General features: G+C 39.6%; 1 protein-coding gene across 1 annotated transcript; it reads left to right on the top strand.

Moving 5' to 3' along the window:
* The first annotated feature begins 22,087 nt into the window (after positions 1–22,087).
* On the top strand, positions 22,088–121,412 carry celsr3 (cadherin, EGF LAG seven-pass G-type receptor 3). The gene is made up of 37 exons (XM_075476336.1): positions 22,088–28,124; positions 48,875–49,218; positions 51,382–51,670; positions 68,273–68,495; positions 71,416–71,531; positions 71,834–71,922; positions 72,241–72,255; positions 72,632–72,789; positions 75,141–75,304; positions 76,131–76,256; positions 78,283–78,452; positions 79,118–79,303; positions 80,671–80,781; positions 80,938–81,106; positions 89,934–90,075; positions 91,175–91,295; positions 93,298–93,481; positions 94,321–94,422; positions 94,509–94,603; positions 94,889–95,098; positions 101,974–102,172; positions 104,622–104,810; positions 104,897–105,083; positions 105,719–105,886; positions 106,334–106,460; positions 107,723–107,929; positions 110,322–110,496; positions 111,471–111,583; positions 112,296–112,375; positions 113,752–113,878; positions 114,024–114,143; positions 115,756–115,853; positions 116,451–116,542; positions 116,784–116,957; positions 118,427–118,621; positions 119,778–120,831; positions 121,187–121,412. Exons 1-37 carry the CDS (start codon positions 22,469–22,471, stop codon positions 121,212–121,214), a joined length of 12,003 nt encoding a protein of 4,000 aa, XP_075332451.1. The 5' UTR covers positions 22,088–22,468; the 3' UTR covers positions 121,215–121,412.
* The last annotated feature ends 484 nt before the right edge of the window (positions 121,413–121,896 follow it).

Genomic DNA, 121,896 nt, shown 5'->3' on the forward strand with positions numbered 1-121,896 from the left:
GGACGTTTCCATTGCACTACTTGTGTACCGCGATAACTTCCTGTTCTGAATTTTAAACCCTTTAGCCATGCCATTAAACTATGAAACTGCATTTAGCCAAGCTCATTAAAGTGTTCCAACTCACCGTAATTTTACTTTGCTGTTTCTGTAAAACTGCACATCTGGGCCACCTGCCAGCACAGACAAGCGGACACACGTGTTTTGATCATGCAAGCTGACATGCATGTATGCTAATACGCTTTTTATTTCCAGGTTTTTGCTCACATACACATCCACTCGCTAATGTCGCAAACTGCGTATCCAGCATTAGTGATTGGGAATGAGCAGCAGGGAGTCGAGGGGCATCTGAATGTGTAATGAAACCCCCACTGAGCTGACGGCTTATGTGTATGCGAGAGGGTGATAGGATGATGCTTCTGAAGCTGGCCCATAACTGTGGGATACATTTCTCATCAGGTTTATTCTCACAGACTTCACGCACTCCAAGATTCATTTCAATATTGCTCTCAATAGGAAAGTCAATGGCTTAAGTCCCCCTATGCAGTTTCATTAGCTTTTAAAGGAACATCCAGTAGCAGGAGAAACCCTCTGCTGTGGTAGCACACAGCTGTGTGTACTGGCTTGGAAAGTGATACAACTTTTTTTTGCATTTATTTGTTTTTTCTGAGAGGTCTGAGTGAAAAAAAAAAAGCCACTTGGCTTACCTTGGTTGGTGCAGTAGTGACACTTTACTCATTTATTTTCTTGCTGTTGTGAAAGCGATTAGTTTTAGTTGTATTTCTGTGAAGGAATTCACGCAAACACAGAGAGTGCAGGGAATCTTGCTGGGGAAACTTCACAAATTACTGATGATCTCACTATATATGCAGGTATATTCTTCACCCTTGAATAACGCAACAGTTACATTAGGTAAAAAAGTATTTTTTTTGCCACTCCTGGAGATGAATTTAACTGATTTAATTGCAAATAACTAAACCAAATCCTATCAGGAACTCGGAACACATTTCAATTTAAAAGACGAGGGAGATTTCTGGAGATATTTACAGATCAGAAGCAGTTTGGTGAGTATTTTTAAAGACTTGTCAGTGAAATAAAATCAGATACAGCATTCTTTTAAGATGCCAAAAAAAAGCTTACTCAGCTTCTGTTGTTTATAAGCTGGTTGCTAACGCGTAGTGAAGACACTGTGAAAATAATCCGTCAGAGGGATTTAAATGTTAACATCGATCAGGGCTCCCGGGAAAAACTCATTTCCAGCACAGGTTGTTTCACAAGAGAAGCTCATGGAAAAACTGACGCATTATGAGATACTGCATCGACACGACTTTACACCCGTCTGTCTACATAAAATGTGTTTACACAAGAATAATTTTTTGCTGGGAATGTAAAAGACACAAGTGTACGTTAATCTATGCAATGTGGGCATGGTCAAAGGTCCTGCCTTTGGAGAAAGATAACTGAAACAAACCATGGGTGGTTCAATACAGCGGCGTCCGAATTAAAGGGGAACTCCGGGGCATTTGAAGCGCAATCCCATTGCTAGAGGTTGTCAAATACTGACAGTAGGACACAGACTGGTGCAAATCTGCGCTCCCTGTGCGGCTATTGCGCTGTTTGCGCAGCCTGTCATGCTAGCCAAATACGTGGTGGCCAAGGGGCAAATAATAAACCTTCCACGTAAAACAACAACTTGCACACTGCAGAAACGTCACACCACTTTATAAACCATCCGACAATAAAGTCACAAGCCTTACCATCAAAACCATATGCATGGTTCTCACATTACTGGCATGGGGACGTTACAAAACAACTTTATAAACAGCATGTCACTTACCTCTTGTCGGTATGCTCGCGCATGTGAAAGCCCAAAAGAGTCAATGGACGATACTCCCATGTACAAAACAATTATCTTCTCTAGAAAAACTGCGTTGTAATGTTTGTAATGTTTTAAATACTTGAACGCAGTTTTTCTAGAGAAGATAATTGTTTTGTACATGGGAGTATCGTCCATTGACTCTTTTGGGCTTTCACATGCGCGAGCATACCGACAAGAGGTAAGTGACATGCTGTTTATAAAGTTGTTTTGTAACGTCCCCATGCCAGTAATGTGAGAACCATGCATATGGTTTTGATGGTAAGGCTTGTGACTTTATTGTCGGATGGTTTGTAAAGTGGTGTGACGTTTCTGCAGTGTGCAAGTTGTTGTTTTACGTGGAAGGTTTATTATTTGCCCCTTGGCCACCACGTATTTGGCTAGCATGACAGGCTGCACAAACAGCGCAATCTCCGCACAGGGAGCGCCGATTTGCACCTGTCTGTGTCCTACTATCAGTATTTGACAACCTCTAGCAATGGGATTGCGCTTCAAATGCCCCGGAGTTCCCCTTTAATTCAGCTCTGTCTTTTGGGGGATAGGTTTGTGCTTATTTAAGTCCCCAAAGAGCAAATGCAAAGCAGTATTTGCTCCAGGTTTTATTTCAGCAGTAAGGATTATCCTTTGCAACCGGAAAAGTAAAGTTAGCACAGAGTACAGCGAATGGGTCCAGATTATGACAAAGAATGCTTCTTTTGAGTAATTTTGAGTTACGAGATCAAACCTCCATAACTGTAAAGGCTCTTATGTGTTTATAAAGAATAGGTTTTTGACTTTTAGAAATATTTTAAGTGTATAGAAGAACTTTACTTACTTTATGGAGTTATATTTTGTGTGATCTCATTTTGGTAACTGAATGAAGGCTCTTTCTGTTATGAGCATGCTGGAAACCGCACCTTACCTTCTGTTGGTCAAATCTTTTGATTGTAACTTTTCCTTCAATGAGTTATGACCTGCTGTGTGGCTACTCTTATTTTCTACCATTCTGTAAGTAATGTGTAGTAACTACAACATTTGTCATTTTGGTTAATGTTTTTGTTTAATTACATTCAGTTCTAGATATTTTTCTTTGTGAGAGTAAAATTAAACAAAGATGTTCAATCTTAGGTCAATCTGACAGGCAAATCATCTTTTTGCTTTCTCTTATTAGATAAAACACAAATGAAAATTTTTATCAATAAAAAAAGGGAAACAGGAAAATAAGGGGTGAAGAAATAGAAGTTGATGTCCAATTTCATTTGGTCATTTCATTCTAGTTGAAGGCAAAGCAGGAGCAGATGTATTCGTTAATTCGTCAGGAAGATGACAAAAACTGCTGAAATAACAATGACATGCTGAGAATACTTATTCTGTGTGGAAAGCATTGCCTAAGTGAGCTCAAAGCAGGTGCAATAGGAACAGCTTAGAGTCCATGGTTCCCTCAGCTCCATCTGTGTGCACCTACACATTTGAGTTTAATCAGGCACTGAAAGAATCTGTAAGACCTCTTGGAAATGCGACTCATGTCTGACTGTGACAGGATTTCTTCAGATCTTGGCTTCATCACTCAAAAACAGCGAGACACCAAACCTCCTCACAGCAGGGTGGATATAAGTCTCTATTAGATTTGATGACATAACAGTTTGACTGTCATGTTTCACTTCAGCTTGACTTGAGTCAGGTCTCTCTTTTCTCTATGACATACACAAATACTGTCCTCAGTTTCCACAAATGTCCTGAATCCCACAAAATCCTCAAAAAGACTATTGCTCAACTGCACACAAACACAAGCATTCACACACACACACACATACATACAATCACTGACATTATCTTCTGATTGTTTTTCAAGTTAATTTATGTTTAAAATGTCAGACAGTGGGGGGAATGTTCCTCACAACTACATAGCTTTAAGTTATTTGTAGAATAAAAAATATTTACATAAACGAAACAAAAGCAGCAAATCTGCAAATTAGAAGCTCAAAATGCCATTTCTTTGAGCCTGATTGTGAAGCTGCTGTACTAATGGACAGACGCTTTCAGCAGTAATGGACACTTTCCAAAATTCACAATAGCATCTCTCTGACTTCAGCTCAAACACACAACCAAACTCTGGATTTTTCTGTTGGCCTTTCCAACATTCAATCGCGATTTTCATATCTAATGATATTTAGATATATCTATATCTGCATCCCATCTAAATTTAGTAAAAATTTAGATAACGTGCAGTGATCTGCGTACACCTGCCACAGTTCAGCCATTAATAAAATTTCACTTTCCAGCTACGGGCACTTCTGTTCAGCTGCTCATAACAAACAATGACCCACATATGACTTGACCGTATGAAGACACAAACAGATTTTGTACATATACCTTCTCTCTAGAGTCATTTATGGAACGGCTCACTACGAGCCACATGTCATGGGGCCATATGGAACAATCAGTATCAAGGTCATTACAATAATCATTTTGGGTTGTATGATTAAATATAACTTTTAAGAGGAACAATATTACTTAGTTATTCTCTGTATCAATAGTAGAGGTCGCCTAACACACACACAAGCGGTTATGGTCTGCTTAAATTGATTGTTGAAAACTGTCCTTTACTGATTTCTGAACTAACATTGTGTTGTCAACTCAGGAAAAAAAAAAGAGATCATCAAGAGAATGTATTAGAATTGAGTCCCCCGACAACCTCTATGGAGATGACCACAGAGGTTGTTAACACATTTTATTCTCATATTTGACTGTGGTAAAAGGTGGCAAACGCTGGATAGATGAGTCCACTTTCTGTCCATACTTTCAGTAAAGCTAATTTTTTACAAAGCCTCAATCATCTGCCTGAGAGGGTTTTGTGATAACACGATAATCTCTGGCTTCCCACCAAGCTCCCATTCATTGCAATTCCGATAAGTGGCTGCGTGTTGTAATGGGGCTAAAATGTAAATGTGAAAATGTAAATGCACTGCATTGCCGTCCAGCCATACCTCTAAAATAATATGCAGAAAGAAATGTTAATTTTGTCCTGTTGAATACAGCCCTCAGTTCTGCTCTAATGCACCTCTCAAGGCTTTGCCACATCCAACGATTCAGTTGGTATGTAAAAGACTCAACTTTGTTACTTTTTGATATTCTGCCATAGCAAGAATACTGATATTGGTCTCAATTATGTTGTCAACTACATGAAATATATATGTAAATTGACTACTTTTAAAAGGTATAAAAAGCTGAGATCATAATGCCTTCTATTTCAGTTGTCAATCATATGCATCATAGGTGCAGTTAATGTAGGATAGGATTATTAGTACTGTGAATGGTAAGCTATCTTTGAATGCTGAGTGACAGATTATTGTCCTTGTCAGGCTTAAATGTCTGTGGCACAAAGACTAACAGCTTATCCTTTCAATCTTACATTTCAAGAGCTTCTTCTCCGTTTCAAGACAGACACAGGCAGTGAAATAAAACAGATGAAATGTCAGTTTGTCTTTTACATTTACATTATAGAAACGTACAGCTACAGCACATCCTGATTTAGAGTACTATTTACAGCATTTTCTTTTTCAGATAAGGCTAATAAAACTTGGTCGACGCTGAATCAGGTCACACTACATTTTATAATAAAATCATAAAAAAAAAAAATGAATTCCAGTGATCAAGATTGCCTGAATTCTCTCAAAAAATACCAAGTGGATTCATGCTGAGCGACGATTAAGAGGTCAACTGTGGTGAATTCGCAGAGCAGCACAACTGAAAACTGTTGTGGCAGTGCAGATCTTTTAGGGAATGTTGAAATGGAAGGTCTGAAATGAAGCTGTAATATGAGCTGTGTCCTGCAAATTATTTCAGCTGTGTCAGTGTGCAATGACCAGTGAGAAGTCGAGTCGAGTCTTATAGTCGAGCATGAGCTGTCCAGAAATGTCCGCGCAAACAAATGCTTATGATTAGATATGAGCTTTCCTGACAATAAACAATATGATTATGTATCAATTGCATCACCACAAAAACAAAAGAACAAAGATATATTCAATTTGTCATTCAATCAAGCAGCACACTTCAAGTTTTGAATGGAAAATATTTCAAATATTACAATCGTTCTCTGTTATTATCGCCAGATTTCCATTAATCCTGCAATCCTATTACACAGAATGAGTAACTTCCCCATGCTGTCATCCAGTCGTGTGTTTGTGTGTTCTAAACACTGCTCCACTACAGTCTGATTACCACCTACTTCTTTCTATCTAACCATGTGAATATAAGTAAATTGTTAAAGTGCAGTAACCTCTTTTCACTATGTATTACTGTTATCCTCAAAGGTGACCCGGAGCCTCGCTTCCCAATACTACAACGTAATAAGACATAGCTCTCGATCATGGATTCAGTATTGATCCAATTTGGTGCGATTTCCATTTCGGCTTTGGCAGCAGAGAGACTTGTATGGTGCCAAACAGACAGACTGGGTGATGGAGGAACAAGAGCCAGCGCTGCACAAAGCTGTGCTAATCTGACTGTACATACAGTTGGACTCAAATCCTTACTGAATGGGATCCAGTGATGAAGGGTACTTAGACTGAGATTACAGATGTGGTTAAGAGGTTGATGACCAGTTTGGCTGTCTGATCTGAGTGCCTTTTTGTTATTACTGAGGAAGAAGTTGGAAGGATGTGAAGCAATGTGAAAATAACACTGCAAACAGAAATCTATTTGAGGGACATGCATCTGAAAGGTTGACTGATCATAAAAGTGCCCCAGCTTTTGCCTCTGTAAGTGTCCACATCCACATTTATTTAAAGTCAAAAGTCTGATACAGAAAAGAAAAGAAAAAAGAAAAGAGAGAACTCTTACATTATGCACTGTTATGTAAATATACAGTTATATAAGGGCCTTATGCCTTTGAGGATGTTTTTCAGTGGGCTATGCAGTATGTCAAACTGCATCAGGGTCGTGAGCATAATTTCTACAAATATTTCCTTGTGAAGAGCTCCTGCCCTGTCTGATCTGTATGGAGGTCTGTCTCTGTAATCATGTGTAACTAATTTACAACCAATCTGGGTTCCTGGATGACATGCTGGCTCAGCGGGACATAATGCTCACCATGGACTGGCATGGCTGTTTTTATGGAAAGTGCCTTCCAAAATCTCTATCACATGCTTTCTAGCATTTTAAGTTTTCATATTGAGTCTGACAACCAACTTAACAGTCAGACACCGAAAGAGCAAAGATCATAAGGCTTCCATTAACTGTTGGTCTGTAATGAGATGTGAACCTCCTGTCTCCACATGAAAGTGAGAAGTGCTGAATGGACCACTCCATCCCAAACACCCTTCCTTTATGTTTCACAATGTGAAGTGCAAATGCTGTAGTTTCTGACTTGGCATCAAAAGTTAGCGCTGGAAATTTATTTTATACCACAAAATGATCCAAAATGAGGGCTAATCTGGGACCTACCAGGTTGGAATTACAATTTTAATGTATTAAACCTGGCGGAGGAGGAATTAGCACTTTTAATAGCTTTATTAGCCTTTAATCCCTGCTCCCATAGAGATGTATTCTAAAACCACCAAATATGTATGTTTATTGTACAGTCTTTCTCTTTATGAGGTAATAAAATAAACTACTTTCTTACTCATGTTTTTAGACAAAACCTTCATGGATCAATTAATCAAAGTAATTGAATTCTATGAAAATTGTGCAACTGCTGCATTTAATCCAGTTAAAAGCATTTACTTACTGGATGTTTCATTTGTTTTAGGGATGCTCTTTTAAAACAATTCAATTTTTACAACATTTTTATCATCATATAAATGAGGGATTTTGCTTTAACTATTCAAAATCCATCTGTGTTCAAAGGCTGATGTGGAATACTTCCAGTTAATGCATTACACTAACTCACCATGACTTTAAATAGCTTCTTTGACCAAACAATTATTGAAAATGGTCTGATTAAGCATGTCAGCATCATTTGATTTATCCAACTCTCAAAAAGGTGATGTGAGCAGTTTGATTGAATTGAGTTGAATTAAGAGGAGCAGTTTTTGTCAGTCACTGGGAATTTTGTGAGTCGTAACGATGTCTTTAAACGAACACATTTACACTTAATTACAGTACATTCTTTAAAAAAGACAACACTAAACACACATTGTATATTTGAACATAAATAAATGTAATGAGTGACTGAATAAAGTATCTTTTATTACTGCATCTTCAGCTTTATGCCCCCAAACGTTTAAACTGTTCCTGAGTACTCAACTGGAAATATACCAAGTGACAGAAGTGAGCTCGGGGGAAATTTGTTGCTGTTAATGTGAATATTTAAAGTCATATTTTTGACAAAAATTATATTAAACTTTGCGAATGAGGCCAATGAAACTGCAATAGGTGAGTGATTATTTTCACAAAAAAGAACATTTGGAAGAAAAGTAAAAGAAACCCAACATGTGTATTGATTTCTACGCTGTCACACTTGCAAACTTTCCAGATTGTGGAAAAACGGAACAGAGAATGCTGCTTTAGCAGAAACCATTTAGAAACAATCAGTAGAATTAGAATAGAAATAGTATAGAAAAATACTTTATTCATCCCCCAGTGAGGGAAATTCAAAATGGAGCTAACAACAAGTAATGGAGAACCATTAGAACCATTATGTTCTCTCACTCTTCTCAAGTCTATCCTCACTGGATCCATAATCATCCGGTTTAAGTCCTCCACCTCACAAGAGCGAGCCAAACTGCTGCATATCGTCTGAACAGCAGAGTGGGTGAGCGGCTTTACTCTGCCATCGCTTCAGGACACAATTACAGCTGATCCCTCTCACCCTGGACTTCACCTCTTCCAGCCTCTTCCATCAGGTAGATGGTCCAAGAACATCAAAGTCTGCACAACAAGTTATACCAACAGCTTTTTCCCCCAGAGCTGTAGCACTAATAAACAGTAAATAATCTCCATTTGTCCAACTCGTGTTAATTACCAACTACAGGTTCATGCACCAAGACAAATTCTCGCGTATGTACAACAAACTGATTCTGATTTCTGATCCTGGCACCAGAGCTAACAACAATCCCCTTTCTCACTTCACGAGTTAAGCTTTTTTTTTTTTTTTTTCTTAAGATGTAGGTATCAATCTATGCTTGTGGAGTGTTGCGTTGGTGATTGAAATTTTCAAAATTTAAGCTAATCACAGAAGGTCACAATATACCCTGTGATGATATAAACGATACCAAAAGAAAATCAGTAAATTCATCTTTGAGACTTTGGATGACTGTTCTGTAACCAACATGATTTTGAGGAGCACCACTTGTTCTCCCCACAGAGAGCTAGCCGGCTTTCACATGTAAAATGAGAAAAATCTTAAGCTCTTCTCAAACTATTCTCACAGCATAGTTGGGCCAAAAGCCTCGTTAGTGCAGTTGTATTGAGCTGTTCTGGCACTAAGGGGATGTGAAGCCTCACAGAGATGCTAATGGATTCTGCCCTTGCTTCTGATCACTCTTGGATTAACTCCCCACTAAGAATCACATATGTAATTAGCTGACCAGAAAAATATTTACAACATGGAGAAAACAAACAAAACGCCCCAAAAACAGATTCTGTCTCTTTCGGATCTTGATATGTTGGATCAAATCTCTGTGTAAATAGCCCCGACACTTTTCCAGCAATTCAATTATTTACAGGGATGAATTTCGTCTTTAGTTTGCAACACAGCGATAAATTCTTAATGTGGGATTTGGTGTCAAGGGCACTTTACAATCCGAATGAAATTATTTTTCCCTCTGTATGTGTCAGATTTACAGCCTGGCATGTTTTGGATATCCCCTCTTCCTTTATGCATGCTCTGGTGCGATGCTTACGCTACAGCGAGCAGTTGCGTGTTTGTCTGGTAAGCCATCATGGTGGCTGAGAAGTTTTTGCCCTGGAAATGTAAAACAGACGAACGAACGAATAACAAGCCCAGATATTTATATCTTGCACTGCATAATTTCAGCTCCATAAATGTCATCTTTCTAACTCTCCTCTTTGCTTATCCTTTGTTTTCACCCAAACTCTTCCCTCCCTCCATTCATGCATCAACATCCTTTTAAACTTCCCCACGCTTGATTCTACTCAACTTTTGTCTCTTACCCTCTTTTCCTCCACCTCTCTCTGTTTTTTCTCACTTCCTTTTCACGTTATCTCTCCTCCACACTGAGGCATCCACAAACACTGCTCTTCCCCCTCTCATACACCCTCCTTTTATTCTCTCTCTTTTTATTCTGTGATTTAGGTCACTGACTGACTAAAAGACTACACACAGCTGGCCTATAAACCCTCCTTTCCAGTCCCCTCCCTTCAGAATATTTTCCTTTACACACACGCATACACAAACACACACTCACTTATATGCAGCATGATGTATTCCAATCTTTTTTCCGGTGCTTACCGACAGAGTCCTGACGCGGATCTGTTTATCTAGTCCACCATGTACGTCTGCGCTGGACTCCTCACCTTAAAACTGGATTCTTCCCCTTTATCTGTTGTTCATAATTTTTTGTCTTTTTCCTCATCTTTCAAAAGAGTTGACCATGTTGTTGTTTATCTTCTGTCCTCACTTATTCACTGCAGGTGCTCTTTTTTTCTTACTCCATCAGTCTTTTTATAATCAAAACATTGGGACTTGAACAAAAGTGTGCGATGGAAATAGTAGGTACTTCACAAAGTGAGGAATGCTTTCCTGGTAAAATGGAACCTACCAAGTCATGTCCTTCGTAGGATAGGAAAAACACCTTCCACAACTCAAAATGGAACAGTCCCAACGAGTGCAGTCGATACACATGACGTGATAAATAACTGGTATATTTACAATCTTTCACAATTATGGGCTAAAACAAACAAATGACAAAAATCTAAAACATTTTTTTATATCACCCAAATCCACCATTTTTCAAGTGTGCAAAGGATTGTGGGTACTTTGAAACTCAGAGTAAACATGGAAGTATCTTTGAGATTTCACTGAGGGAAGATTTTATGACACGGCATCCTAGAAATACTGGAAATCTAGCTGTTAAGCCTCCTTCTTTTGCTTTGAAAAGCACAGAGTGTTTCTTTGTGGTATGTTCTCAATTGGAGGTGTTTGATTTCAGATGTCAGTACATTTGGACTTTTTATGAATTCTCGAGAGATTCTGATTGGTTATTATTCACCTGTATGTTTGATTTCTTTTCATAGACAAAATAGCAAGAGGCTAAACATTTAATGACCAAATTGCCCATGCCTGCAGGCTCTCCTCTCTCATTTTAATCTAATAATGTGGCCACCAGATACAACACACAATTACACGAAGATGTATACATACTCAGGGACGCATTGAGATTCAGACAAGGGAGCTCACACACCCACCCACACACACGAAGAGGCTTAATCACATAATCTCTGCCCAAATAATTAATGACATCATTTTTTGACTGGAGCAACTATAATGCTGGCCAATTGGACGCCAGAGGTAATAAAGAGAGAGAAAGAGAGGCAAAACAGGAGAACAGGAACAAAGAAAGCACGTCTGAAAAGGAGGGATGAGGGTGAAAGAAAGAAAAGTAGGGGGCTGAAATAAATGAATTACACAAAATCAGGAAGATTGGAGGTGCAGTAAGAGATATTTAGCATATCAAAAAGTGTTTGAAAAAAGCTTTTTTCCTGCACATTCACCATTCTGAGATGTGATAAAGCTGCTATACACTGCATGATACACTAGTTTTAATTAAATGTACACGGAGATCCACAGATAACACATGGCCAAACAAAAACAGAAAAACTCAAATCTGCAGCTTTACAGCCTCCTTGAAACTCTGAGGTACAAAACCAATGTGTAGATACAAAACCAATATTACCACAACAAGGCTGGGATTTAGTTAAGCAAGTCCTAATAAACTGCATTACTTACACATCCAGCAGAAACAGAAGAAGAGTGGTACTGGCATCCTGCTGGAATCCTCAGCCTCAACACCTGTTGAGATCCAGGACAAATAGTCACTGTCTGCTTGGTTTGGTCCACCAGTGTAAATATATTCATCAACTCAACCACCTTTACTCATGAATTTTGGGAGATGGGGGTTCTTGCATTTTGCAAATGGAACAACTTGTGTTAGCCTCTGGGCTGACAGCACATGACAGCATGTCCAAAAATATGTTCTGTGCTTGTTGTGTATTGGCATTTAGTGCAAAAAAAAAAAAAAAAAAAAGTTTAATATACATAATACAGTTAGATCAGTTAGAAACTGAGCAAATTAGCTCCAGTCAACATAGGATTGTGTTTGTTTGTTTTCTTTTGTTTTACACAAATAAACACGGAAATACGGCTTAGAGACAAGCTGGGGCACTTGACTGTTTAAACCCCTTTGAAAATACTCTATAAAAGTCTATAACGATAGTCATAAACCTGACAATCAGCCATGGTCAAGTATGAAGAATAAAGCAGCATCATACTGACGGTTTGCTTTGATTCACCATCAGTTAGCAGTTAGCTAGCAACTGAAGCTACGTTAGCTACTGACGCGACAGCACAAATTCAGCAAGGTTGGTAGAAGCCTGACAATACTTGGTGTTTACCCCAAGTTGCCCATTTTAATGGCATTTCAACACACTAATGACCTAATGTTACTGGAGTAGACTTCAAAGCAGAAGAGGAAGAAAGCACACCAGTTACCATCTCCAGCGCTGCACTTTTCTTCCTTACAGGTGAGAGCGGGATGAAAAAACAGCAGTTTCAACACCTGTGTCAATGGCACATCCTCAACTATCCGTCAATAAATGCTTTCACTGATATGTTACAAACATGACAAACTGTTTGATGTATGCGAGTACAATTGATTAAATATTGCAATGATAAAGTTGAATAATTTAATAATAAGTTTTTAAAAAAGCTTGTTTGTTTGTACTTATATTCCAAATTGAATGTAGGAGTGAGGATGAGTCTTTACTGAGTGTCTCTTGCCTCTTGGCTTGGCCCTGCTGTGATAATCTGGCGACCTGTCCTGGGTTCATGTCTCTGGCCCAGTGGAAACCAGAATAGACTCCAGCCCCCTGCTTACAGCGGGCATCAAATATGAATGAAGGAATAGGTGAGTGATTCGGTTTTACAAGTCACAATTTCAGGTGTTAAGGAAGCAGAGCAAGTTTACTAAGACTGGTGCATGATTAGCTTCAGCAGAGGCTCTACTGTGGATGTTATGTTGTTTGGCAGGAGGGCCTGCTCAACTGCTACCAGTTGTTACATTGTTAGCCTGGCCTGTCTGATAGAATAATCATGGCTGGAGCCAGTGGGTCTGAAAAATTAAGACAATTTAAAGCGCAGTAGGCCTGCGTTTCTAACTGCCAGCTGGAGGCGGCTCCTCTGATTGTGAAAGTCTGTAGAAAAATGATTATTTCTCACTTGATTTATTCCCTAGCTCGGTACTTTTACTAATGAGTTGATGTCTTCTTGAATTTTTATTTTTCTTCTTTAAGTCTTCTTTAAAAAATCAAGATGTTAATTTTGAAGATCATACTCTCATGGAACTACACATCTGATAAAGCAGGGTATGCTTTAGGTTTAGGTATAAGAATATCTCTCTATATATACATATATATATTCCTGGAATAATCATGTGCATTAACCTAAGTGTTTCTTCACAGAGCGGGAGCTTTGGAGACAATGAACTCAAGTCCCACAGTTGATAGTAACTGCCCTTGTTTCTGTAAAGTGCTGTAAAACCTTCACAGTCGATATTTTATCACATCATCCGCTCAATAGGCTTAAAAGTGAAGAAAATGGATTTTTATTTCAAGCTGATCCCGTTCATATACCAACTGTGCGCATGTTAGGCTACACTCTTTTGGTAATAAGACTCGATAGAAAATGATGACTCTATAAGAACTCACACATACCTCACCTGATGTTCTGTCCAGACTTGTGTAATTGGCAAATACTGCACATATGCTGTGGCTCTCTGTTTTTGTTGAAGATGTGTTTGCAGGGATAACTGGTGAGTGGAGGACTTGCTGTCACTTTGACAGACTTGTGAAGCCATTAATGTTACTTATCTCTTGTCTGCAAAGGGCTCAATTGTCATTTCAGAGTAAAAAAATTGAAGTTCTTAACTTACAACATTGATCCTCAGTTGTGTTGTGGTGGTGTCTCTTGGTCTCACTTTAAGCTCTAAATATTCCTGCTGTACTTCGTTTTGTGATTATACAGCTTATCAAGGCTCAAACATTTGGACATTTTTAAACCTAGATGATATTAGAAAATAAAAAAATATATATTAAACAACCTTCTCAGCTCTCAGCTGATCTACTCAAGTACTTACCATTACTCTTAATATAAATCTCTGGCCTGACAGCATGTGCTGCTGAAGAGCCTTCATTAGCATCCATGCAGTCAAAATTATTGAATGGGACTACTGTAACATAAAATTTTCATGGCCAAGCAAAAGGGATTATTTTGTAACACAGATAAGCAATCTGAAAATAATCACACAACTAATATCTACATGTAGCTACTCTGTCATGGCTGAGCAACTTCGAAAGTTGCTCGCCATTCCTTCTTGTAATGGCACCGAGTTTATCAGCCTGCAGGGTGAACCACCAAAGCCATGCTCAGAAAGAGCTGGAATAGAATGAGCTAAAGTGGGCTAATTTAAAATAAATATGAACAAGGTGATAGAAGATGAGCTGAGAACAGAGAGAGTAATGATGAACTAAGTAGCCGGCTGTTAAATCAACAGTTATGGATCACAAGACAAGAGGCAACTCTACAGGAGGTTTTTTTCTGCCCTTTCCTTCGTCAGTTCTTTCATCTTTTCATCAAGTGAGGCGCGTCCCCGCAGAGAGGCGAGGCTCATTATTCATGCGCGCACAATCACGGCACGTGCCGGGCAGCTGCCGCCATATGCCTTCTTCTGTGTGTGTATATGTGTGTGTGTGTGTGTGTGAATGTGGAGAGAGGAGGGCTTTTCCAGCAAGTTGCCCCTCTGTCATTGAACTGACTGCCTGTTTGATTGGTGCATACACAGACAAACACACACCCAGTAACACCTCTGTCACCCTTGCCCTTTGTTAAATATGCATCACTGCTGCATCGTTTCCAGCCTGAACAGTTGCGCAGCAGGCTTCTAGCCACCTGCTGGGCTGCTCAGGATCTCCCTGGCTTATTTGGGGTTGTCGGGAGGGGGATGTCGGGTTATAGACAGCCTGTGGCCTACCCCATCACATGCACAACCCCCTTCATATTCCCCCTGGAAAGATGGATCAACAGAAAGGGCCGAGGGCAGGAGGCAATTAGAGGGGACTGTTGTGTGAGAGAGGAAAGGCAATGAGGACACAAAACAATCTTATCTGTATAGATATTCTTCCATTTTTTCTTTTTCTCTATGATATGTCTCTGTCTCTATCCTTGTGGACATGTAACATGTATGTTACTGCTGCTCAAGCTCCCTCTCTTTAGCTTTGCTTTGTGGTCATGTCCCCCAACTCTCTCTGTGATCACCTCTTCTTCTTCCTTGTCTTTCAATCTCACTCTGTTTCACTCACACACAGAGCAGCAGTAATCCACCACTCTCAACGTACCCCTGTAAACATCTCACGCACACACATATATACCCAGTGCACACACAACCTCTCGGACTGTTCCCATGGAAACCCACACAGACAGAAAGCACGCTGGCCTCTACTTGAAGGCTCTAAACAGTATGGAGACTTCCTGCAAGGAGGCAGCCGGTTATTGATCCATCAGCGCATGGAGGCCAGCTGACTGACAACACAAACACGCACACGCGCGCGCTCTGCGCACGTAAACAGATCCACTAAAGCTAGTCTCGGTTTTAGCTTTACCAAACTCACTGTCTTTAAATGTTATGATGTCAGATGTCATCCCTGAAAAATGGGAACATCCTTTCTGCAGCAAACATTTCACTTTAACTCCAAGCTGTAATTGTATTTTAAATATGGGATGCCACCTATTAGTAGAAGTATGTTTTAGAAGGAAGCAGTTTTCTATTGTGAGGTCATTCCCTTAAGAAAATCTTCAGAATATCACAGTAGAGTAATAAATGAAAGGTTGTCTGAGGGCTTGTCAAAATCCAATTAATTAAATATCATGTATTGTAGCCTCCAGGTTTTGGCATAAACATTATAACACACCTCAAGCAGAGCAATTCCAATAATGTGGATGAAATCCTGTTCTTTATCTGCAATGTTATTGGAGGGTTACAATATATCTTGTGCTGCACACCAGTTGAAAATCATTTAAATTTCCTCATGCACAATATATTAGTTTTTGTTTGCAGCTTTATTTTTTCGGAAATTGCCAAAGCATCTGTTTTTCTCACGCTTCTCCAAACAGTCAGATGAAGCTGTGTGGAGGCTGCATTGTTTTTCTGTTTAGAGAACAATATCAACATGTTGTGTACATGTGGATGAAAATGGTTGTTAATGGGCTGCGGAGCAGACGGCAGCCGAGTGGATCAACAACAGGATCCAGCTGTTCAAGACCCACAATACCTGACTAAATTAGGAATAAGGTTTTCTCATTTCAATTCCGCCTACTTATTTCTGTCTTCATGGTGAGTTAGGCACTATTACAGGCTGCTCTGTAAGCCAAAGTATTAAGTGGCCAGAGTTCTTCCAATAAATTTTTAGGTGGCGCCAACATCATGCAGCAGGCAGCTGTCCATGGTCCTGAATGGACCAAACCACTATGTAATTTTGCATCCATTAAAAAGCAGGTAGGTGTGTTTGGTGCTGTGTTTTTCTTAAAAGTAGCCGATTAGTCAAATTATACCAAACTAGTATGTTTTCATTGAAAGCTAGAATGGACAATGATGGCAGAAAATTGCCGAGCTTACCTGAAAGATTCATTTCAACATTGAGTTTTAGAGGCAGCATTCACATTTTGCACTGACATGCAATGATGATGATTTCAAAAGAAGCAGATGGACCACTTTTCTCCGCTGACATATGGAGAATAAATTGAATGACGGCTAAAGTCGAAGAAAAAAATCCATCATTGGCACTCTCTCCAACTGTGTCCAAATCCTGTGGAAGGAAGCAAGAACAGAGTTATAACCATGGAAGCATTTTATGAAATACAGGAAATGACTAACTGAAATAGATTTTTTTTTTTCTTGGAAGTGCTCATGGTGATTTCCCCAGACTCCAACCTTCTTCATTTATAGGAGAATATCACAGTAATACAGAATTCAACCGTCTTAGTCTGCCTCTGTTATTTGATCTGGTCACAACTGCATTCTTGCATTCTATATGCTAGTTGATATTTCATTTGATAGGTTTCATAGCTGGAATCAGATGATAAAGTGTCTTAATATAATTGCATAGACCTGAATGAGGTGGCTTTTGCTGGTTGTTTCATTGGACTGAATGTTAGTTTAAAATCAGGATATGAACGTAATCTTCCTTCTTCTCCTGAGCTTCCTTCTCATGCTTTCTTTCCTCTTCTTCTGTGTTTTTGAAGCTGTAAACGCTGTTTCTTATCTCTCGGTCTCACAGCAAACATTTGTCACAGCTGTAACTGTTTTTGTAGATGAATATGTTTTTGTTAACCTTCTCAAATTTCAACATGCAACGTCAAGTTAGAGTGAGAATGAAAACCATTTCAAAGAAAGTAGCCAGTGTAGGCTGAAAAAAACCCAACGACAACCAGAAAAAAACTTGCTGTATTTTTCCATGTCTCATGTATTACAGCGGCTTAACTCTCTGCTCCTTCGTCTCACAGCTTCTTCCCATCATCCTCTGTCTTTCCCCTCTGTCTGATGTCAGAGCCCCACAGGATGCTGTAGTAACTGCCTGTCAGTCATTTTCGTTTAGTGTTTGTAGTCCATCCAGCTTGTCTGATCCATTATAAATAGCTGTAAGTGGCACAGCACTCCCTCTTTGCTGCCTCTCAACACCCTATCTATTAGACTCCCTGCTCAACCTAATTAATCTGACTAGTTACTCAGAATAAAAAGAAAGGTGGAAATGAAACATATACATCCTAGATTTAATATCGTATTAGTCTGTAATTATTATCTCACAAATATATATAAAGTAAACTAAAAAAAAACTCTTATTTACGTGTTTATCTAATAAGGCATGATTAATAATTTTGTTCACTTAATTAGAGAAACACGGAAGCAGGGATCAGCCCCCAACTGATTTATGTCTGATTTTTATTTAATTTGACATGCACATCTATTCATAATTCATGACCTTTCAAGGGTACATTGAGAATTATTGAAGGTCTCAAGATTTGTGATGCCATTCGCAGCTATTCTTTCAAACTGCCAATCAGACTGAATATACTGAGTCCTGAAGACATCTGAAGTTGTCACTGGATATTTGTTTCTTAGTGTGGAACATGAATGCTCCTTGAATGAACTGCACATTTGCAGAGGCTTTAAGTGGATTTGCCAGAAGCACTCAATTACAAGTTTATGAGTTCAAAATGATTAATGTATTCATTAATGCAAAGCAAATTGGAAGCGCAGTACTCTTTTTTTTTTTTTTTTTTGGAGGACAGTTTACATTTCAGAAAGTTTCTAAAAAGATTCAAAGCCTGTGCAAGTTTTCACATCCTGGTGTTATTAGATTTCCTGTTCGGTATAATGAACTGCCTCTCTTCCAGAATAGGAACCAGAATTATTTCATGCCAGAAATTTTCTCCCCCATGGATTTGCTGCGGTCTGGATTTTATGTGCCCTGATAGACTAGAGGCTATTAATACCTCAAAGGCCTTCAAGGGCAAACAATAATTAAACTAGTTTTCATATTTTTTAATGTGGAAAGAATATTTTTGATATGCAGTATAATTCTCGTTTCCCCTATATCTAATACAGCGTTTTTCCTTGTTAATGTATATTTGTATGTCATAATTTGTTCTGTAACATAACAACTTTTGGCTTGAGGAAAATATGAAAGTTTCAAACCAACTCATCCTGAAATCAATCACCACTGCTCTTGTGAAGTTTTTAGCACCACAAAAACTTAATTTAAGAATAATATATGAATATACAGTACTGTGCACAAGTCTTCATCTTTGACCACCTTGGTTCTTAAACATTGCTGAAAGTAAGTATTTGGTACTGACCATTTCTTCTCTTTAAAGTTTGCCTGAACCCTCTCAGACAAGCTTTCTTGTCATTTGTTTAGTCTTCAGAAATAGTTCTCCAGACTTCTTGAAAGGCTTTCCAAAAGGTCTTCTCTAGATGCTGGCTACTTTTTGTTCTGTTCTCTGTCAAGATGATCCCACACTGCTTCAATAACGTTGACGTTGGGTCCTCACATTTTGATTCATAAGACCTGGGGCCACTGAGTTTCAGTTAATTTATTTTCTCCCTGTTTCCCTTCCATAAGACTTTTTGACCGCCACCTATGGAGAAAATTTCTGATGAGGCTTCATTGAATATTAGATGGATCAGCAGACCCAGATGCATCTCATGGGCCCTGTGTCAGCTCTTTGGTTGAACAAATCATGTGACTTTGTGACAGGTTGCTTGTAACCTCAACATACAATTTAAAGTTGGTTCTTTGCTCAGTTGTCTGTTATGTGTAGACACAAAACTGCATCGTACTTTTAGATAGGTGCCTTTATGTTCGAATGATTCATAGGTCAGTGTTAAGATGGAAAAAAAGAAAAAACACATTCTTCTGAAAATGGTCAGGTACAAGGACTGGACCAAAAATGCATGAAAAAGCAGCCAATGGTCAAAGAAAAAGTTTGAAAAACCTTAAGAAAACCTGGAGTACTATTGCTCAAGTCCATTTAAAAACAGATTGTCTGACTTGTTGGAAGCAACATATAAAGAAACGGGGGGTTAATGCAAGACCTTTGCATGGCACTGTAATATATTGGGCCTGACAAATTAAATCTCACAACTCTCCCTGCTTTCAGCTGGACATACCACATATATGCTGCAGCTTTTTTATGACTTAACTTCCAACTCATTCTTACGGAGGATGATAACAATGAGACTTAATTACTGGCAGCTTGTACAACGACTTAATTTGAAATTGTAATAGCCTTAGTGTGTTAATTTCCCAGTGAGGGCCACTGTAACAATAACAGCGATATACTATTTCATTTCAGTTGCAGGGATTTTTGGGACAAAGCAGTTCGCACAAAGACCTTGATTGAATTGGAGGCTCAAGCTCCCACGTCAGCAACCACCTGCTTGATGAAGAGCCCAGCTCCATGGGCGACTCTGACCTCTGACCTCTGTGATGGCTGACAAACAAATAGACAGCTTCCACTACTTGTTTGGTAAAGCCATCATTACACCCAAACTGTCATTACTGAATGAGTAAAATGAGCAATACCCATCACACTGTTTCTCACGCTGCCTAATCACAACTCGTCTAGACGTCCTCGTGTTCCCCTGACACGCACCCATTCCAAATCCTGTTAGCAAACCGAGCCTGCGCCACAATAACCTACATTCCGCAGTAATCGCACTCGCTGACTGAAGCGTGTGTGGATATGTCAATGGCACGAGAGGGGGGAAAAATTAGAGCAAATCCTGGTGACAGGGCATGAGGAGTGCTGCGGACACCGAGAGAAGGGAGGAAGAGCACTTTTCTTTTGTGCTTTCCAAATCGCATTTTTGACTGCCATATTGCTCTGGCAGTGCTCCAAGCTTCCACCAGCCAGGAAGAAAAATGATAATAATAAATCAGGCGGGGATCCAACCTTGTACTATCACACCAGCACTCTGAAGGAAATTTAATTTCAGATATATCTTTCAGTTTAGACCGAATTGGTTAGAACTCAACTTAGCTTCAACCAACTCAGTTCAAGCTCTTACCTCTTTCCATTGTGGTCTTTGATGTGTAGGCATGAGTGAGATAATATGAGTGTGCAGCAACTGCTATAACTCATCTGTAATCCAGGCATGTCATCAGCACTTTGATGTAAACCTTCTCTCTTTAATTATTTGTGTTATTATGCTTTGATTTATTGTAGGTGCCCTTGGGTGTTTTTAAAGGTTCCAACAAGTACATTTTACTGTCATTATAAACAGCTTCAATAATTCTGCACCAGAAGCACAATAAAACAGAATTAAACGATGGTGTCTCTTTGGTTAAAACGCAACTTTTACACTTTTGTGCAGGTTTTCAGTTTTTTTCCCCCACATCATTTAGACACTGTTGCTCTAAAGTACAACAGAAACATAAATCCCTCACACGCAAACACCAAACACACTCAACAGAGAGAAAAAGAAGCAAGAACAAGGGATGGATGTGTGCATCCACACGGGGTGTCAGCCGTGGGCGCAGATTTGGCTGCTTCTCTGGGCGCTGATGCGCGGCTTCCCCGACTGACACGCCTTGTGTATCTCCTCCCATCAGCCGCGGGAAGAAATTATATTCAATTTAAGCCGTGTCATTGGGAAACTACACCACCCAGCAAGCATTATAAATTGTTATTGAAAGGGAAGATGCTGTGCAAATGTTGGAGAAATTTTCAATTCTATAAATTTCCATAAGGCGACGAATCCCCCCCCCCCCCCCCCCCCCAATTAAAGTATCAGGAAATAAATCTTCCTATTTAGCCCGTGCAAATTAGTGTTAAATTGAGATGATTGTGCCTTTCCTGGAATTAATTACAGTAATCCTGTAATAAAATTGGAGGGGGGTTGTAGTCTGCCCCAGCAAATATATGAATCTCTGATGGACTCTTGGGTGTGTGCGGGTAAATCCCCCATCGGTAATAAGGAAAATTACGTCACTTTTATTTGAGCTTTAACCTAAGCTTACGTCACCGAAGTGGAACATCTGCATCTTGAAATAGTGTTATCACATAACATGAAAATATTAGAAAATTGTTTTTTTTTTGTTAACTTTCAATTAATGACTTTTCTCCTATTCATCCTAAAACAGTGGGTCGTTTTTAATTTTTATTTTGAATATTTTGAATAGAATAAGATGTCTAACTTCTAGGCATGTGCATCATGTCCAAGTTTGTCTAACTTTGGCAAAGGGTGACAAACCTGCAGGGCTCTTTGTTAAGAGGATAATTCTTCATGTGACAGGGTGATGACGGTGTGATTGTATAAGATACGGACTATTTCCCCCTCCTGTTCCAGTGGTGATATGGCGGCCGCCGCGGGTGCTGTGTAACAGCCCTGCGCACCGGAGCCAACCATTATGAGAGCAAAGGAGAGAGAGGCGGTGGAGAGATGCGAGCCATAGGGGGAGGGGTGGAAAGAGGAGAGATGAGGAGAGCGTGATGGTGTGTGTGCGCGCGCGGGCTACATACAAAATCACACACACACACACACGCTCCGAGGGATAGAGTGTGAGCCAGTCAGTCAGTGTGAGTGTGTGAGCCATGTTGGATGTGAGTGAACGGGAGGAGAGATGCTGCCGCCGCGCCGCTCCTAACGCTCAGACCTCCAGCTCCACGGACCACAGCGGGTAGATGCCAACTCTCCAGGCAGACAGAGAGACGGCGGAGCCTGGGGGAAGGTGTCGGGCGGTTCTGGCGGTCCTGGAACTGGCCACCTAGCCGGAACGAGGGAGAGTGAAGGGGAGGCGCACTCAAGAGAGAAAGATAGAGAATAGTCTGAGGTGGAAGAGGGAGAAAGGAGGGGAGATACAGAGAAAGGAAGAGACTAAATGGCTGCACCGCTAACGGGCTTCACCCCGCTCCTGCTCTCGTCTCTGGCACTCCACCTGCTTCTCCTCGGTCCTTTGTTAGCCCTCACCTCGGGGACGGTGAGTACAGGAGGGGCTTCCAACAGATGGACCCCGGGCCTCTGCTATCGAGACGCCGGTAAAGTGAAGCAGCAGCAGGAGCAACAGCAGCGGCAGCAGCGCGAGGAAGCAGGGGAGTTGCCGAGGGGCAGCTGGAATCTACGCCCAAGCAGGTGGACCGTAGTGCAAACACAGACTGAGGGATGCTCTGGAGTACAGCGCGCAGGAGGGGCACTGGGAGGATATCATGGGGCGAGGGGGGCACGGAAAGAAGGATTGAAAGGAGTCGGGACGTTTGGGGAGAGTACAGACAGCCCCCCGGCTCCATCTCCACATCTTCCTCCTCCTCTCCATCCCGGTTTTAGGAGCAGGTTAAACTCCGATGGCGTCGGCGCAGGGGAGGGTGTGGAGAGTGGAAGGATGGGGAAGAAGGGCGTTGTTTCACCTACCGCTTCACCTGCTTTCACCTCATCGCCGGATCAAAACGGCAAAAAAAGAGCAGTACAAAGAACTAAAACATGCGCGCAATTGTGTCCGGCGTTGAGGCCACACCTCGCCAAACGTGGTGCTGCCAGAGCCTTTGTGCACGCCTGTGGCCTGTGCGGGGCACCCGGAAGTAGAGAGAGGAGAGGAAAAGTGTGCAAAAGGGCTCCTGAGGTGAGGAGGCTTTTATCTACATGGTGCTCCCCGATACCCTGGCATGTCCACCATCTAAGCCCCGACATCCAGGCCACCAAGCCCTCACCTGGCTCCTCTCTAGCCGCCCCCTCTTGCTGCAATCATCCTCTTTCTGGATATTTTTTACCACATGCTATTGCCTCAAACTACATCCTCAAATTTAACCTCGTTTGTACCAACATTTCGGACTACATCTGCCACTTTCCAACTTTTTATTCCTCCCAAACGGGCAACACTGATGAAATTAAGCAACAACGAGTTCCCAGGGACATTATTTACAAAAAGCCTTGGGATGGTGATGGAGGCTCAGTCAGCGTGGACAGGAGGCCTGGTAATTGTTGTCATTTGGGAAGGCACAATGTTATCGATCCTAACAGCAAAGAAGAGGGGGGTGATGATAGCTGGATGACTTGGTGCATTAGGGACAGAGGGGACAAGAGATGTGGGGTAGATGATGAGAAGACTGATGCACAGAAATATAGCTCACTGGCAGTAATTAAACACGATGAGAGGGTGCTTTTAGGTTGCTGGTTATCCCCTTTACATGATGCGAATGTAAGGTCTCACCATGCTAGAATTATGGATGAGGGGAGGGATGTTAGAGAGGTAAAGGCTAGCAGAGGAGGAGGGGCGCACCACGGCAACAAACACATTAATGTATCTAATTACCCGGATAATGGTTTGGCTTTTCCGATTGTGACGCTCGTACACAGTTCTGATAATGAGATTCAGCAGGGGAAATCAGTACCAGCAACCAGGGGGCAGGGAAGTCAAACCCAGCGAGAGAGCAGGGAGGTTCCCGGTGGTTACTGTAGTTCGGGCAGAAACGAAATGAGGGACGGATATATAGCCGCGTTTATGACCCCCCAGGGAGGCGAAGTTCAGATGAATCTCGTCATCCAATTTATACCGAGAAGCATCACTACGACGCCCGGCCAACAGTTTCTGTCCAAGAAAGAAGCCATTCCTGAAACCGCATCAAAATATTTTGGACCGGTGCTCTACACGCTCACTCAAACACACACAGGTTATTATGCAGAGAGGGGGAAACTTTCCACCACGCTCCATCTGTCTGCTGAAAAAGTAAAATCAACTTCAGAGGCAGAGTCTGTCGGTGACTCAGGCTTTTCTTCGCGTGCTCAGTTTGAGGATACATCTCTCGGTGCTGCATCAGCCACGATGCACTCTGCAACAGCAATCACACCACGTCTTGCTCAGCCTGATCACATTAAAGCAGAGTATCCCTTGTTTTACTCGGAAATTAATGTGACCACGTGGCAGGGCGACTTTCCCCCGAGCGTAACCTCTGCGGGGGAGGTGATTTCAGCACGACGGACAGCTCCAGGAGGTGCTCAACTCTTGATTCCGTGGAGCAAGTTCAACATTAACAGCAATAACAACAACCAAGAAGAAGGGAGTAAACAGATCAATGGAATTAATCGTGAATCTGAAATAGAGAAGTTGCCCTGGCATGGGGACACACAAAAGCATATAGCATGCATTTCCACCGACTGCTCAGCCACTGAACGAGGTGAACGCGCACATATGCAATTAAAATCTGGTAATCAAGTGCCATTAGAGCCCGAAGGTGTCAGACAGACAGATAAGCTGCAGATGGGGGTCGGAGAAGAAAGGGAGAGGAGTGCAGAGAGGGAGGGAGAGGGCTTGGAGGGGTCTGCTGCTGTTGCTGCTGCTGTTTGGGGAGGAAAATTACAGGTGGGGGAGGGCCAGGGAGAGGCGCGTCTGTTAGGAGGGAGGGAACCACGGGTAAAAGAGGAAGAGGAGGAGGAGTGGGAGAGGGAAAGAGAAAAAGGGGTAACAAAGGCAAGACAGGCAGAGGAGAGTGAAGCAGAGGGAGGAAAGGGTCAGGATGGAGGCAAAAGCCCCTCCACCATCCCACTGTTAGAGAGCAAAAGAGGGATAATAGAGGGCCAAATAGATGAAAGCCACCCGGAAGGTGATGGGGGTGAGAGTGAGGTGGGTGGGGAGGAAAGGCACACTTCAAGGGAAGAAAGGAGCCTGGAACGACTGATAATAGTAGCAGATGCTGATAACTCACTAGGAGACAAGGAGAGGAGGATTTTGATGCCATGGTCTCGCTCTAGACGTGCAGCCAACAGACAGCCTAACTTCTCACTGTACAACTACCAAGTACAAGTGGCCGAGAACCAGCCACCCGGCACCTCAGTCATAATCATGTCAACCTCAGACCTAGATGCAGGAGATGCTGGCAGGGTGAGCTACACAATGGCTCCGCTAATGAACAGTCGCTCATCTGACTACTTCCACATCCACCCAGATACAGGTCTCATCACCACCACTCAGATTCTCGACAGAGAACACATGGATGTGCATTATTTCCGGGTCACAGCGACCGATCATGGCTCCCCTCGCCTTTCGAGCACCACAATGGTGGGAATTACCGTTTCAGACCGGAACGATCATTCTCCTATCTTTGAACAGACTGAGTACAGGGAGACCATTAGGGAGAACGTAGAAGAAGGCTATCCCATCCTACAACTGAGAGCAACAGATTCAGACTCCCCATCAAATGCCAATATCCGTTACCGGTTTATTGGAGACACAGCTATCATAGCACGAGCTGCCTTTGAGATTGATCCACGCTCTGGTCTCATTACAACTCGTGGATCTGTGGACCGAGAGACTAACGAGCACTACACACTCCAAGTGGAGGCCAGTGACCAGGGGAAGGATCCAGGGCCACGTTCTGCCACCGTCAAAGTTTTCATAACAGTGCTGGATGAAAATGACAATGTGCCACAGTTCAGTGAAAAGCGTTATGTGGTGGCAGTGAAGGAGGATGTGCGGCCTCACTCTGAGATCCACCGTGTGAGTGCCACAGACCGGGACAAGGACAGTAACGCTGCTGTTCACTATAACATCATCAGCGGTAACAGCCGTGGACAGTTTTCCATTGACAGTTTCACTGGTGAGATTCAGGTTGTGGCTCCACTGGACTATGAGGTTGAAAGGGAGTATACGCTCCGTGTTCGTGCGCAGGACAATGGGCGACCACCTCTCTCCAACAATACTGGAATTGTAAGTGTACAGGTGACAGATGTCAACGACAACCCACCTATCTTTGTCTCCACGCCATTCCAGGCATCTGTGCTTGAGAGTGCTCCACTTGGAAGCTCCATTCTCCACATTCAGGCAATTGATACAGATTCTGGGGATAATGCCCGCTTGGAGTACAGGTTAACTGGAACTGGCTCTGACACACCATTTATTATCAATTCTGCAACAGGCTGGGTCACTGTCAGCTCCATTCTGGACAGGGAGTCTGTAGAACACTATTTCTTTGGTGTGGAGGCCAGGGATTATGGCATGCCGTCTCTTTCTGCTACAGCAAGTGTCACTATAACAGTAATGGATGTTAATGACAACCGCCCTGAGTTCCTCCAAAAGGAGTACTATTCTCGTCTGAATGAGGATGCAGCGGTTGGTACCAGTGTAGTGACTGTAACGGCTGTGGATCGAGATGTCAACAGTGCAGTGACCTATCAGATAACAGGAGGGAACACCAGAAACCGCTTTGCCATCAGCACAGCAGGAGGAGCTGGACTTCTCTCCTTGGCTCTCCCACTGGACTATAAGCAGGAGCGGCGTTACGTTCTTACAGTCACTGCCTCAGACCGCACACTCCATGACACCTGTCAGGTGCACATCAACATCACAGATGCCAACACACATCGGCCTGTATTTCAGAGTGCCCACTACTCCGTTAGTGTGAATGAGGATAGGCCACCTGGAAGCACCGTAGTTGTAATCAGTGCCACAGATGATGATGTCGGTGAAAATGCTCGAATCACATATTTTCTTGAGGACAACATCCCCCAGTTCCGCATTGATCCAGCTACAGGAGCAATCACACTTCAGGCTGAGCTCGACTATGAGGACCAGATGACCTATACTCTGGCTATAACAGCTAAAGACAATGGCATACCACAGAAATCAGACACAACATATGTTGAAGTGAATGTGAACGATGTGAACGATAATGCACCTCAGTTCCTTAGTCCCAGATATCAGGGGACGGTGAGTGAAGATGCCCCTCCTTTCACCAGTGTCCTCCAGATATCAGCCACTGACCGTGATGCACATGCCAATGGCCGTGTTCAGTACACCTTCCAAAACGGTGAGGATGGGGATGGAGATTTTACCATCGAACCTACATCTGGCATCGTCCGAACTGTTCGTCGTTTGGATCGAGAGAGTGTGCCATTTTACGAGCTCACTGCCTATGCTGTGGACCGAGGTGTGCCCCCTCAGCGAACACCTGTCCACATCCAGGTGACAGTCCTTGATGTGAATGACAATGCCCCTGTCTTCCCTGCTGATGACTTTGAGGTTCTGGTGAAGGAAAACAGTGCTGTGGGCTCTGTGGTAGCCCAGATCACTGCCACGGACCCAGATGAAGGTGCCAATGCTCAGATCATGTACCAAATCGTAGAGGGCAACATCCCTGAGATCTTTCAGATGGACATCTTCTCAGGAGAGCTGACTTCACTTATTGATCTTGACTATGAAGCCCGCAATGAGTATGTCATTGTAGTCCAGGCCACATCAGCTCCTCTTGTCAGCAGGGCCACTGTTAGAATCCGTTTGGTGGATCAGAATGACAATCGGCCAACTCTGAAGGACTTTCAAATCATTTTCAACAACTTTGTGTCCAATCGGTCCAATAGTTTCCCCAGCGGGGTGATTGGGAGGGTACCCGCCCATGACCCTGATGTGTCAGACAGGCTGTACTACACCATCGACAGGGGAAACGAGCTTCACCTGCTGCTCCTGAATCACACCAGTGGAGAAATCCGACTGAGCCGAAAACTGGATAACAACAGGCCACTGGTTGCTCCCATGCTGATCACTGTCACGGGTAAGAGACCATGGAGGAAAAAATGTGTGGAAAATATGGGAGGGAGATTGTGTGTGTGAAGTCAGTTTAGAATCCCCTGTAGCTTTATTCAGTGTAAAAATACTGTGAAGATAAGGACTCCTACACGAAGCGGTTGTGTGTGACTGAGAAAGAGTGATATGGCTGGATGACGCTTGGCTGAGCTCTGTGATTTACTTCTTCCTTTTCACTTTGGCTCTTCTCAAAAAGAAATTGGGTTGATTTTTTTTTTAAAAGTTTGACCAGGCCTTTTAAAACTGTATAAAGTGCATGGAGGCTGTGATGACTGAGTGAGTAAGAAATAGACAAAGCAAGAAAATTAGGTTTTGTATTTGGGTCTACAACCGCTGCTATCTGTATCTATAAGTCTTTCAAAGAGAGCCCCTAAAGGATAAATACAGACAGTGATGGAGCTGTTGTTCAAGTTAGATTTACCTGATATCATGTGAGGTGGGGAGACTTAATAGTAGATGAGGAAAGGATGATGCATGTGGAATGCAAAGTATGGATTTATTTTGAGAAAACATGACAGAAAAACCCCAGAGAGATAAAGACATGTTGGTGTCAGTTTTCTAGGAAATGTTCTTCAGTGTGAGATAGAAGATGATGATTATTAATGGATTCTAATTGTCGTTTTCGTCAGCATTATTGGCAGTCTATGCTGTTGCAAGTAGCTGAGGTAAAATATATACTTAGTTTTGGCATCACAATCACATTTTCCTTGATGGGATTGGAGCTGTGAGGCTGTGAGCAGTGATCAATAGCACAATACTTCAAACACAGTTTGATTGACATAAGCTGGGATGGATGTAGCCTAAGTTGCCATAGCAATTTTTACACAATTAAAGAAAATTTATTAAGCAGGGAAACAACAAAACCACACAGCTCTACCTGACAAAGCAAACTGCCACCAATGACTGAATATCCCATGAAATGATATCTGTGCTTCTTTCATGTGATCTTTTTCCTGACGAATCATAAGAGTAAGGGTCAGTTTTAAGGGCTGTGACCTTCTCAGTTTAACATTCATCATGTAAGGCTCTAAAATAACGTGGCATTCAGGTTTCAGGCTACCTTGAAGCTATACCTACCACACAAGACAAGTGTTTGTTTATTTTAAAATCAAAAGCCAGTTTTACCTTGATTTGATTTTAAAAATGTTTTTCTGTGTCTATGTATTTGCTGATTTTGGATTTGAAACACAGCTTCCTTGAAGCTTTACAGGCTTCTTTGCTGTCAATGATCAAAGCCTTAGAAACCCAATAAGCTCCAGAAAAGAAACGAGTGCAACATTGTTGCTTTGGAGACCTTTGTAGTGCCGTGTGTTTGCATTCTGTCAGAGAGCTTTAGTGCAGAGGAGCTGGCTTAGGAATGTGTGTGACCAGCTACCCCATTTACTCTCTTAGATGATGTTAGCTTATACATATTCATTTTGGTGTAATGTTGGATGATTAAGTGAACAAAGCATTAAAGCAAGGAGTCAGTCAATGATCAATTGAGTGAATGGCTGATTAAGAGAGAATAGAAGAAATTGACCACTGAACAGTTGAGTGACAAGTAAATGAGTGGGTAAAGTAATGAGTGAGTGAAGGGAAGGGAATGTGACAGGAAGCATGTAAGTAAACAGTGATTTCAGTCAATTAAAGCACGAGTGAGTAGAAGTAAAAGAAGTGTAAAGAGTAATATGGCTTATATAACAAGTGAACAATTAAGCAAGTGTTTAGTGGGTGTGGTGTGTGCGCACTATGGGCAGCATGTACTCATGCCTGCACATGGCGACCTATGTGTCTGTCTCCCTCTCTGAAGTATATTCAGCTTGGCTGAACCAGCTGTGTAGATTCATTTCCTATTTCATCTTTATTGCTCTCCCACAATGAAACTAACCCCCCCCTCCCAAAACGAAACAACAGTCTGCCAGAGTCAGACTCGGAGCAAAGCTGTCACTTTCATTGTGTGCTGTGTGTTATCTGTGACTGCCCGTCCCTCTTATATCCACCACCGTTTTCTTCTCCTTTATTTCTCCTCTCACTGGATGGATTGATGACTGAATTTTTGTCTGTCCCCACTTTTTATCCTTTTTTTTTTGGTCAGTCTTTCCATTTTTTTCTTTTTTTGCCGTTCTCTTCATTTATCTATAATCTTTCTCTTCTTCTCCTCTTTTCATCTCATCTATTATAAGTCTTACATCAAAGTGCAAAAGACTGGACCCCTAGTTAAAATTTCTGTGACTATGAACAGCAAAGCAAGTGAACGATGACCTGTTTTCCAAAACAGCACATTGTTAAACATGAAACATTTCTTTAATATTTCATGCCAGATTACTTTTTATTTCCAGCTTTGACGATTTCAAAAAATGGAAAAAGGAGAAGTATCCTAAGCCTGGTCAGTACTTAGTAATACCCCATTTGGCAAGTAGCACAGCTTGCTGGTATTCAATTGAATCGGTTTTATACATCTATTGGTAAAGCTGATAGAAAGCTGTCTGTGCCACTAGCAGCAATACAAGCCCAAACCATGCTCAGTCCTCATTTTATTTTCCAAATATCCCATTACTCATCGTGGCCTAAAAGTATAATTTGACCTTTATCAGTCTTCACTAAGACTTGTTTCCAAAATGCCTTAGGTTAGTTTATATGGGAATATGCAAATTTGTGGCCCTATTGTAGGAAGGAGGCAGGATGAGTTTTCTCCTGTTCACTTTTCCATGTAGGTCATATGTGTGTTCAGTTGTTGTAGGTGAATGATAGAACAGGACATCACAACTCCAGAGTCTGCTGTATCCTCCTGATAGTCTTTTTCAGTCAAGCAAGAGCTTTAATTAGCCCTTCTTGCAAATTTATAAGCACTTATATCTAAAGTGTTCTTTTTTTTAAGATCTCAGTTTGACCGCAATTTCTATTTATTGCATTGTCCCTATAGTATATTCTGAACAGAGTGAACAGTTACTTGCTATCTTCTTACTGCCTTCACCTGCGTTGTGGGGGCCAATTACCTTCATTTTTTCAGAGCCCTTCATTGAGCCCTAACCCATTGTTGGGACAAGGTTTGAGGGGTCAGAGTATTTATCAAACTAAAATTTGCATCACCTTTCTTCAGTTTCACTGTGAATAAGCCATCACCCATCGAAGCTAATTAAGGTGTGAAACCTGTGGAAATAGTCTCTAAGAGCCGAAAACCTCTTAGAGAGCCCAATCTTTTGGACAGGGATCATTTTCTTTATTACCACTCTAAAATTGTAATAACCCTGTTTAGCTTTTAAAAGTGAGGTTTCATTTGTGCCTTTTGGAAATCAGTTCATCTCTGACTCACCAAACTGTTGACCAGGGTATCCAAACTTTTGCATGCAACTGTGTCTGTACATTTTTAACCCATTTGCTGTACCTCTTTTCTCTTTGTCCCATTTCCCCTCTTCTCTCTTCAGTAACCAGTCCTCCTCTCTTCAGACTCCCCTCATCCTCCCCCTGTAATCCTCTCATACAGCAACTCTCCTGGGCTGTTTCTCTATAACTGCATATTCTTTTCAATTCTGCTCCTCCTTCTCCTTCTTCTCTTCTCAGCTTTCCTCTCTGCTTACAGTATTTCCTCTCCCTGTGTGTACTGAAGTGTTGTCGATTGTATGTATCTGAGGTGCATGCGCATGCTTCATTTGTATGTATGTGTTTGAACAATGTTTTCCTGTGGCAGAAGGATTTTTATGTGGGCCTATTCATGCATTATTTGTGTTTGTACATAGCAGCTGAGTGTATATAAGTGTGTGTATTCTCAGGTGGCTCAAAGTATTGCACTTGAGGGTGTATTCATATCTTTGCACTGAATAATATCTGTGTATGGCAGGGAGTCACGGGACTGCTCTCCTCTCTCTGCCCCTTTTACTTTCTTTCTTCTTCCCTCTCGGACTTTTTCTCTCTCTTTCTGTCTTTGTCTCCCATTTGCGACCACTCTTTATCTCCTTTCTTTTGTTCTCTCTGTGACAGTTTGTGTCAGACCATTGATTCTGAGGGGAATTCTTGTATTTATGGTGCATGGAGATTGAACACAGTGTCCATGCTTGTGTTGCCAGCAGTTTAAGCACACACAAACACACAGCTGGCTTTTGGGAAAGCTTGTTGAGGCAGTGATGAGACTGTTTGGCACCCCAAACAGCATCAATTCAAGGTGCCCTTGAGCAAAGTAACCCCAGACTGCTCCAGTAGCCAGCAGCAGAGTCTATGGCTGTACTGGCAAAGTCCCAGTTGTGAATGTGCATTGCAGTTTGAATGTAGAGCAAAGCTTTACTGGAAGAGGAAACATGTCTTGCTAGACTTTCCCGGGTAAATGAAGGTTGAAACAAAGACACTGTGGCGTTGACACAATGAAGAGTCTTTGTTCAGTCAGTCTCGTTGTCAGCAGACATTTTGACATGACAAGGCTCTGAATAATAAAACGAATAATGACGGAATTTCATGTAGTTGCTTCAGTTTCTTACTCTTTGTCACATTGTTTAGCCCACTTGGATTGTTAATGTCAAGCTTATGTACTCCCAGTTGGAGTTCTTGTGTAGCAGTTTCTGTAGTTGCCTTTTGGTTGGATTTTTGGTAAAAGCTGCATCCACTAAGTTTTTGGCAATGTGAAGGAAGAAAAGTTGGACAACTGAAATAGATATCTGCATTTAGTGCTAATGGAGCAACATCAGCACGGCATGACAGATTGTGAACTATGTATGTTCATCCATGGGGAAATATGTAGCAATTTCATGATAAATACTCAAAAAATGTACAGTCCATGTGTTTGGCTTTTGACATTCTCTACTGAGATCCAGATCCTGTTGCATTTCTGATGACATTTCCATATGTTTGCTGTCATAATGTGATAACACCAACAGTTGCCACTGAACAAAAATTGCCAGTCCCTGACCTTCAAGTGAAATAGCGCTGGTTTAATTCCCATCCTTTACAATCTTTTTCTTCAATCTTTTTTAGAGTAGTAGCTTATGTCTTGGTACATCATGGCACTGACGTTACACATCTCACAAATGGATGACTTTGATGTTCAATGTGTCACTACATTCGTTACTCTGAAACAGCTTGCTGCCTGACATTGAACATTTTTGACACTGTTGATTTACACAAAACACCAGAAAACAGAAGATGGAGACCTATCCCACAAAATCTAATTGTTTTTTCACTTTCCTATTATACTCTCACTCACGAATGGTAAGAGTTATGAACACAGGGTTTGGGTCCTACATAGAATAATGGCCTTGGGATGCTTTACCATCTTACAATTTGTAACCATGGATTGTGACTCTACTGTTTTTTGGAGATGTGGACAAACATTCCTATTACACTGCTGCTGCTGGATATTAAGATAAGAAGAGAGCTGAGATCTGAGACTGAACTATCACTAAATGTTCTGTAAAACCAAATCAGTTGTCTTAATGAGACTAAAAAAACTCAACATAAAGGAGAGGGTGATGTTTTTTTATGTCTTTGCCACAGTGTGCAATGCCTTTCACAGTACTCATTTTTTATTTGTTAGTTCAAAGAAGAGTGTGTCTCCAGAATTATTTGCCTCCAAGCTCTCAGAACTCAATAGCAAAACCATTATGGGTAATGCACGTGCCAGCGCACAGGAACACGCACCATCTCAACCCATTCTTCACAGTGCTTCCATCGTAATTCAGATTCAGACGCACAATCAAACAATGCATATCTTCTAGAGCTTGAATGTATAGAAGAGTGAGCATTCTGCAAATCATTCAATAAACCTAACATGATCAAATTTGATTCACTGTTCATGCAACATTTTGCACTCTGTGCCAGGTATTCAGAAAGCTCAGATGGTGTTGCAAAGGTGAAATAAAGACACATTATATGATGTTTCCAACAGTAAGCCTATAGGTCAGTGGACCGTGAATTCACTTACCATACATATAGGTCAATGCACTGATGTTAACTACCGTCTTCTGGGTGAGTACACTGATGCTTCTAATATGGGTCAGCTGAGAGGTCAGCTCCAAAGTGGATATACTGTACATTCTGGATTGTGCTCATTTGGTATAATTATATGTTTTCGACTGATGTTGCAAGCATAAAGATAAAATTAGGCAAGATTTAAGTCTTAAGTGGCAGCTGTGACTCTGCCGTTAGAGTGGGATAGCCACTACTCAATATATTAGTTGTTTGATCCAACCACAGTACATCCAATGTATTACTATGTGCATAAAAGGCAAGTAGCTTTGTGTATGGAATAAATGATCTACATGGGCAACTGTGGCTTCTACTGTTAGGAGCTTTGAGTTGTTGATAAGACTAGAAAAGCAGTAAATAAATGCACTCTATTTGCATTATTCTCTGGTTTTATACCTGTTATTGATCATTGATAATTAATTTCCCTACTTCCTATCTCTTGCCTTTTCAAATATATTAGATTTTAGTGAATTGAAGTCGGAAAAACAAAAGGATTTCATTTCAAAACATAACACGATGGAAAAGACAAGAGAACTGAACAAATCAGGAAATGTCACTGTCCAGTTTGGATGTCATGTTGTGAAGAAAACACAGTTGGCCCCCTGAACCCACACAATACCCTGGAGGTTCACTTTTTACCACCAAAGTGGCTTTATGTAATAGGAAAGTCACAGGCTTTGGATTTGCTATTCTACAAACATTTTACAGGCCAGTTTTCAATGGCTCACAGCTATATGTCTTAAACATTGTTTTTATGGAATTTGATCTTCTTCTGCAGCTACTAATATAGATAAGACAGATGCAGACAGTTTTATTTAAAGGAAGCTCGATTAACAGCGCCTCTAGTATCTAATAATAAAAATACTTTTACACTTTCTGTTAGTTTGACGCCCACCACAGTTCTACCACCACCACAACAACATGGTTTTGTTGTTGCGTTGTTGTTGTTGCTTCTGACAGTTTAGCAAAAAAACTTTCCGACTGTGTAGAAATTAGAGAGCAAGCAGGGTTAAACGGGTTTCTTTAATGCCTCTTTTTGTTCTTCATGTAACTATTTCTGTCTCCTTCCATGCACACAACTAAGTGCAGCACTATGAATGTCTTCAAGGGATGAATATATGCCAGTTTCATACTTTCCTCTCTAAAGACTGCCTTGGAGTTATCTTTATGGAAAAACTAAGAACTTCCTGCCTTCAAACATAATTCGCTGACATATAATGCAAAGTAGCTCCTCTCCAGCACTATATCACCTTTACTACTTCCTTTATTACTATGAAATAGCCCTGTGTGCTACGGGAATACAAGAATACAGATCATAAATATTGATTTTAAACTCACAAAACCTTAGCTTGGATAAAGTAGAATACGCCTGAAAGTATAAAAAAAATGCACTCAAACCCATCAAATCAGGAAACACCTGACTTTGCAACCCCCATGACCCGCATAATGTTAACCACTCATAGTAGAAGTATAATGCACCTTATACAGGGAGGGCTGTAGCTCAGGAGATAGAGGGACCGCAGTTGTAATCTTCTTGATTTGATCTCTAACTTCCCTGGTTGACATGTTGAGGTGTCTTTGGGCAAGAAAATGAACCCCACATTCAATGGGATAAAAGGGATAAAAGTTTGCTAAAAATTACTGTAATTTAACTTATTATAAAGATTTTTATCTTCCATAAAATTTCCTGTCTACATCTTCATCCGCCAGTGTTGTGATTGATAGTGACCATCAAGAGGTTCAGGCCAAATTTCTTTTTTTTGGAGTTTGACACAGTTTCCTCTCCTCTATGATTCACAGAGAACCAGATGGCAGGTTTAATTCTCTGCTGGCCAATTAGTATTGTGTAGCCATGACACCTACAAAAAGATCCAACCTGTGACCCGAACAGGTTTTTGCATTGACCGGTATTTGTCCTATTTTTCTGTAGCTGTATATTTTAGATTTATGTTGGCATCAAACATGTAACTGCTTCATAGTAATGCTTTTAAAAGTGTGGTGAATGGTTCTGACATTGGCACATTGTATAGGAACGCTAATCTAATTTCACGCTGTAGCTTTCAGCTCACTGAAGGCCAGAGATTATGTATCAAGGGCCAGATTAGTTGGGGTTCATGTCTGTTTAACACCATACCACCATCACTTGGATAATTGCTTGACATCTGAGGTTTCTGAAGAAATTGTTGTCCTGTTGTCCCTCAAGCTTAAATATGTGCCCTCGGTTTTTCTCTGCAGAATGGATAAAAGAATGAACAATGAATTTTTTTTCTCTGGCACAAAAAGCGGAACCAGAGTTGAGGACATGACAGGCAAACATACTGATAAGGTGTCTGTTTTCCAGCTTTCAGGATTTGTTCTCTACTTTATAGTCATGCAGCTGTACTTGTTCTCATCTGGGAGCTGCCCTGTACAAATAAAGTCCAAATGATGAGTGTCTTTCTCTCCAGTGACAATGCGATCTGAGTGGCAGAATAACTGCAGGAAAGTTGAGATAAATAGGGCAAAATTATGCACAAGGGTGCTTGATGTGGTAGTGCATTCTGACAGGAATAGTTTTCCTGGAGTTGAGAGCGTAACAAATTCATGTTCCCTGCTGAGAGCTTTGCAGCTGAGCTGGGAAGCCTCTGGTACTCAGATCTGCTCCTTACACTTTTTCTGTCAACTGCATGCTTTCTGAGCAGACTAACGGGAAAAACATTTCCACTTAAAACTGTAGTATGATGCTACCTTATTATCCTGGAGACCAATAATTTAATCTCATATGTATCTATCCGGAGAACAATGCTGTCTGAGGCAGGGAGCTGCTTCGAATTAACATTTTATACAGCGAAAGTAGTTTTCAAGTTGCACACATAAAACTTGCAGTATCATATTACTTAGTTGTGCAGTAGTGTCTGCTCTGATTGTGTTGAACATACATAATACATTAGACTCAGGAAAAGTTTAAATGAACTGCTGTAACTTTCGGCTGAAGAAAGTTCTAGCACATTGCTGATGAACTGTCCTTCTCTGTGTTTTTAATGACTTGAACTGTCATTTTTTTCAACAAAGTGTGCTTCCCATCAGCAGTTTGACATGGCTGGATGAACCTCTTAAGTACCAAAAAAGAAAAAAAGGCAAAGTTTAGAGAAGAAGATAGTCCTAAATAGAGGAGATTGAAAACAAATGAGAAACTACAAGTACTGTTTGTCACAAAGTTATATTGAGCTAATGACTTCGATCTTGTCCAGCGTTAATCAGACAGAAGTAAGATGTACCATGCAAGAAAAATGAGGACACACCGTCAGCAGACTGAAAAATTGTTTGTATGTTTAGCATTGTAACATCTGTAAATAATTACCAAATTAGCCCGGTGATATTGATACGATTATTGCACATAAACAAGATCCCTGCAGAAACACGAGCCGGACAGTGACTCAGCCGTGTGCTGCATTTAGCTCCAGGAGTAAGAGTTAGATTTTACAAGTCTGTTGGATTTTCTTTAAGACTGAAGAATGATTCTAAGAGACTGACATATCTAAAGTCTTATTTTCTGAATCCTCTAAATGAAGCTGAGGCTGCGGCTACACGGAAACGTTTTTCACTGTAAACGATACTTTTTCTTATCGTTTCGCTGTCGCGGCCACACGGAGCCGGCGTTCCCACTACCCCAAAACGATAGTTTTTGAAAACGGGTTCCAGAGTGGGAAAGTTTGAAAACGGCCTCGTTTCGTTTCCATTGTTACAGCTAAAACGTTTTTGCGTCAGTCACACGTTGACGCTGGGAGCCAATTTTAACACTTCTCTATTGTCTCACAGCGTGGCGTGACACAGTGGCGTGTGTACTGTATCGTTTCATCGTTTTCGTCTGGACAGCAGCGCGTTTCCGTGTGGTCGCAAGAATTTTCGAACCCGTTTTCAAAAAAAACCTCGTTTCGTTTTCGTGTAGCCGTAGCCTAAGAAATGCAGCCATTTGAAGACACAGTGGTCTATCCTTTAATCTCTCACTACCCCTTAATTTTGGTGGTTTGGTCGCTCGTTACTTGTATCACACATGCAATTCTCACCAGCTCATAAACTGGAAAACACGACATGGCTAATCAGTGTTGAAAAGAGATTTTTTTATTTTTTTTATTATACACACTTGCACAGACAACTTTGATCACTTGGTGCATCATTATTACCGCAACCGATGTTATACTTTTAAGTGAGAGAGAATCCTAAAATGCAGGAAAATGGCACATGTCTCCACTGCTGTCAACTGCTGCTGTTAATTGGTTGTTATATGCTGCTTTCTTTGGGCCTGTTCAGGTTGACTGCATTTTAGGTTGGGTCTAATTGGGTTTTTTTGGGGAGGGGATTTAACCTCATTGTCCTTGCTTACATTTCTAACATGCTTTTTATTATTTGGATTTATGGTTCAGTATGGGACAAGAGAAGATGGAAAGCAGGACTCAGGCAGTTCTTGGGTAATAGTGATATGAATTAAAGTAATGCATAAAAAATTATGATCAGGGCCAGTTGGACAAAAAACTGTTTTTGAGATTAGAGTTGTAAATTGAGCATATTCGACAGTTGCTCAGGAGGAAGAGCAGTTGCCTGCCCACTTGAAGGTTTGCAGTTAGATTTGTGGCTTCTCTAGACCGCATGACATGTTTTTGGATTTTTTTCTCATAAAAAATACACTTTAATCTCAGAGAAATAATCAAGGTTGTTCAACTTTAATCGCTGAAAAGTAAGATTTTTAAAAAAAGTATTACCTTAACCCCCACACACTGTTCTCTTATTTTATTTAGCCTTCAACATAGAGTGGTGACAGTACACCATCACAGAACAGCTGTGTATAGCCAAAGGACTGATTATCTAATGTTGCATGGAAGATGCACCTTTAAACTTTTCTCATTTGCGTGTAAGAAGGATTTCTCTGGGCAGATGATCTGATGTCTTTAGTATCAAGAGACTCTCATCTTGAGTTTAGAGTATATTACTCAGCACAGGGTCATACAGTCTTCAGATTCTTTATTTCAACATATGGTCTCTGTAAGGGTATAGTCTTTCTGGTGCCTGGCTCATGTATCTACACATATAAATATCTAAAGTAGATATCATATCTCTCGGCGTTAGACTATTGCAGTGTGGTACAAAGCATCATTGAAGTATGTCTTCTCAACACATTAGAAGAAGAAGTGGATATTTGTGGTTCTTGTGCTGCTTCTCTGTCTCGTTCTTTAAAAAATAAAATATAGAATAACCTTGAAGATGATACACAACAGCTTGTTCGGTTACACTGGAGAGCTTACAACTCAACTTGCCCTTGTTGCTACATCCGGTGGCCATTTTGCTACAAAGTGTAGAATTCTTATAAACACACACATTTCTTTATCTGTATAAAAAAAAACCATACTAGTTATAATTTAGACATTTTCAGTGTTTTTAGGATGTTTTGATGAACTGACATCTGCATGTAAGAATCACAGCAGTTCCTTTTTGCAGCTCATGCTGTGCTAAGTAGACCATCACTCCTGCACTATTACACCATTACACAGGAGCATTGGTTTGGAAAATTCAAACTTGAGATCTTTTCAGCTGAGAAAAGGCCCTTGCAGTGAGAGAAATGCTAAAAAACAGCTGACACACCCAACCCCAGGTGCTGGATTTACAAGGCTGTCCTCTGTCCGTCACGTTACGCTTTAAAATATCAAATAATTCAACACAAAAACAACAGACTGCAGAAGAGGTGAGACCCCATTCCCACTGCGTGCAGACAAGGGGGGATTATTTTATCGGCTTATATTTTTCCTGCGTGAAAAATGAACAAAAGAAGATTTCTTTACCTAAAAGATCAACGTTCAACTTCCACTTGCACATTCGAGAGAAGAGAGCGCAAACACAGGGTGGATGCAAGGTGGAGGACGATGGCTGCAGCCACAAACAGCTGCTAACCCAAGTCCCGTCTGCACATCGGAGAGGTCACTGCGGATTTGTTTACGGATACAATAAACATGAGGGTGTGTATAAATGTGATATGAGCTGAAAGTGAGAGAGGGCTTTTGGTGTTCAGCAAAGTTAAAGTTTAGCTGTTTTAATGTAAAGGATTAGCCTCCCAGCTACAAAAGGGTTGTTCAAACTATTGTGTGGTTGAAGCAGCCCTGTGTGTGCACGCGTGTGTGTTGCTTTTTTTTCATACTGTTCTTCTTAACATCGAATGTAATGAGTGCTCAGACCCCAGGGAGAGGAAGACTTGAACAAACAAACAGAGCGCAGAAATCAGCTGTCAAACCAACGCCTGGGTGTATGTGATTTGTAATGATGCATGCATGCTATTGTTAACACTTAGTTATCTTACTGGCTGCAATGTACGGCCTTCCTCTGTCTTCAGCGATCCGTTTACTCACTCATCTATTCAAGAGCCCTTTTGACTGAGAACATTTCCACACTCTCTCTGGGAGGGAAGTCATTATTTTTGGGCAAATGTGCTTCAAACAGTTGTTCCTGTGCTCAATTCACAACTTCAGACTGCATGCTCAGGAGTGGCTGCATTTGTTCAGTGGCAGCTGCACGTATTTATTTTTGCAATCCTGACGGCAACGGACAACTCCACACAGTCTTTGCAACATGGAGCTCTGAAAACTCAGCCTGCGCTCGTGTTTTATTAGAACTTCTTAAGGATGGTGAATACAGAGGAGAGATTCGAAAAGGCCAGACAAAGGGATATGACAGCAGAGTGTGAAATGGGATTTAAAAGTATGTGATTGTGAGTGCATACACTGTGAAGTAATGGACTGGGGGCACAGACACAGTGTTTGGTATATTTCAGAGCAACACCAGGGAGTGTAAATCCAATTTTACTCTTTTTGGTTTTGCATGTTAGTTGTAATATATCTCCCCTTTTGGTTTTATTTCTGTTTAATCCCGACTCATTATAGTTTCAGGAGGAGTGCAAACCATTTTAGTCAAACACTTAACACTGGCAATGTCATGAGTAAATGCCACGAGTATATCACTGAAGCATGAAGGGATTTGAACTTCTAACCCTGGAAGTATTTGTCTTCACAGACTGAGCCACCATGAATGATAAAAATGAAATTTGGACTGATAGTTCTACGAACCTCACGATCCATGTTCATGTTTAAAGCTACCTTCTATGGAAGACATGAGCTTCTGTCAGTTCATGTAAAACAGTAAAACCTTTTTTCACTGTGTAAATAGGAAATGCACCTCAGTCTGCATCAACAGGAAATCGAAACGTTAGGTTTTCTTATTACATTCTCAATACTTTTGGCTGCTGAATGTATGGACTATAGATCATAAAAATGTGGTTTTACTTTAACAGCAAGCTGTACCCTCTATTAGACACTGAGTCTACTGTCTAGGAATAAAAAAAATGAAGGCTGGTCTGAAATCATCACCACAGCACAATTCATTCCATCGAGTATCTGTATGCAGTACCCACAGTCAAACTTTCTTTTTTAGTTTGTAAATAATAAACACAGCTCAGACTGCATCAACAGTGAATCAAACAATAAGTAAAATAAAGAAAGTGTTTCTTCTTTTTTGCATAATGCTCCTCAGTGTGTCTCGACTTCTGAAGGACACTGAGCAGCTTTCTGAATATTCATTGTGTTTTGTGAAGTTTTCAGACAAAGTAATGAAGTTGTTTGAAGTAATAAGTTATCTGAGCAGTTTATCCAAATCTGTCTTGCTGTCCTACTCTAAAGAAAATGCCATGGCTTCTCTTCATGACCCATCCCTCTGGCCATTATTGCAAATTTTGAAAATGTTTCCTGGGCTGATTTCACCTCCAGCTGTGGGTTTCAATTGTAAACTACTTTGCAGACTATTTCTGTTCGGATTTCCAGGGAGGGAGTTCGGGATGCTCTGACATTCAAGAAGCTTTGAGTGTGCTATTAGTCAGGCTACCTGGCACAGAGAGATAGCACTGAACTCCCTCAGCCCTTTGAAACGCTGGGACCACATACCCACAAAGCGCCTTAAAGCGGGCGCACTGATCGGAGGCCAGCCTCTCTTTCATGGCGCGTCGATGTTCACGCATCCGTGGAACCTCACTGATGATTCTAGATCAGTGTGGTTATTCTTAGTCCCTATGCTCGCCAACTCCAAACTCTTCTCCTTCTTTGAAGTGCAGTCACGTGAAGGGGATAATGTTGGCAAGAAGCCCACAGGAGTTGAAAGCTTGCAAAAGTGTCTCGAAGTTGTTATTTGTGAAATGCTTTGTTTTCCTGCGGTGTGAAAGAGACGAAAAATAACCTTCCATTTATGTTTGGGGGTCATTAATGTTTTATTGTTTCCATGCACACTAAAGAGAAATGGCATGGAGATTGGGCGATGCATTACTCACGACTTCCTGGCTCACCGGGAAGGTTACCTTTACTTACCCCTCATCTACAGTCATTTTCATCTCCCTTGTGGCCTTTATGTGGACCTGGAACAGAGTGGATGAGTATTTAAAGACATGTCGGTGGCTAATCCCAATTTTGCACACTGGATCTGCTCTGTTTGGTGAGTTTCAGTGGTATATGCTCATTCAGTATGAATTGTTGGAATTGTCTTGCAGAAAAACAAACAGCTTTCATTTCTCCAGATTTGTAATGGTTTTATCCTATCTTGCTTTATCAGAGCTATATTTAACATGTTAGAATAAACTTGTGTCAGACCTCAGAAAAGGAGGTGGTTTAGTCAGTGTAACAGTATGTGGACAGAGTATGCTATATATAAACTAGCTGTATATAAACAACCATGCAGATCAAAATGTTGTTTTTTCTTTTCTTTTTCAAATATCTGTGGAGTTATGTGCTTTTTTATCTACCAAATTGACTGAACGAGAGCTACAAGTGGGACCCAAATAGTTGTACATTGATTTGCCTGTGAGGTTTTGCTGTCATAATTCTATGATAGCTTGGGACATGAATACCTTTGAAGGCTGATAAAAATCACAGTGAAGTTAAAAACCATCCTGGCACGTTGGCATTTATAAGTTTGGATAGCAATTTTCATTTTAGTCCTTGATATGATTTGTTGAGTTGTCAAATGTTGCAGTTTTAATGCCACTGCTGTCTCCTGTGGGTTTCTCAGAGGGATCATTGAAGCTGTGATATTTTTATTGTTCCTGGCTGTAAGATTGGGATATTTTCATCTTGTGAGAAAACAAGCGCACAGCCTGTAGGAAGCTAACATTACTGCTTAACATAACGCAGTGTGGCAGCCAATAACATAAAACAGTCAAGTATTCTAACACATTTTTGGGTTGAACTTCATTGTACTTAATTGCGAAAATGATCAATTTGAGTTAAATAACGTAAGTAAAAAGAATAATACCTTATTTAATCTGTTTATCAAAAGTTAGATAACCTCTAATAACGAGTAGGTTTGCCTGGGTGTATATATATTTCCAAGTAACAAAAACATGTTATCCCAAAGATGACTCCCCTGCTAACAAGTCAGATACTCTTTTATTTAATGTGAGCTATATGAAATGATTTCACTGTAAAATTACAATGAGACTGGCAGCAGGGTTCACGCTGTTATTCAACACTGCATTTATTGGAACTGTTTGTTATGTTTATTGAATTTCAGCAGTTCATTACTGTACTCATGAACAGTTAATCACAGTAGAATTGTAGTAGGCTAATGTCATGTTGATATTATCTGTAACATATTACTGTTGATGTACATGGGATGATAAGATCAGCTTCTTTTAAAATTAGTCTAAAATAACCATTTGAAAACATAAGGAGTGGAAAATGAATCATGCTACACTATTAACATCACAATGTATATTGTTGAGTAATTTGGCATATTTTTCCACTGAAGAGTCCTCATTAATATAACTGAACTTTATTCACTAACGTTACTTGTTATTCCTGCACTATCTTGGAGCCAGTGTGGTGGTAAACACATTTCCTTGGAATAAAGTGTACTAAGCAGATCATTTTTGCTTTTCAATCTTCAATTTCACTGAGGAAAATACCACTAATTCAAAAACAGTCATATATAGGCCGCTGTGTTGCTCACCTGACCGAGTGGCCGCCCCTTGTACACAGGCTGTAGTCCTCATCCGGCCCAGCCCACCTCCCTGTCCAACTACTGTCAAATAATGGCCACTGGTGTCAGAGAATATCTTATAAAAAATTATAATTTATGTTACAATAAAGATTCTCATAGAGTAATACTGTAAATTTCCTGCAGCTCCTTACAGTGTACATGTAAAAGAAATGACTTTCCTGCCCTTGGCCAGGAAGATTTTTTGGGTTCTTAGGATTAATGTCACTCTTATGTCTTGTCTGTTACACAGAGTCACAAAGTGGTTGGCAGAATTATTGTTATCATCCGCTGAAAATTCAATGCATGTACCTCCACATGTTGCAGAAATATTACAGTTTCTTATACGGAGGGAAAAAAAAGGGTAGGAATTTGTTCATTTCTTCTACTGGAGCTCTGGACGTTCAAGTGAGATCATGAAACTTTTAACAGACCGATATGTACCTCCAGTCTTTATACTAGATTGATATAGGCACAGAGTAGTGATATCACTACTCATTTAACTCTCAGCATAAAAGCAAATAGGCTTAGGCGTGTTTAAGATGATCAAAGGGTAACTTTAATTTTGCGGTCCAGTTTAGGTTGACATGGGAAGGCCTTAAAATGTTTTATTACCATGGAGGATGAAGATACCTGCTAAAGATGCTATTTGGTTTAAATATGGATTATAGGGATTATTACAAACCATCCAGTCCTTCTCCCCTAAAGAAAAATCCACAATCCACAAAATTAACTTTTTTTTTTTTAAAGTATAACCCCTGGATACAAAATGTGTTCTGAATCATTTCGGCTCATTCCCAGTTTTTCAGCAAAACAAGCATCAGACTTGTTTTGGACACCCTCTGAAATTGACTTTCTTTGAGCTGTGGGTTCACAAGTCCTGATGGCAGATACACATCTTAAAGTCGAAATTGTAGCTAAATTTGATGAATTTCTCCAGTACTGTCATGCTCTGTGTATATATGCGTGTTTGTGTGATCTTGTTGTGTGTTTGTGAGAGACTGGGTCCTACTCCAGCAGATTACCTCAGCTCTTGTCATAGGTCCCTGTCTCATTTCAATGACAGTAGGAGATTAGTATCAATTAGAGTTGCTTTTTTGCATTGTGATCCAGAAGGCTGATATTGAATCTGTGTTTTATGTATATATATATATATATATATATATATATATATATATGTATGTATATATATATATCTATATATATATATATATATATATATATATATATATATATATGTATGTATGTATATATATATATATATATGTATATATGTATATATATATATATATATATATATATATATATATATATATATATATATATATATATATATATATATATATATATATATATATATATATACATATATATATATATATGTATGTATGTATGTATGTATGTATATAGATGTATGTATGTATATATGTATATATATATATATATATATATATATATATATATATATATATATATATATATATATATATATATACATCTGTGTGCTTGTGTGATTTTTGATCTTTTCCCTTATAAAGCCACTCTTCCCTCTGGCTGTTCATTTAATATGATGGTCTCTCAGATTTGAGTGTGTGTGTGTGTGTGTGTGTGTGAGTATAAGTGTTTGTACATTTGTGTGTGTTAGAGGTCAGTAGGGAGAGGGGCTCCTCATAATCCGGTAATCAAACCAGCTGCCACCACCCAACCCCCAGCCTCTTCTCTTTTACGCTCACTCTATTTCCTCCTCCATTTAATGTTTGTTTGTGCCCATATATATTTCTTCATTTTTGCAGTATTACTTTTCCTCTCTCCTTGTCCTTTTCCTTTCCACTTGTCTTTTGTCGACAGCAAATTTAAATGGAAAGATGTGAAAGAATGATTTAAAAAAAAAAATCTTTTACATTTTACAAGAATTTGAGTTAAATCAGAAAAAAAAAATCTTGATTTGTTTCATTATATCAGTAATCTGCAGCAGATTTACATGTAAACAGTAACATGTGATTTGTTTCTTTTATTCATCATTCTCCTTGTTCTCTTTTTTCATATTTTTCACCCTTGTCTCCTTTGCTTTAACCTTTTCTAGTTTATATTAAACTCCTTTGCTCTCCTTCACCCTCCGCTGCCTCCCTGTCCCCCTGATCTTCTCTGAGTCACTGTCTTCTGTCACCCTTCTTCCATTGCTGTCGTGTTCCTCTCTTTCCTTCTCTCATTCTTTCCTGCCATGCCTTTTTGCTCTTGGACCACTCATGCACTGCTTCCTTATTTTCTTATTATCTGCGTAATATCATTCAACCAGTTTCACTTTAACAGTGACTCGATAATACTGCAAAAAATACGTCTCGATGCTGCTATGTTGCTTTTGTATTCATTTATAGCTTGCTTGCTAGCCAGCTTGCCACACCAGATTACTCACTATACGGCCGAGCTCTGTATGTTCTGTTTGGCTGTTCAACGATCTTGTGACCTCTGATGAAGTGAATGCTGAGATTAAACAACTGTCTTATTCTTGCTGCCAGCAAAATTGTTCAACCCCGATTGCATTGGATTTTCCGAGTCCAGATTTAAATCATTTTACTGGCAAAACCACATTTTAAGCTGAAGAAGAAGATTAGCATATCATAACTAAACAGAGATATCCTGCAAATATCTGATATCATGTAACCGCTAATGTAAACATGTAAAAATGCCATTACTGTAATGGCAGTGTGTCACCATGATGATATTTAGCAGGAATAAAATTGGATCTTTTTCATCTGGTTAGCTTTTTAGCCTTTACAAGACTCAGTAATGAACTCTAACCATAAACTAAAGCTGACATGGTACAAGATAAAAGATTAAAAGATAGAAGATAAACGAGGGACCCTTCCATCCATCCATTTTCTATACCCGCTTGATCCAATTCAGGGGGGGTGCTGGAGCCTATCCCTGCTTCCATTGGATGAGAGGCGAGTACACCCTGGATAAGTCGCCAGTCCATCACATCAACAAACAACCATACTTTAATACAGTTTTCCATCTGTTTCATGTCTCCAAGAAAATGAAAAAAATATTTACACCGAGCTTGAGGGTTCACTGACAAGTGTATTTACTTCTGGCAGCCAGTGAATGAATGTTCATATTTTTTTCGGTTTACTTGATTGTGCTCTAAGATTGATGTGAGCACAAGTAGTTTGGAGTCAATGTTCACATATAGGGCATGCAAAACATGCCAAACTAAGTATTTTAGTCATCTAAAAATACAAGTGGTCAAACACACACGTCAGCCACCATTGAGGCACTTCAACGATACTCAGTTCAATTCATTGTAATCATAATCCTAATCCAATCAAATCCAATTAGTTGAATTCAAAATATTGAAGAAGTGTCTTCTGTGTTGTATTGGAATACCATATATCATGGACTGGAAAGCAAATCAACTGAAAGTGAACAGTTAAATTGAAAGTTGTGTTGTTTCCTCCAATACTTCCACAGCAAAGCACATAACATATAGATTCACTGAGTACACAAGTCTGTGGGACTCTCATGAAGGGAGCAAACTTCAGTGTATTGAAGGGTAATCCCTCATTATGATGGTGGTGGGGAGCACTGCCTTACCTCTCCAAATAACCTATATACCTCCAATAACGTTTAAATGACATTTCAATCTGGTTACTATGGAGGTCATTCTGTGTTTTTCATACAGTTCTCAATGAATGAATGTCATGAAACCGTTCACTGACCATGACCTCTATGGAGGCATTGTTAACCAGGAGGGGATTCGTCCCATCAGGACAGAAATGCTTCGACACAATGTGACTGTTTTGACGAAGATTGCATTCATTTGCCATTCCCCGCCCTCTAATGCTTGCAGTGTACCCCCCGTAATATTATAGAGAGAACAAATTCCTGACACTTTAGTGGTGAAAGGTTCAGGTTTTTCTTTTAACTTATGCTTGACAGACAAGAATTTTGTTACGATTAGTTGAAACTAAAACTAAACTTACTCAGGCACTTAATTGAAAGCATATTATTTTAAGATCATATACCTTTTACCCACCAGATATGTATTTTTAAAGACTGGCAGTTTCAGTAACCTTTCATCTCATACTAATCTTAGATAACACACTGAGATTTTGAAAGTTTAATCAAAGTGAAAGTTTAATTGGATGATAGGCTTGAGTGAGTGTTTTTGTGTTTGTTGCTGTTCTCAGGAGGCAGCCCTTGGCAGCATTTTGACATTTAATAGCATTTGCAGCATCAGCTTGTTCACTTCAGTGACAAAATGAGTCATTATTAGTCTTGAAAGCAGCTTTAACTGTAAAATTGTATGTCCGTCCCCCCCCCCCCCCCCCTTTTTTTTTTTTTTTACCAGAAACAATGCAGTTTTGAAAAAGATGCTGGGATTCTCTGTAGTATTTATGTCTTGCTTGTCTTTCATGTTTGTATGAGTTATATATGATAACATAAGTGTGAGATACAGTTCTAGATGTTCACTGATCTAAACTATATTACATTTTTTCTACTATCTGGCTCTATTTCATCTATCTCCTTAGCTTTCACCTTTATCCCTGTCATCCACTGCTTTTATTTTGTCCACCTCTTTCCTCTTACTCTTTCACATTTTCACGCTTTCTCTCTGTCTTCTTCTTCTGTCTGCTTCTCCTTCACTTCTCTTACACATTTTGTCCTTCTTCTATATAACTCTTAAATGAGCACATCTACTTGTTCATCGAACTGTTTCCTCTTCTGTCTTCTTCAACTTTTCAGATGGTGTCCACAGCATCTCAGCCCAGTGCGTTCTCCGGGTCCTCATCATCACCGAAGACATGCTGGGTAGTAGTGTCACAGTCCGCCTCCAGAACATGTCTCAAGAGCATTTCCTCTCACCACTGCTGGGTAACTTCCTGGAGGGTGTGTCCGCAATTCTCTCCGTGCCTGTTGAGGATGTTTTCATCTTCAACATCCAGCCGGACTTGGATGCGGCACCGGGAGGGATTCTCAATGTCAGCTTCTCTGCCGCATTGCCAGGCGGGCATTTCTTCCCCTCTGAGACCCTGGAGGAGCAGCTGTACCTGAACAGACCCAGGCTGACATCACTGACACAGATGGAGGTTTGTTCATGCGCAGCAGCACACACACTGGCGTTATAGGTACACACTTTTAACTACCTTGTATTGGTGTAATGTCACTTTCATACAACAACACAAAAAAGACAAAAAGAAAAACACTGACAAGCATGTTGATCACATCAGTGTGGATCACATCAGTACTGTGCACTTCTGGTTTTATTATTATTTTAGAATAATAATTTGATTATTAATAATAATTAATAATTTGATTTTGGTACTGGAAAAATCTTTCTTTTGTTTCTTTTTGTTAAAGCATTCAATTCCAGTAATTTGAGAATCCTTGCATCACAAGACATCAAGTCATCTCAGGATATTGCGTGTGAACTGAGACTAATATAGTACAGATGTTAATGGTACAGTAGCCATATGGCTGCATATGACCACAATATGTTATCATGCATGAAGTCGTGCATCTCAGCACACAGCACAACATGCACATCAGTTATATCCACAGCCCAGAGCATCTTTATATATATACACACACACGCACACACATATATTACACAGATATTTTGAGAACACATATACACAAATGAAATGAAGATAAACCCTTGTGATTTTATCTCATGATATCACATTCGAACCGCTGTGTAAAACGTTCTCCAGCCCATTCCAATGATTTTCAAGTGGATTTTAGGTCTGAACTCTGTAGTGGCCAATCCATGTGAAAATTTGGTCTTGTGCTTCTTGAACCACTCTTTCACAATTTGTGTCCAATGAATCCTGGCTTTGTCAGAAATATGCCTATGCCATTAGGGAAGAAAACAAAAGTTTACATTTATGGAATCAGCTGACCTCATCTTTTGCAGAACCTAGACCTAACCAACTGAAGCAACCCCTGATAATAATGTTGCCACCACAGGCTTGTATGGTAGGTCTGTCACTCTGGAGCAGGGTGAATCTGGACTCTGGACAAATCACGTGACTTTTTCCAGGAGTCTGTTCATAATGTTCCTCTGCAAAATTAAGCCTTTTCAACATAAAGTCGTTTTGCCCTAATACATTGAGCTTCCTTCACATTATAGATGTGGAGATTCTCTCACTTCACTCTTGAACAATTCTGTGAGTTTTACTTTTGGTTTTCTTTGATTTGAGCAAACATTTAAATGATCTCCAATCACGGTCAGTCATGATTTTCTTTGGACCTAGTTTACCCTTTTGAAACATAGTCACATCTACTCCATGACCAGAACATGTGTCTTCTGACATGGTTGCTTAAGGAACTCACTGCATCAGTTAGGATTAAATAGCTTGCTGTCAGCTGAAACACATTGATAATGCAGCATGTTTCCACTGGGAGGCTCTATCTATTTGCTTAGTTAAATCCACTTAGAGACTTTTTTTGTATGGCCGGGCAGTATATCATAGGCACAAGCAAATGCATTCCATCATAAACCCAAAATTTGAACTGGGGATGCTGAGAGGTATATCAGAGGTGAAGCCCTGGGATGATTTAAAGAAGGTGACACTTGCTTTTAACTCAAAAATTGAAATCCAGAACAGAGAATGGCAACCAAAACAGAACCCTTCACATCACAGGAAAACATAAAAGTGATTTTCAAAGAGAATCAGACAGTTGAGCTTATTCCTATTTCGTGCAGGAAATTTATGCTTGGAAGATAAGGCATCGTGCAATTAAGGAAAACAGGGTGGAAAGAGGACAGAATTGAAAGTATTTTAGAATGTGTAGAATTCATGAGATGAAATGATTAATTAGCTTCTAAAGGACTAATAACTGAGGGACAGTGACAGCAAATGTTTCAGAAATTCAGCCCTTCGATGCCAACAAACCTAACACTCTCCATTCATTGATCTACTATGAGTGAAAAAAAGTGAAAAGTGTTATGAATTTCAATTCAATAACAGTTTTTCTATAGTAATATTAGTAATTAGTAATATTGTCTTTTCCACTGAGAGGTTTGCTGTAATAAAAAAAAAAAAACAGAAGCAAGGAAGAATATGGTTTAATATCATGGGCATTTTCACATGTTAAATTAATTAAAATATCTTTCCAAGGATTAAAAAAAAAATGATATGTATCATGTATCTATGATGAACAGAAATCCATGTCACCAAATCCAGTCCTAACTTGGAATGTCGGCCGTTCGACCTGGATCTTTCATCAGTCGTTTCCCATTGCTCCAGGTTCTCCCGTTCGATGACAACGTGTGTTTGCGGGAGCCTTGCCAGAACTACATGAAGTGCATCTCAGTGCTGCGCTTCAACAGCTCGGCCCCTTTCATCTCCTCTCCCTCCATCTTGTTCCGGCCGATCCACCCCATTGCGGGCCTGCGCTGCCGGTGCCCTGTGGGCTTCACGGGCGATTACTGTGAGACAGAGATCAACCTGTGCTACTCCAACCCCTGCCTGAACGGAGGCGTGTGTGCCCGCAGAGAGGGCGGCTACACCTGCATCTGCCGTGAAGACTACACCGGTGAGTAGGCTGGTGTGTGTGCTGTTGTGATGGTATACACGCGTTGATTATAGATTGTAGAACCAAGAAAATGTAAAACTGGAGGCAACTATAGTCTATTTATAAACTCCTTAAAGTGAACTTAAATCAGTCTCCTGTAACTGATCATATCTAGTTTTGATCAGTCAAGCTGGACGCCTTTAGCACACTGTCTATGCACCTTGATGTTGAAGTGTATCTGTTTAACTGGCTGACCTTTCCAGTGCACCTGCTGCAATAAAGTAGTCCTTAGGCATCCATTTTGGATGTGACAGCTTACCTTTCAGCCTTTTCAAGTGCAGAAATATTTCTATTTTTGGTGAAATATTCATAGATACTTACAGCAGTAATTACTACAGTGGATAAAATGTTGTTTCAAGGCACAGAAACCACACAGCTCATTACAAAGATTAAAGAGAGACATTTAAACCAATTTAAAAGCTGTAGCAAATTAGAAAACAAGAAAATAATATCAATATTCCTAATAGTAAAGTAAGTTAACAACAAATTTCTTGTAATTAGTCTCTTATTTAGAATTACATCTTGTGAATTGCACTGAATCAAACCAAAAATACTAGAATTATAGAACTTAGTTTAGATATTGACCTATATTTACATTGCTTATAAATCCATCAAACTATTAGTGGTGGGGATACGAGCCTTAGAATGATTTTCTCCTTCGATTACACATATCTCAAAGGACTGTCATTTCATTGTTATATTTTACATGTTAATTTTCTTACAGCATCTTCAAAGATAGTTTTATTCACTGTAAATACTGTGGCTAATGTAAAATATCTGCAGTTTATAATACCTAATGAAACATTCAGGTCAAATTCAGGGTAAATTCATCACATTCGTACACATCAGTGTGCACGTTGACCTATTTGACAAGAGTCAAATGGTACATACACATTTCTTAAGATGAACCTAGCGTCTTTATCATCAGGGGAAGAGGAAACATGGGGAGGTGGATAGTGATTGTGTAGATGGATTTAAGATGCTCCTTGTTGTCTGTAACTGTAACTTGTAAACTACAGTAAAACTGACTGTCAGTGCTTCTTTGTTCATATCCCACACTGACTTCCTCTTTGATATGCTCTGTTTTCACTCTTTTGTCATGTTGAGCTGAACAAGATGAAAGTGCACACTATGCCTCCTGGGAGAGCATCCTCCACCTCAACTACCTGTTACTTAGTCTTTTACACACATTCATCAGCACACACACACACACATGCACACACACACCACCACTACATTGACCAAAACACTTTGCTGTTTTGTATTAGCTACAATTTATTTGCTACATGTTTCCCTTTTTGCACACATCAACACACACACAAACACTTTCAACCTCTCCCAATACACCAGTCATTTCAGTCGGTCTCCCATTTTTTTCTATCCCTTCATAATGCTGCATTTCTTCAGCTATTGACGTATTGTTGAAGAGGATACATGCTATGAATGTCAGTGTGTGTGTGTGTGTGTGAGTCTGGGGGATATCTGACATTGCCTTTTATTTCAAATCAAAAGAGAGCAGGGGGAGTGAAGCAACACTTCTCTTTCATGAGAGAGACAGAGTGTTTCCCAAGCTCCCACTGAGGCACAAAAAGACAGATGAGGGGGAAGATAGGAAATGAGCAGAGGAGCAAAAGGACTGCCGTAGTAAAGTGCTATAGAGATGGAAGGAGTCAGGAAAGCTTAAGAAATTGAGAGAAATGTAAGTAGAGATAACGCGGAAGAGGTAATAACATTGTAAAAAGGAAGAAAGAGATACATAATAGATAATTTCATAAAAATCATTGGATTTGCTAGTGAAATATTGAACTGGAGAAGAATGTTGGTGAGATTTTGTCCACGAATCCAAACCTTTATTTCTGTCTCACACTGTCCACAAATAGCAGATTTTTCATCAAAATCCAGACTGTGTGTGACAGGTGCTTTGACCAAAGGCATAAAATCCATTTAAAAAGAAAAAGAAGGGAGTAATGTGATGTGCCAGATGATTTGTTTCACAAAACCAGGGGAACGTGAAGGGAAAGAGGTAATAAAGGAAAAAGGAATGATAATGAAGAAAATAAAGAACTCCGTTTTCACAGCATAGTCCCAGATGGTTTGTTGCACAAAACAAACCATCTGGCTGGTTTGTCTCACAAAACCATCTGGGAAATTCATCCTCGAAACCAAAAATGGGAAGCACTTTAAAGAAATACCAAACAGGTGTTTGGATGAAGGATCTGTCTATCAAAGTCATAAACAAACTTCCACAGATCAGATGAATCAGGTCAAACCACATGGATCAGGTCAGTGGAGAAGCTGCCGTTGTTGATTGTTGCTCCAAAAAAAATCTGCACATAGCAACAAGTATTGGCCTCAACAAATGGACAGTCTGGAGCCTGGCAAGATGGAATCTCTCAAGATTGTGATCTTACAAGTATCATGAAGTATCATGCTGTTTATTTGGCATTACACATAAATAATAACAATCTTAAAATGGAAGATTGAGGGCACTAATAACTGAGGTAAAACTAAAAACCACCTCACAGTGACAAAATAATGTGACAATGCGAAAAGCTTAAAGTAACTTAAATGACAATCTTATAATGTAATGGTACAGAAATAAAACCTCTGGTTCATAATTGACATATTAACAATATACCACCATAGAAAAACATTATGTGTCACAGTAAAGCTGTTTATTTTTGTTTTTTTTAATTCAAAACAACTTAAAGTGAAACTTCAGTTTGGAGCCCTTCAAGCAGCTTGTGGATCTCTATATCTTAGTAAAACCAGAGCAACACTGACTCTGGTCTTTTTCCTCATCTTATGGCAGCTATTTTAGGAGAAAAAATTTATTTATTTGGCAAAGGAAATCCTGGAAGTTTGTCCTCTCCCGCCTGCACAGCAGGGACTCAAACAACACAAACATGCACCTGGCTGCCAAAACACAGAACAGAGGTGCTTTTTGAATCATCACCTGTTTCCAGTCTGAGCTGTCAAACAATGAAGACATATGACTGACTGGCGTCTTCCCAAATATGATGTCATATCCCAAATATTCCCAGAGATGAAAGTAGAGGGAGTTTTCTCCATTTCTTTCTTGTGAATGTCCACCGCAGTATTTTTCGTTTTTTCCACTGCTCGAAGTTAGAGCTCTTGTTACCATTTTGAACAACTTTCTGTTCTATTGACTTACAACCATTAGCAACGTAGCTTATACCAGCACCCTCGAGCAACACTATGCAGCTTTGCTATTCACTCTAAACCAGTCTATGGGAATGTGTATAATTCGTATTTTTCTTTTGTGGGGCTTTTCGAAAGATTGTTTCACATTTGCTTCAGTGCTGCATCGCGAACGCGCGTAATTCAGATGGATGTCAGGAAGTGGTCTGCCCATAGAACTGCTGTGTAAAAAATCAAGATGCCCGTGTTTTGTGCTGTTTACGGCTGCTCCAACCGTTCTACCCGTGAAAAAGAAAAAAGTTATTTTGAAATACCAAAGGTTGTCGTACACAAAGGTGAGAAATGTAAAAAGCTAACTGAACAACGCCGTAAAAAATGGATTTCAAACCTACGTCTGCAGTCGGGAGAAGCAGAGTCTGTTTTCTACTCTCGTGTGCAGCACCGTGGTGAAGTTGGTTTGATATTGGATATTCGACAGATATTCACAATAAGGAAATAAGGTGTCTTTTTTTTTCCCAATACCTCCCAAGCCATGTGACCTAGTGACTCCAAACCAATGCAGAATAGTTCCACTACTTGGAATGGGACGGGGGCTGTTAGAGCAAAGCTGTTTAAGAGCTGTAACACTTTTTTATTTACATTATTAACTATTTACATTAACAACCAGTAGCTGTCGCAATCCAATGTTATCAATGCTGTCTTTTAATGTCTGAGCCTGGCAAAACATTATTACTTCGGTTTAAAAAAAAAAAAAAAAGAATTTTTTTTTTTTTTTTTTTGGGAACGTTGGCAAGGCGGCAGTGCGAGTTTGCTAAGGCGGTCGCCTTAACTATAATGCGCTGCGGGAAACACTGACAAAAAACTAATAACAGATATGTCAGACAACACGTTACACATCAAAGGACAATGGGAGCTGGAACTAGATACAATAATTGAAAATGATATATGGGAGGATATATGTACTGATTGTCATAGAGGGGTGGGAAGTCAATTATGGAAAGAGTTTGATTGGAAGGTAAAGGTGAGATTCTTTAGAACCCCACTTCAGATTAGTATCTTTAACAATGGGGGTAATAATCAATGCTGGAGAAATTGTGGGATGGTAGGAGACCATACCCACATATTTTGGGATTGTCCTGAGATACAGCCATACTGGAGAGACATTAAGAAAGAACTGGAGAAGATACTTCACATGGACATACCATTTGACCCTGTATTTATTTTGCTTGAGAAAACAACAGAACAAAACTTTACCAAAGATCAGTGTTATATTTTGCATGTCTTACTAATGATCGCAAGAAAAATGATTACAATGCGTTGGATGCTGCCTGAGCCTCCTACGGTGGCTCAATGGAGACAGAGGTGTAATCAAGCCCAAGTGATGGAAAATATGACTTCTATCCTACAGTTAAAATTACCCCTAGTCCTTAGGAGATGGACACCTGTCATTCTTTATATGGGTTAAGCATATAATTGTATAAGACGAATGTAACATAAGCTCGCAATCAAGGTGAACCCTTTTTTTTCCTTTTTTTTCTGTATTTTTCTGTATTTTTCTTTTTAATTTTATTTGTATACGTGTGTTTTATGTATAATATTGTTATTATTATTATTTGTTTGTTTCTGTGTGGTGTGTTTGTTTGTATTGCCTATACGTTATTGGGAATACAGTTAAAAAAAAAATTTGATTTAAATTTTTCAATTTTTTAATTCATTACACATTGCACTCTTGGACATTATGCCAAATTAGATGTAATATAATTGGACACAGATATTGACCAAGATTTCATGATATCTTATAGTATGGCATGGGGAAAGGAAGGAGCAGAGTTGGTATTACAGCGATGTGAGATATATAGATGGAGGGATGTGAATGAATTAATTGAGATTAACATGGAAGCAAAGCTGCAAGGGGGAATGGAGCGAGGGGATGAACAATGAGGGGTGAGAAGGAGTGAGGGAAAGCAGATGGGTTCTGGATAGTTGTTGTAGTGCTTGTTCTGCGTAGGCGTTGGGTGTTGTGGTGTCTCGTCAATGCCTGGGGCTAGAGGGAAGCAAAAGAGAGGGATGACAACTAGTACACAGGGTTGAATTGATTCTGCAACACAGAGAAATCTCCAGACATCTCCTCATAAAGTTTACCCTATCTTGCTATCATTCTTTTTCAGTGCAGTCCTTCTTTATCCATCCCTTCATATGTTCTCTGTTGCTTTGAACCGGTTTTCCCTGAAACTCAATGGATTGTTCTCACAGGCAGAAGCTAAACCTGGGGTTTTGACTAAGACTGAAAACTTTGTTTTTCCACTGAGGGCTTATATTTTAGATACAAAAACAGCAGTTTCCAACAGATCTGACTCTGGTTTAATCTGTGAACGTCTGCTGGTGTTTCTTTGGAGCACACATGGCAAAGTAGGCCATGAACAAGGAATATCAAGAGCAGAAGATGAGTGAATCACAATGGTATAAAACTGGACTGGATGATTGAGCATCCTCACAGCCTCCACCGCTGCAGGCAGTGAGATAAACACATAAAGGTGAACAAGTGACCTCTAATTAACCATTCTCCAAACTACATGTTTAACCCTGGGATAAGTAAAGTTTGACCCTTTGAAAGTGGATTACTGCTACTCTTAACCAATGTGATGGTAAACTGCTAGCGCCAGTCATAAAAACACTGCATTTCCAGGGGTCAAGTGCGGAATCCTCAGAGTTAATCAAGGTTTGAAGGAAACCTTGATGTAGTGTATTTAGCCCTTGTGTGCTACGGCCCATGGTTAATTCAGTGTGAAACGCCTTTAAGTTTATTGACGTTGTGTTACAGGATTTCAGATTGATCTGGCCTGCTTTAACTGGTTGCAGACCTTTTCACAATGGACACTGAGAGATTACCTTAGTGGAAAAAAAAAGGATTTAGGTGTTTCTGTTAACATTAGCAGCTCTGTTTGAGGTATGCGTTTCACTTAAGGACCTTAAAACATTAATAATACTATTTACTATTATTTTTTCGGAAAAAAAGAAAAAATAGTTGTTTAAAATTAAGACCTTTACAAATTTAGTAATTTACAAATTACAAAAGGGGTTAATTGTCTTAAGGTCTATCTGAAGCTTTTTGTGGCAAAAAAGATGACCAAAAAGAAAAGAAGTTGGATAAATAAAAGTGATAAATTCCAGCCATATGAATAGAAAAATGTTGAACAAAGAAAATTACTAGTCAATCCTTTCAAACATTGAGCAGATTGCAGTTTCTTTGCTACATAAATCATCTGTACATATTAAAATCTGCCTCCAGTTAAATCAGATATCCTGTAGAACCTCACTAAAATGTATAGTTTTATGACTATTATTAAAGTCATTGATTGACTTAATTGATAGAAAGGGATTTTTCCTTTTAGCTTTGATATGATAAAGCATCCTTTAGAAGACAAAACAACATTAATAAGAGACTACAACTAAAGTAAATAGTAAAATTTGTTTAGTCATGTTGCGAGGAACCTGTTGGTTTCAGCGTTGCCATGGATACCCTCCGCTTTGTCAAAGAGCAAAATGAATAGCTGCTGATAATAAACCTTTCTGTAAGAGCACTCTTCTGTTCATTGGTATCAAATATAGGAACAGTAGTCTGTAGCCTGTCTTTTATTAGAATAAAAAAAAGAAATTGATTTACATTCCACAGCATTAAAATGTATACAGATGTTATCGATGTTAAAGCTAGAAATTAGCAAACTGTCTTGCATTACGAGCTACTTTGGGTTTTTTGTTGCTCTGATTTCCAACCGAACCTCACGGCTTAATAGTCACGAAAACTTGTTGATTCATGGCCACAGACAGAATTTTCACTGTTTGGTCGAGCTATGAGATGTGATGATATTTTGTTATAGAGTAACAAAGCATCTCTGCATTTCATGAAATAGTAACAAAATTATGACTTCATCACATTCAACGGCTAAAAAAAAGTTTACGGGCTTAAGATGAATATCAGATCCTACTGTGTGGATGTATGTTGTTCCATGATACAAAAAGAACTAAATTAATTCTAAAAAGTTCATACTAAGTAATAGCTTTTGCCACTCCAGAATACCTCTCTTTCCTGGGTGACTTACTTCAGAGTCAATCACCTGTAGCAAAGAAACTGTAGTCCTGCTTCCCGCTAGTATGAAGCCAAAATGTTGACATTTCTAACCTGAAGCACTGAATCTTTGACAAACACTATGATTGCAGTGCTGACAGTAACAACAGCGCAATGGTTAAAAGCAGTCAGTGGTAGAAGTCCTTATGGACAGAGAGCTTTAAAGGGGGAGATTACAGCTGACAGAAAGAGAGACTATCTGATCAGCCTCCACAAATAAAGAAAAACAGACTCAGAAAGGATAAGATATACAATATGTAGATTACAGTCGCAATAGTATGGGGGATACGCCTCGCAGCGCCGAAAGATGCAAAGAGGAGATGAAACGCAGAGAGAGGGAAGCATGGATATAGACTGATTTAGTTTGGGAGAAGATAAAATGGTAAGCGGTGAGTAGAGAGGACAGAGTTATAAATTAATCTGTTAGTTGTGTTCAAGCGACTAGGGAGGGAAGATGAGAAATACGGGAAGTAAGTAACAGTGAATAAGATCGAGAACACATGTAGTAGGCAGAGGAGAGATTCATTTTGGATATGATAAAGCGGTTATGTTAGAGTGAGAAATTTAATCCAGCAGATATGGAAGGAAAACAGATAGCACACATGAGGAGCAGGTTAACTGTGGGAAGCTTGTGAAGAATAATGCTTTGTATAAGTGAATTTGAGCTTTTTGAAGGAGTTGTAGACAGAAAGTGACAGAAAGTAATGAGAAAAGTAGAGAGGGGGAGAGAAAGAATTTTAGTAGGCTGGTGTGAGACTGAAGAATATACCTGCGACGCTAAATGAGTTTTGTTAGAGAAAGACAGAAAATAAAGGAACGGTATGGAATAGAGAATGAAGTGAGAAGTGAATTGGTTTAGGGAATGAGACAAGCGACAGGCCATGAATACAGAGGAAGAAAGGACAGAATTTGATCTGTTTAGAGAAGTTGAAAGATATATATAGAAATGACAGAAAATAAGGCAATAAAATATATGATGAATACTGAAGACTTGATACAAGGTAAATAAAATTAAATGACAGATGTGAAGGTTTAATTGTGTTCACATCTGTGTCTGATGAATTATCTTTTTCTTGAGTTTTACAGTTGATTTATATAAAATCCAACAGTCCACCTCACATCATTGGGAGGAGTAACAGTTCCTCATATTTCGTACATTTGAGCCTCAATAACATTATAACAACATAAAGACTTTACACTTACAGAGCTCAATGTAATAAATTGGATTCTGATTTTAATGATATATTGAAGATTTAGATTCCACGTTCTCATATTTCAAATTGTGTCATGTCCTTTTAGTTGTAAATAGTATGAGCAAATATAGAAATCAGAAACTACTGATCAGGTTAGCATTAAGATGTTTAAAGGTAACTTTAAAACTGAAGCGATTTAGTCTTCATATAGTTTTCTAAAGAATTACCTCAACAGAGTAAAGTGTTGAGACCTAAAAACATACATATAATGTTGAAAGTGCAGTAATTTGATGTTGGAACACATGAAAAGAGAAAGTAAGACAAATGAAAACTGATTTAGTTTCAAAATGGCTGCTACCGCAGGGAACAAAAGTGAACAACTGGGGGTCAGTGATAAGCTCTTTCCTGATAAGGCACGGAGAATTTTGAGGAATAATTGATGAGAGGTCATAAAAGGTGTAATTAGGATGAACTCCCATAGCAGTAAAAAGGGATGGTGAGTGAAGTGCAAAAGATGCCGTTAGAGAAGTGGAGGCATTTGAAAAGATATGATGAGTTAGAAATGAGAGCTATTAGTTTGAGGGGAGGGTTAAACTGGGAGGATAAGTTAGTTGAGAACTGGAGATTGTGGGAAAGATAAAAAAAAAAAAAAGAAGAAACGGCCGGATGGGTGAGTGTGTGTGTGGTATTAGATGGATTCAGAGACCATTGGCATTGATTTTAGCGGTCATTAACTGAGTGGATGACTGTGTATATCTTTAATGTGTAGGATCGGATCGGATGAAAAATTAAGTTGTATGCCAGAGCAACGAGACCGCATAGCTTTTAGAATTGGTTTTGGAAACAAGCACAGATTGTGTAGGAGGAAATAGAGACATCTGAATAATAATGATGTGGTTTGGAAATGTGGACGTTAAATTAAAAAAAAAAATGCACTGCAGGGGACATGATTTGCTGAGCTGAGTGGGATAAATGCATTAAACAGTTTGAGAGGAAGCAAAAAGGAGGTTAATTAGGTTTGCAGAGTTAGGCTGGGGTGCAAGATGTAGGGAAAGAAGGGGAGGTGAGGAACAAGTTATACGCATTTAGGTACCTCAGAGACTTTTCTCTTGTACCTCATTTGTAAATTCCTTTTTTAACGCCAAAACAGAGTTTGCATCAGGTGTAAAGTTATCGTAAATCTGCCTGTAAGGCTTTAAAAATGTACAGAATTTGAGTTGACTGTACAAAGTAGTGACCTTCAAGGCCACTGGAGACTGCTCCTAAACTTCATTAGTTTGTACAAGCATAACTAATCTCCACCTGACAGATTAAAGGAGTGGACTGTTAACTCACTCACACCTAATTCAACATATGAGGGCTTTTGTCTTTCAACCCTGATGCGACACTCACATTGGAGGATAATTTTCAAAGTGCATGATGAATTTTTAAAAAAGGAATATTGATAATCATAAGGAGAAAGCCAATGATTTACTTTAAAATCTTGTTTTATCCTCACAAATTATTTTTATTTAAGAATTCCTCAGAGGCTGAGAAATAAAAGATTTTAGTGATTTCAAGCCATCAGGATTTGGAAGTCTTTTTAAAATGAAAGCCTTAGGTCCTCAGGCGTTAAATTGGTGGTACACTCTAAACAGTAGACACCCACTGTAGTGATGATATCATATACAGATGAATAATGGAACAATTTTTTTTCAAGTTTGACAGCAGCTTTCTTTTAGATGACATATATCAGAAAATGTGACCCCAGGGACTGTCGGTATCTCAGTGTCACCTGATGACATCAACTTTGTCTCACAGCTCTGATTTCCAGCTTCAGGTCACAGTAGCATGTATGTGATGGATATTGACTTTAATGGCCAATGTCACAGTTTTGATAGAGCATGTTAATCTTCATAGCATAGACTAGAGTCTGTGTTGGTACCTTGCCAGCATTCAGAATAAAATTGAATGTAAATCAGTGCACTGGTTTAGTGTCTACATTTTTGCCTTTTTTCTAAATTTCAAAACCAAAATAACACCCTTTTTTTCCTGACATGTTTTGCTAAGTAATAGCGTCCAATGTTTTGTCACATAATTTAATATAAAGGACATAAAGGATAAGTTTTGTACACTATAGAGTGCGTATAGTGTTGGAATACTAAATGTAAGATTTGTCTTGAACTGTGTAAAAATGACTGAAAACTTAGGCGCATTTACAGATATGAAAACATTAGATTCGTATTTCATCAAATGAGGAGTTGTCTGACTCATTACGTATCACTCAAAATCCGAAGAGCCCTTCAAGGCACTTTTTCTTCTGTGGATGGTTAAAAAAAAAAAAGGAGCAACAGTGAGTCTCACAAAGGCAACACAAGAGGAAAGAGAAGGGGGAAGCAACTGGGGGTGTGTTGGCCTCTAGGGATGCACCATGTGTTGGGGTGGAGGAGGAGGGTGATGGGGTAGGCGGCTGGGCGGAGCGAACCAAGATGCCGGGGGTGGTTGAAGAATACTGGCTTTGATGAATAAAACATCCGCATGAATGAAGGGGTGGTGTGAATTTATTAAGACAGGCGTAGAGGAAGAAAAGAAAAAATAAAGTGCAAGATATGGAGTGAGATGAAGAGAGAGGAAGAGCAAAGTGTGGAGGATTTTATATAATGAGAGACGTAAAAGTAGAGGTACAATGGAAAAGGAAGGAGGTCGATGCAAGAAGGGGAGGAAGAGAGAATAAAGGAGGCGAATGAAAATAGAGCTCTGCTTTTAAACAAGAAAGGCTACTTGCAAGCAGAGTTAGAAGTTTTGAGACTTGAAATTAGTCTTTAAAGTCTGTGTGGGGTGGGAATGATGCAGTGTATTTCGGGCTTTGAGTAAAAACCCAATGAGTTTGTGTGTCTTTGAGATGTGTGTGTGTGGTAAAGATTCATATTCCTGATGGATCTAAACTGAACAAAAAGTAAAAGTGAAAGTATTCATCATGAAAAATGACCCTGTCAAGTTAAACGGTGGTATGTATTATGTACATATCATGTAACCTAAGTCATTTATCACACAAGCTTTTTACATAATCTCTGAGTGTGATCTCTCTAATAGGATAATTTTTTTTCTTGTCTTTCTTCTTGTTTCGTTGTAAATTGGATTTTCAGGCCTTGAACAAAGTCTACAAAATAAACATTTAATTGACTTAACAACTTATATTCTATGTTGAAAAATAATTCTTAGGTGTATCCCTAATTTTGCAACTGTTTGAATCATGAAAATCAATTGTAAGAGCTGGAAAATCTTGGCTGCAGTGGAGTAAAACCTTCAATAATCCTCCTTGAAAATGTACCTGTTACTGTCCGGTGTGCTTCTTTGTTTGACTGCATGTATGTATTAAATGCCATCTTGTCTGTGTGTGTGTGTGGGGGTGTGTGTTTCCATACTGGTATGCTCATTAAAAACCATCTGTGCATGTAGCTGATGTGTTCTTTTGTGAACAGGCTTCTTGCCATGAGACACCCACTGTTTAGTAATCACTTGACCTTTTTGTCCATTTGAGTTGGAACTACAAAAAAGCCAAATGAGGAATTGCACACTCTCTGTCCAAATTCAGCAGTGTGTGTTCTGTTGCTGTGGATCAGTGTCAGCGAAGTGCACACATTCACAGGAGGAAGACAAGAATTAAAAAGGCTTTCGTTGAGTCGGTTTAAGATTACGGCTGCTCAGCTGCTCTTTCTGTAATTACTCTGTGTGCGCGAACGTGCTTTCATTTTTTTCTCTTCTCCTTTTTGTGATACTGTATGTATAGATTGTTTCATTTTCTGTCTTCCTTGTCAGTTTATTTCCTTCCAGTTTGTCAACTTGAGCACAGCTTGGTCTGCATAATGAACCAATGTGTGTGTGCGCAGGTGTGTTTGTGCATTTGTGTTTGTAGGTGTCTGGGTTTAGGCCTCAACACACGCATAATTCATGAGTATTAATGTCTATTAATTTATTTTAATATTAATGACAGGGTCTATACGGATGAGTGGCTGCAGCAGACAAAGGCAGGGATATGGTGCTGGGTTAGTATGTGTATGTGTGTGCATGTTTGTGTGGTTTCTCAGTTTAATTGGTTCCCTGTTGTGTGCACTTACATAGCAGTATATGTTTAACGTTAGAGGTGTGAGGATGAGAGAAGGCTAAACAAGGACAGACGGATGTGATAATTTAAATGTCCTTGGGCTATTGTAAACTGAGCTGGGTGTTTGACTGGGTGTCTCGCTGTGTATGTGTGTGAGTGTGTCTCCACATGGTGTTGCAGTGGTGTGAGAGTGTGTTAGTCAGGCAAATCTGGAAGATAAAGGCAGCTCTGTGGCATGTGGAAGAGGAGGTTTGGGGAAAAGGGGTAATGACAAGTAAGATAGACAAATGAATAAATGATGCATGGAGACATTATGTTTAGGTTCAATAGAAAGTGAATAAAAAAAGGTTAGATGAAAATGAAGAATACTTTAAAAGTGTGTGTGTCACATTGTGCCTTTGAGTTTATGTTGTGTGTGTAACATAAAATCAGTATCAACACGTCCATCAGCTCTGACTATGTGTGCTTTTTACAGCTTTTCTGTCAGTGTGTCTCTGTGTACGACTTGTGCGTTTGCCTGTGAGGTCATGACTCACCCTCAAGTGTTTGTGTGTGTGTGTGTGTGTGTGTGTGTGTGTGTGTGTGTGTGTGTGTGTGTGTGTGTGTGTGTGTGTGCGTGTGTGTGCGTGCGTGTATGTGGGTTTTAGTAGTGTGTGTTCATATCAGGGTGTGTCAGATGATATTTGTATCCAAATGATCATGAGGAAAGGTGAAGACCTTTATTGACTCACAGCTTTAATGCACCATGTGTGTGTGAATGTGTGTGTCGCTCCTAAGATGTGAGGACTCTGCCAGTGGGTTCTCTGGCATCTAAAAGCAGTGCAAACAAAGGGCCAGCAGAGGCAGTTACACGATCAAACCCGACAGCCTCGAGGGCAGGGGCACCGATCCATGTATGTGTGTTTGTGTCTGTGTGTGTTTGTGAAAGAGAGAAATATGAAACTGAAAGTGTCTTTACCGCTAAACTTCAGATAAAGAAATATATGCATTGCATTTATTATTGATGTATTTAAATTTTTGGTTTGTTTATTTGGTGTCTTACCGTGTTCACTTGTGTCTGGATGTGTGTTTTTTTGAGGCCGTCAGCAGGTTCTAAAGTGGGTCCTTAAGGAGCCATCTGTCTCAAGGCTAGTTTCAAACCCTGCTTACATGAGGGCACTGGGTGTGGGTGTTCTTTGTGTGCAGCTGCTAAATGTCAGACAATGTGTGTGTCCAAATATGCTCAAGGAAAGGTGAAAAGAGAAAACCATTGTGTGTACCTACACACCTTTTTATGTAGTGCTTCTATGAGTGTGTGTGTTGCGTGGGTGGTTCAGGCTCTTGAGATGCTCCAGACTGTCTCCAGTTTGACTGGCAGCCAAATCTATGTTATTCCTGTCTGCAGATTTTAGTTATTGTTGTTTTTGTTTTTCCACCCTGTTCTGAAGCAACAGCATTAAAGACAGCAAGAAAATACATTTATTTCCTCTTTTTCCTGCAGAGATAGTGTCTTAGTGTCTTGTGGCTGTCGGGGGAATATTTGCAATTGTAATTTAGCTGTTATTTATAATCTGCATTTATTTGTGGGATGTTAGTTCTGTGCAACAATTGGTCCAACCAAAGCTCTTCGTGCACCAACACCCTGCTGCTTCTACATACAAATCAAGGAGTAAAATACATCTTAAGCATGCAGTGAAAGCAGTGCACTTGAAGAAACCTGCAGCAGCCTGTTAAACCTTTCACACAGAAAAAAATGCTACTGATTTTATATGGTAGAATGGAGTATTTTCAAGACCCCCGTGTCAAGTAGCATCCTTCAGAACCAACTTAAGGTTCTCAAGTGACCGTGATATCCTTTGCTGAGTGCCTTGATGGTCCTCAGAGTAACAGAGACTGTGAAAAACTGATTGCATTTTTGAACGTATAACTTCTATATCTTCAAAAGTAGAAGACAAGAGTCAGCTTCTTATCTCATTTTGACCCGAAACAAAGTATGCGTCATGTCACCTTTGAAACCTGAAGTGATGCACACATGGCACCAACATCTTAGAGACTCTTATGAAGCCTTTATTGAAAATAAATTATCTAAATCAGCTGTTCTGATTTGGGCTAAATTCAGTTATCACTATGTGACAGTCTCGTCGCTATCTGTGTCACCACAATCGACATTAACTGACAATAAGAATTTAATTTCTTCTGCTGCTCTTCACACTTTCAGGCTGTAGCTGCAGGTTATGAAATTGAAGATTTATTAAGATAGCTCAATTATTGCTCACTTTTGGTTAATGTAGTACATCACTATTTGGTTTTCTTGCACATTATTAACATAATATCTCCTTAAATGGTGGTAGCATCACCATGACATCTTTCAGGAAGAACTGACATACTTAAGTCCCCACATTAATTGAACAATTTCAAACAGTAGTGTTTCATTGCTTTAATTTAGTGTTAAATAATTCCAGTAAAAAATATGACGAAACACCAGTTGATCGGATGTTTTTTTTTGAGAATTTCATCCTTTTAACCAATTTCAACTATTTGGTTCAGACAGTCGCAGAAAAATGTCTGCAAATGAATGATAAGCAAATAAGATACGATTTTAGTTTAGACTTTTAACGCTTTTGATTTACCAAAACCAGATGGGTACAAAAAAAACCCAAGCACATTGAGTTGCCTGTGGTATGAAATGCGCTATATAAATAAAGATTGATTGATTGATTGATTGAAACATGTCATCATTTAACCACAAAGGGGGATGTTTTGCATTCTGCTGAAGATCTTCTAAAGTATTTCTAAATGGGGCTTGTTAGATTGCTTGGACTGCAGATAACTTTCTTTGTAGCTGAACTGGGTTGTGAACGCTTGTATAAAGCTCGACTTACTTTTGTTAGTAAAAGACAACGAGTGATCGCTGCCTGTTCTGCATTGCATTCATTGTAGGAGCTCAGACCCAAGGAAAAAAATTCAAGAGATGGACATCTGCGGTTCTGCCGCTTTTCTTTCACAGCTGAATATGATTTTTACAAATAAATGTCCACTTTTTCCCTTTCAGCTGATACACTTAATGAGATTCAGTAAGGGATTTCGAAGGATTCCTGTCTAACAACAGGATTCGATACTGGTTTCAGGGTTACGTTTTGTGAGCAATCATAAAAGCTCTGCATGAACAAGTACACAGTTTTGTTTGGATTAGGGGGAGAGATTTGAACCGTTCACACAATTGGGAGAGAGTGGAGTGAGTTCAAGGAGTTAGTCAAGTCAAGTTGAAGTTTATTTCTATAGCACAGTTGACCAAAGTGCTGTACAAGCAGAACAAATATGAATATAATTAACAGTCTCTGCAACAACAATAAATAGGAGTTAAAATAAAAGACTAAAGCACACAATAAATTAGTAAAACAAAATGTATATGTGTGTAGTGCATGTTTGAATGTGATGCGGCAACTAAAATCTGTTTATTACACATAAAGAAAGAAAAACATTTTCACGCTGACACTGTCTGATGCATGTCAAACACACCATTTAACTTATAGTATGTTCTTCTTTTTATTGTATTGGTATTTTATCGTTAAAGTCAAAAGAATATTTAATCTCAGTCAGGCTTATAAACAACACAAGGTAAAGCTTTGATGGTTTGAACAATGGTTGGGTGCGCAGCATCTGTTTGGTTTGATGGACTTGCCAATGAGGTCAGGGTTTGTGAATATTAATCGCCTGAAATCTCTTTGAAAAAAGTTTCAAATTGGAAATCCTGTCCAGACACAAGTGGGAAAAGCAGCAACATACAGTAAATAACGCCATAAAAATCATATCTGTCGGAGTGTATATCTTTCTGCTAATCTGGTGTATACATATATGCATATAGGTATTACATGCACATTTGAGAACTTGTTTTAACCGCCCACAGCACATGCTGAGTCCCCAGTATCAATACCTGATGTTGCTGTTACAGTTTCTACTTGACAGAGGTTCATCTGTTGGTTGACTGCTTTTTATTTTTGTTTCTTTGTTTGCTCCAGGCGACCGATGTGAGTTTGACCGGCGGCAGGGCAGTTGTATGCCCGGTGTGTGCCGTAATGGAGGGACCTGTCGGGAACTCTCCGGTGGAGGTTTCCGCTGTGAGTGCCCTGCAGGAGGCTACGAGCATCCGTACTGCACTGTCACCGCCCGCTCCTTCCAGCCCAAGTCCTTCGTCATGTTCAGGGGCCTCAGGCAGAGATTTCACCTCTCCATCTCATTAACGTAAGTAGATTAAGCATTTCTCTTTTCTTGTCGTTTTTTCCATCTATATGTCTATAGATGACTATTAGAATGTAATTTTCTATACACTGTCTTCGATCCTTGCTCTTTGCTCTCAGCTTCCATCTTTCATCATCTAACCTCAGTCAGACAGAGATCCATAACCAGTCCTCCTGAGTTCTCTTACAGAATCTTTCTCCTCTTTGCTTTAATCTCTTTACTTCATCTCCGTCTGAAATCGATCCGATCACTCATGCTTTCTCCCTTTGCTGCCGCCACCTATCTCCAATGAGAAGTGTGGTTTCTCCACACCCTCCTCTTTTATCCGTCAATTTACTGGCCTCAGTAACATCTTCTTGGCATTCACTCTTTCCACTTTATCTTCTTATCTTACATAAGATTCCACTTTCCAGTCTCACTTGTTTCCGTAAAGGCTCCAAAAGAGGATGACTTCATGTTCTTTGTATCAGGAGGTCAGAACTCTTATTACCAGAAAAAGCAGAAGTCCAGTTACCCCCACCTAACAAAGAGGTTTTTAGTCTGTTTTTATATTTTATGTGCTCTCAGATTTTAATTTCAAAGCTGTCAAGCTTATCATTATTATTATTATTGCTATTATTACATTTTATTAGGAGAGTACTGAGCCATATCTGCTCTAAACTAGCTTAGTTTATGACTTGGACTCGGCTCGAAGCTTGTTTTGTATCTGGGAATCGCAGTGCTGGTAATCTAACATCAGTGGTCAGTGATTGATTCCTGTCTTACTCATCCTCCACTTTTGTTTCTCTGCTGTTCCTTCGCCTCTTGGCATGCCACGTGGTTCTCTAAAGAAGAAATCAAGTGGACCTTAAGAGCGATCAGGCAGCTTTTTGGGATGGTTGCCATGAGTGATGTCATCTAATGTTAGTTACTAAGGTGATGTAGCCCGTGTGGTTGTTGCTAGGCTGATGTGGCAACCAAATGTGGCTGCTGTGAGGCGTTACAGTCATGGTGTTCCTGTAAAAGGAGCTTTGTCAGTGCCTTAAAACACTATGTCCGATTTGTTCTATTGATTTTAGCCACCATTTGTACAGTGACAATAACTGAAGGGATGAAGGGAAAAGGGGAAGCATTTTCTCTTGAATAGAAGCTTATATTATGAGCTTTGAGGTTTGTTATAACATTTCTTCTTGGAAAGGACTATGCAGGCAAATGTTGGTGCTGAAAACAGTTCTTGTAAGGTTAAAATCCTCAAAGTGTTTGGGAAATTCTGTCTGTATTTTGGGTTGTCTGTCCTTATAAATCTTGCCATCAAGGTATCCTTGAGAAAGGCAGGGACATTGTCAAGCAGACTTTGTATAGTCTGTTTCATCTCTGCCCTGAACACCATATTGGGAAAAAGTTCAAGACTGCGATGTACATATTTAAACCCTTACAGCACAAAGTCAAGTTCATGTTATTTGACTGGCAGTCTGAGTCGTGTCTGAAAACAGAAAACAGTTTGTAGTTACAACTTAAGCTTGTTGAAACATGGGTAATATTGTTCCGCTGCGTTGGAGTACAGAATGAAAGGGAAATATATTTTTGGTTTATGATAGAAATGCCTTGCAAGCCAGTTGGGAGAGTGTGTATTTAGCGGTGTTGTTTATTACAGTAATTTTCCATTTGTTCAGCTGTGCTTGACATCCTCGCTGGCTGTAGGGCTGAAGGAGTTTATGAATAAGAAGTATAATGAACATGTTCATTATACATTCCTTTATGTAATTTTATTGCTTTTGGGAAGAAGTCACCTCATATTATTTTTGATGCAGTTCTTGGATTCAAATAATGAATTTCACAAACACTAATAACGCTAACAGAAACAGATATATAAAGCAGGCTGCTTTGCATTTATGCAGTCCCTCAGCCTCTCTGCATCTCTTTGCTCCTCTAGTCATTTAACCAACAAAGCACAGGTTGTGGTGTTTTCAGCTATTTCTGGTGGTCTGTAGAGATTGGATCTGCATACTTGGATAGGATGCTGAAGTGTCGTTGCAACTACAGCAACGCTATGTAGAGAAGTAATGTTGACTACTAAATAACACTGGGTTTATTTTGGACAGTGTCAGTATTGCCAGATAACGTTGTCATTGCTTTTCTTTATGTGACTCCGAATAACATGCCTTTTTCCACTGTACATTACCTGATTTGTGGCATCACATTAAACTTTGTTAGTTGGCAGTATCTGCATTTTTAGCTCTACGCAATAAGAATCGGTAGAGATATTTCTCTATGGACTTAAAGCAGTTAATTCAGCAGACATTAATTATCTTATAGCTCGAGGGCTTCTGTTCTGTTGCTGAACCCGACCTCTAACACCCATGGTCCCTTGGATTTCTTTTCGACTCTGGAGAATTGAGTTCCATTGAGCATCCATTTAACCTCTCTGTTGGAGGAGAAACCTGGAAGAAAAATTTACATTCCCATACAAATGTCAGGGATCAGGTGACCTGCTAATTCAAGGGCAAGAATTTAATCTTTGCTGTTTTAGAAATGGTAAATAGTAAAGAAATAGTGCATTTTTTATGTAAAAAAAACAAAACATGAATACAAGATTACTTATTTAAAGTACATTTTTTTTATTTTTATTATTTGTGTGTATGTTTGAAGGGGAGAATTGTGATAGAGGGAATAAACAGCTGTATGATTCTGCTGAAGGCATGAAAGGTCTATTAACTGTGGTACTAACAGAAACCTTCTGATCGTCCATATGCAAGATTCATTTTTGTTATGTTGAATGAAATTGGATTTATACTGCTTGGTTTGTCAGGATGAAATACTTTATCAGCCAAACCAAAACGTCATCTGAAAATGTATATGTTTTTGATAAAAATGTACACAGATGTTGTAAAAATACAACAATAACGCTTTTCATGAAATTCATTTATGTGCATCTGTTGTCTAGTTTTGCCACCCTGGAGAGCAGCGGTCTTCTGTTCTATAATGGACGCTTCAATGAGAAACATGACTTTATCACCTTGGAAATCCAAGAGGGACAAGTGGTGTTCAAATATTCAACAGGTACTGTATCTGTGTGAGAGGCTTGTTTAGTCCCCATGCTTCTATTTGTATTCACTTAAGTAGAAATGGAGACCATTTGTCCATTGTATTTTTCTAATGTAGTTTTTAATGTGCAGATTGTGAAAACACATTTCTCACCTGGGACAGTATTAATCTGGAGATTATAGTCCAACTTTATGTCTGCACATTTTTCAAAAGAAAGGTTTTTTGTATGAAATGCCAGTAAAAAAAAAAGTACATTTATGTTTAAGTTGTTATTAGCAGCTAATGTTCAGACACAAGCTTCATCTATCTCCCTGTAGGTGAATCATCCACTCAGGTGAGTCCCTTCCTGCCTGGTGGTGTGAGCGATGGAAACTGGCACACGGTTCACATCCATTACTTCAACAAGGTGGGTATACTTTACATCACAGCACCATAGTGTGCATTACATGATTTTTTTTTTTTCTCCAACTCACATTTGATCTCTAATGTCTGTCTGATAAGATGTCTTTTGAAGTATTTGGGGTGATTCTGCGGTAATAGCCTGCATTTCACTTATTATTTGTGCTTCTGTTGTGTTGGCAGAAAAGTTTTCCTTGCAGACGGAGCTCTCTGAATTGAAATGATGTTTTTGCATGTGGGCGTTTGCTTGTAGCCATGTTATTCATGCATATTCGCTGCACATCTCCTTTAATTTTCTTCACGTTTTTTTTTTCATTTTTCTCAGCCAGCTACACGCTATGTGAGTATGAGTGTGTGTCAGGTTGCACATACACTTGCTTGGTTTCCTCTTCCCACTCTTTTTTCTCCGCGTCTCTTTTTCACCAGAAAACAATAGAAGAAGAGTGAATGTGTCGTCTGTCTGCTTTTAACCCATTTTCTTACTTTTTTTTTCAGTGGTTGTTATTCCTTGTTAGACTAACTTGAATTTCTCCCCTTTTCTTCCTAACGTAATGTACCGTAGCAAATTAGATGCCGATCTGATGTGTTGAGTCTTTTTCTTTTTCCTTTTGAAGTAAATGCTGTTGTATATCTTGCATGTTGACTTGTGTAATGCTGTTTCTTGTTTTCTGGTTCTTTGGACGATGTATTCAATCTTGTGTGTGTCTTGTGTTCAGCCCAAGCGCAGTATGATTGGTGAAGCCCAGGGTCCGTCAGATGAGAAGATAGCAGTGGTGAGCGTTGACGACTGTGACACGGCCTTGTCGCTTCGCTTTGGCACACAGCTTGGAAATTATAGCTGTGCTGCACAGGGCAAACAGACCAGCAGCAAGAAGTGAGTTTTGCTTTCTTCTGTCTTTCCATTTTTCCTTTTCGTCTTGGTATTTTTGTTATTTGGGAAACTTCAAGCACCACATATCTGGAAAGTTGTCACAAGATATCTGATGGAATACATATGGAAAGTGCAGTTATGAATCGATACAATTAAAGCAGAAGTATTACTCGCATACTTGAAAAATGTCAAATGTGAAATATAACATGAGCTCAGAACCTGTTTATTCATAATGCATAATGCAGTCAGTACAGTGCGACAGTGCTAAGCACTGCTCCCGACTGCTGTCCTACTTGGAAAATATATGTTCAGCTTCATTCCTGTCAGTAAATTTATTCCATAAGTCACTTTTACTTCCAGTACACTTACAGAAAGGCTCTGAACAGTCATTGCCCCTGAACTCGAGGCGGTGTTAGCAGAGGTTCAGCCAGCGTCTTTTCTAAGATAACTTTCATTAAACATAATCTGAGACTGACTGGAGGCTTAACAGATATTCAAAGGCAATTTTTTTCTAAGAAGAAAAACAATAAAACTGATAAGCGTACACATCCAGCTGGCAGCATGCAGTTCGGTGTCTTGATTATAGCTTTGAAAAGGTAAATCATGTAGAGGCATTGGGTGCACATATGCACATTTTCAGCACTTTTAACTTACATATAATGATATATACTTTTTCCAGCAGCTCTTCATAAGGTCTGAGTTTTTCTTAATTGTTTTCCACCAACAAGTGTAGTCGCTGGTGCACATCATTGCAGATGTTTGGTCGCCTGATTGCCCTTTTAAGGCTTCCAGATCTGGAACTTAAACTAAACTTAAAAAAGGTTCATACTTCTATGCAAATTGCTGTTATTTACAGTAAATGAAACCCGGTGGTATGTGTGATTTAAAAGAGATTTAAGCAGTGTAATCCGTTAGAATCCTGCTAAAACTTGAAATCTGTTGGAGAGGATTTTCATCAGTGATGCGGTGACTGTAAAGGAAATCTGTGGGGACGTGATGCATTAATGAGGCACGACTCTTCATGCTCCTTCAAGTCTGTGTGTATATCTCTCTGATGGTCTTGTTACTAAGTTGTCGGCTCATTCTGCTGGGTGATAAAATGTATTTCTTTTCATTACTTTCTGTATATTTCTCACACACTCTCTTAGGTACGAATGAAACATTCACATTGCTGCTTTTAACTGCGATGCATTGTCTGCTATGCTGACTTTGTCCCAGTTGTGTAATCCACTCTTCTGGTTCATAACTGTGATCTGTGTCTGCTGAACAAATGTCTCCAGATACACCAACAAGTGCATAACACACACAGACAGCGTACACACACAAAAGTATACTCCAAAAGCAGCCCATCGTAGTGTGGATGTCTGTTCTCCCTCTATAAGCTACGATCATGCTGGCTGAGTCTTGTCAACTCAAAGTGAAGCAGAGAAAAGAGAAGACAGATCAAAGAGGAAGTCCAAACACTAACACACCGACTCTCTCTATATCTCTGCTCCTTTTCCATTTCTCCATTAATAGCTTACCCTCCTCTTACTGAGCTTTGACATCCTCATCTAATGACTTCTTCCAATGATATAACTGTTACTTAAGCTCTCGTTTGTTTGACTCCTTTTGGCACCTTTTGTCTCTTTGGTATTCTTAAAAAAATATGCTCCATTATTTTCTTTTGGCTTAGCACATACCATGTATTTTTTTAAAAAGAAATAACCCATCGCATTATAACGCTGTTAGACAGGGAAAAAAGCAACAGTTTCTGTCTTGTAATTTTTTTGAACTTCATGTCCTTTAACTGTCATTTGCCTTGTCATCTACCTTTACTCTTTCTCTTTCTTCATTTGCCATAATTCAAGGATCTTTTATTGTTGCTGTTTTTCATCTCACTTTTAAACATTATGCTATTCCTTTATGTCCCATAACTTCTATCTTGTGTCTATTCTTTCTTCTGCCTCCCACCTTTACGTCATCTTTCCAGACATTTGCTATAAGTCATTTAATCTCCTGTTTGTTCATCTCCATCTGTCATCTTTTATTTCTCATCTTTTCAGCTTCTCTCTTCCTCTGTTAGTTCCATTTTTACTCTATAAAACATCATCTTTGTCTAATTTTCCTGAACTGTCACTATTATTCTTTGATTCATGTTTCTTTTGATATTTACCTTTGATGACACATGTAATCTCTGTGTCTGTTCAGTTCCCTTGCCTCTCACTTACATGTACCCTCCTCTCATGTTTTTCTTTTGCTCCCTTCTTTCATTACTCTCTTCCATCCTTGAGGGATGATTCTGTATTTCTCCTTTAACCTCTTCCTTCTCCACTTCCTTGACTGTTTTTCCTCTTTATGGTCTTGTGTCTTAGATCTCTGGATCTGACTGGTCCATTATTTCTGGGTGGTGTTCCCAATGTGCCTGACAACTTCCCCTTTGGCACCAGGGAGTTTATCGGCTGTATGAAGGAGCTGCACATTGACAACAAGGCATTGGATCTTGCTGGATTTATCGCTAACAATGGAACACTTCCTGGTCAGCGTTGCTAATCCTATTTGTTTTCTTTAAAACATGAGTGACTACACCTATTCATCATTTAGCATCATCTGAACAGGCCCTTGGCTACATAAACAGAGGGAAATGATTGTAACTGATTAAAAAAATCTCTAAAGGTTTTGTTAGATGTAAGGGACCCTTTAGATATAATATAGGAAACAGTAATGGAATTGAGTAACATATTCAGATAGTTTGGATTCAGATCAGTAAATGGCTAATTCATTTTTCTCAGATGACTGAATACTTGCTTCTTTTCATAACTGATATAAGATTAAAGGATGCGTTGAAAATGATTTTAAAAATCATAAAAATTATTTCATTATATGACTTTCCACAAGTGTAGTTTTTTCTGCTATGAATTAAACACAATTTAAGGTAATTTAAGGTACTAAGTGAAATATATACAGAAATCGAAGAGCGTCTAATATTCATTGAGGAAAACTACTAGAAAATATATCTATGACTTAAGAGTCTCAAAAAAAAAGCTTTTGTGAAAAGCTTTCATGAAACCTCTCTATCTTACCAGCTCAGTAAACCTCCATATAAACTGCCCTTATAACTCATATATGCATGCATGAACACACTGATGCAATATTTAGAATAGGATTTTAGAAAAAAAACACAATCAAAATATGACTCATCACAATGCAAAATATTTTCTTGATCATTACTTTTGAACAAGAACATTGGTAACTGGGGAGCATTTTATACAGCTGAAAGCGGCACCATCATGCTGTCTTGCAATGGATTCTATACATTAGTTGAGTTAATTTATTTCTGAAATGTTGAATGATCTCTGTTACAGGCTGCAGTGCCAAACTCCCCTTCTGTAAGTCGAACCCATGTCAGAATGGGGGCACCTGCAGGGTGAGCTGGGAGACTTTTTCCTGTGACTGTCCCATAGGATATGGAGGGAAGGACTGTAGCCACGGTGAGAGTCTCTGTATTTCTATTCATTCTGTGGTAATACACATTCATACATTATGCATTGTGCCACTTTAGTATAATTATCATAACAGCAAAGACCATGACACCAATCAAACAGTTTCTGTCATGACAGCCGTTATCAGGCTGTTTTCTTTTTTAAATGCAGCAAAGCTTGTTTGATCTTCACCGGTCACTTCATTACTCAGCTTTGTTAATGTCTTCCAGTTAACCCCTTTAACGGGGTTCTTTGTTAATCACACACTGGTTAAAATACAATAGACTTCTGTTTCGTTTCCTCAGCAGTTCAGATTTAGTGCTTTGTCATTAATATTTCCTGCCTCTTCAATATTTCCCTTTCACTTGCTGCTTAACCTTCACAGCTAAAGGCTTTTAAAGTATGTGAGTGAGGTGGTTATACAAGGGGAAACTATTCTAATGGATGGATCCCATGTAGATGTAATTTAAGATGAAAGGCGGAAATGATGGAAGACTTAGTGCACTTAACCGTATAGTTTAGACTCACTAACTTTGTCATATGAAAAAGAGACACAATGGGTACCTGGCTTTATTTCCTTTATATAATTAGACCCAGACAAACATTGACTGATTCCCCACACGAGTGGACATTCTGTCACCCAGGTGGATTCAAGTGGAGTTTTGCTCATTTATATTTACTGACACTTCTTGATTGCAAGTACAAGACGCCCAACTCTGAGGGGAAATCACTTGGCAAAATGAACTTTTGGTGTAAAATTATTTATTTATCTGTTTATTTTATATCTCAAAGATAAATGTTCACATGTTCGGAGACTTATTGATATTGTGACTTTGACAGGGTAAAGCAAAAATATACTATTATGTTGAAAAATTCTATGAGTGGATTAAAACAACATGATATAATCCCTATTTGGCTATTTTCTACCTTTTACATTTTATCCCAGAAAACAGATTATGTTTAGTTTTCAGTGATTTGCTCAGACAGAATGTTGCTGCGTCCCTAATCTCAACAGATTGTCTAATATAGGATGTGTCCTCATATGTGAATTACCGTACAGTGGAGTGCAGCTGAGGCATGCTGCTTCGGGCTACGTTACAAGTTCAGTTCCCTCTCCGATTGCATCCAGAGACATTTTGGTTTCAGCTTAATGAAAAATCACTTTGAAAAAGAAAATGATTTAAGACTAACTCACATTTGAGTATCTGGTTATGCTTGGCTACATTTGAAACTGTCTTTCAATCACATATGACCCCATGAGTCGTTGGCTTCTGCAGACCAAAGCAATGTATAATTACATTTGAAGGATATGCGAACTCTAGTGATGTTGATAGCAACTGCTTGGTGTAAAAATGGAAACCATGAAGGTAACGATTGCATTGTAAGAATAATGTATCTTAGCCCTAACCACGATCATTGGTTCACACGATCAAATTGATCATTGATCACCAAGTAGTTTGGATTTCTAACTCTAACCTGGTGATGTTAGTACCGAAACCGAACCAGCAAATGACAAAGTTTCATCGTAATTTTTTCTGTTTTACATTTTGTGATTTTCATACTGTATGTTGGTCTGGAACACACGGCTAGACTATGCAAATGGCTGAAATCGCTGCATGTAGCCACACCATCCAACTCCTTCTGTCTCCTGAGTATTTTGTGGCTTTTTATATTAAAAGTCATATCTTTACTTTTACTGGGCAGCATCATGGGGCGTATTTAAGGGTATCAACAAGTGACCTATATAGTCATTTAGATTGGAGGACTTGTTGCTACATTTATAAGATAATTTACATAAGAGATGAGGAAATAAACTGAAATTTAGAGAGACTTTGAGAATGATCTGGATTCTGGTTCATGTCTGGCTTCGGATGATGTGCTACATCTTAAGTACCAGAAAGCTTTGGGCCAGTATTACATACAAAATGACTTAAAAACAGCTTGACCCAAGAGCTCAGTAAAAAGGGACATAACCAAGGCTTCTGCAAAATGCATGACTTTTGATTCACAGTTTTCCTCTCATCTTAAACCGTAGTGATGCCACACCCACACCGCTTTCTGGGTAACAGCGCCCTCTGGTGGGATCTAAAGAATGACGTGACCATCTCGACGCCCTGGTACCTCGGCCTGGTGTTCAGAACGAGAGCGCGAGAGGGGACGCTGCTTCAGGCTCAGGCTGGACAGTACACCAGTCTGCTGTTCCAGGTGGGCACACTCACGTTTTATGTTAACGTCACTGCTACACTCAGCATGAGTATTTGTATGAATCCACACAGATATGTTTCATGATAACAAACCAATACTATTAATTTTTGCCTATAAAATCAATCATAATGGACTAATGGAGCTTCTGAATACAAGACCACATTTCCCCAGAAATGTTGTCACAGTGTGTGGCGGATTTTATTTCTGGTCCTGTTGATAAACAGTGGTGTAACCACATTCCAGCTTTAGCTGTATTTATACTAAAACATAAATAGCAACCACTTATTCCCCTGCTGTACCTTGAACAGTTTGAACTTTTGTTTTAAATCTGTGCTCTTTATTTTAAGATGAATCTCATCAGGGGGCACATGATACAAAATAATGTGCCATGGCAGCTCAATGTGTTTGCAACAGAGTGGGAATTACACTCAAGTCCCACAATTAATGTGGCCTGTTCTGCCTCTGTGTAACAGATCTGAGGAGAGCTTTGTACTCGCTGTACTGCCAGCTTTAAATTCACTGAATATTGGCGGGAGCACAAGAAAAATTGGATTTTATGCTCTGGCACACACATACAAGCATATGCAGTAACACTTTTTGAAATGTCTTTTTCTCATGTTTTTTTCCTGTTGTTTAGCTGTGCATGTGTTCCTCCTTCCTTACAGGTGATAAATGGTCAGCTGGTGTTCTCAGTAACCCGCGGTTCAACTAGACCAGTGCGTCTTCGGTTGGATCAGGTTCAAGTGGCAGATGGCCGGTGGCACGACCTCCAACTGGAGCTGCGAGACGTTCGCAGTGGCCGCGAGACGCGCTACGTTGCCACACTGCGGCTCGACTTTGGACTCTTTCAGGTAACAACACTCATACAGACCTCTTGGTGAAGGCTTTTAAGACAGACTCGAGTGTTCCAGCCAGTGAAATTTTCATATACAGCCTCAAGTCTTTTGTGGATTTCAATTGTACGTGAAAAAGATGTTCAGTCATGCATGTTGAGATTGCAGGCAGATAATTTCCATACAATGAAGACAGTGAATCCAACTTTTATTTAGTATTTGAAAATCTTGAATCTAGTACTTCCTTTCCCACTACTGACTTGGTTTAAACAATTTAAGAGTTCAAACAAATGTACTTAATATACATTTTAACATGGCACTTTTGGACCTTAAAGTGGATAAACCTCATACAAATACACAGGTTCTTCATGTCCCTGCATACCGTCAGACTCTCCAAGATGTGGGACGCTAATCCTTGTTTCCCTAATCTCTAGTGGATTACTTTGTCAGATTGTGCTTGATGATGTCTGTTTGATGTGTACAAGCTTCAGTTTGTACGGGTTATGTGCTGCATATACTATGAGCCCACACTTTATCATATTTGACTTGCTTGAAGAAAGAATAAACTGTTTTGTTTTCATGCTGTTTTAATTCTTAAATCGTCTGCCAGCCGCAGTGTATTTCATCTTTGTGTAGCTGTTCATCAGGCTATTCTTCAAAGTGCATCAAGTAACACACTGAATAAATGGAGCGTAAAGCATTTGTAAATATGAAAATATTAAACATCGCAGCAGAAAATTAAACACTAACGACCTCTGAAAGGGTTTGGCATGTGCGCAGCTACTCTCTGACACATCCCGCCCTCCTTTTTAGCATTTCCCACTGCTGCTGAAATGACGATCAGTGGGGATCATTGATTTTTTTTCAGTCCTCCTGCAAGCTAAACTGCCTGTCAACATTGCTTCTTTATTCTGTCAGTGTCATCACCTGAAAATAGATCTCAGTGATTCCTCAGTGATTGCATATTTTACTTAACTTTTAACGAATGATGTCAGTCATTTGTTCACATTTTCCTCCCCTTCCCTCCTGCTTGACTGACAACGAGGCTCATACAGTAATCATCTGACTGATCTGAAGTGATGTTCTGGCAAAAAAAAAAAGTAGATTTTCAAAAAAAGAAAAGGACAATCAGTAATGTTTTCAGAGAAGCATTTTTATATCAGTTGTTTTTGATGTAAGCAAATAAAATACAAATTTCTCAAATGTCTTGTAACAAACTTTTATTACTGTTTTATTTTATTTTTTCTGTGTTATTCCACACGGTCATACAGTATTATTCAAGGTGCCTCCTATGTATCTTTGTTACTTTATAGAGTTTGCATACATTTGTGCCCTCCTGCCTTCATCTGTCCCTCCACCTCTCTGCCTCTGTCTCTCCACATTAGGGGACCGTGATAGTGGGAAATGAGATTCATGGTTTGAAGGTGAAACATCTGCATGTTGGAGGAGTGCTGGGCTCTGGAGAGGTTCAGAACGGTATAAGAGGATGCATACAGGTGAGGATGGAATGAATTTTATATGTTTTGATGGATGGGTGGATGGAAACTTTAAAATATCCCCACATAAGGGATGGAAAGAAATGGGTCTTGGATATGGAGATACTCTCTGCTGTTTCCTAACTATCTTTAATGTATATCCGTCTCTATTCACAGGGCGTCCGTCTGGGTGTACGGCCAGATGCCCCTGCCCTGCCCCGCCCATCTAGAGCTGTCAAAGTGGAGAGTGGCTGTAGTGTTGCCAACCCCTGTCTCTCGTCTCCTTGCCCATCTCGCAGCCGTTGCACTGACCTATGGGAGCGGCACACCTGTATATGTGAACCTGGTGAGTAAACTTACAGATGTTAATGGTTTTCCTGCATGAAGTTTCGTGTTTTGGGGAGCAACACATATTGGCTTAGAGTTGGGATTGTGATATGTGGAAGGTTCCGCCAGCTTGACAGAGAAGGTGGGATGAACTGCACTGTTCATATTTGCCTGTTTAGGTATAGCTACCGTAATGTTTCTGAACCTTGTGTTATTAGTGCTGTTATTATCTGCTTAGTTTAAGGTCCATTTTCTCTTTAGCCTAATAAATGCCAAAAAGATGAGTTTGTTCTGTTAAAGTTGTTGTTTCATTGGAACAGTTTAGGAAATGAAATGCTATAAAGAAGTCTCCTCTAGCATTAAAAATGCACATTGAAATTATGGTTGATTATAAATACTGATTCAATTCTGAAGACCGTGTCCATAATTTTGACTGACATCAACCTCAATGTATTAAGCTGCTGCACCTCACCTTAATGTTACAACTAATTCTAGGTTGAACTGAGAAGTGGTTTGAAGAGATTGGGACACCGGACTGTGGACAGTTATGTCACTGTTTAAGTCTTGGTCAGAATCGTTACACCCCCCAAGGTCTATTTTAATTGATGACAGAATTTAAGGCTTTAAACAACTGTCAAGTTTTCTAATATCTCTTTGCCAACATATAAATGAACTGAACTGGCCAAGGGACACAGCTAAGAGTAATTTACCACTTCAGGCATGCAAGATGTGCTCACCTCTGAGCCATAGAAATAGTTTGAATAATTTGAACACTGACATTATGAGTACTTGGCACTGGATGTAAAGAAAAAGATGTTTCAAGTCAAGTTGAAATAAGGAAGGGGATTTAAAGAAAGAAAGGGAATAATTATGTGTCCAGATCTATGTAGATGTCTGCCAATGCTCTAACTGGGTTAAACTGATATTTAGGTTTGCATAATGAGTCCCCATCCACCTGAGACCAGGAGAGAGGCAGACCTCAGGCTAACTTCCAAGTCTCTTTAGTAAGGTGAATGTAATGAGGCTGAATTAATGTGGAGGGGAAAAACATGATTAAAAGATAAATCAAGGAGGGCGGAAGGAGAGATGAGAGTAGGGAAAACATATATTGTTTATAGAGAGATCGGAAAGAGAAATAAACTAACAGAAAGATGAAAAAGCAGAGGAGGAACAAAAGGACTGAAAATGTTAATAATTAATGAGCTCAAAAAGGCGAGTGACAGAAACAATGTAAAATGAAACCAAAACTTTTGAAACAAGAGGAAAAAAGAGGGCATGAGAAATTCAAATCAAACAGCCTGGAAACTCTTGTGACACGTTTGAGAATATATGTAGACGGTGACATGCACGGGAGTGTGAGAAAATAACATGACAGCTGCACACTCAACAGAGAAGCAAGAACTGCCACATCTGATATTAATTTGGAGCTTTATTAGCAGCTACCCATGCAACAGCTGCAGTTCAGATCTTCAGGTATTGATTCGATATGCAGGACCAACTGAGCAGAGATGATTATAGGAGATAATTCATATTTATGATTAAAGGAGTGAGGAAACAAGAGATCTGGTGGCAAATTAAGAGGGAAAAGAACCACATGAAAGAGAAGAGCAGCAGAGAAACAGGAAGCAACAAATCTCCTTTTTAGTATGTAGGGTTGTTGATGCTCTTTTTCTCAGCAGCAGCATCCTCCCTTCTGCATTTCGAACAGATCTCGTAGCAGAAACATCTTCAGATCCTCACTCATTAAGTAAACTAGTCATTATCAAACAACTTTCTTCATTTTCCTGTGATACTCAATGAACTATTTCTTAGCAGAAATGTATATGTATGTACAGTTAGACAGTCACTACACAATAATTGATGAATATCTCGTGGTGTACCTGCAGAAAACAAGGCAGAACACAGCATAAAACCACAGAACAAGAACTGATGATTCTCTGACCTTTATTCACTCTTGGCTTCTAAAAAGATGTAATTAATGAAAAGTGTTTCCACCAAAACAGCAAAAATAAAAACATTCCCACGCAGCTTTGCCCTGACTTTTATGCAAACGTAGAGGGCTTAAACAAACCAAACATTTTTTAAAAAGACCATTTGGCTTATCAGCTTAAAGAAAAGCATTTAAAATTAAATACTTGGCAGATGATTAGATGAACCATCTGTCTATCACTGTCAATCTCGTCTTTGCTGAAACAGTAAGATAATGGAATAGAGCTAGTTGGTAAAGTCAAACTTTAGCTAAGCCAGTAAGGAGAAATAGATCTTTTTCCTTCAAGTAAAGCCCTCTGCGTCATTCTTTGCTCTTTTATGGAAGCAGAGATTCTTATGAGTGATGCTACAAGCATCTGTCTAACTTCTCTGGGAGCCACCACTGATTGTTCTGGAACAACTGTGCTTTGGCATAGATTGATTGTCTTGTGATCATATTTAGCTGCCTCACGAGGTCACCAGTATCAGACACTGAGAGCAACAAAGTATTCCTGAGGAGGTTTGCGTGGCGGTGGTAGACTGAGTCACAGGACTCTAAATAATGTCACCTTGAAATATAGCACTTGTTCTCTTTTCAAGTGGCCCAGGATCGTTATCAGCCAATATTTGATCGAAGTCCTTATTTTGGATGTTTCATATACGGGTCAGATGAAACACTTGTGACTAAAATTGATAGATTAAGAAACTTGGTACTCATCTGATAACATCGGCCCCACAAGCAATAGGTAGATGACAACAGTGAAACAATAAATACCAATAATACATTCATGAGTGTTCAATAGAAATTTTTCAACTAGCTGTAATCTGTCAAAAACAGTGATGGACAGACGTAGACCCTGAACTGAGTTTTAAAATTCATCCAACTTTGATATCGCAACAGTCTTGTAAACACTCTGATTTCAAAGTAAAAGGAGAAGTGACATTATTACTAACAAACTGTTAACTTAGGTGTGTTGTATTTGTTTCGCTTTCACTCTAATTAGTGTTGGTTGGTAAATGTTGGTTATTTTATACCCCAGGGAGACTAAATAAAAGAAAACTGTTCTTGATAATCATGGGTTAATGGAGTGAAACATGATGTACGTTACCTGACAGTCGCTTAATTAAATTTTTTTTTTTTTATCTCTTAACTTTGATATTTAATGTACACTGTTGTTAAAAGTAGTTAGATTAGTGAGCAATGTTTCTGTTGAAAACACTCCACTTACATATGTTCTGTTTCCTTTTCTCTGTTTCATTTTGTTTTTATATACATGTTTTCAAAAATGTTTTTTTCCATTTGCGTCAATAACTTGTGTTATGTTGTATAAATCAGCTGCAAATGTCTTCTTGAAAGCTGAGGGTAGCTCAGCGCTCAAAGGAAGCTGAGTCACTCACATATTTGTGATGGAAAACGAAACCAGATTCATCCAGTGCACACCACAGCATCTACTTTCATGTACCAGAAGTTAAAAAAAAAAGTTGTCCAAGAAAGAAAAGTTGATGAAAGTTAAAGTGTAAGATCAAAGTGAAGGTGGAGGGAGCGAAAGAGGAATATCTGTGTGTGTTGCTCGGAGGACATACCGTGTTACTGTGAAAGAGCCTTAGGCCTGAAAGCTAGAGAGGAAGCAGAGAGGCACTGCTCTCCCTGTAGCATCCTCCACCAGCCCGCAAGCTAACGCTAACACCTTGACTCATTAACATGGAGCACACACTCATAATAGGAACACACACACAGAAGTCTTCACGCCAACAATGAATTGCGCACTTATTTACTGTAAACACACACACAAGAGTGGCGCTCTCATTAACATTACATTTCATCAGCGCAATGAGCATTAAAAATGAAAACTGTTATACAATGAATGCCGCTTGGAGACAAATCAAACTTTGATAAAAGCAGAGAATGAAAAACGTGTGGAGGTACCCTCTGAATAATTCCCTTTCATTTGTGTGTTTGTGTGTTTTGGCCTGGTGCTGAAACTGGCTTAATGGGCCTCATACAGATGACAGCGCCTCTGATGTGTGCACTACAACCTCCTGCGTAGAAAACAGATGCCTTCTCGCTTACACACATGCCCGCACAGTTACTTCAGCACACTCACGCTAAAGCAAGGTTCTGCATGACAAAGCACCTAGATAAGCTTCCTCAGCTCCTCACCGTGTGCATCAGTTAGTGTACCGTTTTCCTGCTGATGTGTGCTTACTGTACGTGACAGCTGGAGCCAGTTGCTAAAGGGTAGTTAGCTGCTGTGAAAAACTAAATGTAATGTGAGAAATTACAGCCAGCTTTATGTCCACTTGAGTTCCCTGAGCTATTAAAAAACCAGCATGATCAAAGTTTGGAGAAAATTAACTGCTCTATAACTGTTTAATAACTGCTTTTATTAAGAGTTCAAACTTGTTGATAAGATGTTAATGGTTGAAAACAACAAAAAACAATTAAATCGAGTTTGTCTGGGAAGTGCAGGGTCTGTGGTTGTTTATTTTTGGTTTGGCGTGCAGCTGCAGTATATTTAGCTCTATCCCTCTGGGAGAAAGGGAAAGATTTATGAGTTTCAAGCTGCATTTCCCGTGTTCTGACCTACAGTAGTTGCCAGCTATCCTCAAGGAGCTGAATCAGACTACAGTTGTTCTTTGTGACAAATGACTTCACGCCTTGTAAGGTCATCTATTGATCAGAGTTGATTTCAAAATCAGAAATGTGCAGGACAGGTGACCACTATTCCGCCTGAAGATTTGTGGACTACATAATTATGGCGTAAAACATCTTTGAATTTTCAGACAAGGCTGCAGAGTAGTACAAAAATAATCATTTATTTATTGAGGGAAATGATTCAATGATCTATTTTGTGAATGGGAAGAAGTGTGTGAGCATACAGAACTAGCAGCTAATTTAAAAGGGAAATTAGAGTCAGCTGTTTTCAGTCAGTAGGATGGTGGTTTGCAGTCAGTCGGCAGTGCTCGGAGGGAAAGCCTCTGCTCTGCAAAAAGAACAGCACCGCATTCCTGTCCTCACCTTCGCGTATCTGTGAAACATGGTGGTAATGGTAGCATGTATGTGTCTGTTCTGATGTATCTTTCTACGGGCAACTTGTCATCTAAAATGGAATAATTAACTCTGAAGTATATCGGTGAATTCCAAACTTACATATATGTAGATATTCAAATGATCATTTAATTTATTAATGAATAATTGATTAATTGATAAATGGCCAAGTATAATATTTTTGTTGTATTTTTTGTGAATGGGTTCTCCTTATTGAATTTTCTTAATTGCTTGAAAATCTGATGATACTTAGGCTGCATTTATTCATAAATATAAAATATTAGAAATTATTAACTAATTGTTCAGCGTTACTGTATTACTATTTACAGTGCAGACCAGTTTAAAGATTGCAAATGAGTTTCAGTGAGACTGAACTGTCAACTACTATGCACTTTATTTCTACTTTCAGAAAAGGACGAAAGCACAGTTGAACAGTAAACTGATGCCTCATTTGTCTCGTGATTATACTCTTTTGAAGTAGTCGAGCATTGTGTTACAGCAAAGTCAGACAAGAAACACTGAGTCACACTGGATGTGTGTACCACTTACCACTCGATGGATATAACTTTTCAAACAAACTCCTGGACCCTGACTGTTGTTCACAGATGTTTTTTTTTTATCTTTGTTCTTACAAGCCCCAGCTTCCCTCCTCTGTCTGTCTGTCTGTCTGTCTGTCACATTGTTGTGACAAGGCCAGTGTCATTACAGGCAACTGAAAACAGCCAAGGCCACCGTGGCCTCACTCAGCCAGTTACCATGGTGAAAGTGTAAAGAGTATAGGGCTGACAGAAGATGATTGAGTGTGTGTTTTCAAGAGAAAGTGAGTACAGTTTGAGTTAGAAACAGAGCGTGGGGGATCAATAAGAACAATAAGGGGACCACTACCACACTCTTCCTCATAGGTTTGTTTGTTTACCCAGTGATCATACTCGTGTGTGTTTGTATGGGAAAAGAAATAGCTAAATCAATACCTGAAAACTGAACAATAGCTGTAATTGTCTTTACCCTTTTGTTTGTATAAATCCTGAAATATTATGAAGGCAGAGGACAGGGGGGGAATTAGATTGAAAAAAAGCACCGAAAGCAAGGTTGGTCAGTTTTTTTTAAAAACTATTACATGTTGGGTTTTGCAATTCCACAAAGAATGGTAAGAGCTTTAGAGTGAGGCATTCAAAGAGGAGAATTCATTGGAAAGCTGTGGATGTGTGAAGCTGCAGTCAAGGCCAAAAGCTTGAAGAGCTTTATTTCTATAGACAAACACGTGAAAGCTGTCTGCAAGCCCCTTTGTCAGCTCCAGAGGGAGGAATGCAGACCTCTACAAGCTGCACACACACATCAGTCACTCTTAAACCTACAGAGACGTCCCTCAGTTCATTGCTGTTAAATTAAAAAGGGAGCCTCAAAGCTGAACTTCATTGCTGATAGCAGAGTTTTTTATGATCAGTGCAATTCTCTTTGTAAAACATAGTGTCTTTATTGTAAATGTTACATAGTTTGTTTCTTTTTTTTTTTTTTATCTCTCTGAACATGACAATTATGTGTCAGAGCAGTTCTGGTTATTGAAGAAACAATTAAATCTGTCAGTGATTAGCGATCACTGTGGAGGTTTATTCTTCTTTAGTATTTGTATTTGTCTTGTACTTTGGTTTACGTGTTGAGTCTTGATTGACAATTAGCAAATGTTGATACTCCTAAACACTAAAATGTCAGTGCGCTCATATTGCACATTTACTGTCTTTGTACTTGGTACCTTGGTACCACGTTAGTCTTTTGTAGCTGTTCTTTGTGACATCGAACCACTCCTAATAATGATGTTGAAGTGAAACTTAAAGCTTTAGACTGAAACAATACCTCCTAGTTTCACATGTGCTGTAATGTGATACAAATCAGTTGAATTTTAATATCTTATTACTGACACTGTTGGTTGTCTGGACTGATTTATCAAATCAAAGCAACAAATCAAAGCCAGAGCTGTGTAGTTTTCATTAAGCATCGATTAATTAAATTGATTACTAATGATTGCAACATGAAAGTGATGTGTCATGTGGTCCGCGCATGCAATGATTTCCTCCACCTATAAATAAAACCACATTAAACACCAAATATCCCAATTATGTTTTTTTCTTTAAAAAAAAAAATTAAGAACAGGTCTCAGTGAGAGGCATTCTGTATTTACGTTAAAAACACCTCAAAGTGTGTGTGAAGCACTCTACTTTAGTCATTAAATTAAAGAGGGGTTTTATGTGCTGGCCTGTATTAGCATATAAGAGAGTTGTGTATTTGTGTGAAGTGTCTGGGGGACTGCATTGAAGTGAATGACGGCTTCGTTCATCGCACTTCACAGGTGCGCGCTGAAGTGAACGGTGGGAGGGTGTCGTATGTCATTATGTTGAAGAGACTCGTTTAGCTGTGTTAAAGTGTGCTGTATTTAATTTTACTGTGGCAGATTTTTGTTGCCGTCATTATAGAGAGGTGTTTAAACTTTTTGCTTTGACGTTTGCTCCCACAGCATTCTGCTAACATGCTTGGGGTGTTCTATGAATTTTATGCTGGAAATTCAGGGGCCTTTATGCAGATAAATCATCTAAAACATGCAAAGACCTGAACTGATGCTTTTTGTCACATCAACTCAATGTTTAATTTCTATTTCTCTCTTTTTTTCTTGATGTCCAGACTCATCATTTGCCAAATAAAATGTTATACTTCAAAGCCCAAAGATATCAATTAACGAGGATGAAAAAGAGCAAAAAGTTGGTGAAATAATCATCCATAACATTTGAATTCAAACTAAATAAATCCTCCTTGAGTGTGTTTAAGCATGTGTACATTTAGCTTAAAATTGTAAAAAAAAAAAAAAAAATCTATAATGAATGGAGAGTAATTGACTCCAAATCAATAAATCCCACTTAAGTTCTCATTTGACTGGTGCAGAGCATCCCTCCTGAACTTTACTGTATCTAAAACAAAAGAGCTGATAGTTGACTTCAGCAAGACTCCAGCTGCCATCTCTCCTGTGGTTATTGATGAGCAGGCTGTTGTGTGTGTGCAGCACAGTGTAACTGACAATAAGCCAACCTTTGAACTTCATATTAAAACCTTCATAAGTAAAGCCCATCAGCCTATGTTCTTTTATCATGAGCTATGGAGTTTTAATGTTGATAAAACTGTTTTGAATCTGTAATTCAGTTTTTTTTTTATTGAGTTTGTTCTTGCATTCAGCTGGTACGATGCACCTGCCCTTAAAAATCTGTACAGATTACATGCTTAGGAATATGCATAGAGAGAAGTAACATTGGTTTTAAGCTTCCTAGAAGCTTAAAGAGGCTTTTTAAAACAAAGCCTTAGATTGCAAAGGTTAATCGATCTTTAATTTTATGTGGTAAAACTACAAAATGATATATCTGACATCTATATTTTGGTAGCAGTCAAATGAGTTTAAATTTACATAGAAAACAAAATTTCTGTTAGAAGTTACATACTGAATTTTACTTTTGTTGTTATTGAGTAAAAGTTTTCATTCATCCTTATTCATATAAATTAACTGTGTCTCCCAAAAAATAGCAAATACACAACTTATTAGCATTTTGAGGTGTATGTTTCCCTGACTGTAAAATACAGAAAAATAATAATTTTCTCTTTTGGCAAATCCGTTTGTGTTCAGTTTTATTTTTGAGGCTGTTACAGTTCTTCAAATGAAATATAATGTACTCTTTAAGTGAATGTAATCTATGCGTCAGCTTCAATTATCAAGGCAAATTATTTCTATGTAAACACATTTTTGAAGTCAAAGTTGCATATTTTACTGAGGGTCTCTGTCTGTCTTCCACAGGTTATTATGGGAAAAGCTGCTCCAACGCTTGCCACCTGAATCCTTGTGAAAACGAAGCTCAGTGCCACAGGAAGCCCAGCTCCTCCCATGGCTACATTTGTGACTGTGGAGACAACCACTACGGGCAGTACTGCCAGCACAGGTGCACAGACACACAATCAGTTGACTCAACATGTGAACCATAGTTTAGCTGTAGAGTGCCAACATCGTCTGAAGTTCTTTGTAGTCTAAAACCATCTGAGCTGAGTTCAGTTTGTGTGTGTCCTGATAACTCCAGCTAGTCCTTCTTCTGTAGGATGGGGGCAGGCAAAAGTCACAAGACACACACACACTAAAGCTATCTGTGTGTGTTTCTGACTTATGTGAAGGGATTGTGACCCTGACCTGACACCATGCTCCCTTACTTCCTGTGAAATCCACACAGCTTTAGACTGATCTCATGATCTGCTCGTTGCGTGAGCGCGCGTGTGTTTCAGATGTTCATCTTTGATCTAGTCAGTGTGCTTTTCTCAAAGACTCACATTGTCAGCCACTGTTAAGTATATGTCTACCAGTCTCCCTTTTTTTCTTAATATCCTCTGATATATCTCGTCTCTTCTCTGTGATGCTGTATAATTTATTACCCTTCCTCTTAACAGACCGAATTTAGAAGTTTGCCTCATTAATCTTCCTCAGCTCTGATATTATCTATGTATCTCCATGGTATTATGCAAAGCTGACACTTACTAACCAGCATTAATTATATGAGCCAATTAGTTAATGGGAGGAAAATGATAATGTCAGAAATGGAGAAAAATGAGGGATTCTTGGTGGCTTGAATGTGAGAATTTGTTGAATTTCATCATTGTAAGTTTGCTGTTGGTTGTACCTTTACAAGTGATTGTTACCATAGCTGCAGCTGTTGCTGTGTTCAGTTGTCTTGCTTCTTGAAAATTAGGAAACTTGGATTTCTTTGTAACTTACTGTCCTGAAGTAGAAAATCTTAATATAGGCTATCAATAGCTTTTATACATACACATACACAAATATGTGTGTACAGATAGATATATATGTGTAGATATACTGTAAATATTTAGTAAAAAAGAGAAAATGAGCAGCAACTTAATGTTAAATTACAGATAATAATACCGCCTGATGGCATTCCCTTTCACGTATTTATCTGTTGGCACCCTTCCACTCAAGTTTTTCTCCTCTTTCTGTCTATCATGACTCTAAGAGTGTGTGTTTGTATGTTTATGTAGAATTGATCACCAGTGCCCCAGGGGTTGGTGGGGATCTCCGACCTGTGGACCGTGTCACTGTGACACCAATAAAGGTTTTGACCCCGACTGCAACAAGACCAGTGGACACTGTCACTGCAAGGTAATCAGCAGAAACACAACAATAACACTCGGAGTGCAGCTTTCAGTCATGGTTTGAATAGTTTATCACTTTTCACGGTGCATCAAAAAGTGTGAGTGGAAAAGTCAGGGCATCAATTGAGAGAAGATGTGATGAAGGTTGAAGGGAACAAGGTGCTTCATTATTAATTTGGCAGCTGATGCAGCCTCAGGTATAGATCTATGTTTTTTTTTTCATTAAAATTATGTTGTATTGCAGTATTGATGCGGCTATTCACAGCTCTGTTGAATAGAAACAGTTAATACTGTCAGGATCAGAGGGACTTTAGAGGTCACCTTGATCACTTTGGTTTTGGCTGAACCCAGTTACAAGGTCACCATCATACAGCTGACCGACTAATCCAGGCATATTAACTGTCCAAACCATCTCACGATGATCATCCTTTAGGATTGACATTTGTGCCTTCTGTGTATGCATTTATGTGTGGACATGTTTGTGTGTAGCCAGCATGTTTAACCCAGATTTATCCTGGATTTAGTCTGATCTTTTGACCACAATCTTTAATCTCTAATATTGATCTAAGATCTGACCCTGGAGCATACATCACGCCCACCAACACACACACAGACACACTCACATACACAGCTAAAAACATTTGCATATTCCAAACGTTAAAAAGCATGTTATTGACTTTTGATTCCCGTAGAGTTGAGGTGCTTCCAGATTAGGTACAATTAATCTGATCCATGTCCACATACGATTTCGGTCCCTCTTCTATAACCCAACTGGGTACTATTTCCATCACATATATATATGGTCTGCACCAAAATGCACTTTCATCATCATCACCAAGCAGGTGTGTAACACAGAAAAGATTTGCACCAAACCAACTGACACAGTTCTTACAGTTAATTTAACATCTGGTTATCACTTTATGTTAATGCTATAAGACACATGACACAACTCTTCTTTTCTCCTGGTATTACATTCTTACATTTAAAAAAATGACTGACAAATCAGACCCCCTCCACTCAAGAATGCTCTTCTTGGGGTGGTCGGTGGCGTAGTGGGTTAAACAGCCGCCCCATGTACAGAGGCTACAGTCCTCGCTGCAGCTGGCCCCGGTTCGACTCCCACACCGAGCGGCCCTGTGCTGCGTGTCTTTCCCCTCTCTCTGCCCCCTGCTTCCTGTCTCTCTCGAACTGTCCTAACATTAAAGGCATAAAAATACTTTAAAAAAAAAATATATAAGAATGCTCTTCTTGTGTTTATGTTGTCTCAGATGTGAGATGTCCCCGTACTTCCGAAATGTCTGAGATTCAAATCCTTTCATGGCAATATAGATTTAGTACACAAATTTGAAAGTGAATTACTATCCAGTGCTGGAACAGAAACCTCACATGTGAAAGAACAGAGCGAGTACAGAAAGCGACAGGGGCTCAGAAGGAGAAATCCCTCCAATGTTTGCTCATGAACTGAATGAGGACACTAGATGTTCAGAAGGTATCTTAATGCACGTTATTCATTGGTTTAATAATCTTGCCCCAGCAGCAGTGAAGGACAGAGCATTTTTAAACATTTTATACAGAAACTCCTCTTTTATGTTCTTTTAAGAGCATGTCTGGAGTGGAACTTCAACCTACTCTGATCCAAACCGTAGCTACTACTTATCTAATCCAAACCTGAACCGTAACCTGGACCTAACAATACCTCAGCCTTGTCTTCAATATAGAATTTAAAGACTTAATGACTTAATTGTCCTGTAAAAAGATGAGAGGCAGATTGTAGTGATTGTCATTATTACCGTTATCATTTTCCACAATGAAGTGTTATACAAATACAGTACATAAAGCCCACAAAATCTTATGTATGTATTGTCCTCTTTATTGTATTGTCCACATTCTCGCTCTGCTGCATGTGTTATGTGTATGTGTTCTGAGAACATATTGTACATTGTTTTATTGAGTTTGATCTGGCGAACAAATTGTGAACACACATACTGAAATAATCTTTGTGTGCTCAGGAGTTTCACTACCATCCACGGAGCTCTGATACCTGCCTGCCATGTGACTGCTACCCAGTGGGCTCCTTCTCGCGGTCATGTGACCCAGAGACAGGCCAGTGTCAGTGCAGGCCTGGTGTGATTGGTCGCCAGTGCAACTTATGTGACAACCCCTTTGCTGAGGTCACAAATTCAGGCTGTGATGGTGAGAAAAAACTGATCATTTTCTCATTTGTTTTGTTCTTGTTGCTTCTCTGTTTCCTGGTGTTGTTTTCTTTGAAACTCTACCTTTGGAGATCTCCTGCGTGGTCTTTGAGTTTGTGTGTGTTTGTTATGTATTTTATTATTATTAGCATCATTACTTTTTTTATTTCAAACTTTGGATAAAAGACCAATCTCACTGTTGAATATCAAAATGACTTTGGTTTACACTGCAGGGGGAGTCCATTATTTGTTGATTAACTTGTTGATGCATTCAGCATCGCATCTCCATCACCATTAAGCTCCAGAATAACAGCTCCTCGCTTAGCAGATGACACAATAATATATTAAAAAAGCATATTTTTAAGCAAGATTGAGAAGAGAATCTTTTGTTGAAATCACTTGCTCTGTCACCTATCAGACAATGCCTTGTCTTTATGTAAAGCACATTGAGTTGCCTGTGGTATGAAATGTGCTATATAAATAAAGATGCCTTGCCTTACTCTGTTTAATAGGTCATTAATTGTCATTGTCTCAGTTCTTTTTATGGTTCATTGACCAAAAAAACTAAATCAAGGAAATAATGTTTCTCTTCTTGACAATGTAATAGTTTGTTGAAGCTGGATTTGGTGTTAAAGGCCCTTTTTCTACTTTCTGTAGTCGTAAACTAAAAGCAACAAATGTTCGTAAGATTTTAAAGTGTGTTTAAAATAAGTAATTGGAAATTAGTCAACTCTGAATAGAAAAACGATTCAAAATAATAATTTAAAAAAAGATGCATTACGAGTGCTGTTTTTTTTAATGAAATGATTTATTAGACTGATAAGCATGTTCTCTCTGCAGTCATTTATGATGGTTGTCCAAAGACCATCACTCAGGGGATCTGGTGGCCTCGGACCAAGTTTAACCTACCTGCTGCAGTACCCTGCCCCAAAGGCTCTGTCGGTGTGTACACATTGTCATTAACACAGTCTTTCTTCTTGTTCTTGTTGGGAGACAGTTGTTGAACTCTTTGTTGCTCCTCATTACAGGTGCAGCTATCAGACACTGTGATGTGGAGAGAGGGTGGCTGGAGCCAGACCTTTACAATTGCACCTCCCCCCCATTTGTGGAGCTCAGCGTTGCTGTATGTTGATCACTGCTGACACTTACACCATTTAACACTAGTCTTTGTGGGTTCCAAAACGTGTGCCTGACTTGAAAAGTGTTCCTATAAAAAGAATACAAAATAGGGTATATTGAATCATTAACGTAAAAAGAAGGAATAAAACTGGGGGAAAACCGTCAGTCCTGTTTAACTGACCCCGAGCCAAAAGGGAATTAAATAGTTTGGCCACATATTTCTGTTTCTTTCCCCACATAAACGTTTTGAAAGCTCATCAATGCTTTTTTCCCTGTTTTTATTGTATAGCTTGATTCCCTGGAGCGTAATGAGACGGACCTGAACACCATTGTGGAGAAGAAGCTTGCTCACCAGCTCCGTGATGTTACCGAGGCTACCACCCGCCTCTATGGCAATGACTTGCAGATAGCTGAGCGACTGCTGTCCCGCCTCCTGACATTTGAGACCCAACAGAACGGGTTTGGACTCACTGCCACCCAGGATGCCCACTTTAATGAGGTAAACATACTATCTTCAATATTCGTTGATGCTCACTTGTTGGACTAGTATCAAACACTCTCTCTGTGTTTGTCTGTTCTGTACTTTGACATTTAAGTAAAAAGGGGAAAGATATGAGATTTGGAGTGTACGCAGGTGGTGGAATTAATGAGGACATATTTGCCATTTACAAGGCTTGGTTTGATTTTCATTATTCACCATCATAACTCCAAAGTGACATTTTGGGGGAAAGGATAGCATTCTTTCAGGAGGCATGAGGATTTATAGAAATGAAACGGTCAAATTAAGTGTTAAACAGAAGCTATGATCATAGCTACTTTGATTTATATGTCAAATGAACAAGAAAGGAAAATGAAATAAAGTGAAAACAATACTTTATTAACCCCAAAGAGAAATATAAGTGATTTTCAGAGGTAATGTGTGCTTTCTGAAGGGCTGTTTGATGAAAATGCAAGATAGGATGGTGAAGAAGCCAATAAACAGTTTGCTCTGTTGATTTAAAGAAAAAAAAAATCTATAATGAATGTTACCACTGCTAGACTGATGTAGCTCAGTATCCTGATCTGCATTTCTGAAAAAGAGCCTCCACAACCAAAATGTATCCATTGAAATGGAAGCACTAATCAAATGTGTATTTAGTGTATTTACTATTACTTGATAAAGTTTCAAGTTTTAATTTTCAGGGCTAATCAAACCTTCTATTCAGTATTCCTGCTTGTAGCAGCTATAGAAGACATAAAACAACTAATGTTATTGAACACAGTGGATGGGATTAATAGACTGTACCATTGTAAGGTACAGACACAGTGACTAGATATTACAATGAGATGTCATCTGTATGAAACCGGAAGTAATGTTGCTGTGGTCCTGAGATATTGCAATATGTCAATGTCCACACATTAAATGACAGAATCTCGTTTTACTTGGTGTGATGCTGACACCTGAGAATATATGAGCTGACAAGAGACTTTTGTTAGAATGGTGCTATGGCAATGTTGCTGTATTTCTGACATAAAGGCACTTACAGATGTTTAATTTAGCTATTAATAGATATTTAGTTTATATATGAAATTATTCTAACAGGAAACAAGTTGCTAAAATCTCTGTTGCCATTCCAGTTTATTGGCTGGATTGTCAGTAATTTATAAATTGCCTGCATATGGTCACAGGCACCCCCACTTTTTCATGATATTGCATGTTATTGCATTCCTGAAAAAAAATTGTAATTGTATTATCTGTTTCTCCCTGTCATTCAAACAAATAGTTAATGTCACTCAGCAGTTCACAGCATTGTTTGCCGACACTGCCGGCGGTAGAAATTATGGTAATTGTAGCAGTTCTCTGTGGTATCTGTTGGAAGTGAAGGATGTTCATCCTCAGAAATGGTAATCCCACACTACCTAACATTTTCCCTCTTTAATTTTTATCTCATGATTATCCAGGGAATCGTTTATTCATATTATTAAGAGACTGTATTTGTTTATTTTTCCCTCAAATACAGTGGGGGAAAAAAAGTATTTAGTCACCAATTGTGCAAGTTCTCCCACTTAAAAAGATGAGAGAGGCCTGTAATTGACATCATAGGTAGACCTCAACTATGAGAGACATAATGAGAAAAAAAAAATTCAGAGAATCACATTGTCTGATTTTTAAAGAATTTATTTGCAAATAAGGGTGGAAAATAAGTATTTGGTCACCTACAAAAGTTAATCTCAATACTTTGTACTATATCCTTTGTTGGCAATGACAGAGGTCAAACGGTTTCTGTAAGTCTTCACAAGGTTGGCACACACCATTGCTGGAATGTTGGCCCATTCTTCCAAGCAGATCTCCTCTAAAGCAGTGGTGTTCTGGGGCTGGCGGCGGGCAACACGGACTTTCAACTCCCTCCAAAGGTTTTCGATGGGGTTGAGATCTGGAGACTGGCTAGGCCACTCCAGGACCTTGAAATGCTTCTTACGAAGCCACGCCTTTGTTGCCCTGGCAGTGTGCTTGGGATCATTGTCATGCTGAAAGACCCAGCCACGTTTCATCTTCAATGCCCTTGCTGATGGAAGGAGGTTTGCACTCAAAATCTCACAATACATGGCCCCATTCATTCTTCCATGTACACGGACCAGTCGTCCTGGTCCCTTTGCAGAGAAACAGCCCCAAAGCATGATGTTGCCACCCCCATGCTTCACAGTTGGTATGGTGTTCTTTTGATGCAACTCAGCATTCACTCTCTTCCAAACACGACGAGTTGTGTTTATACCAAACAGTTCTACTTTGGTTTCATCTGACCATATGACACTCTCCCAATACTCCTCTGGAACATCCAAATGCTCTCTAGCAAACTTCAGACGCGCCCGGATACACTGCAGGATCTGAGTCCCTGGCGGCGTAGTGTGTTACTGACGGTAGCCTTTGTAACTTTGATCCCAGCTTTCTGCAGGTCATTCACTAGGTCCCCCCGTGTGGTTCTGGGATTTTTGCTCACCATTCTTGTGATCATTCTGACCCCACGGGCTGAGATCTTGCGTGGAGCCCCTGATCGAGGGAGATTAGCAGTGGTCTTGTAGGTCTTCCATTTTCTGATTATCGCTCCCACAGTAGATTTCTTCACACCAAGCTGCTTGCCTATTGCAGATTCAGTCTTCCCAGCCTGGTGCAGGTCTATAATTCTGTTTCTGGTGTCCTTCGACAGCTCTTTGGTCTTCACCATAGTGGAACTTGGAGTGTGACTGTTTGAGGTTGTGGGCAGGTGTTTTTTATACTGTTAACGAGTTCAAACAGGTGCCATTGATACAGGTTATGAGTGGAGGACAGAGGAGCCTCTTAAGGAAGAAGTTACAGGTCTGTGACAGCCAGGAATCTTGCTTGTTTGTAGGTGACCAAATACTTATTTTCCACCCTTATTTGCAAATCAATTCTTTAAAAATCAGACAATGTGATTTTCTGAATTTTTTTTTCTCATTTTGTCTCTCATGGTTGAGGTCTACCTATGATGTCAATTACAGGCCTCTCTCATATTTTTAAGTGGGAGAACTTGCACAATTGGTGACTGACTAAATACTTTTTTTCCCCACTGTATCTATCCAGGGAGGCAGTTAATGATATAATTTATACTAACAGGAAGGATTTTAGCCATCAGATGACAGCTGCTGCAGCAGCAGTCGAAGCCATGCCCTGCAGAATAGGAGCTGAGGGGTTGTGGGTTGCTGTCTGAGTCACAGAATCTTATGTGGACTTGTTTGGAAGGTTTTATTACAGAAATCCCAGAGTGAGGATTAGACATTGGAAGTTAAAAGTCTTTCTGCTATCTGGCATCACTTTACAATGGTCTTGTAAATCCTGTGTCTAAGAGAATAAAGAGTCTGCATTTACCTCCAAAGAGAACAATAGAATAAAAGGCCCACAGTTTTATCAGATTTAATACATACTTGTTGCTATCATGGTCTGTGAGCTTTGTTGGTTTGGTTAGTGCTTTGTCATTTGGTTTCCTGGTGTTCTTCGCTTTAGAACAGAAATTGTCGTACATTTAGTTAGGATCTGCTTGAGTTATTGTTTTATTTTGCAGAGCCTTAGTTCTCTTTCTGTGTTCTGTTCATTTTCTAAGTGCTGGTTCTTGCTCCTGTTCTTGTCTTGATTTTGTTACCACTCATTATCCTTAGATGTCCTCAGTTGCCTCTGTTTTGTCACTTGTTCCTTGTACTCATTACTCACCTGCATTCACTTACCGAATCACCCCTCTCAGTACATATGCGCCTTGGTTTTCTATTGTTCTTTGCCACAGCCTTGTTGTCGGATTCCCATGTCTGTCAGTCTTCTCTTTGTTCAGTTTTGCATAGTTTCTTGTTTTATTGCTGTTTATATACTTGTTGTCCTGCAGTGCTTTTTCTTTGTTTAGAATAAAGTTTTTCAGTTTGTGACACCTGTCCACCTCCTGCCTTTTAAGTCTTATGTTTGGGTCCACCTCTTGCCATTTTTTGGGTTATGAAACTGAAGAAAACACATGCCTTGAGTATGATTTCATTGTTGAATTATTTTGTGTTTTAAAAGAATTAAAGCAAAAGTAAAATTTTGTTGGGGCTGCCAATAATGCCAAACAGAGTGCCCTTCTTTATGCGAGCAATACACAAATATTGCTTGACAGAGACAGTTGCCATGGCAACCTGGCAGTAGCATAAATTATTTCCCATATTGAGTGAAATAAAAATCTTCTCCTGTCTGACGTTTCATTTAACCTGCCTGTGAATCAGAATCAAACCTATTAGGGCTTAACATTAGGCCATCAGGTTAATAGTGCCATAAAGTAGCTGTATGTTGCCTCAATAGTGCAGTAATGTTTTTTGTTGTCATCTTGCTCATTTCGAAAGAAAAACCTCAGTTCAACTGACATGTAATCTCAACCTCTATCTATAAAAGAGTTAGCTGACTTCATCACATCGATTCAGTTTAACGAGGTGGCATCTCTGAACCCAACCCGTTGACATCTGATTTTTTTTCCCCTTCAGAAATTGTAAGATATATATCTGATGATACATGACATCTCATTTTAAACAGCAGCTATTAGGTTAGATGAAGAGGGTATGCGCAACACAGTTACTATAGTAACCCAGTGGAGGTAACAGAGCCTGTGTACCTCCAGGAGAGATGAATAAAGGCAGGGAGGAAAGTGGAGTTTTCACATCAGGAATGTGGTGGTGAATGAAGGAAGATGACATTGCACGTAGGTCCTAACAGGTTGGTAATGTAACTCTATGTGCAGTTGATGTTTCAATCTCTCGTCCATGCTGTCTTATTTTCAGCCTACCTGACCATCTCATTCTGTGTTTCTGTCATCTGCTGCCTCTGTAAACTATTAACCACTTTTAGCACTCAATTTTCTGTGCTGTTTTTTCAGATAGCAAAGCTGTTTGTGGGCTCTTGCAGAGTACATTCTGCTTGGGTGCGTAACATCTAATCCTCATATCTCACTGATGAGGAATAATGCCTTAATTTAAGAAGACCACGTGGTCGGAGGGAGCCATAAACAGTAACAGGGTGTGTTTTTTGAGAGCATTGCAGACACGGGTCCATATTTTTTCAAAGGATTATTGAATCATATCACTGTTTTGTGTTGTTATACTTCACTATATGCAACGGAGCCACTGAAAAATAAATCTGTAAATACTTTACGCTGAAGGCTGAACTTGGATGATTAATCCTACTTAAATAACGATACCCTTTTACATGGACTTGTTTCTTACTCGATGTGATCACCACAGTTTTGTAATACTGTCAGACGAGTCCTGTTTTGACAGAGAAGAACATGTTTTTGTAACTCAGACATCAGTTTGCTGCCTGGCAAAGATCAGACAAACCTCGAGAATAATGACAACAGGAAAACAAATATTACTGAGAACAAAGTGTCAGGTCACATCGACACTGTGTCAACGCAAACTGTTCAAACAAACAGCACATTGAGAGTGAGTATTATTGACTGTTTACGTGCTGCATAAGTGAACATCGTATCCTGTTTTCAGAAACCTTACTTTGCTGGTAAAGATCATAAATGATGAGACGACAGGAAATGCCGCACATCTGTATGACCATAACAAAAAACCTGGATAGATAGCTATGTAAACACCATATCCTCAATTTGTTTAAAAATGTTAAAAATAAAAAAAAAATAAAAAAAATTTTACTGAGAAAACACAACTCAGCAACCTCAAATGACACAACAAAAAGTATTGGAATTTAAAGATTTAGCTTTCTTTTGTGATAGCACAAAATCAAAATAGCTCAAAATGTTCTTTTTGTTGTGTACCTCCAATTCTAAGAAGCCTCTCGCTGCCTCCTGCCTCCAAAGATCCCTATTCTTGGCTCACATTTTTCCATCTCCTAAAAAAATTCTACTTCCCTTCCTTCTCTTTCTTGCATCTTAATTACTTCTTTTTCTCGATCATCCACAATCCTGATTCTTCAGTTTATCCCCCTTCTTAATCAATTCACTGCAGTCTTATTTTACTATATACTCCACTGTATGTGCTTTTCCTTGTTTGTCTAAGGTTGTATGAGGTTTTCTTTTCACCCCAGAGCATTGAATCACACTGCACTGCTTTATTGGCTGTAGTGCTGTCTGGCTGCAAGGAATCATAAAGCCCTGATATTACTCTTTGTTCAGAGCATTTTGCAAGGCTGTGCACCTAAAACCGCCTCTAACAGGCTTCCTTCCAGGGTCTCAAGTTCTTCATGAAAAGAAAATTGACAGGCGGCACAGACTTGTGAAACTTGCTCTAATTGCGATCAAGAGATGTCTGATCGCAAGTCAAAATTATAATTTGCTTTTGTGGTCCTGGTCAAAGCAGCTGAACAAAAGGCTCAACGCTGAAGTTCTTCTCTGCTCAGTCAAGTCTCTACGTCCCAGTGGTCTCCTGTGCTCACCTGGTCCTTCAGGTTTAAATCAGTAATTAGATTGGGTGACAGATAAACAAACCAGCATGATTTGGGTTTCCACATGCTGGGATGAGAACCACTGCTGGGAAAAAAAAGAAACACACATCAGGGTTTTAAATCTCTATCAATTATTTAGAAGAAATGTGGAAAGGAATTGTCCTGCTGAGAATTTTGTGCTTTAATGTTTTTCAAACAGTGTTTAAGTAGCTGCTCTCTGTTATATATGACTACTGATAAGAACTCTACTGATCCAGGATGGTGGCACATATTTAGTCAAATATTAGAGTTTTCTCCTCTTCTTAATAAAATACATAATATTTAACTTTTGAAAAACTTTCTGAGAATGTTTTTTTTAATCATCTCTGTCTTTTGGGGTGATGAACAAAGCACCCCTCTGAAAAGCTAATACTCTAATGGATTATTTTTCTAATTCTCCATCTTTCTGCTGGTTCCAGAACATCCTGCGAGGCTGCAGCGTGCTGTTGGGTCCCAGTACCTCTGGGCTTTGGCGGGCTCTCTCTCAGAATCAGAACCACGTCCTGGGTGGTGGCCCGGCCGAGCTGACAGAGCTGCTTGAACAGTACGCCCAGAATCTGGCCCAGAACATGAAGCTCACCTACCTCAACCCCGTGGCCTTGGTCTCACCCAACATTGGTGAGTTTAGAATGATTCCACAAAGGCAGACACTCATCAGCTCCAATGAAAATGAATAAGACCGTAATAAAATCTTAATCTTAACAGATGATTTGCTTTGGTTTTGTTCATAATACTTTAAATCTCTGCTGTGAAATCAGCTAGAATGACTCACTGTAAAGCTGGAGATGATCGGGTCTCACGCAAATGACGATGGCACAGCCCGAGTGTTGGCAGCAGCACAAAACACTGAATTTCACACTCCCACACAAACATAGCAGCTAATGCTTTTCAGCGCATGCACAAAAACCCTGAAGCGCTTTAGCACCGGCCAATATACTCCGTTTAGATTTCCAGATGCCAAACAAAGGCACCACCACAGAGGACCGTGAGATACTCGTGCATACACACACATCGCACTGTTGAGTATCACATTGCTGAGCTACATGAATAGCATTACAGTAAATGAAATGTTGGTTTGATAACTCAACAAGCACATGCGTACACAGTTGTGGCCACGTGCCATCTGTAACGTCAGTAGCATTAAAAATACTAATCTCCACCACATACAGCGGGAAGAAGTGTTGAAATAGCAGCAGCTTTTGCAGGAATGAAGCCAGTGACAATGAATTTTACACTCAGCTAATGCTCTTAGCTACGCACACAGACTGAATTCCTCATCTACCCAAGACTCATGCAAAAACCTCAAAGTTACCCGCCGCTGGCTCCTGCCTCGTCAACTTCCCACGGGATACGCTAACACACTTAATGTCAGGTGTGAGAAAAATGAATGAAAGTGTCTCGTCTGTCTTTATCAATATGAACTGGCTTCTTTCATTTCTCTTCTCTTTTGATTGACTGCATTTGCCAGCTTTGGAATTCATCCAAGATGCTGCTGAATAACCTTAAACCAAAGTTTGATGCAGATTACCAGACGGAGAGCATAGAATTAGCATCATCAGCGAAAGCAGGATAAACATGACTGACACAAATTTTCACACTCCTACTCACAAACCCAGACATTTAAAGCCCTCAGCCAAAAGATACATGATGAATAACATTCTGAAGGACATGGATGGACACAAACCCATCTGCTAGCTTCCAATAGGAGATCCTATTAATGTTTTGTTTTTTTAACTTTTGCTCCTCTTGTGAATGATTAGAGTGCTTATTTGCATTTTTTTAAATATTTTACAAATGAACCATGAAAGGTCTTTCTGTCATCATCACTCCTGCTCAACACATCAACAGGCAGACACACATTTTACATATCTGTTACATGGAATGATTTCTTTCTTCTCTGAATTGAGTGCTGATCCATTTCTGTTAGCTGGTTCAAGTGGTCACTCATTATTGAACACTCCACATTGACTGTGCTCCTCCAGTTCACCTCCTAATTTCCTCTCATGTTATAGGTCTTTTCTACATTGTGTGTGTTTTATTGATTTGACATTAGCTTTTTATCTCAAATAATTGCTGTAGATTCTCAGTCATTCAGGTCATTGTAATCCCAAGAGATTGAATAAGGGCAACAGGACTTCTTTTCCTTCTACTTGAAGACATTTCACTTACCAAAAGGCTTCTTTCTAGTCCTTGTCTTTTTTTTTTTTTCTTTTTTTTTTTTTAAACGATTGCTCATCTGATCTACTTCAAATTTTGGGGCCTAAATTTGGGGGTCTTGTTGTATTTTGTGATCTCTTTACAGCAGTGTCCACAGTGGGACTTTTGTTGCTTGTAGGTGGAGGCTAAGTAAAACACCCCAATGAAGATCCAGTGCCAAATCATGTTAGTTGGCGCAATATAGGAAATGTGTTCCAGTGACATAGTGTGCACCTTTTCTGTCTGCTACAATAATGTAAAGTAATTTTCCGTATCTAAGAATAGTGACAGTTAAAACAGTGGTTTATGATAGAAAACACATCCTACGGAGACTAATTGATGAACAGGAAGGTCGGTCTCCACAAGAAGAGGAGGACAAATGTGTGCAAGATGAATGACAGAAAGGTCCAAGTGCTTGTACAACACACATTTTATTTCATTAACAGATAGAATCAACATTTTGTCAATATCCAGCTAGTTTGTGTTCAAGAAAATGAAACAAACCTTCTTATTTTCTTGTTTTCTTCCACATTGTCTTTGAAATTGTCTGTGTGAGATAAAGCAGCGCACAGTTACAGTTGAAGCAAAATCACTTATGCAAAGCTTGAGTGAAAGGAAAGAAACAGTCGCCATGGAAACTGTTGGATTTGATTGCTGTAAAAACTTTCAATTCAATCATGGCCTTGACATTTTGATAGAATTAAGTGAGTCAATCAGCTGAGAAGAGGTTCCTTAAGTTGAGAAAACCTTCGCTGCATCTGGTGCATCTTTTAGTCTTTAATGTTTTACCTTCTCTCATTTGCAAAGCCTTGAAACTTCTTATGTCTAAAAAGTTGTTTTTGTCTGTTTTTGCTGCCTGTTTGTTTGTCAGTCATGAACCTGGATCGTTTGGAGAATCACACCCATGTGCGGCGGCGTTTCCCACGCTACCACACCACCCTGTTTCGTGCTCAAGCTTTGTGGGATCCCTACACCCATGTGACACTGCCTCCTGCTGCCCTGGTTCCACAACGACAGCAACAACACAACTGGAAGGAGAAGGAGCGGACAGAGAAAGAACGTAAGAACAGACACACAAATAGAATTAAAAACATATCAGTGGTGAATATCCAAGAAAATATTACCATTTAGACTTCTCAATCTCAGCTCCAGCCCCTCAGAGCGCTGCCTCAGCCCCTGTCAGTATCTCAGCCAATCAGACGAAAGAATACACTGCAGCCAAACGCAGTGTTTCATTGCCTGAGCCACCGATCACCATCGTCATCTTGTTGATCTATCGAAGCCTGGGTGCTGCGCTTCCTCCCAAGTACCACGCAGACCGGAGAGGAGTGAGGTGGGAAATCAGTCACTCTTAGAACAATAAAGACTTGATTACATTAGCTCGCTGAACCTTTAGTGAACTGTGCAGACTGGATGTAGAATGGGGTAGTAAACAAACAGTCACGATTGTTCTGGAATTACAAGAGCATCACATCATTAAGGAAGCATTATGCTAAATACATCTTTCATTAGCTTTATTATTTAACAGTAACTTGACTTGCTTTTATCTTAAAACCAATAATAAACATGAATGCAATGGTAGTGAATGTGAATGTTTTCCATTTTTGCTTGCTAAATTGACAAAGGAAATAGTTGCAATTGAGTTAGAGGTGGTAGAAAAACTTGTTTAGGAACAATTCCATTATCACCTCACTTGAAATCTGTTATTTTTGCCGTGTTCTTCACACTACTCAATCCTTTTAGATGTTTCTCACATCTCTTCAGGCCTTACTTACAAATTAACAACCTGTCCAGTCTTTAATTGGCATCAATAAAAAGCCTTTTATGGCTTATCTCATTGGCAAATCCTATTTATCTTTCTTCTTAAAGTGTCTTTGCCTTTTACTATTCTTTATTTCTTTTCCTTTTTTTCCTTAACCACAGGATATCAAACTCTGTCTGATCAAATGGATACTTTTTCTCCCCCAGGCTTCCCAGACACCCGGTAATGAACTCTCCAGTGGTCACTGTCTCTGTCTACAACAACCAGACATTTGTGGGTGGTCACTTGGACCAACCCATCCTTTTGGAGTTCAAGCTGCTGGAGACAGCCAATCGCAGCAAGCCTCTGTGTGTGCAGTGGAATCACAGCAGTCCGTGAGTACAAATCCACACACAGAGGATGTTACACACTCATACAGTACTTACAGACAGTGTTTTAGGCTTCACACTGTGCTGATACGCTTGATAAAACTGAGATGCAGAGCAAAGACTATTTATAATTCAACAAAATAGTCTCTGATAATAATATGATTCCAGAGAGTATTCAATATGTGATACGACTCAGATGACTGTGTATTGAGTTAAGACATTTCTGAACATTATTCAGTCATTTCAAAAGTTTATGTTATAGGATAATTAATGCAAGAATTAGCATAACAATTTTAAACTGAAAAATTGCACAGCCAGTCCTGTTAGTATTGATCACAAAAACATGAAGGAAACATGCAGATAGGATGCAGCTACTCTTTTCCTGTCTCTTTGCGTCTGCAGAAAAGCAATCTTTTCAAATGTAGTCTTTGAATTTAAAACCCCTCTCTGCAGGCATGAGATAGGAGGCTGCTGGACAGTGAAGGACTGCATCGTGGTTTACAGGAACACTTCTCATGTCCGCTGTCAGTGCCAGAGACTGGGAACCTTTGGTGTGCTCATGGACAGCTCACAGAGAGAGGTTTGCCAACAGTGGAAAGCTATTCAATGTTTTAATGCTGGGACTGTTTCTATTATAATGAGACACGTAATGAAATCCACATTTAGAAACATTTATACATGAACTTGTATTTAACACTGTATTACTGTGCCTTCTCATGTCATCTGGACATCTGACATGGTAATTGCTGGATTTTGTTGGCGTAAAAATGAAATCCTGAAGAAAGAAAGTCCAACTGATGCTCGTAAGGCTAAAGGAAAGTTTTGATACTGCTGTAGGGGATTTCTCACAGCTTAATACAAACGCCCTTGACTGTCAGTCCTCAGCATACTAAGCTTCTGGTGTATTTCAGATTTTCAGACTGCAGACCTATGAAATCAAATAACTCACGTCAAATTACTCAAGTTTTCACTCATCATTACTCAAGTGTAGATGATGCCGTAAACACCATCAACATCAAATTCTGTTGATGTCTTTTATGTTTACTGAGAACAAATACTTTCAGTGCACGCACAGGCAGTGACGCCTCTGGTACTCTGCTGTCCCTCGGCAGATTGACTGGTCTGCAGGTTGGCTTAATCTGTTTATTTAATTCCTCTAATCTTGTTATTTTTCCCGATTTTTCTGTCTGCTTTACAACAATCTCTTTAACTCCTTAATGAGAAAAAACAATAGAAAAATTTTACTTTGCTTTTTTTAATATCCTTTGAAAGAATGACATCGAGTATAATCTTAATCAAAGTTTTCTATAAGAAAAGATGGCTCAGGAAGGCGTATTTCTGCAATTTTCTTTTAAAATAGAGTTTATTCAGTGAAAAATGTGCTCTATCAAAAGGCTGGGACGGACATCAAAGGGTTACAATACTTTGACCTGCTCATCATAAAGACCTGGCCTCACATTATTTGTAGGTAGATGTTTTTTGTGATAAGTGGAAGTGGCTAAAGCAGCTTTGTTTTCTTCTGCTCATTCTCTTGTTTTTCAAATAATTTACTGTCTATGTTAGGAATAATGTCAGGTCACAGTGAGGGCAGATGGTGACCTAGTCTGAAATAGCAGCTTTTCAGCATGTTAAAATGAGTCAGTTTAATCTATTCAACTTAATTCACCTTTTACTCTTTTGCTCAGACTTTATTCTTGGAGCCTTGTTTTGCTTTTTTCCCAACAAGTTTCCTGCTCATTTCTCCTGCCTCATCCATGAACTTTGACCAAAAAAACGTAATTAAATTAAATGACCCCTTCTCTTTTCTCTCCCCCCCCCCCCCCCTCCTCTTTTGATGAGTAGCAGCTGGAAGGTGATCTGGACACATTGGCCCTGGTTACCTACTCTTCTCTGTGCGTGTCCATGCTGGCTCTACTTGTCACGGTGCTGGTGCTGTCCTGCCTCCGGGGCCTGAAGTCCAACACCAGGAGCATCCATTCAAACACGGCTGCCGCCATGTTTTTGTCAGAGCTGGTGTTTTTGCTTGGCGTCAATCAGCCCGAACAACAGGTAGATGTGTTGTAGATTTGTGTTTCTGGAGCCGTCTTTGCTCTGCGTTACATTTAGCTTCAGTGCAGTCCCTTTTTCTTCCACACCACTGTCCATCTTACTCTTCCCACTATTGTGAGTGTGCAAGGTATTTTCTGTTTTCTGTCTGTTTTTTAACACATTTCTCATGCAAAATATCCATGCTTTTACATTTCAAACTTGTTCATGTGTCAACTTCAAGATATATGAACAATGATTTTTTTTTGTTCGGATGAGTTTTTTTTCTATCGAAAAGGCATACTCCTGTTTTATAGATTTGGAGCTGTGTTGAACCTAATTCCTACATTATGCCCTTGTATTTTTTTTGCATAACACGTGCACGGGTTTGAGTGTGTTTAAAGAGCAGTGAATCTTGCAGAGAAAGTGCTGCAAATGTGCTCACTCAGCATGAAATTCAATTAATTAAGCTGTATCCCCCACATAGTCAACTGTATGGCTCTTACAGTGCGACTGATTACTTCTAGCTGAACAATATGTTCTCTAATTCATTTGCATCATGCTTGGGAGAGCATATCAGTGCTCGCAGTGGTTCTGTGTGTTTCTGTTTCTGTGAGTTTTTATGCACTTGTGCACGTTTTAGTGTTTTTGTGTGTGACTGAAACTATGAGCATGCTTGTGTTTGTGTGTGGGAGTGTGAAATTCGTCATCTGGCTGCATCAGTGCCAAGGTTGCTGCTACTTTTTTTTGTTTCATCTGTGGCTGTTGCCAGGAATTTGTGCTGAGCTTCTTTTGACCTTAAAGGCTGACACTTACAACTTAAGATTTAAAGCGCTCAGCTTGTGCAGTCTGTGAAAGTAGAAGTAAAGGAAAGTATCTTTAAAGTAAAGTCAACCTATAACCTGAAGGCTTGAGAGCATCATGAGATTACTCATCTGACACAACCCTAACTGACCACATAGACAGGAGGCTCGTTCATTTAACAGAATACTAAGTCGGCCATTGAATTTTTGACAGTGAAGGAGACAGTCAAAAAGAATATTATTCCAAAGCAGGATAGAGATTCAAGCTTTTTAAGATGATATATTGATTGATAACTTTATTTTTATATTAGTATACATAGCTACAAGTGAAGAACCAACATCACATCGCTGTTTATATGTGTTTCTATTTGCCCCACGTACATATATGTTCAGGTAAAGTCCATCAAGTTTCCAGAACTTACAAACTTGTGCATTCTCACTTTGTTTCCTGAGGTTGTTTTATATTTTCTTCTTTTACTAACAGCACCTCGTTCTGTTTGGGGATGGTGACATTTGTGGGAGTTGTAATTCAGTGTGACTCGTATTTGAGTGGATCCATTCGCATCTGGTCAAACAAACAAGACAGACGAAAGGCTCAAGAGTTCAAATAAACCACTGCTGACATTCTTGAAAGCAGCCTGAGGGTAGTTTGTCTGGAAGCTTAAATGCTTTTGTTCAGCTTTACTGCCAAACCAAACAGTGGCACATAGAGAAAGGGATTGTAAAGCTTATATACAGACTTGACAAAAATCATTTGATTAATTCCTGATTATATTAAATGTAAGCCATGGAGGTCCAGGCTATGGGAGATTACAACAATTATGCAGCATTATGGTAAATGGGAAGAAAGGAAAGTTTCATGGACATTATTTATACATTATTTTTTGTTGTTCAACATATATTTTGCTAATGCAGACATTTTGAATTTAGTTATTTTAAGGCAATGGACTGCTTGAAATATAAGATTTTGAATCTATGATTTAAACCATTGAGGTGTACATATGCTTAATCGGAGCTCATTATTTGTACCTGATTGTAAATGCATATGGTCACACAAAGGCTTTGGGACACATAACTGCTATGAAATCCAGTTTACCTTCAAGGGCATTCTTTTCTATATGTATCTTGTCTTACAGTTGTTTTTTCACAGTCACAGTCATGCCCATAATCACATTTAAAAGGCACTCCTTGGTGTTACTGCTTTAACGCAGCACTTTTACGAGACTCATATTAAGACTTTTTTTTTTTTCTGGAGATTTACTGTAACACGCTGCCATGAACTCATTCATTAGTTGTTAAATGATGAACGCCTGTTAGTTCATGGCTGACACCTGCTCTGCTGTAATAAAGACTTGTTGATCGATTGCCAGAAAATCCGCTTTGCAGTTGTTACACAGTCAATATGAAAGATTCAATCATTACGCTTCCTTTTTTAACTCTTCATTTCTCCTACCTCCCACCACTCCTGTCATCTCTTTTTTTCTGTTTTTTCTATTTTTTCCTTTCTTTCAATTCATCTTGCTCCAAGTGTTTCTGTTCTCTGCAGTTTTCCTTTCTCTCTCCCTTTGCTTTTGGTTTTGTGCCTCCTTCAATGTCTTTCTGTTTTCTTGCAGTTCCTGTGTACAGTTGTCGCCATCCTGCTGCATTACTTCTTCATGTCCACTTTTGCCTGGATGTTTGTGGAGGGCCTTCATATCTACCGGATGCAGACCGAGCAACGCAACATTAACTACGGAGCCATGAGGTTCTACTATGCCATCGGTTGGGGTGTTCCTGCCATAATCACAGGTAACACACACATGGAAACATGCCTGTGCATCAGTGTAAACACAGATGTTACTTGCCAAAGGCAAACTTTTGTGACAAAACACTGTCAGTTACAATATGTGCACAGTCATACTCAGGTCCATAGCAAGTCTAGCTGTGTAGATAAGGTTTCCTGTTGACACTTGCATTAAAAAGTTTCAGTGGCATTTTAATATGAAGATAGTAAAGCAGAGATACACATGCAAGCAATTACTGTCGTGACACAGTGTAGGCAAGTAATATATCTCTGCTTTCTCTTTCCTTTACACACACACACAAACACACAGACTTGCAGTTTCCATCCATACTCATAGCATGCTGTCAACTCAGTTCAGTCTGTTACAGTTTCTGTCACTGTCACACACACTCAGGCCGCGGTCTCCCCCTCCCTCAAGAAAAGGATCTGTCTCCCACTGTCTCACAAACACACCCACTCACATACATATTAGCACATGCCTCTTGCTTCGGGCTCTGAGGTGTGTTTATGTCTGTCTTCATTTTCCTGTCTCTCTCACTTTGGCAATTTAATTTATAAAATTAATTTGAAATATGATATGAAAAAAATGAAAAAAATCTTGATGGTGTTGGCTAAACAAGGATACACACCGAATAAAAACATCAGCAGTCATGAAATACCTTCTAGCAACCCTGTCTCGTACCACCATGAATACACGATAAAAAGTATATTACTATTTAAATTTGCAATAGTGTAATTAAGCATTTACAGACTTTTTCATAGGAGGTGATTACCTCCAAGATGTATATTTGTGAACAAAATGATTTGTTTAAATTACAAATGATTCAAGACATGATTATGTAACATTAATTTGAATGTGTCTGAGTATGGATGTAATGTGTCACAGGCTGTGCTACTTCTCTGTCGCTGTGATTGACAGCAGAGGACATCGCACAATTGATCTTGATGTCTTATCTGATCCTCTGTCTCTTTGCTGCAGGCCTGGCAGTTGGCTTGGACCCAGAGGGTTACGGGAACCCGGATTTCTGTTGGATCTCCATCTATGATAAACTCATCTGGAGCTTTGCTGGTCCTATCGCCATCGTTATACTGGTGACTGTCTCCCTTTCTCCCTGTCTGTCTAATATACAGTTAACACTGCATGCATACAAACATTATTAAAATATATTGGAATAGCATGTGATGGAGAAAAGTAGGTGTCTGCCTTTGAATGTTTTCGAAAATACAGTAATTTATTTTTCAGCGAAACACTGACAACATTTTTTGGTTTCATTTAAAAAAAAATCTTAATTTAGCTTCCTAGGCTTGATATCACCCAGAGGAATACTCTTTAAATAAGAATATGTGCAAACTTAACTGTGGCTTATTTTCCCCTGGCTCTAAATCTTTTTCTTGGCTGCGCTTCTACAATTATCAGAATCCTTACATCAGTCATAAGTGGCCGCACTCCAAATTAATTTCAAAAAGACAGCCCACTTGAACTTGACCCGCCCATCATTTTAATTGCTCCCCCTCATCATACTAACACTCTTCTCTTTGCAAATCACTTCAACAACAAACTCTTTCTAGGATTTATAAGCTGTAGATGTTGTCAGAGCAAAAAGCAAGAATTTATTCTAAGCGATATGGATTTTTCTGTAATAAATTCCTCCTTTTACCTTGTAGACTAAACTATTTAAAACCACATTGATTTTGGGCCCCTCCATTTAACCTGATGCCAGGTGTTCCCTACAGCCAAGTTTGATTTTTTTGAAATGCAATTAAAATGTAGCCTTACCATCTGTATTGATCTCCTACTATCCAGATGAATGGAGGGATTTTCATGATTGTAGCCAAGATGTCCTGTAACCAATCTCAGAAAGAGACCAAGAAACTCCCTGTCATGTAAGTACCTGCCTCTAAACTTTTCTCATTTCCAGAAATTGACTATATGCTTTAGACCTTTAAAGGGAATTTTATTAAGCAGTTTGCTGACAAAACGGTTGCGAAACACAAAATATTTAGTTTTTAATTAATACTTTACCTTTTTTTTAGCTGGCATGTTTGCATGTAGTTAAAAATTACCCAAATGCAGACATGTGAAAAGAGATTTTTTTTTCTGAAATTGACCAGAAATCAAGAACCAATCAAGAATTAAGGAATCACATGGGTGAAGACAGGAAATAACTGTAAAAAAAAGTAGCTACCAAATACAATGAAACAGGAAGCTTCAACAAAAACAAACCTATTAAGGTGGAATACAGACAGGAAACCTCAGGAGAAATGGAAAAAGGAAAACCACGAGAGGGCCAAAACAAGATAGTCCCGATAGTGACAGTAAACGTGCATGTCAGGAGCACAGACATACTGTCTCAGCACTCATTGTATTGGTACGCTGCCATTTTCTTCAACCTCAGTGAGTCATGTCATTTCTTCATTATCCTAATCATGGCAATGAAAATATGTAAAGACCACACCGTTAGTAGAGCAAAGTTATCCATTCCTACGAGGAAAAACACAAATTCAAAGAAAATACAAAATAATTTATTCCTTTTTATGACTCACTACAATTGTGTGGTGCTGTATTTCTCTCTACAGTGACACCCCACTTTGGGTGTATCTTCCTTTTATCTTGTTGGGTGTTGGGATGTATTTTGGCTGCAACATTTAGACAGTGGATGTGTATTCAAGCTGCATTCTCCCTCTAGCCTCTTTTTAACTTGTGTTATTCTATTTATTGTGTTTTTAATGTGTTGTAAAGTGTCCTTGAGTGTTGACAAAGGCGCTTTTTAAAAAAAATTAAATGTATTATTATTATTATTAGCCAGCGTACAGTGTGTGAGGACTATAAAAACTATCCACTCTAACTGCAGTCTCCTCCCGCCCTTCTCTCTGTCTGACTTGCCTTTCCCTTCGGTTGTGTGTTTAAGAGTGCGGTCCTGTACACATATACCAAAGAAAATGCATTCTGCTTATTTTTTGACTCATGCAGTCTGTCTTTTCCTTTCACATTCTCCAGTTTTAACACTGCTGCTTCACGTCTCTCAGACTTGTTGAGCCAAGAAGAAAGGACCAAATCTGAATGTTTAGGTTTATCAAGTAGTAACAGAGAATTATTCCACATTATGCTTTTAACACATCTTAAAGTGCATGTATAAAGATCTGGTGTGTTGACATGTTGTTTATATGCTTGGAAAGATCTTCAACACAGTTTATAGTTCCCGTATTGATCATGTTCAATTCAAATCTCATCTTTCTTCCCCCTTCCTGTTTCTCTCCAGTGCTACTATCCGGGATGCCTTCTTGCTGTTGCTGGTGGCCACCTCCACCTGGCTCTGTGGTCTGATGGCTGTAAACAACAGTATCCTGGCTTTCTACTACATATTCAATGTCCTCTGCCTAGTGCAGGTATGAACAAAGCGAACAGTTTATTCTGCTTTTGCAGCTGGATCTTGTCTGATTGACACCTTAAACTTTGATGTTATCTTCTTATATGTGGGTTCTCAGTCGGTAACTTTCTGCATGTCTTTACTGCTCTTTCTCTCTCTCTCAGGGTCTGTCTGTGATGCTGGTCTTCACTGTGTTCAACTCAGAAGTTCAGGAGGCCTGGAGAGTCGCTTGTTTGGGTAAGAAGAGCCCTGGAGAAGACCCACCAAGACCACCACAGAACACAGTGAGTCCCACACATTTATTTCAAGGTGTTATATTGCAGCGTCTAAAACCAGACAGAATCTGTTATTTTCAGTCCTAAATTGGCTGTAGGGTATATTACTTTATTCAGCACATTAGCAACAAGAGGCTAAATTGATAAGAATCATTTAAATGAACTCACAATAGCAAAGTCATTATTGCACTATAATGACTTGTAGAGTCCTAATGTGAAATCATAAATCATTTCCCTGCTTGATTTCAAAGCCTATTACTCTGTTTTATCTCACTGCAGTCTCTGGTAGATGCACATTCTCAATGTGTCTATTACTAGACAGCACAAAAATCCTGCTGCCCTCCATTTCACCTTCTCTCAGTCCATCCATCCATCAATCTCTCCTGCTCCTCTCCTTCTGGCCTCAGGGTTCGTTGCTGACCCACATGAAACAAAATGCCAGCCAGTGGAACGCTGCTTTCTCTTTGGCCTCTTCGACAAAAGAACTATGCAGTTTCTCTTTAGTGACCGTGTTCCTCATTCCTTTTCCACGTCCTCCCTTGACTCTCGCTTCTGTCTTGTGTGCGTGTTCATTAGTTCAGCTCACTGCACGTTAGCCGCTGTTATTTTCAGCCGCTCTCTTTTTGAAAACCACTTATTGTTTTTCCTGTTTGTGTGTGAGTGAGAGAAAGTCATGTTTGTTTTATGTACCATACACAGTTTAAATATCCTCTTCTACGTACTGAATGCCAAATATAGGGTCTGTGTGTGTGATAGAGAGAGACGTTTGTGTTTATCTGCATGGATGAGTGTTTGTGTGAGTGTTCAACTACCATCTCTTCCAAAGCTCTTCCTCTCCATCCCACAATCATCAGGGGGAAAAAAACTTAAACTATTATTAGATGCACACTTTTGTTGTTTTTTTCCTCTTGATGGGCAACATGTATAAATGACTGCTTATTAGTGTGCATTTGTACAATGTATTATTTATGACTAAAGTGAACAATAAACTTAAGAGCAGAGGTCCTGTCTTGTTTATCGGCTGGAGCTTCCACTTCACTTGTTCCATGTTTTTTTCTTTTCCACTCAGCATTATCACATATCCTCTCTATTGTATTTTCCTGTTGCCTCCAGCAGCTATAACAACAAAAGCTGCTGGAGGCAACATTTGTGATATTGAATTCTTGTATTATAGTGTTCATAAACATCACAATGATTTAAAGCATCGCAAGAGAAAGATCTCCTTTGTGAGAACTGGAACAAATGTACAACCGTACACATACATTTTTATCACGTAGAAGAGGCCACAAAAACGTCCTCAAAAGTCCACTTTAAAGCAAAATGTGGTGGAACGGGGCAAGTCGGAAACTGCGGTATATCAACCCCCGGGTGCGCCAGGGCAGTTTCAGGCATGGTAATGTGGGTCAATATGCTTCCAAATGAGTCAAAAGCACATCATTTTGGGGTTCACAAACTTCTCTTTAATGTTGCTTTAATAGTCATTGCTATCCTCACTCAGACAGAGATCATTTTTGCTTATTCAAATATTTAAAGACCTAGGATGTTGCTGCTGTTTTTTTTTTTGCTTAATTAGCATTAACTCTCAACCCTTGTGTGTGTTTGTCTGCGTGTGCTTGCACAGGCTCAGAACCCCTATCATAACGCATCTCTGCTGGAGCAGAGCGGGCTACACCGCATCACCCTGGGAACCTCCACCATCTCCTCTGTCAGCTCAGCAAGGTATCTGGACGCAATGCCACAAACAGTCAAACGCATCACAGACAAACTAGAAATGAATTTGGATGTAAAACTCATGCACGCTTCGCTGCCAGAGGAGAATAAGACTGCGTTTTTTTGTTTTCTTGTTCAAGACTGAGTTGTTTCCTAGCAACAATATAGAAATAATAAATTGATGTTGACTTTAAATGACAAAGAAAATCAACAGCTAACTCATCATGCAAATAGTGCATCAGGGTTTTTTCTATTCTCTGCGGCTCTGATTGTGGATTAAGTTGCTTCAGGGAGGAAATTCCCTAACTGATAAAAATCACTGCTGTGTGCCTTTTTTGGGTCACTGGGGTAAAGATGAAGAAGATTGGATCGAACAATGTACTGCGCTATATGTGGAGCGACACTAATGTACTCTGAAAGTGGCTGCTGATGCTTTTAGGGCTCAGTGATTGTCTTTCTTCCTGAGTGTCTGAACAGAACACTTCTGTACTGTTTATTTGTCTGAGAGGATGCTCTTGTTTTTTCAAATCTGCTTTGGCCTGTGTGTATGTACCGTTTTATAATGTGTGTGTATCTGTCCTCACTTCTCCCCTGGCCCCCTATTAGAGAAAATCTGTTGGCTCGTCAGACCCTGGAACAAAACATTGTCCACACAGGAGCTACAGACCTGGATGTAGCCATGTTCCACAGAGATGGAGGTACATTTGCAGGCACACACTGGGTTTACGTGGTTTGACAGAGACACAAACACTTTCAGTTTCCGCAATTCCTTCTTGCTTTCCCCTCGTCTTATTCTTCTGTCTCTCTGTGAATTTCATTAAAGATAAAGCACACATTGTACATCCATAAAGGACAGTTACAGCACATCAACCTTATCTTTTCCTCTTCTTCCTCCCCTCTCTTACTCTTTGCCTCTGTCTCCTCCCTCGGCACCTTCAGGTGAGGATTCGGACTCAGACTCAGACCTCTCCATGGAGGACGAGCGGAGTCTCTCCATCCCCTCCTCTGAGAGCGAGGACAACGTGCGTCTCCGTGGACGCATCCAGCGCCGATTCAAACGCTCCAATCACAGCGAGCGTCTGCTCACAGAACCTACCAACAACGGCACCAAAGGTAAACAAGTAACTGTTGTTTCCACATTGCAGTGCTCTCTGAGGACTTTACATAAACACACACACTTATCCCATGAGGTGTGGGATTCCATCAAAATGTTCTGTTGGGAATACAAAAAAAACATATATATAAAAAATAAACACATCACGTTTACAGAAATACTACTCAGGGGATTGTTTGAGTGATAAAGTTTACTCTTAAGGACAGAAAGGTGGTTCAAATTGGCAGTGTGCTCCTTATCAGAGGAATAAACTTCAGTCAGGCTGAATCAACAGCAGTTACAAGGACATAGTTTCAATGTCAGAGCAAACCGTAACATCCACAGAAACTTTTTAATCAACTCCAGCAGCATAATTTCCATGTCTGCTAATGATCCCTCTGTGCAGTAGATTCTGCATACTCAGTTTCTCTTCAACTAATGCTAAGTACACGATTTGCATTGCGTGTTAATGCTGCCTCACGGCATCAGAGATCTAATAGTATTTGAAGTAATATGTAGAAGCATATGGCATTTTTTGGCAGCACAGAGGAAATGTCAGTAGTCATTAATCAATATCTATCTTCACCTGTTGCTCATTAACTGGTATCATTAATATTATATGAGTTTATGCTCTTCAAAATAGAAGATATAAATGTCACACTTAAACGGTTTTTGTGAAAGATTTCACTTTGAGAAAAGGCCAGCTATGTTCAAATCTATAAATTTATATACATGATCAATTCCCGAACTCTATTCAGGGGCAAACCAGAGCGCAGGTGTCAGCTCAGTGATAGCGGTCAGGATCCGGTTGGCCGGAACAGTCAGATCAATACATCGGTGCAGTCAAACTGAAGAGTAAAGCTGGGAGAGTTGGGCTTTTTACTGAAAGGTCAAAGCCCGAAGGGATCCTATTGGCTGTGACAAAGCTTTAACCCTTTAAGGCCTGGACTATTTCTGAAACTTTGGCCTGAAAGATACAGTTAAACCCCTTCACTGCACAGTCAACAGACTATGCTGGGAATGTGCGTTCCAGGGCCAGAAAAAAAAAATAGATAAAAAAAATTGGGTTTTATTTTGTTTTTTTGCGGAACAAGACACTTTTATCAAAGTAAGCCCTAAACATAAGAAATACAATGATGTTAAGTACTTCTGGTATTTCATAGCAAGAAACAAAAACGGATTAATTATCAAGTTATCGATCAAACAAGAAGCAAAACATTCTCACATTTGAAGATTAGTTTAGTTGATTTCATTTCAAACAAGTCATGTAGCACAATACTTTATGTCAAAATAAAAAGATAATATGAGGCATAAGAATTGACCTTTTTATACCTGGTGTTCACTAGCTTTACTGATGAATAAATGATGAGGGATTTTCTCAAACTGTCACTCACCACCTTCAGAAATGAGTCGAGAACCTGAGTATTGGGAAGGTTAAAAAGGTTTTGTGAGTCACCTGAAGGTGTTTGCGCTTGTTTGTGTGCGACAGATCTGGATGGCAATGACCTTTTGTCTTACTGGCCAGCTTTGGAGGAGTGTGACACACACACCTTGCAGAAGTGGGGCTCAGAGCGCCCCCTGGGGGCAGATTACAGCAAGGACGCTGCCAATAACAACCAGTTAGATGGAGCGCTCACCAGCGGAGATGAGAACGGCCTTACCCAGCCACACAGACATCGCAAGGGTGAGAGAGACACATAAAAACATGGAGATGATCTCACTGACATAAATGCAAACATTAAGTATTATCAGGCTTTGGTCCTGCATCTTTGGATGTTAGTGTCTAGCCTGAATATTGTCTTCCTCATCATTTTGTCATCAGCACAAAACAATCATCTGTAGAAATATAGTCTGATTGTTGCAGCCATTCATCAGGATGAAAATATTTTGCAAAGAGGAAGACAGAGCAGATGTCAGCTGCATGAGCTCAATCACCAAAGCAATCATTTCAAACTCAGCTCAATAGCTGTCTGTCATAGGTTAATTATTTCAGGTCACTTCGTTTTTTTGCATTATGTTATTTCAACAAGTCAGTGTCTGAGTTTTTACATCTTAATTGTTTTGGTGTACTAATTGTTTGTCCATTCTTTACTGTACTATGTGTACAATATGTATGATGTGATGATCAACATGCCAGGATTTTTAATTTGATAATCATATTACATGCCAGGAGATTTTCACTATGTACTAAGAAAACATTTAGAGTTTAGAGCTTTACTCATGAACTAAATAGGGCTCTAAAAGTACATGTGTCACTTTTATAAGTGCAGGATAGCATGCATACTCAAAGTAGATCATTTTTATGCTTGCACATGCACACGCACACAATGGCACACAGTACAATCAAAGACACAACGAGTGGGAGAGGAAGACAAAGGAATACAAAGTTGGAATTTAGTCATGTTGCCTGAAACCATAAATTACATTTTCAGGAAACAAAATATGCATAAATCAAAAGTACATGAATACATGCATGCACACAAATGGACATAAACATGAAGTGGTTGAAAGCAAAAAAGTGCTGCTTTTTGGAATGACTCATTTTAAAGTCTGCTTCAGGATATCCATGTTCCACAAACAGAGCCATTATGATTCACTGAATATTAACAATGACCAAAAACTTAAAATGTCAAAGCTTCCTGCTCTTGTGTGCATTTGTTCCGATATACTTCTTTCTTCATCAGCCTTCTATCTCCTACGCCCTGCTGTACTTTTTACTCTCCTGTTCTTTCTCTCTCTCTAATGCAGTATTTTCTCCTCTATAAAAGTCCTCTTCCTCCTCCGTCTTTTCCATTTATGACTTCTGTTCTCCTCCTCAAGTACTTACTCTCATGTTCCAGGTATTCTGAAGAATCGTCTTGGCTGTCCTCCAGCACTCCAGGGTCTTTCTACTATGGGCCGAGTCCCCAGTGAGCTCAACTGGTACAGAACATCTACTCTCGGCCACAGAGGCGTTCCAGCAGCCTCATATGGTCGAATGTACTCTGCCACAGCCGGTGCCAGTGGAGGTTCTGGCTCGCTCTCCCAGCCAGCTTCCCGATACTCCTCCAGGGAACACCTTGACTCGCTTGCCAGGAGGCAGTTGTCCAGGGATCCACTAGGAAGGCAGACGGTTGGGGGGTCAAGGGACCGGCTAGACTCCCGGGGTTCCAGGGACAACTTGGATCTCCTACCCAGAAGGAGAGAGCTGGGACTAGGGCAAGGACCAGGACTCGGGGGCCTGGATCACCAGCGAGTCTCCTCATCCAGGGAGAACTTGTCAGGATCCAGGGACAGACTAGACAACCACCATGCTAGCAGTTTTCATGCTTCAAGGGAGGACTTAAGTGGAGATGTTGGAGCTGGAATGGAGGGATACCTCAGCGGGTCGAGATCGCAGTTAAATACTCTCACTCGGCGTCAGGCATCATCCCGGGAGCACCTCGGTGGGGCGCTGATGAGCAGTCGGTCGAGGGAGCAATTGGAGCCCAACGGAATGGGAACTCAGGCTCAGCCGTGTCGGGAGTGGCTCCGCACTCTACCTCCCCGGCAGCCCTCACACCCCGACCAACCCCTCTCTGCTTCCCCTCCTCCCCCGATCTCTGAGGAGCCCCAGCAAGAGCAGCTACCTCCATCTCATATCCGGGGACGCCTTGACTCTGCACCTTCATGTAGGTATCCTGGTCAGACTGTCCCTCAGGTAGCAGGTTCAAATCCAAACCCTCTAGGTCGCCAACCGTCCAGTGAACACCTGGACATCCTGTCCTCTATCCTAGCATCTTTCAATTCCTCAGTCCTCACTCCTCCCCCGCCTGCCTCCAACCCTGGTCCTAACGGGTCCATCCACGGACCCTCTCCCTCCCCACCCCAGTCTACTACTTCCCACAGCATATCTGAAGTCTCCCCTGACTCAGAGTAAGTCTCTCTGTGTGCATTAACCTCCACTAACCCTCTGCATGTATCACATCTTTTTTCTCTGTCCTCCATAACCCACTGGCCCCATCTTGAACTTGAGACTCTGGGTTTTTTTTATATCTCAACTTACCTCATCTTTACTCTGCCAATTTTTCAGCACATTTATCTTTCCTTCCCTTGTATCTGTTTTGCCCTGTTTTCTAGCTCTGTGTCCTTCCTCTGTCTTTGTCCTTCTGAAATAGCTCATTTCCATTTTACCTCAGTATTTTCATTATCATCATAATGTAGAATTCAATCATTGGAGCATTGGCATAGAAACCCTTCAGATGATTAATTTCTTTTTCCTTCACCTCAGAGCCAACAGAAGCGAGGGACAGTCTTGATGACAGCCTCTATATCCCTCAATGTATTTCAACAGTGCCAGGCACACAAGGGACAAGATCAAAGGTCATGGATGGCTCAACATCAATGGGACAAACTGGGACCTTGAAGGACTAAAAACAAAGTGGGTCAGAGGAGACAAAGATAAAGACAAACTGAGAGAAACCTTACAGATAAAACAGGTAGTGATAAAAGATAAAGGTTGTGGGCTGGTTGTAATTTTTTGAGTCCCACTGCCTAGAAACCCATGATTCTTTTGACAGTGAATAAACCACCTCTACTACCTAAATACTGTTAGACAAAAAAAAACAAAAAAAAAACTCCTCAACTTCAAACACACGTTAGCCTAAACCAGACAAGACCCGTCAAAAAAGGAAAGCTAGTAACTGTAAATAACATTTTTATACATTTTGTATCTTTTTCATTGGAGATGAAGAAGAAATCTCTTGTGATGTTTCTTTTTTTTTAAGCGGTTGTGTCCATGTGAGGTTGTGAGTGAGGTTAATGCGAGGGCAGTCTTGTGCGTTGCTGAGGGCAGAATTTACCTCTACAAAGAAAAAAAATTCTCAAATTTCTCCCTGAAAAAAGTTTTCCTCCATTACTTTTCCTCACACCCATCAACTTTATGTATATCAACAGGGGTCCTGCAATAGTATCTGATGAGATTATCAAAACCACAAGTTG

Source organism: Odontesthes bonariensis, chromosome 10 (genome assembly GCF_027942865.1).
Source record: "Odontesthes bonariensis isolate fOdoBon6 chromosome 10, fOdoBon6.hap1, whole genome shotgun sequence".
In the NCBI taxonomy this organism is placed as follows: domain Eukaryota; kingdom Metazoa; phylum Chordata; class Actinopteri; order Atheriniformes; family Atherinopsidae; genus Odontesthes; species Odontesthes bonariensis.

Excerpts from the sequence above, each read along its gene's own strand:
- celsr3 (XM_075476336.1), top strand. The coding sequence starts at position 22,469 with ATGGCTGCACCGCTAACGGGCTTCACCCCGCTCCTGCTCTCGTCTCTG. Across the intron at positions 95,099-101,973 it reads AGGATGCCCACTTTAATGAG|AACATCCTGCGAGGCTGCAG; the intron begins GTAAACATACTA and ends TGCTGGTTCCAG. Across the intron at positions 106,461-107,722 it reads TGGACAGCTCACAGAGAGAG|CAGCTGGAAGGTGATCTGGA; the intron begins GTTTGCCAACAG and ends TTTGATGAGTAG.